At 33.8% G+C, this 144,179-nt stretch overlaps 4 protein-coding genes, 1 long non-coding RNA gene and 4 pseudogenes across 9 annotated transcripts; 5 read left to right on the top strand and 4 right to left on the bottom strand.

The window, feature by feature from the left end:
- Positions 1-33,306: 33,306 nt before the first annotated feature.
- On the bottom strand, positions 33,307-38,868 carry LOC120216934 (oxysterol-binding protein-related protein 1C-like). Of its 2 annotated transcripts, none has more exons than XM_039214210.1 (10): positions 38,114-38,868; positions 37,657-38,013; positions 37,281-37,377; positions 36,406-36,851; positions 35,983-36,138; positions 34,883-35,050; positions 34,600-34,740; positions 34,251-34,478; positions 34,007-34,120; positions 33,307-33,605 (listed from the first exon to the last, which is right to left on the bottom strand). In XM_039214210.1, the coding sequence occupies exons 1-10, from the start codon at positions 38,612-38,614 to the stop codon at positions 33,441-33,443; spliced, it is 2,373 nt and encodes a 790-aa protein (XP_039070141.1). In that variant the 5' UTR covers positions 38,615-38,868; the 3' UTR covers positions 33,307-33,440. The 2 variants fall into 2 exon arrangements, with proteins under 2 accessions (XP_039070141.1, XP_039070140.1); XM_039214209.1 differs by having other exon boundaries at positions 36,406-36,854.
- A 7,261-nt stretch (positions 38,869-46,129) lies between these two features.
- On the bottom strand, positions 46,130-54,368 carry LOC120217020 (annotated as a pseudogene).
- Positions 54,369-58,627: 4,259 nt separating this feature from the next.
- On the bottom strand, positions 58,628-59,858 carry LOC120216833 (annotated as a pseudogene).
- A 303-nt stretch (positions 59,859-60,161) lies between these two features.
- Positions 60,162-60,986, top strand: LOC120216965 (cold shock protein 2-like). The gene has a single exon (XM_039214227.1). The coding sequence runs from the start codon at positions 60,210-60,212 to the stop codon at positions 60,765-60,767; it is 558 nt and encodes a 185-aa protein (XP_039070158.1). The 5' UTR covers positions 60,162-60,209; the 3' UTR covers positions 60,768-60,986.
- A 2,431-nt stretch (positions 60,987-63,417) lies between these two features.
- Positions 63,418-76,769, bottom strand: LOC120217021 (annotated as a pseudogene).
- A 30,721-nt stretch (positions 76,770-107,490) lies between these two features.
- Positions 107,491-113,239, top strand: LOC120216935 (DIS3-like exonuclease 2). The gene is given in 9 exon segments (XM_039214211.1): positions 107,491-107,975; positions 108,336-108,488; positions 108,491-108,684; positions 109,306-109,359; positions 109,451-109,519; positions 109,660-111,680; positions 111,682-111,853; positions 112,300-112,371; positions 112,449-113,239. Coding segments are annotated over 9 exon segments (3,237 nt in total). The 5' UTR covers positions 107,491-107,860; the 3' UTR covers positions 112,836-113,239.
- A 1,779-nt stretch (positions 113,240-115,018) lies between these two features.
- Positions 115,019-118,089, top strand: LOC120216937. 4 transcript variants are annotated; one of them, XR_005525109.1, is made up of 8 exons: positions 115,019-115,499; positions 115,595-115,696; positions 115,846-115,973; positions 116,404-116,497; positions 116,592-116,669; positions 116,750-117,002; positions 117,455-117,715; positions 117,792-118,089. It is a non-coding gene; the product is annotated as an uncharacterized LOC120216937 (long non-coding RNA). The 4 variants fall into 4 exon arrangements; XR_005525106.1 differs by having other exon boundaries at positions 117,798-118,089; XR_005525108.1 differs by having other exon boundaries at positions 116,592-116,664; positions 117,798-118,089.
- Positions 118,090-121,556: 3,467 nt separating this feature from the next.
- LOC120217022 (chemocyanin-like) lies at positions 121,557-124,181 on the top strand. Its single transcript, XM_039214257.1, has 4 exons — positions 121,557-121,746; positions 121,838-122,046; positions 123,787-123,905; positions 124,046-124,181. The coding sequence occupies exons 1-4, from the start codon at positions 121,557-121,559 to the stop codon at positions 124,179-124,181; spliced, it is 654 nt and encodes a 217-aa protein (XP_039070188.1).
- A 422-nt stretch (positions 124,182-124,603) lies between these two features.
- LOC120216936 lies at positions 124,604-126,222 on the top strand (annotated as a pseudogene).
- The last annotated feature ends 17,957 nt before the right edge of the window (positions 126,223-144,179 follow it).

Genomic DNA, 144,179 nt, shown 5'->3' on the forward strand with positions numbered 1-144,179 from the left:
AATTTAAGTATATTCAAACACTCCCTTTTCTCGAGGAAATGCTTGAACAGTGATCTACTGACAATCGATGCTACTCGACGAGCTCTCTTTCTGCTGCACCAATCCCTAGCAGAAGGCTTAGGCTTCCATCAGGTGAAGGAAACGGTGGCAGAGGTACTTGTGGATTTCTCTCTCAAAATTTGGTGTCTATTCATTTTGTGCTCCGTAAATGAGCAAGCTAGTACTCTATTTATAGGTGAAGAAGAAATCTGATCATCCAATGGTTTGCTACCATGTTTCGGATAGGATCCAACCCTTTGAAAGCTGCCCGTTGTCCCATTCTAAAGAATTCCACAACTTTCAGTTGAGTTATCGGATGATCCACAACATTGGGATGCTCCGTAGGATTAGAATGCCACAACATCATCAACAACTTTAATCCGATGCTACACATCATTTCGTGCTGATAGGTGTGTAAAAGTACTAATTTATCTACCCTTTTTACTTATAATTATGTTTAGATTCAAGTTAAATTTATTTTCATTATTAATATTTCATGCATAATTACATATTTTCCTTCACTGCCTAGTTGATATTATTATTTTTATTTCTTTTTGCGGAAAAGATGCTGCTGGTGTGTATTATTTTGTGCAGGTTAATGATAGTTGGATAAATCCACCTCATTAAAGATAATCATGACACAAGGAGATAATTCCTAAATGTTTGGATTTCTACGAAGAGTTTAAAGAAGGAAAGAAGTCTTAATTGCATGAGATTTAAGGATAAAAATAAAATAGATATATTTTTTTATTAAAAGAGATTTATTTCTTTTATTAAAAGAGATTTATTATCTTTTTAATTAAAAGATATTTAATAGCTCTTTTATAGGGATAAAAATTCTTCTCCTCCAAAAAAAGAGGACACACACATCTCCTATAAAAGAGAAAAGAAAACACACAAGAAATGGGGTGACTAGAGAGAGAAAAATGAGCATGATATTCTTATTCTTTATTTCTTCTTTATTTTTCTTTTCATGGGATTGAGAAATCTTTATCTTGTAATCTTTTTGCACCCAACCATGAACTAAGCTAATTTGACTTGAATTATTGAGATTTTGTGGTTGTGAGACTTTTGGATTTGTTTGAGTTCTTGATTGTATTTTTAATTCAAAGTTTGTTCATTCTTGGTTCTTTAATTGATTTCGAATGAATTGGGAGAGGATCTTGGGAGTTTATCCATTTATCTAATATCGGGAGAGTTAGATTCATGAAACGAATTACATGATCTACATTTGAACGAACGTTGGTGAAGGTTAATCCATATTAGGGTTAAGATTTGGATTTCAACGGCTAAAAGGAGCGCAAGATCAGTTGTTGTTCACCCATGGTTTAACGCAGGGTTGTATCACTAAGGAATGCAACACTAAGGAATACACAATTGGATAGTCCTTTGAAGTTAGGAATAACAAGAAGGCATTGAAGAACGCTCTACCGATCATTGATGGAAGGTACCCAGTTGCCTTGATAATTAGTTTCCACGACAACTAATTGACTCGACAGCCTGTTGCCTAGTAAATCAATGACTCAGATTTTTCAAACAGTTGTCAAACCACTAATCACGATAACCCGACCTACTCTCTCACTTGATATTATACTACTTTTATTTACTTGATCATTTATTTTATTTATTCACACTCCTACTATTACCAATTTATTTCTTTTTACAGTGCAAGAAGTTAGAATACAAAGTTTCACCAATCACTATAGAGACAATATTGTTTCTATACTATAACTTGCGACGTGTACACTTGCACTATTTGTGAAGCACTCAGATCACACAACAAGTTTTTGGCGTTGTTACCAGGGATTGGAAATAGCGACTTTGATTTTTAATTTCTTGCACCTTAATTATTAGTATTATTTTTCTTATTATTTTCATTTTTGTTTTTCTTTTATTTCGGATTCCAGGAGCTTACAAATTTTGGTTTTGCATCTGTGTATGACCAGGTCGAGACTACATCACCAGAATACCCATTTGAACCCAAAATTGAGTGAGCTTTTCATAGAAGAAGACGCGAGCAACGAGCAACAATGAGAGACCAACTAATTGATCTAATTGGCGACCCTATTACAATTGGCAACCAGATGGCCGTAAGAAACAAACCCATTTGGGACTACTTAGAGGAAGATCTCATCGGTCTCAATCCAGGAGTTATCACACCTAAAATAGAAGTCTCCTACATCGAATTAAAACCAATAATGTTTAATGTGATCAACATAATTGGTCAATTTGGTGGATTCACAACAGAAGATTCCATATAACATATCAAATCATTCCTGGAAATCTGCAATTCATTCAAGCAACAAAGAGTCCATGAGGATGTCCTAAGGCTGAGATTATTCCCTTATTCACTGAGGGATAAGGCAAAATCGTGATGGAGTAGTATCCCATCTGGATCTCTAGAATCTTGGGTGGATTTATGTTGGTGGGTGTCGAATCCAACAAATAATAATACTTGCTTTTAGAAATATAAATTTGTAGTAGCGGTAAGCAAGGTCGAATCCACAGAGATTGGGTAGACTTATTTTAATGAAAATTAAAATAAATAAAAGGGGTTTTAAAATCGAGAAGAAATCAAAAAGAAAAAAGCATTTAAAATCAACCAAGAATTTAGAGAGATTAATAATAAGAAAATATCCAACTAAAGATATAATTTCAGAATTCATTCAGAGAATTGATCATAGATGCAATGATAAAATCTTCTACTCTTCACTAAATTGGTTATGGTTATTGAGAAGCTCTAACAACCTAATCCACAAAATACGAAATATAATCAAAATCCATGATTTAAGCAATTTTAGTTATTCAAATATGAGGAAAATATCATAGAATATATGTCTAATATGCATCTTATCAAATTCCCCCACACTTAAACAAATGCTTGTCCTCAAGCATACAATAGTTCAAATTCATAACTCTTCTCAACATCAATCCTTCTTCTTCCTTTGCTTATCCTTTCACAATCAAATTTTTCATACCTTAAAGACTCAAGTCTAAACACAAGTAAGGAACGAACAATTCGTAGAAGAAACTCTCATAAACCAACACACATGAATAATCACTTCATCAATCTTTTCGAAATCAAAATTCAGTGGGATTTAATACCCTCACATTAGATTCGCTCAATACGCTCGAAGTGTTTAGGGTGTCAATAAACTCTCAAGCCAAAACATAGAAATTGTTTACCATAAGCTTGCTAACCTATCACATCCCCCCCACTAGTTAATGAATTGAATGCATAAAAACCTCAGGGTCTTAAACAGGGTGTAATGGGGCTTAGGTGAGGTTTGGTAGTAAATGAATTTGAGATGTTTTTATCGAAGGAGTCATACAAACATATCCACGTGGAACTCAATCTCAAATGTTCTCTTCAAGGCACATAACATTTTTTCTTTTGCACAATCTCTTTTTCTTCCTTTCCTATGCACGATTTTTTTTTCTTTTTCCTTTTTTTTTCAATGAACGAGATTGCAACTCGAGTCACTATATTCCAAAATCTTCCAATCTTCTCAAGATAATTTGAATTCTCATGTGAAGAAGCTCATACAATCCTCCAATTCAAGGTTCAAAAGAGGGGAAATTAACAAAAAAGATTTGATATTTGCTTGTACCATGGTTAATTTCAAACAAAAAGGCTCAGGCTCAAAATTGGCTTTCTAAGGATGATAATCAGGGTAGGCTCTTTACGGAAGCTAAAAGTGGTTTCACCTAAATGCCCTTATCGTTCTTGATGCATCCAATTCTAAAATGTGGTCTTCGACATGTATAATAAAGCAAGTTCTAGAAAAATCAACTATGTATGACAATCACTCAATCAAGAAATGGAGCATGCTGAAAATGAGTGCTCATTGACCCAAAAACTCGCAAAACGGGTAAACATGTATCAAATCCCACACATTTTTCATTTAATCAGTCATCAAGAGTAATCAACCAGTGTGTAGCAAATAAGAATTCAACTACTCAAGCTAATCCCCTATTATACTTCAACTTAATTCAATAATTCACAACAATCCAAATCATGTAAGGATAAACATAGAAAGAATCTGGAATTTCGAAAAGAAAAATCACAAAAAGAACTAAAGCATACTTGTTTTTTTTCAAAAAAAAAATTGAAGCAAAACCATGTATGAAATACTCTCCCCTACACTTAATACATACATTGTCCTCAATGTATCAAAAGTAGATGCTCAAAAACCATAAAAGAATAAGAGTAGAAAACTCCTCTAAAAATATTGAACATCAACCACGATATCTGTCACGAGATGTGGGTGAAGGTATTGTGCGTCGACTGGGTTGATTCTCGGACTGAGCGGAGATGTGGGTCGGGTGGAGCGGAGAGGACGGCTGGTGGCATGCATTCTTCTGAATAAGCACAGATAATAAAGAAAAGATAAGGCACATTTATATTTAAAAAGTTTCTTTGAATCTTGTTTCCCGAACTAGAAGTGGTGTTGAGTTTAGACGTGGGCATGTCTTATACTAAAACATCTTCTGGATAGTGAGAGACTTTAGGAATAATTATGCTTTTGTAAGACGTGCTCACGGGTTACAAAAATTCATCTTTTGACCTAAAGAGGAAAATAAGATTAATTGTACTCTGAAAAATTAAGGAAAAAATAAAAATAAAATAAAAAGAGCGAAAATAGAAATTGAAAAAGAAAAAATTGGGTTGCCTCCCAAGAGCACCTTTCTTTAACATCTTTGGCTAGACGTTGTAGCTTCTCAATCATCCTACGTTGGGTACTCCAAAATGGTTTAACCAACAGTATGCACCTAAGAACCTTCATAAAAATGTTTCAAACGATGATCATTGACCTTAAATATTTGACCTGTATCCAAACTTTGTATTTCATCGATAGAGAAATTTTTCCTCCACCCAATAGCTTTCTTGTACTCTCTAAGCATTCGAATAAACTTTTCTTCTTGTAAGCGAGAGAGTTTGTTGGGAATGATCACTGGAATATTTTTCTCTTCTCCTAAATATACATGCTTCAGATGATTTGGTAAATGTGTCGTTTCCAATTTTGGTCCCTGCACAAGAGAAAGAAGAAGCTCGGTGTGAGAAAGAGGTAACTCAATATAAGATACATCATACCTCATGGTTTAAGTGATTCTAGTTCTTGGATTGTATCTTGCAAATCCAAATCCAACCCATATTTTTTCATGATTCCCTGTAATTCTCTATAAGTGAAATTCATGTTGAGTGTATCTTTTAACTTGTCATCTTTATTTTGATCAAAAGTTTCCTGTGCTAGAGGTTCAATAACATCTATGAAAAAAACAGAGGACATATCACTAGGACATCTCATGGCATCATAAATATTGAATTTAATAATTTCACCATCAAATTCCATGGTAAATGTACAATCATTTACATCAATTTTTGTCCTAGCTGTTTTAAAAAATGGCCCTCATAACAAAATTGATGTTGATTTAGAAGAATCATCTTTTTACATATCAAGCACATAAAAATCTACAGGAAAAACCAATTCATTAACTTGCACTAAAACATCCTTTACAACTCCCTTAGGATATACATTAGATCTATCAGCAAGTTGAAGAATCACTATTGTTTCTTTCAAATGACCAATATTTAGAGATGAATAAATAGAAAGAGGCATGATATTTATTGAGGCTCCTAGATTTAACATTGCTTTCTCAATCCTAACTTTACTGAGTTTACAAGGGATAGTAAACATACCTGGATCTTTGCACTTGGGGGGTAGTTTTTTTCTGGAGGACAACTGAAACATTCTCTCCCATACTTACCTTTTCATTACCCTTGAGCTTTCTCTTGTTGGTGCATAATTCTTTAAGAACTTTAGTATATTGAGGTACTTGTTTAATTGCATTAAGTAAAGGAATATTTACCTCGATCTTGCAAAATGTCTTAAGAATTTCTTTCTATTCTTCTTCTTTCTTGGACTTAGTGAATCTAGAGGGAAAAGGAAGATCTATGAAATATTCCTTCGGTTTTTTGCTTTTGAGTCCTTTAGGTTGATCTTTCTCTTCTGCTTCCTTCTTGGACTTAGCGAATCTAGCGGGAAAAGGAGGACTTATGACAAATTCCTTCGGTTTTTCGCTTTTGATTCCTTTAGGTTTGTCTTTATGAGTCTGAGGAGCAACAACTTCCATTTCTTCCTCTATGGCTCTCCCATGTGCCAATGGACTAGGTTCCTTCAACTCCTTTCCACTTCTCAATGTGATTGCACTAACATTTTGTCTTGGATTAACAACGGGTTGTGAAGGTAACTTACCTTGGGATTCTAACCGACTCATGGAGGATGCCAATTGACTCATGTGATTCTCCAAATTTTGTATGCTTGTTCTTGTCTCTTGCTAAAATTATTGTGTATTAGTTGAAACTAATTTGACAATTTCTTCCAGGGATATACCTGGCTTTGAAGAAGACTGCTCAGGTAGAAAACGATGGAATTGCGATGGTTTTGGTCCATAGTTAAGGTTAGGATGATCACTCCATCCTGGATTATAGGTATTTAAGTAAGGATCATATTTCCTTTGTAGAGGATCGGGAAACCTTCCAACTGCATTGGCGTACTCATGAGAATCATCTTGAAGTGTAGGGCACATGTCAGTTGGGTGACCGGACGCAACACATATCCCACAAGCTTTTGCTTGCTGCGTTTTTCCTACAATTAGTTGTTGAACAAGGGAGGTGAGATGCGATAATTGATGTTTAATGGAGGATGAACCTACCTCATTCACCCTTCTTGAAGATGTGTCTTACCTAAAGCCAAATTGTTGTGAATTGGCGGCCATGATGGAGATCAATTCCCTAGCATCGTGAAGAGTCTTATTCACTATGGCATCTCCACTGGATGCATTCATCATCTTTCGCTCTATGGGTAATAGTCCCTCATAGAAATATTGGATGAGAAGTTGCTCAGAAATCCCATGTTGAGGGCAGCTAGCACACAGTCATTTGAATCGTTCCCAATATTCGAGAAATGTCTCAGTATCTTTTTGTTTTATTCCGTATATCTCCCTTCGAATTCCAGCAACTCTTGAAGCAGGGAAAAATTTATCAAGGAACATCCTTACCATCTCGGCCCAAGTATTTACAGAACCAGGGGATAAATAGAAGAGCCAATATTTAGCTGTATCGGTTAGCGAGAACGGAAAAACACATAATTTGATATGCTCTTCAGTCACTATTTGTGGTCTCATACTTGAACACACCACATGGAATTCCTTCAAATGCTTATGAGGGACTTCATTCTCAAGTCCATGGAAAGTAGGCAACAAGTGAATCAAACCAGATTTTAGTTTAAAAGGTACCTCTAAAGCTGGGTAGTCAATGCAGTACGGTTGTTGATTCACATTTGGTGCAACCAATTCTCTCAGAGTTCTTTCTTCGTTGGTCATTGTTCCTTCTATTTCAGAATCGCTGGATGAATCAATGAAGTTGACTGCAGATTCTGATTCAGGGGATGAAGAAGAAGAAGCTTGTCTGTTGCGCAAGTTAGTTTATTTTCTTAACTTACGAGCGGTCTTCTCGATTTCAGGATCTTATTGGAGTTCACCTGCACGAGAAGAATGAAGCATTAAAATACGTCTAAATGACACCAATCCCCGACAACGACACCAAAAATTTGGTGGGTGTCGAATCCAACAAATAATAATACTTGCTTTTAGAAATATAAATTTGTAGTAGCGGTAAGCAAGGTCGAATCCATAGGGATTGGGTAGACTTATTTTAATGAAAATTAAAGCAAATAAAAGGGGTTTTAAAATCGAGAAGAAATCAAAAAGAAAAAAGCATTTAAAATCAACCAAGAATTTAGAGAGATTAATATTAAGAAAATATCCAACTAAAGGTATAATTTCAGAATTCGTTCAGAGAATTGATCATAGATGCAATGATAAAATCTTCTACTCTTCACTAAATTGGTTATGGTTATTGAGAAGCTCTAACAACCTGTCTCTCCTTAGTTTCTCGATAATCAAGAGAAGCTATTTGATTATTTCCCTTGTTAATCTAGACAAGCTCTTATGATTTAATCCACCAACAATATTAACCACTAGAGGGACCACCAATTCTAGTCAACGAATACACAAGCTCGATTCATTTAGACTAGGTTATATTCCTTCATAACATAATCATAATCAACTATGTTACTTTACCATTAATATTAGAACGTTTAAACAATTACAGATTTAAAGTTCTAAATGGCAATTTATCAACCTGATAATTGAACAACGAGCCATTTGCACAATCAATCAAGACTAATTCTTAATAAAAACAAAAGATATATAAATAGCAAAGAAGTAAAAGAACAATGAAAATTATTTAGATCTCACAATCCTTGAAGAACCAAAACTTCAATTATCCTACAGTTGGAACAAAAGTATTTAGCTGCTCATAATTGAAAGAACACCAAAAGAAAAACTTAAAGAAAACTTAATGAAAACTTGATGTCAAACTTGATGCCTCCTATGAAAGCCCTAGCTCCCCTTTTATAAGGATTTTCCTATTCTTGATAAGGAAGTTTATTAAAAGTAAATCCCACAAAAATAGGAGTTTTAAATACCCTCATCTTTTTCTAAAGATAAGAATAATTCAAAAGAGTCTTCCATCCGTCATTAAACTCTTTTTCCTTGTAAATTTGTAACCCTAATTTAGGGTTGTATGAACTGGTAAGGCACGCCCATGCCTTAACTGAAGACTTCTTCTGCAATAGCTCAGGATGAATAAGCAGTGCCCACGCCTTATGTGAAAACCTCTTCTAGTCTTGCCAACTTCTTGAATTTCGATTTTTCTTCCTTAATTTGGGGATTTTGTGAAGATCATGCTAATCATTAGATTTGGATAATTTTGAACTTGTTTTATCCAAATCTTCAACCTAATCCACAAAATACGAAATATAATAAAAATCCATAATTTAAACAATTTTAGTTATTCAAATATGAGGAAAATATCATAGAATATATGTCTAATATGCATCTTATCATATGTCGTGATTTTTTTGCTAGATTTAGTTATACAACTATGACTGATATATTGTGTAATGATATTTCTTCTTTTCGACAGGCAGATAATAAATCCATGTGTGAAGCTTGGGAATGCTATAGGGAGCTTTTGTGTAGATGTCTCATGCATGGATTCCTGGTACGGATGCAAGTGACGATGTTTTACAATTCGGTAAACAAACCAACTAGGATGATGCTAGATGTCTCGGCAAATGACATACTCCTTGGTAAACACACCAATAGGGGAATCATCACTATCACTAATAGCTTCAGTGAGATTCACCTGTGAAGACTTCTTTTTGTTGGACTTGAAGTCAGAAGGAAACCCATGAAGCATTAACAGTTTTTTCTTCTTGTGACTACACACTTTACAATGATCACAAGTGTCGTTGAAACATCGGTGAGAATTAGCAGCATTGGAATTTAGAACAGTCAAATTAGAAAATGAAGAAACACCAGAGAAATAGACCCGATGAGACTCTTCTTGAATAACCATGGAATACGCCTTATAGATAGGAGGTAGCAAATGCATCAACAAGATCTAGCTACGAATAGCGTCATATGTCTCATTGAGACCCATGAGAAACTGAAAAAGACGTTGATGAGCCTGATGAGTAGCACTAAGCTGAGCATTCTTACAAGAACACAAAGACAAAGGAACCAACACAGAGAACTCGTCTCATAATAACTTGAGCTTAGTAAACTACTTAAAAATAGAAAAGTACCTTGACTAAGCATCGCAATCTCCCGATGAAAAAAACCAGCAACTACAATTCTTCACTCAAACTAAAAAGAATGAACCAGTAATGATGGATTCATTTATTTCCATCAACGTAATTGATTAACCATGGATTTCTTGTTTGCATTAAGGATAACATAATAGAAGGCGTAAGTAGGTTCCATGAACAACCAAAGGATGAGAATATAAATGGTACTGCGGATACTCCTACAATTGAGATCTCCTAGTGAACAAAGAAGCTGTAAGCTAAAGATATTCAATAGCATTTTATTAGAAAGAATATATGAACTCAATCTTAACCAAAAGCATACAAAAAACCGATGATAGAGTAAATGAAAAAAGAAACTATTCTAAAATTGTCGTAACCGGCTTTCGCCCAGGCACAAATTTTTTACTCGGAGGGAAAAGTGATGTGAATAAATGGTTTTTAAAATGTTTTGGGAGTCGCCATCGACCTTTTGGGTCAGGTAGGTCGAATACCTAAAAAATTATCTTTTAAAAGAGTTTTTAAGAAAACATCAGTTAAAAGATAAACTGATCTGCTTTTTAACCAAAGATTCGTTCTTTTTAGAAATAAAAAGGGATTCGTGGTCGGTTACATTTAGGGAAGGATTAGCACCCCTACAACGCCCAAAATTTGTACTTATTAATTATAAATTGTCTCTATTATTAGAAATTTAAAATATTCAAAGATATATTTAATTTATAACCCTGTTATTTCAAATTTATTAGTATAATTTTAAGAAAATATATTAATATTTTATTAAACAAGATATTTATTTATTTAGAAACATCAGAAAAGGGCTTCTAGGTACTTTAAGACAGCTCCTTTCTTAATATAAAAATAAATAAATAAATTTTAATAGAAAACAATATAAAAATAGATTTATATATTAAAATTTTTATTTTTATATTTTTTATATAAAAATATCAGAAAATGGACATCCAGTTGCTTTAAGACTGTCATTTCTTAATATTAATATATATATGATTAAAATGATTTAAAAATAATATATTTAAATTTATAAATAGGATTTTCATAAAATAAATGAATATTATTTATATATATTTATAAGACTAAATAAATATTATATATTGACATAACTAATAAATAATAATAGTAATAGTAATGATAATTAAATATATATAAACATAAATATATAAAAGTAACATATAATTAAATAATGTTTAAAATAAATAAAATTAAATCATAGTATTAAAATGTAAAGTTTGTAAAATAAATGAAAATATTAATCTTAGGGACTAAATTATAATCTAATAAAATTAAATACCTAATTTATAATTAATCATTTAAAACTACAGGAATTAGATATGCTATTTTACTAATTTATTAATTTAGGGACTAAAATAAAATTATATAAAACATCAGTTATTAAATGTAAAATATTAAAATTTGCAGACCTAATTCAAATTATTAAAAATATATGTATTAATGGTGTATTTTGACCTAATTAATTATTGGGGATAAAAATAAAAATAATTAAAATTACCAGGGACTAAATAAAGTATTTATCCTAAATATATAATTATATTGGAAATGACTAAATTATAATAAAATAAAATTATGAGACCAAATTAAAAGCTTAGAATTCAATTTCAGTGACTAAAATAAAAAGTTACAAGGTTCAGATGGTTGTGGAAAGGGTTTGTCCATGCATATAAATTACGCATATACCCTCACCCAAAACGACACCATTTTGGATGGGGTATATAATCCCAAATGGCTGGCCCGTAGGGCCAGCACTCTCATTTATTCTCTTCTTCTTCTCTCTCAAAAATGAGAGAAGAAGAGCTCTCTCCCTTCTCTCTTAGTTTCCCTCACAGGAGGGAAACGATCTCCGGTCGGCCACCGCCAAATCCGTCGCCGGCCACCACATCCGGTGACCGGAAATTAAAAAACCCACCCCAAATTAAAGCTTGTTTTCCCCTAAAGCTAAATCCGGAGGTTTTTTAGCCTAAAATACTACTAAAATGCGTAGATCTAATTTTTTTACCTTCGACCTTTGGCTTTCCGATGGCGCAAGGAGGCTCTGATAACTGCTGTTCCCTCGGTAAGTTTCTCTTCTCTCTTTTTCTTGTTGTTTTGGTGATTTGTGGTTGCTGGATTTCTTTTTTTTCTTTTTCTCTGTGGTTGTTCTTCTTTCTTTCTTTTACTTTATGTTTTTATCTTGGGTTATTGTCGTGGTTGTTCTCTTTGTTTGCAGGTGAACTGAGGCTTTATAGCCTCGTCGAGACGTTTATCGAACCGGGTAATGGAATGGCCCTCGATGAGTCACCGAACTATGGTGGTGACTCACCATAGGGTAGCAACGTGGATGGCTCGGTGGCGCTTCTGGAGGCTTCTTTGAGGACGACAGCAGCTGGAACGTCGACGTGGGACGACTGGAGACAAAGCAGCGCCGCGTGGTCCCTAGGGTATTATAACCCTAGGGTTTCTTGTTGGAGAGCTTTGGATCGTTGGATCTTGCCAGATCCAACGGTGGAGATCGTTGGCGGCTGGTTGAGATGATGGAAACCCTAGAAGGGTTCTGCTTGGCCTGGTCGGGTTGGGCTCTGGTCTGTTTTTAAACTGGGTTGGGTTTATTTGTAATTGGGCTCCGGGTTTTGGGCCTGCAATGTATTAAAATTAATTATTTATTTAATAATAATATAATATAATAATAAAACAAAATAATAATAATAAATAAAACAAATGAAATAAAAACTAGTGTCTTCAGCTGCCCCTCTTTATTCATTCTTGTGCTAACGAGAATAGGGCAAAGACGAAAAGACAATAAGTTTTTTTTCATTTGACTTCATTTGATTATGATGGAAATGTTGAACAAATTCTTCTTCTTTAGGATTAGTTCTTCTTATTATGAACGTTTCCATTAGGGATGACAATTTATCTTCTTCTGTGATATAATCATGTAAAGGTTGAATAAGTTCTGCTCCTTATTCTTCAGATGAGTTCTTCTCATTATGAACACTTCTGAAAATGTTAATGTTGGTTTATCTCCTTTTGTGATAGAGTCATGCAAAAGGTTGAACAAGCACTTCTCATTATGAACTTCTTATTCCTCTTCAGATAAGTTCTTCTCATTATGAACTTCTCTGAAACAATTGATGTTGATCTATCTCATTCTGTGATAGAGTTATGCAAAAGGTTGAACAAGCTCTTCTCTCTTCAGATGAGTTCTTCTCATTATGAACTCGACCTAGCAATGATGATCCATCGAATGATGAATTCAAGCGAAAAGTTGAACAATTTCTTCTCATTATGAACTTCTTCTTCCTTCTTCAGATGAGTTCTTCTTAGTATGAACTCGACCTGGCAATGATGATCCATCGAATGATGAATTCAAGCGAAAAGTTGAACAAATTCTTCTCATTATGAACTTCTTCTTCCTTCTTCAGATGAGTTCTTCTCATTATGAACACTTCTGAAAATGTTGATGCTGATCTATCTCCTTTTGTGATAGAATCAAGCAAAAAGTTGAATAAGTTATTCTCATTATGAACTTCTTCTTCCTTCTTCAGATGAGTTCTTCTCATTATGAACTCTACCTGGCAATGTTGATCTATCGATCAAACTAAAGTCAAACAAGTTCTTCTCATTATGAACTTCCTCTGGAAATGCTGATCCATCAAGTGATGAATTTGAGCAAAAGGTTGAACAAGTTCTTCTCATTATGAACTATTCTTCCTTCTTCAGATGAGTTCTTCTCATTATGAACTTTCTCTGGAAATATTGATCCATCAAGTGATGGATTTGAGCAAAAGGTTGAACAAGCTCTTCTCATTATGAACTTCTTCTTCCTTCTTCAGATGAGTTCTTCTCATTATGAACTTTCTCTGGAAATGTTGATTCATTGTGATGGATTTGAATCTTTGCTAAAATCTTTGAAATTCCTGTCAAATTCAACATGGATAAAATGAATGAAAATGCAACTATTTTTGCAAATGCCTAAATATGATGCATGAATGCTAAGGTCATTTTTATTTGATTTCAAAGTGGTGAACTCGGTCTTCCTTCACTTTGGTCAAAATGTCATTTTAGGCTGGTATTTTTGATTTGGAAGAGCAATCTTTATGTCTTCTTTGTTTCATGAAAGTATCAGAAAAAATATTTCATTTATGGAACTCTTGCCGTAATCAAAATTATAACCTTGATGCCCCATTTTGTCTTGGATAAAACCAACTTTCTCTGCTTGGACTTGTGCAGAAATTCAATAAAGCTTTCATCTTTGAAAAGAGAATCTATCATCTTTGAAGAGTATAGATGTAGATATGTCAAACTCTGCAGAGATTAATTAGGAGAATAGAGTCTGTTCTGATTTGACTCTTGAAACACATCACAAAGAGGATTTATCCTAATTCCTTTCATGTCTTCACATCTAATCAGATATCAAATAAGTCAACTTGGACCATATCATGTCGAGATGTTTAACAACATCCTGTCGTTTAACATTAATTGGCTCCACTAGTTTCTTGTTGTTAAAATTTCTGCTTCCCTTCAATGGAAAGAAATATTCATCATGTCTCACTTCTGACCTTGGGGTTGAAGAAGACAAACTTCATCTTGGATCCATAAATGGAAATACCATATGATTGCAACATTGGTTCAGTACCAGAATAACTGGTTCGTAAAATATTTGACAACACATTCATCATCTCATGTGGTTTTTGCTCAGATGTTTGTAAAGTATTTGACAAACATTCATCATTTCTTGTGACTTCTGCACAGATTTCTGGTCAGTGAAGCTCTTTGCACAGTGTTCAAAGCTTTTGTATGATGTCACAAGACCTCTTGAAAACAAAACTTAGTGGGAATACAAATGGAATGCTGTCATGACAAAAAAATTGGTCCAATTCACAAGATATGCTAGTGTCGAATTGAATAAGAGATACCAACTGATCTTGATATCATCTTAGGCAAGGGAAAGTGTAATACCGATCATGTTTTCTTCCATAATGAGTGTTGTAAAAATGAAAACAAATCAGCTATAGGAGCCATGTATAGAACGATATCCATGAAATTCTTGCCGCTGGGGATGAAATGCCCATGATAAAACCAAAATAGATGAAAAATCCGTTCACCCTGGCTGGCAATGATAACCCCAGTAACATCGGGAAAGAGCAATATACATAAGCCGAGCCTCTTTATTCAATGTCATCAAGTAAACAAAAACTGATGTGAAAAACAGCTTCATAACCTCAATAGTATGGTTGAAACTAACTGCCAGGAATCTCAAAGAAATATTTTCAATCATCACTGATACAGAGAATGCAAAATTCAAAGCCGAGATTTTGAAGAACTGAACCTTGGATCGAATGGTCTACCTAGGGACCATCTTTATCCATGCAACCATGGTGTAGCTTAATAAAGAACACACTGTCATATGACACATGGTTAAGAAGATTAGGTATTTGAAACCATACTTGCTGAGTAGATATTTATTCAACAACAGAACCCTAATACAACTGCCTGATGAACGAGCAATTATGTATAGTCAGCTCGACTGTTACTGTTTCACCATTTTCATTCTTCATATCTTTATGTCTCATTGGAAATATTTGTTCAAGTCAATGATCTTGACACAGGATGATATAGGCCTTCAGCACACCCCAACAATTGCTGATACGAACGTTCAAAATACATCAACATTCTTGATTCTGATTGAAATAGGCTTTCAGCATGCCCCATCAATTGCTGATACGAACGTTCAAAATACATCAAAATTCTTCATTCTGATTAAAAGGGGCTTTCAGCATGCCCCATCATTTTGCTGATATGAACATTCAGGATATATCAACATTCCTCATTCTGATTGAAAGGGGTTTTCAGCATGCCCCAACATTTTGCTGATATAAACATTCAGGATACATCAACATTCCTGATTCTGATTGAAAAGGGTTTTTAGCATGCCCCAACATTTGCTTCTTGTTAATCTGAGCCTTCAAAATGCCCCACATGGATCTGTCTGAAGGAACCTTTAAAATGCCCCAACATTTGCTGATACAGATGTTAAAAGTGTGCTCAACATTACTTCTTGTTGAGATAAGCCTTCAAAAATGCCCAAATATTCATACTGATGTGAGCCTTCAAAATGCCCAATATTCTATTTCTGGTTGAAATGGGCTTTCAAGATGCCTCAATATTCTGTTTCTGATTCACTCTCAATGTTGGTTTGACTGGAATATCATGATTCGAACGAGGTCCAATTTTGACAATGCACTGTTGTAGGTACTTTTGGCTTTATTCGTGCCCCAAATCTGTTTATGTTGAATACTCTCATTCTGGTGTCACTAAACAACAGTGTTGTTAGGAAACTGAAGGAATTCTCTTCATGTTGTCACAAACTTAAGAAGTACTCAATTATTCTGACAGAAACGTTTGAGATATGTGTCTTTTCTTAAGGAGTCTAGTCGGACAAAGCGGTATAAATTGCTTGGTAATCCATTCCAGGCTGACACAGTGGCTTATCATTTTTCAGTGAAAGCTATCTTTGAAATATACTTTTCTATGGGAGAGAAACCAATTTATGTGAACAGTAATCTGATGCAATGGCAAGACTACATATACAGTGGTACATGCTCATCAAAAATTCGTACCTATGCAACATGTTGATTCTGACAACAACTCATTTGATTATGAAGCGATCTTTCAGGATGATTTCACATATATTGATATCTTTTCTGATACCAAGGGAATCCTGAATTCTGATTCTGATGAGGAGAATAAACTGTTATACTTGACGAAAATGAGGTACTCAGAGGCTGAGGCTTCAATAACCATGGAAAGATGTGGTCTGGATTCATCAATTGTAGAGTGGAAAGATTTTATATGTGTTACTCAAATGGCTAATGCTGTTGACACACTTCTTCCAGTAGAAGATTGGAAGCCATTATGCAATGATCCCAATTACGAGAAAAGACAAAACTCGAGTTATGATTTGTAGAAAATGAGGAATCAGAGGAAGCTTGAAAAGAAACTTCTTAATCAAGACGATCATGCAGATCATCTTTCAAATTTAATGATTGGTTTAAGGGTTCCTACCAAACCAAATCAGATAACTCAAAGACCACTTTCAGAAGATGCTATTGGGCCTCCTTATTTCTACTATGAGAACATGGAACTTGCTCCAGTTGGTGTTTGGACCGAAATATCACGGTACTGATGTAGAGCCAGAATTTGTAGATTCGAATTATTTTTATGCTGATGCACAGAAAAAGGCTATATTCACAATCTGCCAATTGAGAACAGATTTCCTCTTATTCCGCTTCTTCCACGCACCATACATGATGATTTTTCATTAACAAAAATGGTGGCCTTCCTGGGCTCCAAGAACAGAGTTGAACTGTTTACAAATATGTACAGGAAATGCCAAATTGACAGAAAGGATCCGTAAGGCTCTTAAAGCTTATGACGATGAGTTACCTTCGAGTGTCCAAAAGTATGTTCTTGATGAATACCGAAAATGGAATCTGGTATGGGTTGGAAGGAATAAAGTTGTTCCACTTGAACCTGATGAGGTGGAAATACTTCTAGGTTTCTATGTCATGTCTCTTTTCTCTGAGATCAGTGATGCAGAGATTGCCTTCTATTGTCTTGCAATACTTTTGAAACCAGATGAGCAATAACTGAATAGTGATCAGTTGGAGCAATTGATGAGTAGATTTGGTGGATTCAATCTTGTTGTCGATGACATCCAGTGTAACAACCTTACCGGAAGAAATAAACATCATCAAGATGAACTAGAAGATTTTTGTTAGTGCATTTTCATACAATGGTCACTATAGCGACTGTGTCTTCTGTTGCTCCAAGATATATCACACCCTCTTATGAAAGGTCTATAAGTGTAGAATATATTCCAATACCATAAGTTCTCAAATTCAAGTTCAGCAATCTTCTGAATGACATAATGGATATAATCTTGGCAACGAAAATGATCAGCATGGAAGAAGTAGCAATGATGTATCAAGACTTGAGCCAGCATCACGGTATAACCAGAGTGCAGGTAGTGACTTGTTCATGGCTCTATGATGTAATCTTCTAGAGAACATGGATTGATGGCTGGGGAAAATAATTTGTCTGGTGATGCTTATCGACCTTGGCATGAGATAAACGATAATCTTTCTTGATGAGCTACTAATAATGTCATAAGAGAGTGTCACAAGTTCAATTCTCCAGACTTTCTGGCTTCTTGGACCACTTGCCTTCAAAAATGTGAAGTGCTTCATTATTCTGGCCTCGTTCATTCTTTTTCTATAACAGAGGTAGAATAAGCAACAATTGCTTCAAGGACCTTCCTCATTTTGAGATTGTCCTGTTTGAAAATGTTTTTTTTCCTTTCTTTATCGAAGAATGAAAGAATTTTGCAAAGTAATGCACTTCTCAAGTTCACAATAGAATCAAATCATAAACAATGAGTTTAATGAATATCAAATAAATCAACTACACTTTTAAATCATTCAAAAATCATAGTCCTATAGCAAATGTCAAAAATATTGACTGATTTAAGGTGTAGGTTAGTTCTGGTAAAGTAAGGTCTCTCAGGTTAATTCAGCATATATGTTTCTTTGGGCTTCCATTAACTTGAAGAAATGGTTGTTATGCTAATCTCGTAGAGATACTTCTTGATTCCAGAATATCAGGAACGTCTTTGGGATGTGCGGTGCTTCATTAAGAGCTTAAGATCGTCTCTTATGTCGTTGTTGCACCATTCAATATTCGAGCCGCTTTTTCAGGTTTTTAACTCGAATCCTCCTTTGGTTCTAAGATGTTATTTAAAAATGTACATCTTGAACCCCCCTTTTATCATTTTTCATATCATGCATTAAAGATTTTAAAAACTAATTTTTGCAAATAAAAATCAATCTTGAGAGGCATAATGAATTCTAAAGATATTCTCTTTTACTTAGAAATCAATGTATGATTAAAATGGACTTTTCAGGTACGTAACGTAGCCCATGGCTTATGGTTATGAAAGAAAGGGATAAAAAGGCCCAAATAAGTGTTTAAGGGTAATCAAACCAAGGATCAATTCATTCTGATGCCATCAATCTTGCCTTGCTTAACTTGGATCTGCTTTGTTGGGGATTTTTCCATCATCTGGATCCCTCTAGACTGCCAAATTTTGGATTCATTTCCATTTTCTCATATCTTCAGCATTTCTTGCTCTTCTTGTTTGTACTTGATCAACCTTGTAACTTGAGGCTCAATAAGTCACCCATCTTGATTCAATTTTCCTTTTTCTTTTTTTTTCCCTTTTTTTACCTAATGAGTATAGGACTTGAATTGCTTCGAGCACCTCCTTTTCCTCTTGCATTTTGGAAATTTTCCATTATTCTTGATTGGATTGATATTCAAGCACTTTATATTTGACATACCTTGTAGTTCAAAACTTTCTTGACTTCATGGAAACTTGTCTTCGTAATAAAACTGTATTGACAATCTTTATTCTTGTGAGCCAATATCCTTTACCTTGCCCCCCCCCCCAATGTGGAGGGTGATCCTTGGTTAGGGTTGAATCATAAGAAAAATCATTCAGGCTCAAGTGGGGACAACAAAGGATATATATATATATATATATATATATATATATATATATATATTTAAAAGGATAAATGAAACAATGTCGTTCGTCATATCATACACAGAAACCTTTGTAAAAAGGGGTATCTCCAGGGGGGATGAATATTCAAGATTAACTTTATTTACATGAAAACAATGTAATTAATGCATGATATATTTATTTCAATCAATCACCTCTTCTTTGAGTATGTCCCAATCACTTGAAATCATCTTCGATAAGTTGGTCCATGATGCCTCATCTCATCTCTTCTTGCAGGAAAATTCACGGATAACTGAAAGTTTGGTTCTTTTGAGGTTTTTTTTATGATGGCATTGTATTTGGAAGGTCAAATGTATGACTTTTTGAGGTCATATATATGGTGGAAGGGGTAATATCATAAACCAACCAACTCTAATCGAGAAGGTAAACATCTAGAGTTGGTGTCTCAAAAACAGGTAGAGCTATTTCTTCAGAGTCTCAGATAAATGTACGGTCAAAATTTGGTTTTAGTAAGGATCAAGTAATTGGCATTGGATGGAAGGTATAATTTTATCACTTGCCAAAGATATATAATTCTTGAAAAATTAAAAGAATATTTAATCTACTTGATACTCAATAATCTCAAGATTAAAAATTGATTCCTTGCTCATAACCATAAAAGCAACACACATTTATTTATTGCACAAAAGCGGAGAAAAGAAACAAAAAAAACAAGTTCAAACAAGATGCTGAAAATAGAAAGTACTACAGTGGTATATAACACTTCCACTTGTTTATGCATCATTACTCCTCTAATGTTGGGTGTGTACTTGGCCCATGATTTTTATCCTTATTTGCCCCCCATTTCTTGATCATTTCTTGTGTCAAGACTCCCTTGTCGACGAGCGTCTCTATTTCCTTTAACAGTGACCAACAAATTCCCTGTTGAATGTCCAGATACCCCCAAGTGAAAATTACAGAAGCTATTTTGATCATAGCAATGGGCATAAGGCTTTGGTGACACCTTCACCAATCTTGGTATAATATATTGACCTTTAACCAAATGAGGGTACAGGTCTGAGATAGATTCTTGAAACACCTTCAGAATTTTTCTCGCTCGCGAGGCTATCACCTTCTTTGATCGTTCTGAACGACTGAATGCTCTCATGTTATCGAGGGGGTTTTGGGTGCTCATTTCAGCTATAATTGGGGTAGTGTTCACCAGACTCCTTAGATTGCCCCTTGGGACCAAATCTTGAATCTGTCTTGAATTACCATGCTCTCTAATAGGTTCTTGATCATCAGACACTATCACATCGAACTCATCATTATCATTCAGAACCTTATTCACAGCCTTCACAGCGGGATCCTTTAAGGGTTTCTCTCCATGGAGTACAACATTTATCAGGTCCATCAGTTTTGTCATTTTCTCTTTTGAATCATTATGGGATTTTTTTACTTGATCAATCATCTCTTGTTGAGTCTTGATAAGTTGCTCTTGTAGTTTCTCAATTCTATCAACCCTTGCTAAAATCTCATTCATGGTTCTTATCCTTGTTTAGGAAGACCAAGTTAGCTCCACTTTGATTTCAGAAATTCTGTCATGGAATCCTCCATGAATTACTCTCATGTTTTCATGTTTAAATGTATGTAAAATAGTTTAAAACCAAATGTAATTATGTAAAAATGAAAATGTAAATACAAATGTAAAAAATGCAAATGTAAATATGTGAATGTAACAATAAAAATGCAAATTGTATAGTACAAAAGCAAATATAAAAGTATAAATGCACAATGAAAAATGCAAAGATGCAAAATGCAAATGCATGTATGAAAAGGTGTTTACTCAAGAGTGATCATCTTAGAACAGATTTCATTGAACACAAAAGTTTCGGTACATCAAACAAAACTTTACATATAAGGATATCTTTCAATCCTAACTTCTCCAAAGCCCAGTTAGTTTCCATTCATGCTCAAAAACTTGAGTCTTCAGTCTGCTTCATCTCCTTGTAAAATCAGGTTGGTCTATCAGCTTATGGGTCATATTGCTTGTCTGGACTGCGGCTTCTTCCATGACGTTCTCTTTCATCTTCTGTATCAATTCTTGAAGTTGCTTATTTTCCCTTGTAAGAGAACCTTTCTGTCCAAGAAGTTCTTGAACAAGGTCTTCATATAATTTGCAGTTCTTTTTTAGCTTGGTGACCCCTGTTATCCACTCTTCTGGGGTACTTCCTAGGCCAGCATTTTGAAAGGTTTGACTGATCTTCTGGAAATCTTCATGCATGGCTTCCATTTTTGTGCTCAATTTCTTTTTTTGATTCTTTAAACAACATGCTTGAGCTTCATAAAAACCTCCTCTATTTTGCGTGTCCCGACTGATACTCTTACTGTAGACTGCTTTTGGTATCAATCTGGCAGGATCTTTATGGAGTACTTTTGGTATTAATATAACAGGATCTCTGTGTGAATTACGTGCTTCTATCCTCAGAGTTTCCTCAGGATGTCTTTCCTTGGCCACATCATATTTTGTTTGATCATAAATTTTTTTGTCCATTTACGATTTCTTTCCAATTTGATGAACAGTCTTTCAAGTAAACACCTTTTGGTTATGTCATGATCAAGTAATGCAGGCACAAAACAAAAGAAATCAATATAAACAAGTTAAAACAAAACAAAATGTATGAAAAATAAAAATGAGAAAGGAAATAAATAAATTGGTAAGTACCAATTAATGAAAAGAAAATATTCTACCTATCATGGTATATAATATATCCTAACCTCATGCTTTCTAGTTTCATGTTTTTTTTGGAAAAATTAACCTAACCACATGATTATCAATTCACATGCATTTAAAAAAATCAATAAAAAACAAAAGTTAGAACTTATTTCTTCTTTGTGTATATATACCTATGAACATAGGTTCAGTACTGTCTTACATCAAGTGAATTTTTAGGGTTTATTACATGCAGAGTTTCAGTTCTAGGAATAAAGGTACTCGAATTGTCCTTGTTGATGCCCCCTTGGGCTGCCAACCCTCAATCCTAGTCCACTACAGACTTAAGCAGACCGAGTTCAATTCGAGGGGACACATTTCTTTATGTCTGACACGGAGAATAAATTCTCACGAAGACATAGAGCATATGAACCCCAAAAGCTACTTGCTAGGTCTGACACGGAGAATAAATTCTCACGAAGACGTCGCTTTCACTCCCACTTAAAAGGGACAAATCTCAGTTATGGAGATTATGTTTATGCAATACATGTGCTGTGTGTGAGGATAAATGTTCAAACCTCTGACAGATAAATAATGAAATAAAATACTTGAAAAATAAAATGAAACATTAATAATATAAATATTATGAAAATAATAAGTATATATAAAAATTTTGAAAAGAAAGAATTATAAATTAAATATATTTTTGAATTTTTTTAATTTCTAATAATAGAGAATATTTATATTTGAATTTAAAAGCTTGACCATGGTCCCCAGCGGAGTCGCCAAGCTGTCGTAACCGGCTTTCGCCCGGGCACGAATTTTTTACTCGGAGGGAAAAGTGATGTGAATAAATGGTTTTTAAAATGTTTTGGGAGTCATCATCGACCTTTTTGGGTCAGGTAGGTCGAATACCTAAAAATTATCTTTTAAAAGAGTTTTTAAGAAAACATCAGTTAAAAGATAAACTGATCTACTTTTTAACCAAAGATTTGTTCTTTTTAGAAATAAAAAGGGATTCGTGGTCGGTTACATTTAGGGAATGATTAGCACCCCTACAACGCCCAAAATTGGTACTTATTAATTATAAATTGTCTCTATTATTAGAAATTTAAAATATTCAAAGATATATTTAATTTATAACCATGTTATTTCAAATTTATTAGTATAATTTTAAGAAAATATATTAATATTTTATTAAACAAGATATTTATTTACTTAGAAACATCAAAAAAGGCTTCTAGGTGCTTTAAGACATCTCCTTTCTTAATATAAAAATAAATAAATAAATTTTAATAGAAAACAATATAAAAATAGATTTATATATTAAAATTTTTATTTTTATATTTTTTATATAAAAATATCAGAAAATGGACATCCAGTTGCTTTAAGACTGTCATTTCTTAATATTAATATATATATGATTAAAATGATTTAAAAATAATATATTAAATTTATAAATAGGATTTTCATAAAATAAATGAATATTATTTATATATATTTATAAGACTAAATAAATATTATATATTGACATAACTAATAAATAATAATAGTAATAGTAATGATAATTAAATATATATAAACGTAAATATATAAAAGTAACATATAATAAAATAATGTTTAAAATAAATAAAATTAAATCATAGTATTAAAATGTAAACTTTGTAAAATAAATGAAAATATTAATCTTAGGGACTAAATTATAATCTAATAAAATTAAATACCTAATTTATAATTAATCATTTTAAAACTACAGGAATTAGATATGCTATTTTACCAATTTATTAATTTAGGGACTAAAATAAAATTATATAAAACATCAGTTATTAAATGTAAAATATTAAAATTTGTAGACCTAATTCAAATTATTAAAAATATATGTATTAATGGTGTATTTTGACCTAATTAATTATTGGGGATAAAAATAAAAATGATTAAAATTACCAGGGACTAAATAAAGTATTTATCCTAAATATATAATTATATTGGAAATGACTAAATTATAATAAAATAAAATTACGAGACCAAATTAAAAGCTTAGAATTCAATTTCAGTTACTAAAATAAAAAAGTTACAAGGTTCAGATGGCTGCGGAAAGGGTTTGTCCATGCGTGTAAATTACGCATATACCCTCACCCAAAACGACACCGTTTTGGATGGGGTATATCCAGCACTCTCATTTCTTCTCTCTCAAAAATGAGAGAAGAAGAGCTCTCTCCCTTCTCTCTTAGTTTCCCTCACCGGAGGGAAACGATCTCCGGTCGGCAACCGCCAAATCCACCGCCGACCATCACATCCGGTGGCCGAAAATTACAAAACTCACCCCAAATTAAAGCTTGTTTTCCCCTAAAGCTAAATCCGGAGGTTTTTTAGCCTAAAATACTACTAAAATGCGTAGATCTAATTTTTTTTACCTTCGACCTTTAGCTTTCCGACGGCGCAAGGAGGCACTGATGACCGCTGTTCCGTCGGTAAGTTTCTCTTCTCTCTTTTCCTTGATGTTTTGGTGATTTGTGGTTGCTGGATTTCTTTTTTTTTTCTTCTCTGTGGCTGTTCTTCTTTCTTTCTTTTACTTTATGTTTTTCTCTTGGATTGCTGTCGTGGTTGTTCTCTTTGTTTGCAGGTGAACCGAGGCTTTATAGCCTCGTCGAGACGTTCATCAGACCGGGTAATGGAATGGCCCTCGGTGAGTCACCGAACTATGGTGGTTACTCACCATAGGGTAGCAACGTGGATGGCTCGGTGGTGCTTCTGGAGGCTTCTTTGAGGGCGGCGGCGGCAGCTGGAACGTCGACGTGTGGCGGCTGGAGACAAAGGCGGCGCCGCGTGGTCCCTAGGGTATCATAACCCTAGGGTTTCTTGTTGGAGAGCTTTGGACCGTTGGATCTTGCCAGATCCAACGGTGGAGATCGTTGGCGACTGGCTGAGATGATGGAAACCCTAGAAGGGTTCTGCTGGGCCTGGTCGGGTTGAGCTCCGGTCTGTTTCTTAACTGGGTTAGGTTTATTTGTAATTGGGCTCCGGGTTTTGGGCCTGCAATGTATTAAAATTAATTAATTATTTAATAATAATATAATATAATAATAAAACAAAATAATAATAATAAATAAAACAAATGAAATAAAAACTAGTGTCTTCAAAAATATTATTGGACACTGCAAAAAGATTATCTAGTACAAACTAATCGTGAGCTTTTATAATTAATCAACAGGGTAGTTAAACTCTCACTATTTGTATCCGTTTAACTATTTTTATAACAGACTAACTAATGCACATCTAACACACTTCATGTTCTCATTCTTCATGATAAAGCACTATCTAACACACTCGCTGCTCTTTTCTTCTTCATGTTTTATTTCTTCAGGAGAGTAAACTCTCGACTTTTTTCTTAGCTGAGTAAAAGAAGTGTAAACAATGGTTTTGTAAGGATATCTGCTGTTTGATTTATAACATGTACATAATTAACCAACACAGTTTCATTCCTCACTTTTTCTCTAACAAAACACAGGTCGAGTTCAACATGTTTCATTTTAGTATGATGAATCGGATTGACAACATAGGCAATTGCACGGGTATTATCACACCATCTTATCGGAGTGACTGAAGATTTAACTCCTAACTCTGTTAATAGTGACTTTATCCACATTGTGTCACTTACTGCGTTAGCTAAACTTCTGAATTCTACTTCTGCAGAAGATCGTAAATTAACACTTCGTTTTTTTAGCTCCATGAAATAGGATTTTCCCCGAGAAACATACAATATCCTCATGTAGATCTTCGATCACCATAACTAAAACCCCAAGAATCTGAAAAACCAAAAATATTTGAAGTAGAAGAAAAAAAAACTAACAATCTATGCTCTATAATTCCCACAAGGTAGCGTAGTATTCGTTTTACTGCTTTTCAATGTTTATCCGAAAGCTTGTGCATAAACTAACTCACTTTGTTAACAACAAATTGAATATCTGGTCAAGTGTTGTAAATGTGTTTGTAATGCTCTCACTACTTGTCTATATAAAGTAACATCTGATAAAGGAACTCCATCATAGAATGAAAGTAGAGGTGTGGTAACCATTGGTGTTGGCACTGCTGTTGCTTTTATCATATCAATTTTTTTAAGGGGCTCTGGAACATGTTTCTTCTGACTGAGAATAAGTCCTCTATTAATTGTTCTAACTTCATGCCTAGAAAACAACTTAGGTTTCCTAAGTCTTTTATATGAAAAGTAGTATTGATTTGGTTGATGATTGCATTGACTTCTTCTTTATCGGAACCAATAACTATTACGTTGTCAACATATACCATAACATAAATTTTGTTATTGCTTGTTTCTCGAAAATAAAGAGATGTGTCTGCTTGAGATACTGTAAACTTCAGATTTTCTACTAGGCAAGCTTTAAACTTATCCAACCAAGCTTTGGGAGCTTGTTTAGGGCCATAAAGAAATTTTTTAAGCCGACAAACTAGTGGTTTTCCATCTGATCCAAACTGTTCAAACCCTGGTGGTTGAACCACTTAAACTTCTTCCATCAAACTTCCGTTGAAAAAAGCATTGTTTACATCTATCTGCCTTAGAGTCTAGTTGTTGGAAAGAACCATACTCAACAATGTTCTAACAGTGACATGTTTAATAAAAGGTTCATTGTAATCAAATTTCGTCTTCTAAGAAATATCCTTTGTAACAAGTCGTGCTTTATATCTAGGCAGACTTTCTAACAGTGACATGTTTAATAAAATGTTCTAACAGTGACATGTTTAATAAAAGGTTCATTGTACTCAACAATGTTCTAACAGTGACATGTTTAATAAATGTTTTTCGGTTCAGAAAAAACCTTTGGCTTAAAAATTTCATTTTTTGATCTTGTACCAAAGTGTGAACACATTTGGCTTCCTTATTAGTCGAAGAAGATACATGTGTTGAAACAATATCGTTTGACGATTTTGAGAATTGGGTGGTGATTGAGAGAAATTTTGAGAACCTCCTTCTCTTGATTGATTTGATCGAAGAGAATTTATTGGTGATTGATTTGCTCAGACTCGTTTGAGGGTAGAGCTACACTTTGACCTGATGGAGAAAAAAACCAAATTTGATGTAGATCTCTCAACATAAGGTACAAAATAAAAGCTATCATCATTGAGCTGGCCATCAGACTGAATATTGTCATCGGCTGGTTGAACACTACTGAGCTGATCATTTCTAAGTTCAAGTTGTTGAATATCTACCGATTGAGCGCTCACATCTTGAGGTTGAGCAATCATGGGCTGAACACAAATGGGTTGCTGAGCATGAGCTGGTTAAAGCATCGTATTCACATGTTGAGTACGTACATGTTGCCAGTCATAGAGTGAAACTTGATTGGAAATAAGCTAGATTGAACAGACTGTACTGAAGTAACTTTATTCTTTGCAAAAAGAAATACATGTTCATTGAATTGGACGTGTCTAGATATAAACACTCTGCATTCATCATTAAGACATTTGTGTCCTTGCCGACTATAACTGTATCCAATAAAAATATAAGAGTTTGATATGAAATTCATCCTGTGTTTATTGTATGACCTAAGCAAAGGAAAAACATTGACAACCAAATATTCATAAGATTACATAATCTGATTTTTTTATCGAACAAAACTTCATATGGTGACTTACCTTGAAGTACTCTAGTAGATAATCTGTTAGTAAGAAATGTGGCAGTGTAAAATGCATCAGACCAAAAGTTGTGTGGCATCGAAGCTTGAGCCACAAGAGTAAGACATAGTTCAATAACATGTCTAGATATTAACCAAATGACCTATTTTTCCACACAGTTGACACTACGGAAGAGACCAACCACCACGTCTTCCTCCTCGCCCTCGATTTGATTGAAAAATCTACTGTGAACAACCTTGCAAAGAAGGTTGTTGTTGATGAACTTGAAAGTTTTGCTGAGAATACCCTTACTGCACATTATTCGAGTTAGGATACATGCTCTGATTAGAGAAGACTGCCTAATTAATATCGGAGCCATTATAAATTGAACTAGAATTGAAAAAGGTTGTTCGAACCACCAACAATCAAGTTTGAATTGTTAACCAATCTTGGACAACGCAAAACTGAACTTTGAGACATTCATCAAACTTGGACTTCTATCACTATTCTGAACCATATTAATTGCAAGAATATTTTGAGCAAGAGAATCTTGCTACCTAACTTCTGTATCTGACAAAACATTGCAGATTACATCAAGACTATAAGGTTGTTGACTAGAAACAATAACAGCCACAACAGGTTCATATTCCGACGATAGACCTGACAAGATACGCATCGCCTGATCTCTCTTCCTTAAACTCTTTAACGAATAATGAAGATGCATAATCCTGGTAGTTGAAGAGACTAAAAAATATTTACTGAAGCTGTTGTCAAATATTGCAAGCAGTTTGACACCGAACTAGGGCTGGCAAAATTGAGGGGCTTATAAACGCAAGAGCACTATCTTGTTGTTTATACTAGGGATTCAAATAGCGGAAAGTAACTGCAATAGCGGCAGTTATTTTGCGGTAGCGCCACCATCCGATATTCAAAAAAATAACGGTGGGTAACGGAATCACGTCAATAGCGGCCAATTGCGCCCGCAATTTAACAGGTAACAATGTATAGTGCCGATAATGGGACGCTATTACCGTTATCTACTGCTATTTTAAAAAAGAAGAAGGCAAAACTGAAACCTTACGCCGTCGAGCTTCTCCGCCGGTGAAGATGTTGAGCAGTAACGACGGACTTCCACTTTGTAGAAGATGAAACTTGAAACTTCTTTTCTTTGTTTCAAAAAATGAAAGGTGGAGAGGGGGAGTTGAGAATGATAGCAGAATTTTTTTTTTGTTTAAGACAATAAAAGGTTAGGAAAGGAGAGAGGAGTTGGCATATTTTTTTTAAATATAATTTTAAAGGATATATTAATTTGACACCTCTCCCACCTTTTAGAATTTATAATTTAATAATTAGTTTAAAATATATACTTTAATTTTTATTTAATTTAGTTTTAATTTCAGTAATCTAAATTTCTGTAATTTAAATTTTACATTTTAATTATATTTAATTTAATCATTTTAGAGTAAGTGGTGCGACATTTAAAAAAAAATCACGACCGATACAACCGTAATGACCGCAATAACATCCGTTATGACTGTAAACGTGATAAACACGACGCGACCGAAAACGTGACGGCGAACGCTATTTAAATCTCTGGTTTATACAAAAGATAATCATCATTCAAAATCTTTTCACCCGTTGCATTATCATATATTGAGACGGTGGAACAATAGTCCCATCTATATGACCCATCAAAGATAGGCTCTCAATGGTTAAAAAAAAAAATCTGTTTCCTCCATAGAAGATAGTTGGTGTCATCCAGCCTTATAGTTATGATCCTGTTACTGAAAGGCTTTGACACCGTCGCCATTGAAAACTTTAACGACCGAGCTTGAATATGTATCAAGAATTTTATCAAAATATCATATTAGACAGAAGATATGAACTCAAGATCTTAACCAAGAACATACAAAGAGTAACTGAAAGAAGAAATTATTCTGAAATATTATTGGACACCGTAAAAATATCTAATACAAACTAATCGTGAGATTTATAGTTAACGAGCTGCTATTTGTAATCATTTAACTGTTTTTTATAACAAATTAATACACAATTAACACATTTGATTTCCAAATTTTTTTCTCCAATATGCAGGTACTACTCTAAGAAACACAATTTGATCGCTAAGCGACCATATATGCAAACTGAGAAAATTCTTAAAAAGCTGTAAGTGAATACATAAAACACATAATCAAGCCAAGAAAGACATTGTCTGAACTTCCATCGGAGATTTTAAGGCTTCAGAGCGTGCCTTGCCCCAGCATTGGATGCATGGAAACCTTAAACAAAAATGGCATACAAATATATTTAAAAAAAGGCTTAAATATACAAAAGGTGTGCAACGTATGTTCGTTTTTACAGTTTAGTGTCTAACGTTTTTTTCGTTTCAATTTGGTGTCTAACGTTTCATTCCATTACTCAAAATGGGTCACGCCGTGACGGACTGTTAGTTTTCTCCGTTAAGTGACACGTGTCACAATCTGGTAATTTTAAAAATAAATATTAAAAATATTATATTTATAAAAAAAACCTTATATCTTTTAAATTACAAAAAAGCCCAAAACTAATACCGAAGCTTACACACAGTGGCGGACGGTGAGAACGACGACTACGATGTGATCCACTGGTTGGATTTTGAGCGGACGGCGACGAGGAAGATAAATATGGTGGCGGTGAGACGAACGGAGGTCCGAGGCGACCGTAATCGTCCGAAATTCGAGGCGTTGGGTGGGTTTTCGATGAAACTTCAAAGGCTTGATTTCGACGAACAATGATGTATATATACAAATTGTTTTGGGGTTTTGAGATGACGACAACGAAGAAACTAACTATGGTTGTGATTAGACGAACGAATGTCTGAAGCGGCTGGAATCGTCCAAAATCCGATGAGTTGGGGTGGGTTTTATATCCCGGAATTGTAACATCATAAGCCAGAGCTTGCACTACCTCTCCTCCGATCCATTTTCGACTGCAATGTATTTATCTCCACCTTTTCCCTCTCCACCATCAAACCCTCCCTTTCCCTAAAATCCCTTTTCTCCCTTCTTTACTCTGTAATCCAATTTCTGCCCAGCCATGATATATACATTTAAGCCTTCTTTTTTCTCGTTTTTACTTATAAACACTCTATCAAACATTTATCTCCACCTTATCAATCGCTCCTTGAATATTAGTTTCGAGTAAAGGTGATTTTTTTTTCTTAAGATTCAATAGTTTGGTTTCATCATGTTTCTATATTATTACAAACAGAGCAGTTGATTGTAAAGTCCTTGCTAATTTTTTCTCTTTCTTTCTTGATGCCTATAATCATATTCCAACCCATGTGTACAATTGTCACCATGATTTGCTTAATTACTAAACATATGCCTGCAGGTTTATGGTTGATTCCAAGAACAATATTCAAGAAACAATGAAAGATGACTTTTGCTTACTTGAATATTCGGATGATTTGGAGAGGGATAGTGATGATGACGGTTTTTCAAGATCTTGAACAATCCCGGAGCACTAAACTCGGTTTTTCAAGTAAAATTTTAATGGGTCTAGGCTGAAACCCCTAACGGATTCACCATGGATTCCTCGGGTTTCGGTGCTCTCTTTCTTGGTTTTGGACAACAAAGAAGCAAAATTCTTGCTAGCTTTGAGTGAGTTGTGCAAACGAAGCGGAGGATTTGGGAGGTGAAAATTAGAAAGTGGAGGTTTTGGTTTACAAATATAGTCTCCATGTAATCTGAAGAATTTTAAAAATAGAAACTGAAACGACATTGATACTGATAAAAGAGAGGTATTTAGATCAGAAATGGCCTATCCATTTTCTTTGATTTCTTTAGGCATCTTAGTGTTCATGAAGCAAGCATCAAAATTATGTGAAACTTGAATCAATTTTAGTGCATCTCTTTCCTCTTTCAGAACATTCCACGGCAACTCTGAGCTTTTTTAGGCGTCTGAATATCCATGGAGACGGAAAAAGCAGCTGCAAAGAGATGAAGAAAATATAGGCGTTGGGGTTAGAGATGGTAATGTTGTTGTGGAGCTGGGGCGATGGGTAGGGTAGGGTAGGGGAAAGGGTAGTTTTTGTATATAATTAATTTTATTTAATAAATTTTATTTATTCAGATAAAAAAATTAAGGGGTGACGTGATATATTTTAATTGGTCATTAATTCTTTTTTTTTTTAAATTAGAATTGAGATAAACTAGCTAATAATTTAAATTTTAAGGGACAAAATGTTATAAAAGGTATTTTAAGATACAACTTGTTTTTTTTTATAAGAAAGATACGACTTGATATAAATAATATATTTTTAGAATGGTGCCTTTAAACTTTTAAAAATTTAAATAAAGAGGTCCTGTAAATTAGGGGTGTATAAATTCAGGTATCCGGATCTTTAGATAATTGATTTTTCGGCCCGTGTTTCGATCTAGATATTACAGTACTCGGATTTTGCGAGTACCTAAATACCTAGTTTTTTTAATTATTAATTAAAAAAACACACACAAATTTAAATATATATATAATATTATTAATAATTAAATATATAATAATATAATATCATATATATAATATATAATAATAATTAAATATATCATATTATTTTATATAAAAAAATCTCTAAACGGGTACTCGGGTAATCGGGTATCCGGAAAAATTCAATTTTGTGACCCGAGCCCGACCCGGTCGGGTAATTTTTTTAGAAATTTACTCGATTTTTTTAGGTTCGAGTCGGCGGGTCGACTAGTCGGGACAACTGGATCAGGTATTTTTGCACACCCCTACTGTAAGTTATGGAGATACACCGAGAGGAAGATGAAAATATAATTACTTTTTTATTTTATTCAAGAATTTTTGGGTATTTAATAATAGGTCTCTAATAATTATTAGTTTATCCATTAATAATATAATATAATATAATATGACTCATCAATAATGTATGAGATTTATGCATACATAATACATTAAATATAATCTCATATAAAATATCGTAAATACAAATAGAATGACATGAATTCAACGATTGTATATGGATGTTGCTTCCGCAAATATTGTTGGCTTTTAAAATTTAATTATTATTTTAAAGTAATAATCTTAATTAGATGATCGTTAGGAGAATAATGCTGGAAGAGATGAAGATTTCAATCATTAAGCGTTAAAATGATACTATAAAAATTATTATTCCAAAATACAATGATAGTGGACAATTATTTTACTCAATGATAAAATTTAGATATATTTTGAACCACATATGACATTACAGATTTTTATGGACAAAACGAAATACAAATGTTATAAAAAAAACAAAAGAAAAAGTTGATAACCTTAATATATTTTAGTTTTTTAATAATTTTATGTTGGGTTTTGATAATACCAAATTTCATGTGAAAGCCACATGGTATGCTTTTTAATTAGTTTTTTTTTTTAAATAATCCATTATAATCGATTAATAATGCATAAAAACGATACTAATTTGATTATAGCAATATTTGCTTTCGATTGAAAGCCAAAGCAAAATTATTGAAAAAAATGAAGGAATAATTCTAAATAATTATATTGATGATAAAACAAGAGAGATTAAATCAAGGTCATTGATAAGCCAGCCAATGGATGGTCAGAAAACCTTCTATATCTTCTTGTATTATGGATCAATTAATTGCTGTTGCTGTAGTCTGTTTCTGTGGGGACAAATTACATCATCCGTTGGTATGTTGGGTTAGTGAATGGGGAATACACTGTTATGAGTCGTAGTAGAGTATAAAAGCTTTTGTAATGGATGGGGTCATCAGTGAGGGTGATCACAAGGGATTTGGCCAAAAATATCAGGGCATGAATCCCATTTCCCCTGATCTCTAGCCTCCCAATATCCACCAATATAACGGTAAGGGTCACTGTTTTTATCCTTTGCAAACCACCTTGGCTTCCACCCCCTCTCTTGCATCTTTCGAGCCTGTTCACACCATCATTTACAACTATCAACCTACTTGCCCTTCAAGGCTACAGGGAAAATAACTCTACATTTCTCTAGGGGATTCTTTTTTTTACTGATTACACCATGTTTTTTCTGCAGTGTAACTCAACTGTCATATGCTTCCTAGTGAGGATGCTAAACAATACAAATTGGATGTGATGGTGCTTTGGGTATTAACTATTGACCACTGTTTTATCAAGGCAAACATAGGTCTAAAACTTGGAACCTAGAAGGAAAAAAAAGCAATTTTGGCAATCATAGTTTCCTAAATTCTCTAACAAAGAGAGCAGTTCATGGTGACACTTATATCCATGGCTTGCCAATGTGCACCACAGACACAGAGAATTGACAATAAAGATGAAACAAACTGTAAAACTTACCTGTCGTTGCCGCTGTTCCAACCGCAACTTCTCTGAATTTGCCATTTCATACTCCCCATTTTCCAGATACCTTTGATCGGGTCTCAGCCTTGAATCAGTAGGAGGTAGCTTTTCCTGCATACAGAAAGGGGATTAAACAGCATCCCAGTTATAGTGTATGCAGGCACAGCGCAATGGTTAAAAGTTGTTCCATTTCCTTATGACATAAACATAAACATCCGGTCAAAACTATTATATTAATCACCTTGAGACCAGGGGTGAGCTCATTCAATGTGATGGCAAAACGTGTTAAGTTATATCTGGTGGGATTTTTCGGAGGCTTCCTCCGTTTCCAAAGTAGATTGGCTTCCGATAGAGACCCTTGCCCTTTTCCCTTGGAACAATCTCCATTCACATAATGCATGCTTTCATTCCATTTTCCAAATATCGTAACCACTGTCTTTCCATTCCTATCTTGAACTGTACCATGTACCTGAAGTGCAATCAATTTTATATTTAAAAAAAAACTAGGATAATAGAAAATATCGTAATACTATATAAATACATACTTGGTATAATTGTATAAAATGTTTTTGAGGAAAATGAAATATAACCTGGTGAGGATTTCTGTCAACAATAGATTGCTCCTTGAATTTCAGCTTACACGAATATTCAAGATTACCTTTTACGTGCATAGTACCACTGTGATCACAGTACAATTTTCCAAGTATGAGATTGTATATTGATGTTGTAACCTGGGAAAAGAAAGTCCGTTTTCAATTGGAAATCAAATATATCTTCTACATGCATGCACCACAATTTTCAATTGTATGCAACAAATATATGTCTACGTACAAGCACATGCCGGAATATGTGTGTTAACTTTTGGGGTTATACCTTACTCCACTGGAACACTTCTCCATCTTCAAACTCCAAGGTCAAAACACCAACAGGATCAAGTGTAATTGAGCGACCCCAAAATTTGCTCTTCAAATTGCTATCACCCCAAAATTTCCATCCTGTGCCCTGACAATGACATGCTACAACAGTAGGATGATGACTGACCTGACACCAAATATGTAATAATTATCAGACAAATTAATAGATGATATTAAAACATAAACAAAGAAACAAGATAAGAGATGGCTATGGTTCATGGAGATATATACACAACATATATAATAAGCACTATGCGGTTCTTTTACCAGTACCCTAGACGGTGCAGGAGGTATTGATGCCTCAACAACCAAAGGAGAGCCACTAATATTGCCAAGACTTAAGATCTCATGCATATGTAGTTTAAGATTGTCTATTCAATGTTCGGCGTCATCTGCAACACTCCTGTAACCTATTTCCCTTCCCCAAGTAATTTGACAATGGCAAGGTTGATTTCACCTAATGATAGAAAGCTACTAGCTTCATTTATAGTTAGGCACCCTAGAAATATAATTTTAGTCGATGTCTGGTGACCGAAAAGCTTGTTCCACTTGTTTGCTTTGTTAAGGTTGAACCCGTTACAATGTTTTCAACTTAGCTGACTTTTCTATGAGAATTTAGACCAAAGTAAAAAGGAAGCAGTAGAAGAAGAAACTAAGAGAGGAAACCAGAGAGAGAGAGAGAGTGGAAATCCTCATTCTACCTTTCTACTCAACAAAGTATCAATAATGTACTAAATTTGCAAAGCTCTTGCAGTAAAGCATTTTGACATCAGGGATATAAAAATAGGTTTAATTTCAGATCTGTACATAAAAAGTCAAAACTAAGTGCAATGTTCCTATGTCTGAAAATTACACATGAAAAAAAGGTTTTGAGTTTTGTGCATATCGAAGTTTATTGTTAAAATGACTCTTTGTTGATGAGGTGAACAGACACATTGCCTGTCAAAAGGTTGATTTTAGAAGTGAGGTTAATGCACAATGAAGTTTGAAGGCAACTTTGTGTAAATGCAGGAAAACAAAGATAGACATGGATATACCACATCTTGAATATAGACAAACCTTCTCTGAGAAGAAGCGAACGCCTTTATCTGGATAGTCAGCCTCATATGTTTCCCCTAATAAGGGATTAAAAGGTTTGCACATTCTTCCTTCAGTTGAAGAATATCCAGACACAGCAAATGCAACCACATTAAGAATTCTCATGAGACCATTCCCCTGCACGTTTTAGAGGGGGAAAATTATGTGTGAGGAGAATCTTGCCAAAGATTCAGATTGTTGAAGTTCATGATGAGAGTGGACTGGTATAAGCATATAAAGGATAGATGCGTAACAGAGAGAAAAGAGGCTGGGAATCAGATAAACGAAAGATGCATAGATAATTCAAGGAAGTGCATGATAGTGAAATATTAGAGTAAGAAAACTTTGTATTGCAATCAATGCTCTTTTTTCTTAAACAAAATAGTACGGACCTCTATGACTCACCCTATTCCCCCATTCATTTGCACGGTCGAGTAGATATGAATATTCCAAATCCTCAAAACACTTTTGAAGAGAAGAGAGAGGCTCATTGAAGTAAACAGGAAGACAAACTTTTGCAAGGTCTTTCCCAATATTATCCTTAATTATTGACCATAGACTTACACCCTTCTCCTTTTCAACTGGGTCAGGCAACTTCTTTCGTCGTTGAATGAAAGGAAAGTTACTTCCAACCGATTTGATTGCAGGATCGATGTCATCTTCAGAACCAAGAGTATTAAGGCCTTCATCATCTGAAGAGAGAATTTGAGTCCGGAAATCAGAGCAGTTCTCTTTGAATGAACTTGATGATAAAAACTCGCAAGTATCAAAGAAATGATGGTCATCTTCATCAGTTTCTTCTTCTGCAGCATCAATTCTTTCATTATCATCATCTGAGTCAGTTGTATATCCTTCTGAGTAAGAATTTGGAAAAAGAAAAAATGATATCAATGGAGATGCTATGAACAGAGAAATTTATATAATCAAACAATCATCACTATAAATACCTATTAAACTTATTAAATGGAACACATAATAAGGAATAAAAGAGATGAGCATTAGCCATACGTGATCTAGTGGTCACATAATGTAAAAAAACAGGGGTCCTTTACTTCCTCCGCTTAACAAGCATTATAAGTTGTCTACAAATAAGTACAGGTAATCGTAGTACTCCGGCACACTGACTAGAGAACAGAAAATAAACTTCATATCTAATAACAAACTGTGAACACTGATTATAAGCATCAACCACATATCTAGGCAGATAATCATGGGTCCAGCATAAATTGGCTTATAGAACCAGCAGTTGTAAGATATAGTCTTACTGCCTAATATCTTACCACTAGACTTCTCCTGCGTTGTCATAGAGGAAGCCCCAAGATTCAACTTGCTTTGGCTCTCAATGATCACTGTATCTTCCAAATCAACCTTTTCCGTCTACAAAAAGAAAGTGCCAAAAGCAATTTCTTAGCCGAAGATTATGAAAAGAAGTAAAATTTCAGATATTAATCTCTAGTCATACCAGCAGTTACAGGCTGAAAATAAGTTATGATTCATTTCAACAGTTTAACAAAAGCCAAAATACACCCTTTTCAGAATTCCAAAAGAAAATGGGTAAGAAAGAACATGACGAACTGATGTAATTGTTTCTGAACAATAAATTCAGTTTTAAAATTGAATGCCGCCGAAAGCCGTAAATTTGTTAATTTACTTTACCTCTAACTGACGCAAGGTTTCGATTAGAAGACACTGTTTCTGCGAAAGCAACAGCAGCTGCTTCTGCAATGCTGAGAATTCTGTCCTCATAATCCCCTCGCTATCTTGGATAGCCAATTCGCTAACCCCTTCTTGCATCAACCGTTGCCTCAACTTCTCCGTGGAAACCACCGTATTGTTCACCTGAGCCATGAGCTCGCTATTAGGTATCCTAGGAAATAAATCCTTAACCGCCTGAAGTGCTTCCATCCACGCAACCCGATCGTCCCGCGTCTCGGCTCGTAAATGAAGCATTTTCGTTCCAGTGTAAATCGAGAACCTCTTATCATCTGATTTGGTTTCATGGATCGAGGAAACCTGAGACAACAAATTCAAGAAATCAAAAATCAATTCAAATCAGATTCTATTTTCATTAATTCATGTTCGGTTAGTTTTTTTTTTCCTTCTTTGAGTTGACCTTTAGGTGGACTTCACCGAAGGGTTTGCGACGGCCTGGGGAATGCCGAGAAGTGGGTTTGCGACGGCGGGTGATAATACGTAGAGACTTTTCGCCGATAACTTTGCACCGCTTTTCCGTTTCTTGGCTGACGATGATCTTATCAGGTCCGTGGAGTTTATAGTACGATAACACCCCGTCTTGCAAAACGAACCACCTCGGTTTCCAACCTTTCCCATAATTCACCCATTTGTAAAGCACTCCAGAAATCCCGTTACCTACAATGTTTTTTAGCTTCACATCCACTAGAGGCGAAGTAGCGAGAGGCGTCGTCGCCTCGTTCCCCAAATGCATCCAGTTTCTCTGGCTCATCCGATTATGATTCGCGCTATTGCTACGATGATAGTGAGGCCGGTCGCTATGATTGTACGGGCACTGCCTTTGGTCCAAGGATCGGGACGATTTGGACCGGAATGTAGACCCGGAAGAGAAGGAGAGAGGCTTTTTCAAAGGAATATTCATGTTGATAACGTCGTCGGAAAGTGGTTGACCGGTGAATGTTGCTTGCCCATGTACGGTTGTTCCAAACAGAAAAAAAAAGAAAAAAAAAGAACTCGCATGAATAATTGTCAATTATTAAGAAAATGAAGTGAATAATTGTCAAATATTAAGAAAATGAAGTGATTGAGAGACTACGGTGTCGGTAAAAGCTGACGAGGCGACGGAGCACGGTGGCGTTGCGGTTAAAGTAAACATCATGGTTGTGTTTGGTTTTGTTGGATTGGAAATTTGTTTTTTTTTTTTTTCCTTCTTCCTATATATGTTGATGTTAGTGCAGTTTGTGGATGGAGACGGTTACAATAATAATATGACTAAAAAGTAAACAAGGACGGACGTTGTTGAGGACAGGGCTAGCCGTTGGCTGGAACTTCGGGCTGTAACCCCACTGAGAAGAGGGAACCAAAATCAATGTTTCGGTCATAGGTTGAAATTGTTTACAAATTTGGAGTGATATTTATAATGATCATTATTAGGCTTCAACTAAAATAAAGTCCCTAAACTATACCCATTTTCTACTTTAAGCCCCTAAACTATTTTTAGTCAAAATAAGTCCTTAAACTATTATATGTAACCACTTTAAGTACATAAACTATTTTTGGTGCACGAACCAAATCACCTATGTGCTAAAGGAATTGTTGTTATTCCTTGAGTACTCGTGTTCGAGCATCATAGATGTTATGGTGTGAGCGTTTATTTTAAAAAGTTGATAGTTTATCTTTGAACATATTGTCTTGTACTTATCTCATACTAATAATAAAATTATTTTTGGTCAAAATAAGTCCTTAAACAATGTCTTTTTTTTTTGCTTCAAGCCTCTACATTTTTTTTGCCAAAACAAGTACCTAATTTTGTATAACGTATCAACATCTTATTAGTCGAAAAATATTTTTCTAAGTGAAAATGATAGGGCTTGAAATGATTAAATATAATAGTTTTAAGTACTTAGTTTGACCAAAATATAGTTTAAGGGCTTAAAACAAAAATATGGCATAGTTTAATTACTTATTTTTACTTTAAGCCTAATAATTAATATTATTTTATATATGAGGAAAGTAGACAAATGGTCCTTTGACTATATGATAATATTTTATTGAGTCTCTTTTGACTTTTAAAAGTTAAAAAATAGTCTCTCAACTATCAGGTGCTTCTTTGTTGAGTCTCTCAATTATTAAAAGTAACAAAATAGTCATCCGACTATTTATATGTTTTAAATGCATCCTTTTCTATTAAAAATTTACAGTCGTCTGAGTTAGATGTTAACATGCTCAGTAAGATATAATAAAATTTGATCTCATAATCTCAAACGACTATACAACTCAAACGATTTTGAGATCAAATTTTATCATATCTCAGTCAGAAAGTTAATATCATCTTAAATGACAGTTAGTTTTTTTAACATAAAAACATGAGTTTGGGGTATATGAATAGTTAGATGATCACTTTATAACTTTTAATAGTCGAATGACTTAACAAAGCAACATCTTATAGTCGAGTAATTATTATGTAACTTTTAATAATCGAGAGACTCATGAAAGTAACATCTTATAGTTGATGGACCAGTTATGTATTTTACCATTTCGATGCGGATGATGATTTTGATATTATTTTATAAAAAAATATTTTTAAAAATATAAGAGTAAAATAAATTTATGATACTCAAATAAAGCACGTGCGCTCATGTGCAGGAGACAACAATATAGGGTGGTTATGTGCATGTGAACGCTTTGACTTCAATTATTTAACGAGAGTCAATTCTATTATATGTATGCCGTTACTGTTTGATCTGCTTCATAATCGTATTTATATTTTTGATTAAGTTTAGTCATTGTTTAATTGAACAACTAAATACATCGACGACTTTAAATCTAAGGTCTACTTTGACTATATCTTAAATTCCTAAATAATATACGTCTATAACCATCGCTAGACTTATTTCTTTTTCATAATATTTCGCCCACATAATTAGTATAATAATACAATAATAAAAATTATAAATTGTTGATTTTTTTTAAAATCTGAGAATAACATGTTTAATGATAAAACGCGTTTCTCTTTGTGAGAAAAGGTTTTAATTTCCCCCGGGCATTAGGGAAAATGGATAATTAATGAGTGGATTTGTGATTAGGGAGGGAAAATGTAAAATGAAATTGACAATCGTGACCATCATCAACTACCCACATGAAATGCCTGTAAAAGCTATTTGTTCTGTTGTGCTTTGCAGTGTCAAAAAGCTTTTGAAGAGCAGGCGGGTATGACAAATGACCAATCGCTAAACGATGTTGACAAACTCACACCGCTGCATACCAAACAGCAGGAGACCATGGAACATAATTTCCCTTGTTATAAACAAGCTCAATAGCTCATATTTTGGGACTATAATCATATGAGATAAAAACAAATTAAACTAAGAGAATTACCCGTAAGAGATCCTTACAATTGGATACCCAAATTAATCAAAATAACTATAATTATATGATACATAAAGAGGCTGACAAGAAGTCTTAACTAAATAATATCAAGTAGCAAAGACATTTTCTTTTCGACCTAAGAAACTATGTCCAGACTGCTGGACATGAAACAGAAAAAAACCCAACAAATACATGGTACAGAACACAAACAAAAGAAGAACATTGTTGTGCCTTGGATTTTTAGTCGTGGATGAGTGACTGACTGTGACTGTGATTCTAATTTTAGATGAGGCTATTGTAGAAGGCGGCTACTGTGATGCTAAGAAATTGGCATCTATTTTTTCTTTAATTTTTACACTAACAAATATTTCACTCTGTTGATCATATTTTTTTAATAATAAAACAGCAAGTTTGATAAAAGCAGATACAATCATGAAATCTCTCAAGGATAATGCTTCATCTCGGATACCACAATTATTTTCCTTTTTTTACATATTATTACAAAGGGACAAAAATTGAGCTCAACTTTGGCATCGTACAATCGCAACTGATAATTTGAGAAAATAAAAATGAAGATAAAGAAAACACAAATTTTACGTGAAAATCCCTAAATAATATAGGGTGAAAACCACAAACAAAGATAGAAGGATTTCACTATGAGAAAATAAGAATTACAACTTCTCTCGATCTAACAGGGAGAAAAAAATAACAATTCTCTCTTGATAAAAAGGAGAAAACAACTCTCAAGAAAATTCTCTAATTTCTCTAGTATTGGGAGAAAACTAGAATGATTTGGGATGATTTTGAAGCTAAATGGGTTAGGGTATTTATAGTTGAAGCTTAAGGACTAATATTGTAAATACCCTAAAATGTAGGGACTAAATTTACAATTTTTCCATACAAAAAAAATATGCTCCTTTTTGGTGCCCCCTCTTTTTGACTAATTTTTCAGTGCATCATTTTTTGACTTTTAACAATCTTCCACTTGAAGATTTGATTGGAATAATCATATCTTCACACCATTCTTTCTACCTTGTACATCTTTGTTGTATTCCAATGCTCTTTGTCTGGATTCTCCATGTACAGACTAACCACTCCCACTGCTTGTGCAATGTCTGGTCTTGTGCATATCATAGCGAACATTACACTTCCCACTGCCGATGCATACGATACTCGAGACATCTCTATCCTCTCTTCTTCACTGCTAGGACTCATACCGGAGGATAATTTGAAGTTAATAGGAAGAGGGGTAGAAATTGGCTTACAATCTTGCATGTTGAATTGTGACAAGATCTTCTTCAAGTAATTCTTTTGTGAAAGCCAAATCTTCCTATTACTTATGTCTCGGTAAATTTGCAACCCTAGAATTCTTGTTTGCTGATCCCAATTCCTTCATTTCAAATTCCCTAGCCAATTGTACCTTCAATTCTTCAATATGATCTTTGTTGGGTCCTGCAACCAACATATCATCCATATACAACAACAATATAACAAAATCGTTATCACCAAACCTCTTGAAATAAGCACAAGGGTCTGCATTAAGTCTGTTGTATACAAGGCACATAATGATGGAATCAAAACTCTTATACCAATACCTCAGCTCCTGCTTTAGACCGTACAGAGATTTGTTCAACCTACAAACCAAGTTATTTTTTTTCTTTTTCTTCAAAACCTTCCGGCTGGAGCATATAAATCTATTCTTCAAGATTTCCATGAAGAAAAGTTATTTTAATATCTAGCTGCTCTAGATGTAAATTCAATGTAGACACATTGCCAAGACTACTCGAACAGTTGTTAGTCGAACCACAGGAGAAAAGATTTCATTGAAATCAATACATTCTTTTTTAGCATATCCTTTGACCACCAGTCTTGCACGATACCTCTCAACTTGATCGTTACCATTTCGCTTGATTTTGAAGACCCATTTGTTACCAATTGGCTTCCTTCCTTGTGGTAGTGGCACAAGGTCCCATGTATTATTTTTATGAAGGGCTTCAATTTCTTCTTGCATCGTCATCATCCACAGTGAAGTATCTGAGTTGTTTATTGCCTCATGGAATATTAATGGCTCACCGTCCTCTATTAAAAGGCAATATGCAATATTTTCTTCTATAACATAATCTGAGTTTCAATTGGGACATCTTCTCACACAATCTGATTGACGAGTTATTGGAGCTTCAGAACTCTATGGCTTTTGTTCTTCATGTGTTGGTTCTGCTTCAGAAGAATCTCTTTGTTCAACCTCCTTTTCCACATGTATCTGTGTAGTATCTGACTTTTCAATGCTACTATCTTCTTCTTTTCTTTATAGCTTATCTTCTACAAAGATAACATTCATGTTAATGATCACTTTGTAGGCAGTGGGATCCCACAAGTGATACCCTTTTATATCATTAGCATACCCCAAGAATTTGTATTTCCTGGATTTTGGATCCAACTTTGAAATTTCTTGGGAGTAATACATCACGTACACTATACTTCCAAATACATGGAGGTTTGAATAATCAGCTGGTTTACCAGTCCACATCTCCATCGGTGTCTTCAGCTCTATTGCAGTTGATGAAACTCGATTCTCCAAATAACAGGCGGTATTGACTGCTTCTACCCAAAATGATTTTTCTAGGCCTGCAGCCCTCAACATTGCTCTTGTTCTTTCTAACAAGGTTATGTTCATCCGCTCTGCCACTCCATTTGTTGAGGAGTGTTCGTCACTGTGAACTGTCTTTAGATGCCTTCTTTCCTGCAAAAGTCATCAAATTCTTCACTTGTGTATTCTCGTGCATTATTTGTTCGGAAACACTTGATCTTATTTCTATAATCAAGTTTCAACCGCGCTTTGAAGTTTTTGAAAGTTGAAAACACATCTGACTTCTTCTTAATAGGGTATACCTAATATCTCCTGGAGTAGTCATCAATAAATAAAACAGTATTTTGCTCCGCTTATGGATGTAACTGGCACTTGCCACATGTCAGAATGAACCAATTATAGAACACTTTTGCCTCTAGAATTTGACATGTTGAATTTTAACCGATGTTGCTTACTTGTTATACAATGCTCACACAAAGTAAGTGATACCTTTGTTAAGCCTGAAGTAGCTTTTGCTCTACAAGGACTTTTATTCCTTGTTCTGACATGTGTCCAAGTTTCTGATGCCATAGCATTGTAGAATCTGAACTACATGAGGAAACATAGGCTTCTGCTTCTAGCAAAGTCTCTCTCTTCAGCATGTACAAGTTTGATGTTATCTTTTCACCTTTCATCACCACAAGCGCTCCACAGAACACCTTCATGATTTCTTTTCGTGTTTCAATCTTGCTTGCATTATTATCCAACAATCTGTAGGATAATAAATTTTTCTTCAAGCCTTTCACGTGCTCATATCTCGAACAACTTTAATTGTTCCATCATACATCTTCAATTTGATGGTTCTCATGCCAACGATCTCTAAGGCATGATCATTTCAACTATACACAGATCCTCCTGAGATAGGTTCATAATGATAAAACTATTCTCTTCTCGAGGTCATGTGATATGTTTCTTCTGAATCAATGAGTCATATATCTGTAAATCTCTTTCTACCTCCACGGTGGTTGACGCTTCACAACATAGAGCATCTTCATCATCTGAAGTGTTTGTGGTATTGCCTTGTGGATTGAAGTTTTTACCTAAACTCCAACAATCCTTCTTCAAGTGACCATTCTTTCCACAGTTGTAGCACTTTAAATTCTTCTTGCTTCTCGACTTTGATCTACCATGTTTGTGACTGCTGCTTTGGCCACGTTCTATTGATCTCCTTCTCATCGTTGTCAACGTTTCTGCTTGTTATAGATTTATTTGTATGTCTTCCTTGTTTTTGCGCCAATTTTCTTCTTGTAGAACAGAAGCTGCAACGTCAACAAAGACTGGACTGGTGACATTATTGTTTGTCAAGTTGATGATTAGTTGATCATACGATTCAGGTAGACTTTAAAGTAGAAGTTCAGCACGTTCTTGTTCTCCTATTGTACATCTTAAGGATGTAAGCTGAGAAAATAAAGCGTTCAGTGTACTTAACTGCTCCGTCACTGAAGTAGATTCTGGCATACGGAGAATGTACAATTTCCTCTTAAGGAAAATTTTATTGTGCAACGATGTGACCACATATAGTTTGGTGAGATGATCTCATATCTCCTTAGTTGTCTTCTTCTCCTCAATGCTTGACAATACTTCATCTGCTAATGCTAGATGAAAGTTTGTCATAGCATTCCCGTCTATCTCGTTCCACTTACTGTAATCTGTGAAATCTACAAATCTACCAGCCTTTCACTGATAGCCGTTAGACACCCGTCTTTCCTTAGTATGACCTTCATCTTCAATTTCCACAATGAGAAATTTCTTCCATTGAGCTTTTCAATATCAAATTTTGTTATCATAGCTTCTATTACTGATGGCTCCCACTATTTCACTATCGTTGAATAATTCTCTGGAATCTTCAAAGAATGTGTAATACCTTCATACTTTCTTATGTTGGAGGATCCACCTTTTGGTGGCAACCACACATACAATAAGTAGATATTACACACTCTAATCTGGCTCTTGATACTAATTGTTGCAGAATACGGCTATCGGATAGAGCAAAATCGCAACTGATAATTTGAGAAAATAAAAATAAAGATAAATAAGACACAAATTTTACGTGGAAACCCCCTAAATAATATAGGGTAAAAACCACGGGCAAAGATAAAAGAATTTCACGATGAGAAAATAGGAATTACAACTTCTCTCGATCTAACAATGAGAAAACAATATCAATTCTCTCTTGATAAAAATGAGAAAATAACTCTCAAGAAAACTCTCTAATTTATCTAGTATTGGGAGAAAGCTAAAATGATTTGTGATGATTTTGAAGGTAAATGGGTTAGGGTATTTATAGTTGAAGCTTAAAGACTAATCTTGTAAAAATCCTAAAGTGTAGGGACTAAATTTGCAATTTTCCCATATAAAAAATAACAAAATCTGCTCCTTTTCGGTTCCCCCTCTTTTTGACTAATTTTTTCGGTTCATTATTTTTTGACTTTTAACAGGATAATGTTTCATCTCGGACACCACAATTTTTTTCTTTTTTACATATTATTACAAAGGGACAAAAATTGAGCTCAACTTTGGCATCGCACAATTACAATATCGGAAAAACTGTTAAGACGTGCATAATCCCTTTTTCACGTACTCTTACCCTAATTGGCTTAAATGTTTTTGGAGTTGAGAACATAGCTTTGACATTTGAGAAAGCAACTTGCACTATTGTTCTCGCGATGTTAGTGATTCAAAAGTTACATGTGACATCGGATCACTAAGTAGTCGAGAAAGCTGAGAGCATACATCAAAGCATCTTGATTGTTGGAACATGAAATGGCTATATAGTGAAGTAATTGAAAGATTTGGTCTTAAGCCAGAGATGATTCGGGAGGGATTGTGGGAACAAGAAAAGGGTGTTGAAGTAGCTCAGGGATCCGCCACCTCTTGCTATAGTCTCATGCAAGACATTGTTTCATGATGTCGAGAAGCTTCGGGTTAGAAACCGGTTCATATATGATCTCGTGGCTCGGAGCAGTTATAACTTTGAACTTGGACCATATATCAGAAGATCGACCACATTTTATCGTATACCCATTTTCATCACTCTCATTACACATGAATGCCTCAGCAGACATATAGCTCAGAGTACCTGCAATCATTGTTTTACAAAAATGATTAAGATGTTAAGTTAATTTCGGACCCAAATCATGAAGTCCTTTCTTTGATCAAATGATCAACCACTTTAATTGAGAAATTGATGCTCCATATCATATATGAATACCCTATCAATGTGATAACAAATTAAACGAAAGTGCATTAACTATCAGTCTCGCATGTAATAATCGATTAAATTATTGTTTGGCCCCTGTACGATATATAACTTCTGTGAGATTGCTATCTATAGAATAAAAATACATATTAGGTATCTAAACGTTCATGATTAGTGAAATACTTGGTCTTTTTATAATAAAAATTCATGCATTTAGAAATCTAGAAATTTTCTTAAGAATTTCAAGGTATTGAAAATTTTATCGACCCTTGGTCGGCCAATCAGCATTGGTAAGTTGACTCAAGATATTTGTTGAGATGACCACAATGCTTAATACAATAAAGTTCAAGAACATAATTATAATTTTTTTATCTCTAAGTACTGCGGAACGGCACAAGAGCCAGTTGAATATTTGTCAAAATTGGTTTATCTATCGATTGATGATATTACTTTATGTACAAAAATACACAATTTAAATATACACATTGCTTCCATATCTTAGGAAACTGCTACGCTAGGTAAGTAATTGATTCTAGGAGTAATTATAATTTCTTAAAGTTAGGGATCCTAACTACTAGAATATATTTACAAAGATCATACACAATCTTCCTAATGTAAGAAGCTAATCTCTAACACTCCCCCTCAAGCTAGGGCATGGATGCCTTCTATCCTCAGATTGTCTGTCAATTTCTGAAAATACTTACTAGGTAGACTCTTGATAAATGTATCTGCAACTTGATCTCTAATGGTCACATAAGGAATATAGATTAGGCCACTATCAAGTTTCTCCTTTATGAAATGTCTATCCACTTCAACATGTTTTGTTTTGTCATATTAAACTGGATTATAAGCAATATTAATTGCTGACTTATTATCACAATATATCTTCATTGGTTTATCCCATTTGACCTTCAAATCTTCTAAAATGATCTTCAACCATAGTATCTCACAAATTCCTAAAGCCATAGCTAGAAACTCAACTTCTGCACTTGATCTAACCACAACATTTTAATTTTTTGCTCCTCCAAGTAACTAAATTTCCTCCAAAGAAAGTACATCACCCATAGGTTGATCTTTGATCAACTATGGATCCAACATAGTCTGCATCAATGTATGCTTCTAAAGTCAAATTTCTCTTTCTTCTAAATAAAATTCCTTTGCCTAGTGTTTCTTTTAAGTACTGCAATATTTGAGTCACAACCCTTAGATGTGATTCCTTAGGATTGTGCATGAATTTACTCACAACTCCAACATCATATGCTATATCTAGTATAGTGTGTGACAAATAAATAAGCCTTCCTACAAGTATCTGAAATGAACTTCTATCAATTGTTGCATCATCATTTTTTGAATCTCCAAGCTTATGATTGACCTCTATTAGTGTTTCTACTGGCTTACACCCTAGTGTCCTTCAACAAGTCCAAAGTATACTTTCGTTGAGATATAAAAATCCCCTGCTGAGAATGTGCCACTTCAATTACAAGGAAATATTTTAATATTCCAAGTTTCTTAACTTCAAACTCCTTTATCATAAACTTCTTTAAACTATCAATTCATTCAAGATCATTTACTGTGACAATTATGGCATCTACATATACTAAGAAGGCAGTCACTCCCCTAAAGAAGAATGTTTCACAAATAAAGTATGGTCACCTTGGCTCTGTTTAAAACCTTCCAAACCAAGCTCTAGGAGGCTGTTTTAGTCCATATAGAGCATTTTTCAACTTGAAAATTGCCTATACTTGGTCAAAATCCAAGTGGTATATCCATGTACACTTCCTCTTCAAGATCTCTATGTAAGAAGGCATTCTTAATGTCAAACTGCTGCAAATTCCATCGTTGAGTAGATGTTAAGGACAATAGAACTCTTATTGCATTCGACTTTGCAACAAGGGTAAAAGTTTCAAGGTAATCTATTCCATAGGTTTGAGAATATCCCTTTGCCACCAACCTTGCTTTGTACCTTTCTAATGAGCCATTTGAATTATACTTAACTATAAACACCCATCTACATCCCACTGTCTTCTTCTCTTGTGGCAGTTTCACTAAGTCCCAAGTTTTATTCTTTTGCAATGCTTTCATTTCATCTTTCATAGCCTTTTTCCAGTTCTCATTCTCTAATGCCTCTAAAATAGTCTTAGTAATGGTAATGGTGTTTAGGCTGGTAAGGAAAAATTTATGACAAAGGGATAAATTTTTGTAAGTCATGAACACGTAGGAAGGATGTTTAGTGGTACAAGTTCTTTGTCATTTTTAATAGTAATAGGAAATTCAAAATCAAAATTAGACATATCATTTTTAGTAGTTTGATTAGGAAGAGTTTCAGAGTTTACCTCAGATTGTACAAAAGCAGGAGAAGTGGATGTTTGGATCTACATAGGTGTCTTCTTCCTTGAAGACCAGTAGAGGACGAGTAGTGTCTTGAATGGATAGATGTGGTGTATTGGGTCCTGGTATTGGAGATGTTAGTTGTCGAGAAGTTGGAGTAGTAGTAGGCTATGTTTGTTGTATTTGGTCAGACTGTATAGGTGTAGGGAAATTAATAAGGGGTTAAAGTAGTTAAAAATCAACATCATTATATTCTTTAAATGATATCTCCCTATGAAGACAAGGAATAGTAAAAAAACTCTTTTTTTTCAACAAAAGTAACATCAGCAGAGGTGTAGCATTTTCTTGTAGGTGGGTAATAGCATTTGTAGCATTTTTGAGTGAATGAGTAACCAATAAATATGTATTTTAGTGCCCTTGGATCAAATTTTCTCTTTCCCTGAGAATGTATATGAATAAAAGCAACACACCAAAATATTCTAGGTTTTAGGTTAAGAGATGAACTAAAATTTGGATAGAATTTTGTGAGGACTTGAAGAAGACTCTAGAATTCAATAACTTTAGTGGGTAGTCTATTTATCATGTAGGTGGCAGTCAACACAACCTCTCTCCAGTAATGTTTGGGGACTTTGTTTTGAAAAAGAATAGCTCTTATAGTGGCAAGGATGTGGCCATTATTCCTTGCATCTACACTATTCTGTTGTGGAGTGTTAACACAATATGATTCATGGATGATACATTTCTCTAGAAAGTAAGGAGATAGGAATTGGTTAAAGTAGTCCCTAGAATTGTCTGATCCAAATCTTTTTATTTCAATCTCAAATTGGGTTTTAATCATGGTGTAGAAGGTTTTAAAAGTAGGGGTAACATTTGACTTTTATTTTAGGAGAAAGATCCAAGTAACTATCTAACTCTAGTTATGTTAGGAATAGTAGAAAGCCCCCAAACATCGCTATAAATAAGAGTAAATGGGATAGAGTACAATCATCTATGAATAACACAAACCATCTAACTCCAGTTATATTAAGAATAGTAGAAGGCCCCCAAACATCGCTATGAATAAGAGTAAATGTGATATTGGCCTTTTTTATTGCTTGCAGAGAAAGGGGCACTTTTATGTTTTGCAAGTTCACACACTTCACAATGAAATTCTCCAGTACTTAAGGAATTAAACAAAGAGGAAACATAGTCTTTAAAACTTTAAAAGGTGGATGACCAAGGCAAAAAATGGTTTAGTCAGATTTGGTCTTTATTGGCTGTAGATTCTGATAAGAGGGACAGAAGTTGGGTATCCAAGACTCTAATTGGTCCACTGGGTTCTTCAAGGTAGTATAGATTGTTTACTTCCCTAGCAAGCCTAATCACCCTCTTCGTTTCTTACTCCTGAAAAATAAATTGTGTAGGATAAAACAAAACATTGCAGTTAGTAACTTTGATAAGTTTCTAGATAAATATGAGACTGATAAATATTTTTGGTACATGTAGGATATTTTTAAGGAAAAAAGGGTTCCACTTATGGCAATATCTCCTTAGCCAACAACTGTTATGATAGTACCATCTGCAATTGTGATTTTCTTACTACTAGGACAGGGTATGTAGGTAAGGAATTTAAGTGAGGAATTAGTCATATGGTCTATGTCTCATGAGTCAATTATCCATGAATTTTAGGCAGGTATGTGGGTGGATAGTTTTGAGACATTATAATCTTAAGAAAAGAAAGAGGTTATACATAAGAAGACCAAATTGTATGTACGTGTAGACGAAAGTTTCTCCAAGGATTCCAGTAGACTCTTTAATTTTTCAACTTCTTCCCTGCTGAACTCAGCATATTGTTCTTCAGCCTCCTTAACAACTTGTTTAGTTGTATACGCTTTTCTTTGTCCTCTTGATGAGCCCATCTCTCGGTAAATTTCTTATTTTTTGATATAGGATTTCCATGTAACCTCCAACATTTATCTTCAGTGTGGAGTGACTTATTGCATTAAGTACACCATAAGGAGTCTTTATTAACTATTCTTGTTGCTTGTGGTCTTCCTTAAAAAATCTGTTGTTTCAAGCGTGTTGTTTCCTAAATTACGACCCTCGTGACAAAGGTTGAACTCTCTATTTGGCTATTTTTAACTACCATCACCCCTTTCTTCCTTCTTCAGCCTGAATGAGAATAATGATCTCGTTTAGTGACGGTAAATATTATTTTCCTAAGATCTAGACTCTCACTGCATCAAACTTAATGTTCAGTTCAACAAGAAAATCATAAATGCTTTCTTTATCAACAAAACTTTTTTTGGATTGCAACATCTTCTTTACATTTCATAATAATACATTGATAATGATCTATTTCATGCCAAAGTTTTACAACAAGTTAAAATATTCTATAATTGACTTGCTTCCCCATTTAGTAGATGAAATCTTGCTCTTGATTTCATATATCTGGACAACATCTCAGACCTTTGAATAAGTTTGTTTCACAACCTACTATATCTTTTTGGTTGTCCTAAAAACATACAAGTGTCACTAATCTCAGATACCATTGAATTCCATAGACAAGACATAACTAATGAGTCTTGCTCATTCGAAACTTCAAACCTAGGGTCTTATTCTTTAGGGCCAGTTCCTAGGAGATGTCTGGGCTTACCTCTTCCTTTTAGGAACATTCGAACCAGCTAGGACCACTTAAGATAGTTCTTACCATTCATTCTATAAGTTGCTTGTATATTTTGTAAGTCACTAATAGGAATGGGGTGACTTCCTTGTGCCTCCTTGGATGTTTTCAACTCCACTATTATCAGCCTCATCACCTATAGTTTTGTTGGACAGATACTTGATTCATTGAAAGGAGTATAAAGGCTATGTAACATTGTTTAAATGAGAATAATTGGAGGAAAAGAAGAGTTGGAGAGACTCTGATACCATGTCAAAACTGATTTATCTCTCGATTGATGATATTACTTTATGTAGAAAAGTACACAATTTATATACACATTGTTGCTCTATCTTAGGAAATTGTTAAGTTAGGTAAGTAATTGATTTAGTAGTAATTACAATCCCTTAAAGTTAAGGATCCTAACTAGTATAATATATTTATAAAGATCCTACATAATCTTCATAATTTAAGAAGCTAATCTCTGACAATATTTAACATTAAAATAATCATAGCTCTAACTGATAAAAATAATAAATTTTAAATACAAATGCAAAATAAAATTTGAAATATAAGGACCATAAATCTGAAGTTGAAGAGAACAACGAGTAATGAATACATGTGAATCCCTTTGGATGTGGGTTGTATCGCTCATTATGGCTTTGGCAATACCAAAATCAATAAGTTTTAGAGAGTCTTTTACAAGAAAAAAATTAGCAGGCTTTAAGTCAGAATGTACAATACGTTCCTATGTATAGTGTTGACAGCTTGAAGTATTTGCTGCAAATTACTCACCAAACTAAAGTGAATATTCAACTTTTTTACATAAAATATGTAAGTTGAAGCTAAGACTCGTGAATGACACAATTTTTGGAAAAGGCAAACATATTAAGGAACATGACAATAAGAGCATAAATATCTAAACTCAAAAATACATATACTTGGCTTTCATTTTTCTGAATATTCAGGAATATCTATTGGGAAATAAGTCATATATTTTTCTAAGAGTGACCCTTGGTTCATTGATAGGTTTCCATTATCACATGCAGGTCACCACCAATTCAAGCTGCCTAAACAGCTACAACTGAAAACAAGAGAGGAGCCCAACTCTAAGATTCATCTGATCGTGTACTGTAGCGGGCTCACTCACCTTCTCTAAAGTCTACTATGCTAAGGCCTCAACAGAATTTTGCTCACTTTCCCAACATATAATTTTCACTTTCTTCTATTTCTGTCTTTTCGTATTAATAGTTTCTCTTTCTATTTTAAAAAATAAGTTTATTAACACGTTTCGTTTGCTACTTAGCATGGTAATATATCTTAGTTCAGTGGCACAGTATGTAACTTAATATGTCATATTTGATTATTGAAGGATGAATCGATTCAAATACAACGGGGCTTTGATGCTATTGAGGAGGATTATTGCTTCTCTTTTGTGGATATCTTCTTTACTAATGGTGTAATTCACTCCCCCTTTATGCGTAATACTATGGTCAATTTATGACATTTTAATGGGAATGTTACAATTGTTGAGGATGCATAAATATTTGAATTTGATTTTAAAATTTTAAATAGATATTACTTTATAATTATTTAAATTATTTATTAATTTAATTCACAAGATTATTTATTATTTTTTAAAAGAAAATACTATAATTTTAGGATAAAGCTATTAAATTTGAAGTGGGGGTATGTATGAAGTTTCTCTCTACCAACTAAAAGAATGGTAGTTGGGCCTACGTTCTCTTAAATGAGGCCAATACACTCACTTCTTTAATAGGGGTTTTTGGCCCGATACCCCATGCAGGTTAATTATTTAGGATATTGGGCCAACATGGAAATTATTTTGAAAATTATGACATTCTCTACAGTATACATCAAACTCGTCATCTTGAGGTGACGAGTTCCACTAAATATAATTTTTTAATGGGTGAGTCCATATGTGTTATTAAATTATTGATTTTATTGAAACTCGTCACATCGAGGTGACAAGTTCATTAAATTATTGGTTTTATTGGGACTCGCCACATCAAGGTGAGAGTCCATTTCAATTAAAAAAATAATTGTTTCAAGTCGTTCGTCAACGGTCATATAAAACTCTTCACCTCAAGGTGACGAGTTCTACCGGCTAAAAAAATTCTAGATGTTGGATTTTGGGTTGATTTCCCATCAAACCCTAAATATAAAAAAAATTGAGAAAAAATGATTTTTTATGCAAAATCCCAAAAAATGGCATCCCGAGAAGATATGTTGCTCATCGACAATGTTCATGTTTCATCGATTGAAGCCCCACTAGAAGGAGAAATGAGTATTCATCAGTACGGGATGACTTTGAAAGATATGCATAAACAGACGTTGAAATATCTTCAACAATCCGGTCTTTATCAAACCATATTTCTACGTGGCTTCAATGTGTACCCGGTGTTGATCGATGCTCTAATCGAATGTTAACGGCTCGAGACGCACACTTTCAATTTCTTGAGTGGTGAAGCGATGATTACCTTGGAAGACATTGCTTACCAACTTGATATTCCTATCAATTGGAGACCCAGTGGTGAAGCAGAATATGTACGACCCTGCGGCGTTGGTGTATCAAGTTTTGGGAAAGTGGCCACCATCAAATATCATGGAGGACTATCGGGTAAGAATGATGTGGTTGGAGTCTTAATTCGAAGTAACGAGGGACTCTACCGAGAACAACATTATTTTTGCATCCTCTAACTTATCAGAGGGATATTATAACCGGATAAATCATGTAATTTGGTGCACACACAATATTTACAAATATTATATGACTTCGGCAAGTGTCGCAGAACTAGTTGGGGCTATGCGATTTTAGTATTTCTACACCGGGAGCTTTGCAATGCATCTATTGTCGAGAATGATCGAAAATCTTACGTAGCAAGTTGTTTGAAACTACTACAGTCCTGGGCATGGTATCAGTTCCCGTTTTTAACGCCGATTACAACAGCCCCTCGAGTTTTCTCTTGTCATAATGTAAATTTATAACATTATATTTTAAATTTGATAAATTTAATTATTTTTTTAATCTAGTTTTTAATTTTTAAAATTTTAGATGGTGCCACAAAATAACCGATAATGAAGTTGTCGGGTGCCAAAACATAAGATGTATGGATGAGGATCGACATCGCCAGTCGATATGCGGTATACAATTTTTCTTTTATTATTTTTTTTGTATATTTTATATATATTAACTTTGATATTTAATATTTACAGTTTTCTTTCCTTCCTAATATTGATTACGAGATCCACAGGTTATTGTCGAGGGGATTTTTTAAAGGGTCTGAGTTATGGTGAGTCGTGACGCCGTTACTACATTTTGCGATTGTGGAGTGACATTCCGTTGATAGAGTGTTGCGACAGTTTGCATCGCATCAGTCGATTCCTATAGATATTGTTGAAATGGATGCACACCATAAAATCGATATGTGTGGGAAATATTCGGAAGATTGACCGATGAGGTACGCTGCCTACATCGAGCATTGAAATCAATGTCACCTATCGCTCCCTGCGTTACAAGATTACATCGTTGGACCTTGATTTCGACCATTCTTCCTATCTCATAAATTACGAAGCAAATGGAAAACCATATCTCACGACAATAGAACATAGGGAAGAATGAGAACAACATCAGGCCGAATTTCTCAATTCCAAGTCCAATACGAAATCATCGACATCTTCATCTTCTTCAGCATCTGCCGCTGAAGATTACTACCATTCGTCTCAGGCTAGTTTCGGTTTTCATACCTCATATCATACTCATATGCGACTCAGCCAACTTGGGTTGGACATTCATGGGATGTAATCCAACATACATGGAATGTAATCCAACATACATATATGGTACATGAAGATGCAGGTCAGGGTGAATGGAATAACTTCGTATATAGTTAACGAAGTCGCCAAGTCGAATCAGTAACGACTATGATAACGTCAAACACCATAAACCATCCCTTTATTTCGAAGGTGCGTCTGAGAGTGTGTTAAGTACACCTCAAATTTTTCAGCAACCAACCCAGATGCAGCCGATGAAGACGATGACGATGGCGATCAAGGCAAACGACCCCGACGTACTCGACGAGCCCCACGATATTATCATTCGAAAACTCATCAGCATCGACAAGAACTAAGGAAATATAAATACATTTTATTAGATTCTAAATAATTTTTTTACTTTGTAAACAATTTTATCTTAATAAAAAAATTAAATTTTTTCTTAATTATTTTTTTTAAATTTTTAGCCGGTATATGACCGTTGACAAACGACTATATTTTTATTAAAAAATTAATTTAGAAAATTATAAAAAAGGGCTCCTGACGAGTCCAATATAATCAATAATTTAATAACCCACGTGGGACTCATCTATTAAAAAAATCATATTTAATGTAACTCGTCCCCTTGTATTAGATCAATACAAAGTAACAAGTTCGGTGAGCACCGTAAAGAATTTCATAGTTTCTAAAATAATTTTCATATTGTCCCAATACCTTAAATAATTTACCTGTATGAGGTATTGGGTAAACAAAACCCGTTGCACCATACGAGTCTTATTTGCATTTTTCCTATTCCTCTCACTCACACAATCATGAAAGCACAGCTGTACTCTTGAACCCACCACTTGAAGATGATTCCAAAGGGGGTGAGTGAGGTTTTTTTAACCCATTAGGACAGGCGAGTTAGTTATTTAGCCCATTAAATTATATTAAAAATTATTTTGAGATCTACTATAAATATTATATATAGGAGAAACTCGTCACGATCATATAATAAATTTATTCAAATAATAATTTTTTATTTAACTCGTCATGTCAACGTGATGAATTTAATAAAATATAATTTTTTATTAAATTTTATCACTAAAATATTTAAATAAAAATACTTTTTCTAAAATTTATCACATCAATATAACGAATATCAAATCACTATGAATGTCATGTATCCTTAAATAATTTACTTTCTTGGAACTAAATAATTAAACCGCGGGCCCCTTAGTGTACATTGCTCCCTGGGGCTTTGCGTTTGCTTAACACATTCTAACCCATCACATGATCAATCTAGTCGTACTAAACGATTTTAAAATATAAAATTCAACAACAATTCTAATACGTATTGAAAATAATAATATTATTTTTAATTACTTAATAAATATATATTAAAAATATATCTAAACATTAAAAAGTAATATTTAAATAATATGACCTTTTAACTTATATGAACTGTGACTAAAGATAATACCTACACGCATTGTTTTGAAAATCGGATCGAATCGGTCGGTTCAATTTGTTCAATCGGTCGGTTTAACTTGTTCAACCGAGAATCGTTGTCTAGTCCGGTTCAATCTAGAACGGTTGAACCCCCAGAACCGTTGAACCATTCAAACTGGATCGGCTGAAAACCGGAAAAAACTGAGAAAAATCGGAAAAAATAGCCAAATTTATTTTTTTTTTAAAAATTAAACCAAACGACGTCGTTTGTTAAACGAGCCAAGTCGAACTCGAGTATTGCTGAGCTCGACTCGAACTTGAAAAATTTAAAAGTAAGCTCAACTCAATTCAAACTCACGAGCAAAAAATTATGAAGTTTAACTCGAACTCGAAATATAATATTGAAACTTGACCTCGAAAAGGCTTGAACTCAAAAAAATTTAGAAGCTCGATTGAAGCCTAAAATTAGAGCTTGATTGAAGTGAAAGAATAGTTTACTCAATGCTTACCAAAAGACTCCATAATTTTGAATGTCAAATTGCCTCTATTATTTATAGAAGTTAGTTGGGATGATCTTCTATTTTTCTTAATCATGTGGGATTGTTTTTTTAAAAAAATTAAACCAAACAATATCATTTTGTTATGATTTTTTTAGCCCCACATTTATTTTTTAATTATAGTTATATAATTATATTTATTATTTAATATGTTTTACCTTAAATATTATGTTGTAGTTAATTTGAATCATTTTGTTTCACTTGATTTTATTGTTTTTAACTTATATATGTTATGTCTTGCTTTGAATATAAATTATTATATAAAAAATTATTTTTTATTAAATATTTTTGATACTTTTATTTAATTTTTTAAATAATTATGATGTCGTCCGGTTCTTTTGATCAATCGGACCGATTCAACCGATTGAACCAGTTAACCAAAAACATGACCGGTTCGCTAACCGGTCTGATTCTGAAAACTATGCCTACACGCGTTATCGTTTAACTTGTGTTTGTGTTAACCTTTTGTATCGTATGTGTATTGCTTGTGGTTTTTTGATAAAGTTCAAATAATCTGTTTTTGAACTTTTATTTTTCAACGATATTTATATGTAGTGCAAGGATACTATTTTGATAAACATAGCTGAGTTTAATTTTGATGTTTAATTAAAAATGACATATATTTACCAACAACCAGATGAGGTACTAGGTCCTTAAGCAAGGTCAGGCGTTTGAATCCTGGCGTTTGCGAATAGACAAACTTGGTTGGGAGGGCGCCCTCGCCTCTGCAGTACTGATCTAAATTAGTCGATCAATCAATCAAATATCAGTGATTAATTCAAAAAAATGAATTATATTTTTAAGATTAATTAATCTTTAGTTTGACTACAATCGATTATATTGTAAAACTAATAATTATATATGCCAAAATTAACAATTGCGGTTAAGTGGAAGAGGATTAAAGAGTTATAGTTACAATTACAACCATTTTTCGAATATTAAAATGGCAAAATATCAGGATACAATCATACATCCTTTGCCTCGTTAGATAAGGAAAAAAAACACAATGTCCCATCTAAAACATAGATTGATCTTCGTTCCCCTTATAGAATGCTCCACAGATTAGGGATGAAGAGAAGTAGAAGTAAAGCTGCCCACCATCTTCCTACCAATGGGTTTAAACCATTTGCTTTGTTCTTGCAAACCAGCTTGTGATCATGGTAACTGCATACTGCTTGATTCCTGAAATCATCAACAACAAAGCCTTGAATTCACAATTGATCAATCAGAAGGAGATTACACACTACAATATTCAACCACGTAAGTTTATGTCAATATATATGAACACTGAACATATAAACATGAAAATAACTTTGAAAAAGGGTTGTTGAACGGAATAATGATTTCATTGACTTCATTCTCCAAATTATAGGTAAGTTTCGATATAAATTCCGGGAAAAAATACAAACCGAGTTGAGCAGAAGGTGATGACATAATCTGCTCAGAACAGGTGCAAATACTGGTGGGATCATCATATGCATAACTATAAGATGTAGGGCATGCAGACTTGAACGTCTTGGAATAATACGTAGGTTGACAAGTGGAAGGGTTTCCATGGGTTCCTCTGCAACAATACTCATCTGTGTTGAACACATCGCATGCGCTTCGGCAAGCGATAACCTTCCCGTTGGCCTTGACAGCGAGCTCGGAAGGGCAATTTTGCCTCAGGTCGGAGTTGCATCCAGCAATGGAGCAATTTCCCTTACCTTTTAACGGTGTGACAGATATGGGCACATTAAATCCATCAACGAGACTGACATCGTAAAAATCAAGAGCAGCGAGCGTAAACTCAGCGAGTGATGCCGGGGTTTTGCCGGCAGATCCGCACTTAAGGGTTTCGCCACAGTCCCCTGTCTGGCATGGACCCATTCCATTGCTGTCGAACTTGCAACCGGTTCGACCCCATATGCGACCACTCCAGCTAACCGGGGCGTTGAAGACAACAGATTGGTGTGGTTTCAATTCAATACCTCCGCCATTAAAGCTTTCACCGGGGATAATCCCAGGCCAGATAGTTTCCTTGCAGTTGTTTATCATGGTGAAGGTTCTTGCACATTCATAGAGTTGTATCCCTGCCGAAAAGCACTATTGAAATCCGAAAGAACACCTAAATGTAGCCATGTATCATGTAAATAAGAGGGAGAAATTATGAATTACCTGATGAAAGCAATAACAGTGTGAATAGAAGAGGTGAAAGCAGATCCATGGGTTAGGAGATTGAGATTACAGTGAGTCATGAAAAATTTGTTGCGGGGATGGAGATATAAAGCAAAATGGTTGGGGGGGGGGGGGTGAAGAATACGTGCAAAGGGAGAGTAGGGAGGAAAGGTAATTCCATGATTAGAGGCTACACGATTCTTTTCCTAATCCTTTCCCGCAAGTTTATACAGCTTCCAATCCTTATTGTCACGATATCCGCATATTTTAGGAAGCTTATATTCCAATCACACGTGGCAATCAATCAATATTATTGCCATTGGCGAACCACCCATAAGACGCAACAGCGAAAAATAAGGCTCCTGGGGAGGAACTTCTTTACTTCAACCATTTTCTGGAATATTCTCCTAGGCAATGGCTGAGACCACCACTGCCGAGAGATCTACCGGCACAGTCAAATGGTTCAGTGCACAAAAGTGTTTCGGTTTCATAGCTCCCGACAGCGGAGGCGACAACCTTTTCGTCCACCAGACCTCTATTCTTTCCCAAGGCTTTCGTACCCTCTCAGATAACCAACCCGTTGAGTTCTCCGTTGATATCGGCGAAGACGGACGAGCAAAGGCAGTTGATGTAGCTCCTTTGGCCCGATCTCGCCACCCTCTCCGTGGTGGTCGTGGAGGCGGAAGAGGAGGATATTTTGGCGGTAGAGGTAGGGGTAGTGGTGGTGGTTACAGGAGAGGGGGCTATGGTGGTGGTGGCAGAGGTAGTGGCGCGTGTTATAATTGTGGGAGGACGGGGCATTTAGCGAGGGATTGTTATCAAGGTGGTGGAAGTACGAGATACGGTGGCGGCCGTGGAGATGATGGTGGAACTGGAATATACGGCGGCGGCGGCGATGGTCGAGGAGGAGGGGGACGGTGTTTTAATTGTGGAGATGAAGGCCATTTTGCGAGGGATTGCCCTAACAAATGATTCACAAAACAAAATCGGTGTTTCTATATACTCGTGAGTATTTCTTTTATGGTGTGTTGCAAAGGGGTTTGTGACAAAAGGAAGTCCAGAAATTCTTGATTTTTCCAGTTCCTACTTTTTTTTTTCCAATTCCGAGTGATCTGGTAACATTGTATAATGTGTTATTATTGTGCTTATTCTCTTATTCTTATCGATTCTTGTTCTTTCGATCCTTAATTCTTAGTCTTCACATTTACACAGCATGAATCAGGAAAAAAATGTCTTCTTGAAGTAGATTTCTTTTGTTTATCATGTTTGGTGTTATTGATTACCCGATTGTTTTTACTGTTCAATGCCTGGAAAAGTTAATATGATGTCTCTCGATGATTTTGGAGTATGTTGATAAAATCTATTCATTTTTCTTGATTATTCATATTTCTAAAATTTATTCGGATTTCGCATAGGATAGTATGAACATTTAAGAACACCTTTGAACCTATTGGGTGAACTTCGAAAAAAGAATGTTATTTTCTTAAAAAAAAACCTGAATTCAGAAGATAATGCATTATCAATAGACTAAAAATATAATAAATATATACTACCTTATAATTATCACATACTAATAAAAAAATATCTTAAGCATACACATTTGGGAACATATAATCCGGTCTTGCACTTAGTTCCAATCAACTATATCTTGGAGTGTTCTATTTAAAAATAAAATATTGAAGCATTCACAATATTGTGGACATTGTTTATTTGGTTGTTATGGATAACTGTGTCTTTGAAAAGTAGATCAAGAAAGAGGAAAGACTTCGGGGGTCTCCACTTGCTCGTTAGCTGTATGAGACCTTAAAGTCCTTGTCTTGCTTTGAGAGGTGGGTGTTTGATTGGCTAAGATTAGATACACGGTCACTTCTTTACAAGATTCTGATCAGCATATCGTGTTAATCTCAAAGGTTCTGCTTATCTTTAATTTCCGGCCTGCTAATATCGTTTCTTATCTGTTGATTTCCATCCTTTCATCAGAAAAACCAACAATGGTTTACATCCAAACTGTAACTCTTCTGTATCATAAGATGGTTAATGGTTGGTTACCAATATTTTTGCCTTGAAACTTGGACGTGGAGTGTTTGAGGCATGCATTTTAGTGGAGTTGACTGTCTTATAAACCCGACGTTCATAGTAGCTAAAAGTTATTTATTGATTAATAATCGTAATGGATTAGTATGTTACCGGGTCTTGTTCTTGCAATTACAACCAAGCTCGGTTTCTCTGGTTGTTCACATTCTTGTTTCATGCTATGTATGGTATGGTATACATCTCATCTCACGGTTATTCGGTCTGAATCTCGTTAAGGTATTGTTTTTTTAGAATGTCTTCGTGTGGTTTTAGCTCGGAGAGATCCTTAATGTTACGGCTTTGAGGTTAGTTAACTAATTTAGATCAAATATTGTATGTTAAAGAATCTAGAAGATTGGAATCAAGGGTAAACTACAGAGTTGATCACTTTTTATTTTCGTTTTATAAATATATGGTCACTCGATTCAAAAATATAATTCGTGGTTACTTTCATTTTGTTTTAATTAAGATGCGATCATTAAAAAGTTGACTTCGGTTAGTTTGATGACGCCGTCAATCTTTGCTGGTAATTTCATGCATTACCGCCTCAATTTGCTTGTCGTATGCTACCATTAATTTGTAATTTAAGTTGCTGCCAATTGTTGCTATTCTTTTGATTTGCTTAATTGCATGAAACTTTAGTTGCTTTCCATGTATCTACCGCCTCCAATTACCAAATGTTGTAGTTCATTCTCTCTTAATAATTAAGCATTGTTTTATATGCTTCCAAATCACCAATTTAGTATTGTTGTAATGGATTTTGTTGTCTCTGTTATCCATCTCCATTCTACACATGTTTAATTTTCATTATTAACTCTTAAGGTTCTCTTGAACATTCTAAAAGATGTCATAGAAGTTTAAAAGATTGCCAACACATCACTTCATAAATTAAATCCATAATTATGGACACATATTTATAATGTATATTGTTTTCATAAATATGACATAAATTAAGTGATCAATTATATTATAAAATCATAAGGTATTAAAAGTGTATGAAAATAAAAATGTAGATATTATTAAAGTTATATTTATAATTCGATGAGGGACAGAGTTATGAAAACAGAAACAAGAAAATTATGAAGATAAATACAGTGCTCTGATCGGAGTATTTTAAAGTTTTATTGTCTTTTACCGTTCCGTAGAAAGACTTAATTTTGATTGGCTGGTGGTCGTTTTAATGTATACGTGTTCAGTTATGATTCGAATACCTATGGAAAATCATTCATGATCGCCACGTGCAAAACAGTTTTATTTACAAAAAGACTAATTTAGATGAAATGTCCTAAATTATGGGTCTAATTTTAATTTAATAAATAATCTTGAACATGTCTCAACAGAATTCATAAACTGACCGAAATTTTTATTTAAAATAATATTTAATTTGAAATATATTAAAATAATTTCCTAATAACTTCTCAAGCAAATATTTTTACAAAAAGCCGAATCAAATAGAACCAGCCCCCCTACACCTACCCCATGATTTTCTTTTCTTTTTCGAACATACACAGTATTGTTTATACAACAGTAATTAAAGTTTGAAAACCATTTACACATTATCTGGGGCCTGAGATTTCTGTGAAGACATTAAAGAAAAGTAAGTATCTGAAGCAGTTGTAACAATGCTATTTTGTTGTTGATATAACATCAACTGATCATCACTTTGCCTATTTTCGTCGTCCACCATGGAAGCCTCTGTAAATCTGCGGCCGTAAAACCTAAAAAATATCAACGATTCAACTCTCGGCTGAGCCTGAGTTAAAGGAAGTCCACCTTCCAACATCCCTACGACGGTGGCCATACTCGGCCGGAGTGCGGGCTCTTCATGAATGCAACACAAAGCAATCCGCACTAATTTCTCCACTTCTTTATTGCTCACTCTCCCCTCGAGCCTGGATCTGCGAGCTCCAACCTCCAAGTATCTACCTTGTTCATGCATCTCCAGTGCAAACAGCGGAAAATAAACCAATCCCATTACCGATGACGATAAGGAGTTGTTGGCTCCACTGCTGTTGATTTCATTGCTTGTATGCTGTTTGATCTCAAGGAGCAGTCTTTCCTACCGCTCACCACTCACCACTCACCAGTTCAAGCAGTACCATCCCGAAGTTATAAACGTCGGTTTTCTCGGAAATGGCAGAGTTTGTAAGCCATTCGGGTGCAAGATAGCCTCGAGTGCCTCTCATTGTTGTGAAGAGACTGGATTGTTCCGGTGTAAGAAGCTTTGAGAGCCCGATCTTCGCCTGAAAATGATCATGCAAAAGAATGTTTTCGGGTTTAACATCGCAATGAATGATCTTATGCTCGCAACCGCCGTGCAAGTAGGCGAGCCCACGAGCAGTCCCGAGTGCTATATCGAACCTTTCTTGCCATTCCAAGGCCGGACCATTTCCGAAGAGGGGTCGATCCAATGAGCCTCGGTCCATATACTCATACACCAAAAACCTTTGTCTCCCGTGGGCACAAAATCCTCAGTTTAACCAAATTGACATGGTGAATGTTTCCTATTACTGCAATTTCAGTGCAGAACTCCTTTTTCCCTTGATTGATTGGATTCGTTATCTTCTTCACCGCCACAACAGTTTTATCAGGGAGTGTCCCTTTGTATACAGCACCGAAGCCACCTGCTCCGATTTGGGTCTTGAAATTCTCGGTGGCTAATAAAAGTTCTTTGATATTGAACTTCTGGGGCAACTAAAGAGTATGGAATTACTTAAACAACTGAAATGCATGTAATAATTGTTTAAGATTTAAAGATAAATACAACATTGTTACCAAAGAAAAGTTAAATAAAATAATTTAACAATAAATAGTATTCAAATTTTGGTTGGGTTAAAAGATTTCGTGTGCATATATTTAATGTTTCTTTACATTTTTATAATCAAATATAAATAAAACCAATTTATTGCATAACTAATATTTTTAATCAGATTCATTTATATTTTACATTTAAATAAAACAGTTCTCATTCAAATTAAACAAATTGTTAATATTTTCAGTTTAATGTAATGGTAACGATAACAAGTTGGATTTGTTGAATGTGACCCAAGTAGCTACTGTCCCTAGATTAGGCTGACCAATTCGGCATCCGAAGCTTGGTCAAATTAACATGTTATATAAATATTTGTTCCTATACAAGTTTGCAAGGGGACACATTAACATTATATGCACCAAAGAGAATATATCTTTTTTTTACTGATCTATAATGTTAAGTTTTCTTAATTTAATTTTAAAATTTTAAGACATGAGTGGTTAAAGAAATGATTATTATTTTTAGAGGTCTCGAATTCGAACACCAATGATTACAGTAAAGGTGATTGAACGTTTATTATCAAATAATTGAAAATACTTAAAAAAATACTATTTTATAGTTATCTTAACTTAATCAAAGAACAAAATTTTTAAAACGTGATTAGTAATAAAATAAATAGGTATTCAACTTGCAATATCATTCATTTAAAAGTACATGTCATTCAAAGCATCATGTGAACCAACTAACATATTTTAATTTTATTATTCATAAGATTACTAGTTCTAGAATTATGTTGGAAGAGAAAAACACACAAACTCATTTAATAATTTTAGCGGTCAAGGGATGTGTTATTTTTCTTTGAGATCATGAGTTCGAATAGTTATGTTTTTAGTGTATGTACATTGTCAATAGTTAAAAAAATATTATTGTAATACACTAAAATTTGGTTAGTGACTAAAATATAAGTTTTGAAAGTTTGGTAGCTAAATTATAAAGTTTGTTAAAGTATATGGACCAAAAACATAATTTTGAAAAATTATATATTTTATCCCATAATTGAACATTTTGGCCTTAAACAAGAATTTTTGTGATAATTAGATTTTCGATATGGGATTTGTATTAAAAGTTATGAAGCGATAAAGTCCGATATAGAAATCGGATAATCGGATCGAACCAGAATTTCACAAAAATTTGAAGAATGCTAGATAAGTGTTGGAAATATTATTTCCATATTTTAGATTAGTGAAATTTAGTATGAATCAGTGGAATTGAAGTCAATTTTTCAGTTTTGGCCGAACAGTAGAAATTTAGTGACTAAAATGTAATTTTTGAAAATTACATTGTTAAAGTAGAAAGTCAAAGCCAAATTGGTTCATCTTTGACTATTGAATATTTTAATGGGGGATATTTCAATGGCAATTGGTGATTATCATGATTTATTAAAGGTGAAATTGGAATTTCTCATAAATTGAATTTTAAATTCAATTTTATTAGAAAGTACCAAGTGTTTTAAATTGATAATTACTTGATAAAAATCAAGAAAAAATCAGCATCTTCCCCAAGCAATTGTCGTGAGCTCCATAGTCAAATAGGTGAGAATTTCATTTTGATTTTCAAAGCTTTATGGTTGATTTTTGGACTAAGCTATTAGATAGAGAATAAATCCTCTTGAAGTTCTCTATCATTTGGTATAAATTTTTTATGGAAATCATGCTTAGATGTTGAGATTCATGAATTTAATATTAGGAGGTTGAATTCATGCTTGAAATTGAATGGAAAGTTTACCCTAGTTACTTTATGTTTTTCAGCCATAGGGGAAAATTAAGGGAAAATGTTGAAAATTTTCCTATGGTCTAGAATTGATATTAGATGTGTTATATGTGATTTGGATGTCAAATTGGATCAATTTAGAAGCTTGAAATAGGAAAATGACTATTTTCCTAGTTTTGAGAATTGTGAGACATTATTGCATAAATGTGTTAATTTGGGGTGTTCAATGTTGAAGTTTAATATTGAAATGATGGAATTTTTAAGTTAGAAAGTTGGATGGAACCAAATTACAAATTGGTAAATTTTGATGGTGGAATTCAAAAGGTCTTCATACTTTGGGGGCTCGATTGCAAGTTTATTAAATGTGAAAGTATCATTTGGGTAAAATATTTCAATGCTGGAAATTTATTATTTGGATGTTAAATTGTAAATTTAAATATTTGTTTGGGATCAATTTGCGAGAATTGCATAGTTATTTGGGTGGATTTGAATGTTAGTAGTATTTAAAATTGCAAGTTTTTAAGTGTTGAAGTATTAGTTTGAAGATATTATTAAGGTGCTGGAAATTTTAGTAAATTATGTGAAAATAATCAAAATAGTGAAGGGCCATTATGAATTAAATTGAAAAGTGGGTATGAATTCTAAAAAGAATTCATAAATGGTGATTCGATTGTGAATTGGTAAAAGTAGAGGGATAGACGATGAAAATAAATATTTATGGAATTTAATAAACATATTTTTGATAAGTTTGAAATTTTGATGGAAAATATGATTTAGTTTTATATCGATTTAAATATCGATTTTATTTATATCAAATTAATATTTAAGCTAGATTATGTTAATTCGATACTAACATATATTTTGAATATTTTTATGTTATTATATGACGTTGTCAGACCACGATAAATCTAGTGATCAGAGTAACTCGAAAGGGACGAAAAAGATACGGGAATGCGAAGATTATTGTGGAGAAGGTTCGATAGTGGGACAAAGGTGAGTGCATTTTTAATTTGTATTTATGTTATTGAACGAACAATTGGCTTGCGATGTGTCAATAACAGAGTTACTATGGTAATAAGTGACTCCTAAATAATATGTGATTAATGATTCATGCATACATGTTCATTTGGTAAGCTAATATAATTATGGATTAAGCTAAGAATGTTGATTAAGGAAAGATGCCTAGAAATTATGATTCGAATAGTAAGTTTAGAAAATCACTATAAATTATACAAAAGTGATTAGAAGATGATATATATATACTGTTGGATTCACATATCAGTATAGTTTCGTTTAAATCAAATGGCTACTGATTTCAAGGAGCATACAAAAAGATATGAATTTTTAATCGAGGATAGGTCAGAAAACAGGGTAGTAGATTCTGCTCAAAACAATTCATGTAAGTCAGTTTTGAAAATTCGCTATAAATTGTACCAGTTGAATTAGAATAAGTGCCTTATATGGTTAGATTTGTATTGGAATCTAGTTTTCAATTGTATAAACGGGATAATTTTTAAATTTTTATATTAATAAAAAAATAATATTTCTCTAAAAGTAGTGCAAACTGTCAAAATATGAAATTTTGATAAATTAGATAGTTAAAACATTTGAAAACAAACAATTAAATCTAAAGCATAGCGATACTTATATTTTGACTCATAAATAAAGTGTCAAAGTGAATGAAGTTTATTTATTTAATTATTTTGATTGATGACGACTTATGAAAAGTCAACCTCGTATTATTTAAAGTATGTTTTCTAATTTAAATATGGATTATTTACATAACGTTATATAAAGTTTTATGGATGCTTTATATTTTGGGTGTGAACTGCCCAAGTTTCTATTTTATGATGATGAATTAAAATGATTCTGATTTTTGACATATTGGTTATTAAATGAATATGATATGATTTAAGAGCTCATTGTATGTTGCATTAAGAGTCGTGTATACAATTGTCATGCCATAAGGTAAAATGATTCTGATTCTGATTTGGTACATTTGTGTACATTATGTATAGTACCGTTGATGCATATTATATGATTACAGTTGGAGTGCATAGTCTGATTTGATGATAGCACTGAAGTGTTTTTTGCACACACTCGTCTGACTCACGTACCTTGCATTCTTTTACATATACATTGGGCTATAAAAGTAAATATGAAAGTCATGACAAGTATGTGAAAGAAAAGAATATGAAAATGAAATGAAGATTCTGAAATATGTAAGAATAAAAAGAATATGAATTGTTTATTATATTTAATGTTAATTCACATGATTTTGATAAAATCATGAGATGATGATTTTTAGGTTTTCAAGGGGAAAACAACTTGAATAGCTCTATTTGAAAGTTTTAATGTTTTTGTTTAAATTAAAACTTTATGTTTATAATAATTTATGAAATTTATGTCTTATTTCACTTTAGTTATGTTACTACCTCACTAAGTTTTTACTTAACGCGTGATGATTTTCATGCGTAGGTTCAGTCAGAAAAAGGAACGTAAAGTGAGAAGCCTCTTGAACTTCTTTCAGAAAATCATATCTAATATCAAAATCAATACGACATCATATCTTGGATTTACTAGTGCATGTATATTATATATGTACATTGTTGTATCGTATTTGTCTTTAAATGGGTTCATAATTAAGCAATGTTTAGGCAATTATATATAATTTATGAAACAACACTAAACAACCTAATTGTTTCATAGAATTTGATTCATTTTGAACGTTCAAATATTATTTTATGATTTTACATGATTAACGATAAAGTTTTAAAGCTGATAAAGAAATGTTTTAAAAATAGACCAAAAATTTTAAGTGTATGTCATCAATGAATGTATGTAGTATTGATGTAACATCTATAATTCGTATTTCGAGACATATATGGGTTATGGGTGTTACATTTATGGGTATCAGAGATGTAGGTTTAGCTGATTCTCGGCCTAAACTGAACCTATGTTATGTTAGAAATATGTACATGCCACTAGGATGTCAAAATTACTGATATGGTATGGTTTGATGATTTTATTTGTGACTGCTCCTTGCTAACGTAATTTTTGAAATATATGTGTTAGATGTCGAAAACTAAGGGTAAGGGTAAGAAAGTTGATAATATTAAAAAGAAGACCGAGATTGAAATTGATCCAGATAGACCTGAGAGGACTTTAGTATCTCGCCCTAGACGGGTTAGAGCTATAAGGGATTTTCTCCATTTTTGGGAAGAAATGCCTCAACGTTTAATGAGGTAACTGAATTAGAGGAATCTATTAAAAGGTTAAAAAGTATTACAAGAGAAGTTGAGATTGATGAGGATTCAAAAATTATTGAATTTATAGATGATTCTAGGATTTCTACATGTAAATAAATCGTTTGCCAAAAGTTTAAAGAAAGTTAAGTTCTTAGTGAATCAGATGATCATTATGTTATTGTTCGAAATTATTTAAAATGAGTTTGAATAAGAATATTTGTTTATCTAAAGAACTTGAAGAGTTTCAAGATTATAGTAAATGGAGTGAGATTATAGAAATGAGAAAGTATATGAAGAATAACTTCAAATGATTGAGTAGTAATTTACCGTTAAGATTAAATATATGAATAAATTTTGATAATAAAATATTAACTTAAATAGGTATTTTCTTAGAATTTATTTACAGTAACGAATTCGTTGGGTCTTACCGAAAGAGTAAAGCGGATAAGTAGAAATTGCGTGATAAAGATTCAAGGGGTGATACTCCTGGTGAATTTTATAGAATTACCATTTGATAAGTTTAAGATCATCGTGGAAAATGATTGATTATTTCTATATCATGGTTAGGTAGATTGTCGCAAGAAGTGATTATTTCTGAAAAGTATGAAGCGTTCTTAAATAAAAGTAATTGGAGAAAAAGGCAAAAGTATTTCCTATTGTGATATCTGTAGTATTGGCAATGAAATTGACATTAAAAGGTTGTTCAACTTTTTAGGTAAAGGTATTTGCCTATTTCAATGGCCCCTTATCGAATGGCTCTAACTGAGCTTAGAGAGTTAAAGGCATAACTATAAGAACTACTTGACCGAGGTTTTATCAAATCGAGTGTGTCCCCATGGGGTGCACTGGTATTGTTTGTTAAAAAGAAAGGAGGATAGATGCGGTTATATATAGACTATCATCAGTTGAATAAAGTGACGATAAAGAACAAGTACCCTATTCCGAGGATCGATGATCTGTTTGGTTAACTCAAGGGTGCTTCAATATTTTTGAAGATTGATCTTCGGTCCAGATATCACCGGTTAAAGATTAAGGAAGAAGATGTTCCAATAATGGTTTTCAGAACTCGATATGGTCACTATGAGTTTGTAGTGATACTGTTTAGACTGACCAATGCTCCAGCAGCATTCATAAATCTAATGAATCGGTGTTTATCAATAATATTTTGGTTTACTCCAAGACTAAAGAAGAGCGCAAGGCATACCTCTACATTATACTTCAAATGCTATGGGTATGCTAAGTTGTTGAAATATAAATTTTGCTGTCAGGAGTTTCTTTTCAGGGTAACGTGATTTTAGCAGAAGGGATCAGAGTAGATCCCAAGAAAGTACAAGCTATAGCGGAGTAGAAAACTCGAATAATGTTTTCAAAGTTCGAAGTTTCTTGAGACTATCAGGTTATTAGCGAAGATTCGTGAAAAATTTCTCAATGATTGCTTCACCACTTACTAAGTTTCTCAAAAAAGATGTGTCATTTGTTTGGACTGAAAAGTGCCAAAAAAGCTTCGATACACTTAAGAAGATCTTGACAGGAGTACTAGTTTTAGTACAACCAAAATCAGACAAAGATTATGTGATTTACAGTGATGCGTCCCATAATGGTTTGGGATGTGTGTTGATGTAAGAAGGTAAAGTGGTAGCCTATGCTTCGAGACAGTTAAAGACGCACGAACAAAATTATTTGACCCATAATTTAGAGTTAGCAGTTGTAGTATTTGCTATAAAAAGTTGGTGCCACTATTTATGATGAACAATATTATATTTATACAAGCTATAAAAGTTTGAAATATCTGCTAACTCAGAAGGAATTGTGTAATACCCCAAATTTTTTAGTAGTAACCAAAATATAAGTTTTAAAATTTTATTGGCCAAAGTATAAAGTTTGAAAACTTCAAGGATGAAAATGTATTTTTAAAAGTTTAATATTTTGGCCTATAAATGAATAGTTTGTCTCGCAATAAAAATTTTCATGGGAATCATAATTTTGATTCATGATTTGTATTAAAAGTTATTAAGCAGTAAAGTCCAGTAAGAAATCGAATAATCGAATCGAACTGAAATTTCATGAAAATTTGAAAAATGTTAGATAAAGGTTGGAAATATTATTTTCATATTTTAGAACAATGAAATTTAGCATGGATTAGTGGAATTGAAGTTAATTTTCTATATTTAGTTGAAATTGGGAAAATTAGTGACTAAATTGTATTTTTCAAAATTTCAAAGGGCAAAGGTAAAATGTGAATTTTTATTTGTTCATATTTGACTTTGAATATTAAATTAGAAGATATTTTGGTGGCATGGTTGAAACTATCAAGGATTTTAAAGGATAAAGTTTGAATTTCCTATTGAATGAATTTTAAATTCATTTAAATTATAAAATGACATGTCTATTAAAGATAAGTGTAGAAAATTATCACCCCTTTCACCTTCAAGTTGTCGTGAGCCTCCATGGCTAAAGGGGTAAGCTTTTCAAATTGATTTTTAAGCTTATTTGATTGATTTTTAGGTTAAGCTATTCGATAGAGAATTAATCCTCTTAAAATTTTCTATCATTTGGTATAAAAATTTCATGAAAATCATTCTTGGATGATGAGTTTCATGATTTGGGTGGTTTAAGAACATGTTAGGTTTTGAAGAGTTAATGGATGATTTTTAAGTTACCTAGGTTGTAAATAAATTTTCAACCATGAGTGATGATTAAAATTATCTAAAAGCGCATGAATAAGTTTTAGCCATAGCTAGGGTTTATGGATATTGGTTGAATTTTGATTGAATTCGATGTTATGAAGATTAGAATAGCACGAATTAGATCATAGGAGCTTGAATTCATGCTTGAAATTGAATGGAAAGTTTGCCCTAGCTACTTTAGGATTTTCGGCTATGAAAAAAATAGGGGAAAATGTTGACATTTTTGTATGGTATGGAATTGATATTAAATGTGTTCAATGTGATTTGGAGATTGATTTGGATCATTTTGGAACCTTGAAATAGAGAAAGAGCTAGTTTGCAAGTTTTGAGAATTGAGAATTGAGGAACATTGATGCATAAATGTGTAAATTGGAGTATTCAATATTGAATTTTAATTATAAAATGTTGGAATTTTAAGTTAAATAAGTGATTTGGGATTAAAGTGCAAATTTGGATAAATTTGGTGATGGAATTCGAATAGTCTCAAAAGTTAGGAGTTAATTGTAAATTTTCAAATGTGATAGTATTATTTTAGTATGAAATTTCAATGCTGGAAATTTATATTAGTATGATGATTTTTAAGATTAAATATTAGATTTGGGATCGAATTTCAAGTTTAGTAAAGTGGGTGATTGAATTCGAAAAGTCTAAGGAAATAAAGGATGATGTTGCAAGTTTTTGAATGTTTAAGTATTGAATTGAGTATATTTTTAAGGTGCTGGAAATTTTAGTAATTTATGTGAAATGATCATAATGGGGAAGGATCATTATAAATTAAATGGAAACATTGATATGAATTCTAAGAAGAATTCATAATTAGTATATTGAATGCAAAGTTGGTAAAAGTTGAAGGATTGATGATGAAAGTAAATATTTATGGAATCGAATGAGTATTTTGGAAGGTTTAATATTATGATGTAAAACACTATTTAGTTTTATATCGATTATAGAATTTACTTTATTGAAACTAGATTATGTTAGTAGAATACTAACATACAATTTAAAATGGTATTATATATGTGATGTCGTACATATTACGACAAATCTTGTGATTCCTGTGACACGAAAGCAAAAAAAAGTTATTGAGTAAAAGAGTATCGTATTTAAGTTTTAATAGTGAGGCAAATGTGAGTGCAGTTTATTTAATTATATATACTGATTGAGAAATACTTGCGATAAGTCAACCTCATATTATTATTTCAAAGTATGACTTTTTAAGTACGATTTAATTATAAATATGGATTATTCTCATATTGCTTATTTTAAGATTTATGAATGATTTTTGGGTATGAGATTGCCCAGTATGTTTTTATATGATATTTTCTGAAAATATATTCGAATGAATTTTTGAATATAATTTTAAAGAATGATCTATAATTCTAATGATGGAATATTTCTTTAACGATTTTAGAAATGTTATTTGAATTTATTTTAGAGCATGATATACTCAGTATTTTACATGATATCTATATTCTAATTATGGATGATTTCGGGTATGAATTGCCCAAATTATGCTTTTTATGCTGATAAGTTAAAATTGATTTTGATATGGAAATGTTGATTATTATATGAATATAATATGATATGGAAGCTCATTGTATGTTGCATTGAGAGCCGTGGGTACACTTGGCATGCCAAGAAGTTGAGTAAAGTTCAAGTTAAGTTAAGTTATAGTACATTCGTGTACATTAGGTATGGCTCCGTTGGTGCATATGATATGATTTAAACTTGGAGTGAATATTATGATGATGATTGGCACCGTGTAGTGCTTAGTGCACACATTATGTATGACTCACGTACATTGCATTATCTTACATATACATTGGGTTATGAAAGTAAATGTTAAAGTTATGACAAGTATCTGAAATAAAAGAATATGGAAATGAAATGAAAGTTCTGAAATATGTATGAATGAAAAGAGTATGAAATGTTTATTATGTTTGATGTTGATTTACATGATTTTTTATAACATCATAAGATGATTATTTTCAGGTTTTCAAAGAGGAAATGGCTTGAACAGTTCGGTTTGAAAGTTTCAATGTTTTTATTTAAATTACAGATTTATATTTTATAATACTTTATGATATTTGTGTTTTATCTCACCTTAGCTATGTTACTTCCTCACTAAGTTTTACTTAGCGCGTGACATTTTTCATGCGTAGGATTCATATAAAGAAGTGTAGGATTCATATAAAGAATCATACGTGAAGTAAGGAGTGCTAAAATCATCTCTTCTTGGAAAGTCAAGCCAACCTACAGTATCAGTAAGACATCGTTTACTCATTAGTGGCATGTATGTTATAAATGTTTGAACGGCTCTAAGCGATTAACTTAAAATGGCCAATAGTAAATTAGGCAGTATTTTGGCAGTTTTATATATGTTGAGAAACATCATTGAACTGTCTAGTTGCTTCTTAAAATCATATTTTAATTTTACGATAAATTATTATTTTATAATTATATATGATTAATTAAATAGTTATAAATTATTAAACGAGAGGTTTTTAAATGGAATGAAAGTTTAAATATTTATGTACAAATAATGTTTGAAATGTCAATGTGACGTCTTTAACTCATATTTCGAGATGTATAAGGGTTATAGGTGTTAAATTAGTTAGTATCAGAGTTGTAGGTTTAGTTGATTCTCGACCTATCATGTCTATTTTATGTTGAAAATTTGTACATGTCACTAGGATGTCGAAATTTCTGATCTGGTATGGTTAAGTGATTTTATTAACGACGTTGCTCTTTACTAATGTAAAATTTTAAATGTGGTTGTATTAGATGTCGAAACAAGAATGATCGTTTTGAACGATCAATTTTGAGCTTTAAGATGAAGCTAAAAGTGAAAGTAAGAAACCTGATCAGGATAAGAAAAATTCGAAATTGTAATAGATTCAAACAGGCCGGAGAAAATTTTAGTAAGTCACTCTAGAAAGGTTGGAGCCGTAACAGATTATCCTTCATTTTGTCAAAGCAATGCCCCACTTTTTAATGAGGTTAATGAATTAAGGGAATATATCAGATTGTTTAGAAAGTGCACAAGAAAAATTGAGACTAAACAGTATTAGGAGATTATTGAATTTACTGATGATTTAGGTTTCTACATAAATGTTTTAAATTTTTGAAGAATGTTTGGAAAGTGTACAAGTTAAGTATTAAGCTGATTATATAGATGTTTAGTTTGGTTTAATTTTGGATAGTAGATTAAAGACTAAATCTTTAAGGCTAGAGAGCAAGAGTAAGTGGTAAGTAAGTAGGTTTTATACTGGAAGTTTAAGGAAAGATGATTTTAAGTGATCATACATATATTATCATCAGTTAAGTGAGATGACAGTGGACGATGGGTCTGTATTAATTATGATTAATTTGGGTTCTACATATTTCTATATTAGTACGAAATTAGCAAGAGGAAAAGGTATTCCAATTAAACCCTTTAATAGTGATTTGATAACAATGAATCCACTGGGTTATAGTGCCTGAGTAAAGTAAATAATTATAAATTGTCCAAAAAATATACAAGAGGGCATGTCTCGAAAAATCTTATGAAATTGTCATTTGATAAGTTTGAGAATAATCGACCATCATTTGGTTACTTTTATATCATGGTTAGGAAGATTGTCACACAAAGCGATTATTTTTGGGGGGAAATGCGAAAGGTTCTAAAATAATATCAATCGGAGAAAAAGTGAAATCATTGTGTAGATGCTCGATTTGTCCGGGGCGTTATTTAATTTTAATTGGGTTTTACTATTATCGTTATTAGGGTTATTAGCATAAGTTTGGTATTTGTTAGTTATTAACATGAAAAATATATGACATAAAATTGCAATAAAAAATAATAATAATTTATAACATGGACTAAGTATATTTATTTTTACTATTACAGGGCCTACACCAGAGTTACAACTAAAACGGGCCAGACCAAACATGCCCAAGTATAAGAGAACCCTAAAACCCGTTAGGGTTTCCAGCTTCTGGTTCCAGCCGCCGCTCACCCTGGACTGTTGGATCTGCTCCTAATCCAACGGTCCAGATTAAAGGATCATTAGGGTTTTTGCCCTATGCCCAGCGCCGCCTTCCACGTCCAGAATGAGCCTCTGTCGACCGTTCGTCTCCACCAGTCAGCTTCCACCGACTGCGCAGACTCACAGAGTCCTCCCTGAAGCCCATGACCAGCTCGCACCCGTGACCTGCAAGCACACCAAACAAGAGACAGAGCACAAAGACAAAAACAAAACAAAACGCAAGAAAAGAGGGTATTTTTATCAACAGTTATCATCAAAAGGGGGAGTCATCAGCAAAGGAAGAAGAAACGAACTAAAAAGTAAACTACCAGCCATCAACAACGGAAAAAAACCGGAATAGAGACCAAGCAACCATCCAAGAAGAAAACACAAAAATTAGAACGACCCGTACCTTTCTCGTCTATAAAGACCCTCATCGCCCTCATTAGGAGGCAGTGTCTCGTCGAATCGAAGGTAAACCCTTCACCCTTCGTTGGTTTCTGGTTGGTTTAAGTGTGCATGTGCGTTTTGGGTCTGGAGTTAGAAGCTGAAGGGGTAGATTGGGGTTAGGCCATCGTTCTTGGGTTAGGTTCTAGGTAGGTTTCTGGTCAAGGTTGCTCATCGGAGTCCTCCGGGGAGGTAAGAGGTCACGGTGGCCGTAGTGTTGTGAGGTTACTAGAGGGTGAAGCCGGTTGGGTTTTTAAGTTTAGTTTGGGTTTAGGTCGCCGGTTTAGGTTGGTATTTGAAGGGGTTGTCGTCGGAGGGAGTTTAGTGGATGTCTTGGCTCCTTATCAGAGCCATTAGACGGCGGTGGCCACGGCGTTGGTTATGCTTCGTCTGGGGTTTGAAGGTTGAAGAAGGAGAGATTGAGAGGAAATCAGAGAAGAACGGCGGGTATGTTTGGAGGATGAGGGGTTGAAGTGATTTAGGGTTTCAGATTTTACCCTAATAACCTATATAACATAACGCCAGAACGGCGTCGTTTCGTTTAAGTCCAAAACGGTAGCGTTTTGATAGCTGAGGGGAAAACTGTGCGTTTTAGGAAAAGGGGTTAATGTCTGGCGTGGCCATCCCAACCTTGTTTCATTTCGATTTGGTCCCTATACTGAACTTTATTATCTTTTGATTTTGTTGCATGATTTTCAGCGTTTTTCATGATAGTCCAAATTCATGTTGGGGCCATTTTTATGTTGTTTTTACATTGGATGCATAGTTTTAGAAACTTGCATTTTGATCCTATGTAGTATTTTGGTTGTATCATGTTTGGACTGCCCAGAAATGAAAATGTTATGAAAAGAGCCTGTCTTTTGTGTTCTTTACATTTTAGCCCCTTTGTTTAATATTTTATCCATGTTCGTAAGTTTAATTTATTTATTTTAAATGTATGCATGTATAGTATTCCGAGTATGTTGTTAGTACACTTTTGTTTAGTTGTTTTTTTTTTAAAAAAAAAGCATGTTAATCTCGTGTGCATAACTCGATCTAATCACATAATCAGAATTAAGGGTAATGCCCTTTTAATCTAAAATTATCAGAATGGCTTTTCTTAACTTACAGGAAAGTTGTTTTGACGATTTTAAATTAAAATGGTATCCCGTTAGTAACGCCAAATTAAATTTGGATATATCATTGTAAAATTTGGGAGCGAAAGAAAAGGAAATATTCGACTATTTAAACTTTTCAAGAAAAGGTTGTTAGAACTGAACTAAAGATCTGGTCTCGATATTTTTAAATAATCGAATATTCTTTATCTTTCTAATGACTTGGTAATTTTAAATTAAATCTATTTTGTTGCTTTGAATGTTGCAAATTTGCATGTTTGTTGTTTAAAGGGATCATTAATCAAATTAAATTTGAACTTGTGAAATTTGTTGCAAAGAAATTAATTAATCAACTAGGTATCGATTTAGGGCGTTGTGGGGGTGCTAATCCTTCCCCACGCGTAACCGACTCCCGAACTTGGATTTTGGTAACGTAGACTGTAAATTTGTCGTTTTAATTAAAATTAATTTTTATTTAAAATGACAATGTTTTTGGGTGCCCAATCACACCCTAATCAAAGATTGGTGGCGACTCCTCGAACCTTATATTTTTATCGTAAAGGAATTTCCAATTTTTCGAAACGAGAGGTTTTCTAAAATCGCACTGTTTTTAATTAAAAATCCAATTGAAAAGATAATAATTAAAAATGACGCGGTTTTCAAAAGTCCCGCCCCGGTTACAAAAATCGTTTCGACAGCTTGGCGACTCCGCTGAGGACTTTTTAGAGAGTCAGGCCTATAGTCGATTAATTAATTGTCTTTGCAAACGAAAGTTATAAGTTCGCTTTGATTTGGTTCTTGATCCCTTATTTGTTTGAATTGTTTTGTGTGCATCTTAAAATTGTAATTTGGGTTAATGAGTAAATAGTTGTACTAATGTCTGATCTACATGTTTTCAGTTTTCTGACTTTCACTTTAGTCTATTGTTTCTCTTGGATCGAGGCAAAGGATTATGAGTTTCCCCACTGTTGATGTAAACCTTTAATATTTAGAGCACTCTAACTGTGCTCTGTCCCGTTAGGTAGGGGTGAAAGCTACGCTTACGTGAGAAAAATTACTTTTCTCCGCATGGGCTTTAGCTAATAACCTCTGGGGTACATGCCTTATGTTTACGAGTGAAACATTGAGTTTCCTCGCATGGACATAGGGAAATGTATCCTCTCGAAATTGAACTTGATCCGTTTTAAGCCTATAATGGGCGAGGATCGAGGGTCTGGCAAGCCCAAGGGGGCACCAGCAAAGGACAATTCGAGGACCCTTTTAGAAATACTGAAACTCTGCCCATCTTATGTTGAATCTCTGTCCCCCAGACACAAAGGGGAAACTCATTCTAACTTTTCCCTCGAATTTATTTTTTGCAAAAAGTATGCGAACTAGAGATCATGTGGTTAGGTTTATTTTTTGAACAGGCATGTGAATTAGATACCATGCGGTTAGGATTTTTTATGAGTAACAAAGCATGTGGGTAAATATCATGTTGGGTAGGATCTACTAAAGCATGATTCGGTAGATGCCATGTCGGGTAGATACCATGTGAATAAGGTTTAGGATGTATATATTTTCTATCGTCATGTTGTTTGTTTATTCTTTGACTATTCATTGTATATACTAACACAGTTTTATTTTTGTTTGTGTTTATGTTTTATTTATTATTGCTGCATTGCATCATCATTCATGAAGAAATGTGTTGATTCACAAGGTGGTCATAAAAGTAGAAGGCGGTCATAAAATGGACAAGAGCTTTCATAATAAGGAAATGGATAACGCGGAAGTGAGGTCATGGTCCGAAGAAACTCAGAGGAAGAAAGGCGACAGTTTGACTGAAGATTACATATCAGTACTACCAGAGGTTGCTCCGATCAGTCTAAAGCAAAACGATTTGCAAGAGTTACGCGAAATTTGGGAAAGTTGGAATTCTGATGTGAAATACTCTTTCTGGCAAAAGTATGGTGACATCGCCCTTCTGTTGTACGTGAAAGTAAACGAACCCCTAATCAAATCTCTCATCCAGTTTTGGAATCCCGCATATAGCTGCTTCACTTTCAACAAGGAAGACATGACTCCCATGTTAGAAGAATACACCTCCTTGTTTCATTTCGAGACGATACACTTGGACCGAATCTACTCAAAACCCTCAAGGACACAATCCTTTAAGAGCAAGCTCGCAAGGATTACTGGGATGGGGGAGAAGTGGGTTGCTGATCGAATCCAAAAGAAGGGAGAGTCCGATTGCTTCCCTTGGTCATGCCTCAAGGAGATTATCGTCAAGCATAGCGATATCGAGAAGAGCATGGAGATGTTCGCCTTGGGAATTTATGGTTTGATGATTTTCCCGAAAGTTCTTTATCACGTGGAAGCCGCAGTGGTCGATTTATTCGAGCGTTTGGAAAGGAAGGTAAACCCTGTTCCTGCGGTTTTGGCCAAAACATTCAGAGCACTTAGCAGTTGCAGAAGAGCTGAGAGTAGCCGCTTCACCGGGTGTGTCCAGTTGCTTACTATTTGGATACGCAGTCACTTCTGGAAAATTGACCGAGAGTATAGTCGATGGTTTTCTACGGCCTATTCACCCTTAAAAGATTTCCTCACTAAAGAGTGGCCAGAGTATCTCACCAGGAAGGATTGGGTTTCACTCTTCAGAAATTTACAGGAGCATAATATAGTGTGGCGTGTCCCCTGGTTAGTTTTTGTGGATGTGTTGTACAAATGCGGGGATTCCGATTGGGTAACTCTATTAGGGTTATGGGGTGGAGTAGGCTATGCGCCACTGATGGTACTAAGGCAATTTGGGGCACGCCAATTCGTCCCAGCTACATCCGGTCTGAAGGCATCTGAATTTGTGTACTGTGGAGATCACTACAAGAAAACTGCTCGTGCAATGTCAGAGGCGTGGAAGTCAACCTTTAGAACTGATTTCATAGCAGCTGAGGTCATGCTGATGCCAGATTACGTGGCATGGAGGGCGGTGCAAAAGAATGATATCCTTCCGTTGGTGGATCGTGACCAAACAATTCCTTTGGAAGCATAGTTTAAATACGTACCGTCTAAGTTGGAGATACTGAAGAGTGAATTCGAAGCAGAAATCTCCAGGAAGGAAGCAGAGTGTGAGGCCCTTAGACAAAAGAATTTCATGTTGGACATCGATAGGGGGTTCTATAATACACAGTTTGAGCTTATGCGCAAGAGAAATGATGAAGTGGAGGCCAATCTCACTAGTTTACAGAGCGATTACCAAAAGATGAGTCGAGCACGGGTAATTGCTGGCCTCGGGAGAACTTCAGAGCAGTGGCGGTTAGAGCTCTGGGCTGAGAGGGATAGTCGAGTTAGAGACGTCAGAGCCGAGAGAGAGCACCGAGTCAGAGAAGTAGAGACAGAGAAGAAGAAAAGAAATCAAGAACTTGAGTCCGAGAGAAGGTCCTGGGTTAGGGCACTGAAGAGCGAAAGGACAGAGGCTAAAGAGTTAAGACAAAGGTACACCTTGAGCAAGAAGCGAGAAGAAGAATTGCATGCTAATATTGAAGAACTCATAATGAAGGCAAATAACATGCAACTTGAACTTGAGGTTAGAAAGCAAAGAATCGACGAGCTCGAAACTGAGAAGAGGCAAAGCAAAGAAGAGCTAAAATTAGAAAGGCAACATCAGGAGAGTGTGCTCCAAGGCAAACAGGATGAAGTATTCCTCTGGATACAGAGGTGCGGAGCAAAGAACGAACGGATAGAGGTACTCAATCAAGAGATGCATGAAATGGAATCAAGGCATGAGGAAGAGTTAGCTCAAGCCAAGGCAAAGAATGAAGAGTACAGTGCCTACGTTATGCAGCTTGAAAGTTCCTTATCTGCAGAAAACAGTCAGCGTTGCCCAGTGGATCAAAGGGTTAGCCTCGAGGAGAACGCTGCTTTGTAAAAGAAGATTCATGATTTAGAGGCTTCCTTACGAAGCTGCCAGATACAAATCGCTGGTCTCGAGCGCACCGTCCAAGGCACCAGACTGCAATGGCAAAACTCAACTAGAAGACAAACGTGAATCACGTGATCCGAGAGACCATGAATCAGTTAAGCGGCGTTGCGAGGCAGTTGGGAGAGATGGACCTCCAAGCAAAAGTCATCCAGAGCTACACCAATCTAGCATCAGATGTAGGAAAGAGGGTCGATTGGCTTGTCAATCAGATAGTAGAGCTGAACATGAGAGCTAGGCCTTTTCTGTAATGGACTTTTCTTGTAAAGATGATGCTTTTGTCCTAAATGAAAGTTGTTCTAAGACTGATCGCGTCTTATGAATCAATGCCTTTCTGCATGCATTTGCATTTTATTTGCAATTTAAGTTTTGTGTTGCATTTGTTATCACACTTTACATAATTTGCATTCATCCTCAAAGCATTAAAATTAACAATAAGGGATACATTACAGAATACTGGGAAATTTCAAGCATCACTATAACACAAGGAAGGCCATGGATGATAAGATTGCTCAAATTGAAAGAACTCAACTGTAATTGCAAGATGATCTAAAGAAAATGCAAGAAGATATGCTTAAGGATCAAGAGGATATGTTGTCTAAGTTGGCAAATATGCTGGGAGGGAGAAATCCAGAGCACGGAAAGGCCCATGAGCAAACAAGTGAAGAACCACTTTACCCTCCAGGGTTTACCCCGGTATAGTCTCCGAATATCCAAGGAACATCTATCCATACCAAAGTATACATAAATCCTGACGGCATTGCAGTTAATCCGCAACCTGGATCTTGTTCGCATCCCGAAGAAAGCCCATATCACCAGGTCCCGGACCTTGATGAAGAAGCAAAGAAGAGCGAAAACAAGTTGTTGCAGGAGCAATATAAGCAGCTAGCAAATGAAGTACAAGCTATGAAAGAAGATACCAGCTTGTATGGTCTCGACGCTAAGGAACTGAGTTTAGTTCCTGATCTGGTCCTACCTCCCAAGTTCAAAACTCCTGACTTCGAGAAATACGACGGTACCCAATGCCCTTCTGCCCATATCACAATGTTCTGCAGGAAAATGACTGGTTACGTAGGGGATGACCAGCTGTTGATCCACTGTTTCCAGGAAAGCTTAGTAGGCTCAGCATTGCGATGGTATAATCAACTAAGGAGAGTTGATGTCAGGACATGGAAAGACCTGGCCAAATCTTTTCTTGACCAGTATATGCATGTGAAGGACGTCAGGCCTAACAGAATGGTGCTGCAAGCAATGGAGAAAAAGCATAATGAAAGTTTCAGACAATATGCTCAGAGGTGGAGAGAGGTAGCAGTACAAGTCCACCCACCGTTGGTAGAGGAGGAAACGAACCTACTTTTTGTTAATACCTTGAAGGCTCCATTTTTCTCACATTTTGTTGGTAATCCTTCTCGAAGTTTTGCTGATATAGTTACGGCGGGAGAAATGATTGAAATGGCGATTAAAAGCGGGAAGCTTGAGGGAGGAGATTCCAGTAAGAAATAGCCGATGAGGAAGAAGGAAAACGAAGTCAACAACGTAAGGCAGTATGATTCCCATAATATCACAGTGTCCAGACCACAGGGAACGGTAGCATCACCCCAAATTGACAATAGACAAGGGGCAAGAGATCCAAGGAGAGAGAGGCCTCAATTTGATCCGATTCCTATGACTTATAAGGAGTTATTCCACGAATTATATGATCGACATGTAGTCTCACCTTATCATGTGGACCCTATACAACCCCCGTATCCCAAGTGGTATGATGCTAGTGCTAAGTGCGAATACCATGCAGGGGTTTCCGGACATTCTATTGAAAATTGTCCCGCTTTCAAAAAGGTCGTCCAAGCTCTGAGGAGAAGAAACGTCATCAATTTTGGTGACAGTGAACAGCCAAACATAGCCCAGAATCCATTGCCAAACCATGCAGGAGCCGGGATTAATGCAGTCGCTGAAGAGAAAGGAAGAATGACTGTAAAAAATATTAGTGAGGTGATGTCACCCATGTCTTGGGTGTGGTGCCAAATGGTCAAGGTAGGACTATTAAAGACTAATCTGCCATGTGAACAGTTCAACAATAAAGAGATGTGCCACTACCATAACTGCACAAGACACAGTATACAACAGTGTTCGGATTTCTTAGGGCTGGTACAAGAGATGATGGATAGTAAGGAAATCGAGTTCTTCAAAGAAGTGGCTGAGAAAGAAGAAGCGGAAGTTTACGCCTCTGAGGGATCATCCAAAGGGGTCTATAGTGCTAGTTGTCCCCTCGTCATTACTCCCAAGAATCGAGTGGCTGAGAAGGTAGCTCCAAAGGTGATTATTACACCCCCCTCTCCGTTCCCGTACAAAGACAATAAACAGGTACCCTGGAGATATACTTGTCAAATAGGAGAGGTGTCAAAGCAACAGGAAGAGGTAGATGAAGTGGGACACATGACCAGGAGTGGTAGATGTTATCACAAAGAACCTGAGAAAAAGATTGCTGTCGAGAAAGGAAAAAGTATCGATGTGCAGATAAGATAAGATGAACCCATCGTCAATGAGCCAGTAACGGAGAATGAAGCGATGGAATTTTTAAAATTTTTGAAACATAGTGAATACAGTATTGTTGAGCAACTGCACAAGCTGCCTGCCCGTATTTCTGTCCTATCACTTCTTCTAAGTTCAGAGGCTCATCGCAACGCCCTGTTAAAAGTTTTAAACCAAACCTTTGTCCCGTAGGAGATACCCACAGAAAAGCTGGACCGACTAGTTGCCAACATCCAGGCCGATAATTTTTTATCTTTTTCTGAGGACGAGATCCCTTCTGGGATGATTGGCAATCATAAGGCTCTACACATCATAGTTAGGTGCAAAGGGCATGTTCTATCCAGAGTACTGATAGATAACGGTTCAGCGTTAAATGTGATGCCCTTGGTGACCCTGAAAAAACTACCAGTGGACAGCACCCTGATGAGAAGCTGTCAAAGTGTGGTTCGAGCTTTTGATGGAACGAAGAGAGAAGTTCTAGGCAAGATTGATATCCCTTTGACTATTGGCCCGGCGATATAAGAAGTGGAGTTTCTTGTGATGGACATCATGCCTACATACAACTGTTTATTGGGAAGGCCCTGGATTCATCAGGCCGGTGCGGTTCCGTCAACGTTGCACCAAAGGATAAAATTTGCAATTGATGGGAGGCTTATATGCATTCATGCTGAAGAAGACATTATTGCTTCGGTTTCTACTACTGCTCCATACGTTGAAGTGGAAGAGCAAGCTGTTGAATGTTCTTTCAGATCGTTGGAATATGTCAATGCCATGTTTTTGGCAGAAGGAAAGAAGATCCCGAAGCCTAGATTGTCAAACTGCACCAAAATGGGGCTTAAGCTGACTCTTGGAAGAGGAGCAAAAACTGGCAAAGGGTTTGGACGTCGGTTGCAAGGACTGGTGGGGCCCAATCTACCCTGTAACTAAAAGAGACAAAGTTTGGTTTAGGGTATTAGCCGACTTTAAAAGAAAAACTGAGAAGCATCAAGAAGATTCAGGAATTGAGAAAGGCAAGATTGACTGGTGAGGACCCAAGCTGGGAGCCCATGACATTCCTGCCATTGAGCAGCATTTTCGTATCAGGAGGATATATGTTTCAAGGGACTTTGGAAAGCAGTAAAGTGATAGTTGAGAATGCCTTGGAGGACTTGGGCATTAATGTCATAACCGATGAGGAGTTCAAAGAAATGAGAGCTACGGGCATTTACCCTGCGCCACCGGGCTTTGTGTTGAACAACTGGACCGCGGAGGAATTGCATGTAGTTTACAAATGTTTTGCAGAGTAATACACTAGAACTCTTCCCTATTGTTCATACCCTGGGACAATAGGTGATTTGATGTAAAGGGTTAAGTTGTGTGTTTTTACTTGCTTTCAATAAAAGATGTGTTTTGTTAATTCCCAAATGACAAACATTTCCTCATGCATTTTTGTTTGAATATACGCATATATTATTTCTTTCTATTTGTTTATATGGGAAAAGATTCTCCCATATGTATATATGTATATATATCTTCTTTTTCGTTATCCTTTCAGGAACTCAGATATCAATAATACGAATGCTAATGACTCTGACCCGGAGATTGATTTCGAGATGCCCATATGTCAAGGGGAAATCGAAGGTTGTGATGATGATGAGGGATGTGAACCACCCTCAGAATTACTAAAGGTGGTGGAACAGGAAGATGAGCAGATTATGCCTCACGAAGAGCTTACAGAGATCTTGAACCTGGGTACAGATGAGGATAGAAGGGAAGTAAAGATTGGTACCACCCTGTCTGCTGAAGGAAGGCAAAGCTTGATAGAATTACTTCAAGAATTCAAGGATGTATTTGCTTGGTCGTACGAGGACATGCCAGGGCTGGATACAGAATTGGTTGTCCATAAATTACCGATAAAGCCTGATTGTAAGCCCGTACAACAGAAACTGAGAAGAATGAGACCCAAGATGCTGCTCAAGATTAAAGAAGAAGTGAAGAAACAATTTGATGCTGGGTTTCTCACAGTGGCCAAATATCTTGAGTGGGTAGCAAATATTGTCCCAGTACCAAAGAAGGATGGGAAGGTACGAATGTGTGTCGACTATAGAGATCTGAATAGAGCTAGTCCAAAGGATAATTTTCCTTTGCCACATATAGACACGTTAGTGGACAATACTGCTGGAAATTCCTTATTCTCATTTATGGATGGTTTCTCCGGCTATAATCAAATTAAAATGTACCCTGAAGATATGGAGAAAACAACGTTTGTCACTATGTGGGGGACGTTCTGTTATAAAGTCATGCCGTTTGGATTAAAGAATGCAGGGGCAACCTATCAGAGGAGGAACATATCAAGAATTTGAGGAAGCTCTTTCAAAGATTAAAGAAGTGCCAACTAAAACTTAACCCAAATAAGTGTACTTTTAGGGTGATATCGAGAAAACTGTTGGGATTCGTAGTGAGCCGAAAGGGAATTGAAATAGATCCCGATAAAGTAAAAGCCATTCAAGATTTGCCAGCCCCAAGAACACAGAAAGAGATTCGAGGATTTTTGGGGAGATTAAATTACATCGCTCGGTTTATCTCGCAGCTGACCGAAAAATGTGATCCCATATTCCGCCTTCTTCGTAAGAATGATTCAGGAGAATGGAGTGAGGATTGTCAAGAGGCTTTTGAGGCAGTAAAGAGATATCTTTCGAATACTCCGACCCTAGCACCACCTATCCCAGGAAAGCCTTTAATTCTTTACTTGTCCGTTTATGACAATTCAATGGGATGTGTGTTGGGGCAATATGATCAAACTGAGAAGAGGGAGAGGGCTATCTATTATCTCAGTAAGAAGTTCGCTGAGTGTGAGGCCAGATACTCACCAATTGAAAAATTGTGTTGTGCTTTAGTGTGGGCTACCAGAAGACTTAGACAGTATATGTTATATCATACTACCTGGCTCATATCTAAGCTGGACCCTTTAAAGTATCTAATGGGGGTACCTGCATTGTCTGGAAGGTTAGCCCGTTGGCAAATCCTGTTGTCCGAATTTGATATCCAGTATGTAAGCCAGAAGGCAGTTAAAGGGAGCGCCATAGCAGAATTCATTGCGAGTAGGGCTTCAGAAGAATATGAACAGTTGAACTTCGATTTTTCGGATGAGGATTTAATGGCTATCTCGGAGGAAGAAACAATTGCTCTCACCGGTAAATACTGGAAGATGAACTTTGATGGTGCTTCAAATGCCTTGGGGCATGGGATTGGGGCAATCTTGGTCTCACCAAGTGAAGAGCATTATCCTTTTACCAGTCGGCTCAATTTTGATTGTACAAACAATATGGCTGAATATAAGGCTTGTGTTATGGGTCTTAGAGCAGCTATTGAACTCAAAGCAAAAATGCTGAGGGTATATGGGGATTCAGCTTTGGTAATTTACCAGCTCAGAGGAGAATGGGAAACTAAAGATCCCAAACTTATGGAATATCGTAAATTAGTTCTGGGACTTATTGAAGAATTTGAAGAAGTGACTTTCAATTACCTCCCCAGAGAAGATAATCAAATGGCGGACGCCTTGGCTACTTTGGCAGCGGCCTTTAAGATGAACGAGCATTCAAATATGATGCTTATTGAGATTAAGGCTTATGAGTATCCAGCCCACTGCTTTAACATTGAAGAAGAAGATGATGAAGGACCTTGGTACTATGATATCTTCCAGTATATAAGATATCAAAGTTACCCCGAACAGGCAACTGAGAATGACAAAAGGACCATTAGAAGAATGGTAGCAGGGTATGTGCTTAATGGTGAGATCTTATATAAGAAAAGCATGGATCAGGTCTTATTAAGGTGTGTGGACACTAAAGAAGCGAAAATGATTCTTAAAGAAGTACATGAAGGAATATGTGGCACCCATGCTAATGGGTATGTAATGGCCAGACAGATTATGAGATTTGGGTATTATTGGTCAACTATGGAAACTGATTGCATCAATTATGCCCGAAAGTGTCACAAGTGTCAGATTTATGGGGATAGAATGCACACCCCTCCTCATTCGTTGCATGTGATGACAGCTCCGTGGTCGTTTTCTATGTGGGGCATGGATGTTATTGGGTAAATTTTTCCAAAAGCGTCAAATGGTCATCGCTTCATTCTGGTAGCAATAGATTACTTCACCAAGTGGGTAGAAGCAGCTTCCTATGCAAGTGTTACCCAGTCAACGATATGTAGGTTCTTGAAGAAGGAAATCATCTGCAGATATGGCTTACCAGAGAGAATTATCTCTGACAATGCATTGAACTTAAACAACAAGATGATGAAATCTGTATGTGAGCAATTCAAAATAAAGCATCATAATTCCACGGTTTATCGCCCAAAGATGAATGAGGCAGCGGAGGCGGCTAATAAGAACATTAAGAGGCTTATAGAGAAGATGAATGAAACTTATAAAGATTGGCATGAGAAGTTGCCATTTGCTTTGTTTGCCTATCGGACTTCTGTACGGACGTCAACTGGGGCAACTCCGTTTTCTCTAGTTTATGGGATGGAAGCTGTCATCCCTATTGAAGTGGAAATTCCCTCGCTCCAGGTTTTATCGGAGGTGAAGCAAAATGAGGCAGAATGGGTACAGGCCAGATATGACCAATTGAATCTGATTGAAGAAAAGAGATTGAAGGCTATTTGTCACAGTCAGATATACCAGAAGCGGATGATACGAGCACATGATAAGAAAGTTCGCCCTCGAGAAATCCACGAAGGAGATTTGGTGCTCAGGAGGATATTGCCCATTCAAAAAGATTTCCGAGGGAAATGGATGCCCAAGTGGGAAGGACCCTATGTTGTCAAGAAAGCCTTCTCTGGGGGAGCTCTAGTCTTAACTGAGATGGATGGGTCTGAATTACCTTATCCAGTAAATTCTGACGCAGTTAAGAAGTATTTTGCTTGAAGCAAAAAGAAGAAGAAAAATAAGTGAAAAAATAATAAAAATAATAAAAAAAATAAAAAAATGAATGAAAAAAATGAAAAAATGAGGGTTCAAGATGAAAACTCGAAAAGGGCGTCTTGAAACCAAAGGAGGTCGAGTCGAAAACCCGCAAAGGGCGACTTGAGTTTTAAATTCAGAGTTCGTGTATGGTGGAGGATCTGAATTGTTTTGGGGAGTAGGAAGAGCTCCTGACATGGGTAACGACAATGGCCATTGGGGTTGAGACCAAAGATTAATGAGTCTCGATGGGGACAACCAGAGGAGAAATTGAATGCACGTGAGATTCAATATTGGTTTATGGCATCCAATAATGGGAGATTTTGGGGTTCAGAAAGAGTTTCGCACTCTTAGGTGTCATCACCATTTTGGAGATCCTATTGACAGAAGCTACACTCGAGTCATTCTGACGGCGTGCCAGTTCAAAAGCATTTATGTTATTGATATTTGAAGACACCTATCATTTTGTTCTTTTCCGATTAAAAGTTTGTCATGTAGTTGCCTAAAAATTCTCTGCATTTATATAAGTAAAGAGACATTTTCCCTTCTCAATTTCCCTTTTACAAGCATCTAATTTTGAAAAAGTTAAAACGCATAGCTTAACTTGTGGTACATGAGATCATTTTGTATTATTATGCAAAAGGTTTTGGAAATGCAGGTATTCTGAAGCTAACAATGGTTTTACCCATAAGCTTGTATGGTTGCGAAAAGCTAAAACTTTGGAATTCATAGACAATCTCAGCCATTAATAGATGACCCAAAGAAATTTTCATTTATCAAGAAGTTGGTCATGTGTACTAGTGGGTTTCAAGAAAGAAAGGAGTCAAAGTCATGTCAAGCCGAAAGTTATGGTTTTGAGATTATCAGATGGGGTGAACTGGTCAAATGTTTTGTGCCCAAGACAAAACCAAGATCCGTCGAGAGATGGTGTTCCTTTGAAGAAAGTGCATTAAATTGCATAATTGCATATCGTAGGCATGAATAGGAGCATAGCATTGCATGATGATTTAAAATATCTACAGGTTCCCCACGATCGTTGAAGATTGTTCAAGTCTCATACTCTCTGAAGGAATAGGGGGCGGACACGATCGTTGAAGATTGTTCAAGTCTTATACTCTCTGAAGAAATAGGGGGAGACGCGATAGTTGAAGATTGTTCGAGTCTTATACTCTCTAAGGAAATAGGGGGCGGACACGATCGTTGAAGATTGTTCAAGTCTCATACTCTCTGAAGAAATAGGGGGCGGACGCGATCGTTGAAGATTGTTCAAGTCTTATACTCTCTGAAGAAATAGGGGGGAGACGCGATAGTTGAAGATTGTTCAAGTCTTATACTCTCTGAGGAAATAGGGGGTAGACACGATTGCTGAAGATTGTTCGGGTCTTATACTCTCTGAAGAAATAGAGGGCAGACGCGATCGTTGAAGATTGTTCGAGTCTTATACTCTCTGAAGAAATAGGGGGCGGACACGATTGTTGAAGATTGTTCGGGTCTTATACTCTCTGAAGAAATAGGGGGAAGACGCGATTGATGAAAATTGTGGGTCTTATACTCTCTGAAGAAATAGGGGGCATACACCATCGTTGAAGATTGTTCAAGTCTTATACTCTCTGACGAAATAGGGGGCATACGCAATTGATGAAGATTGTGAGTCTTATACTCTCTGAAGAAATGGGGGGCAGACGTGATCATTGAAGATTATTCGAGTCTTATACTCTCTGAAGAAATAGGGGGCAGACGCGATTGCTAAAGATTGTTCGAGTCTTATACTCTCTGAAGGACTATGGAGGTTTTTGAAAATGTTTGAGTTCTATTCTCCTGGAGAAAGAGGGAGCGAACCCTTTTTCAGAAGATTTTTTCAACTCTCACTCACCCTAGAGGAAGAGTGGAACGGATGAGTCTATCAAAGTTCTCATGGTCGGACAAATTTGAACATCTAGTGATCTTTGCTCTATTCTCGTTGCACGACAAAGAACAAAGAGGGGCAGCTGTAGATGCTCGATTTGTCCGGGGCGTTATTTAATTTTAATTGGGTTTTACTATTATCGTTATTAGGGTTATTAGCATAAGTTTGGTATTTGTTAGTTATTAACATGAATATATGACATAAAATTGCAATAAAAAATAATAATAATTTATAACATGGACTAAGTATATTTATTTTTACTATTACAGGGCCTACACCAGAGTTACAACTAAAACGGGCCAGACCAAACAGGCCCAAGTATAAGAGAACCCTAAAACCCGTTAGGGTTTCCAGCTTCTGGTTCCAGCCGCCGCTCACCCTGGACTGTTGGATCTTCTCTTAATCCAACGGTCCAGATTAAAGGACCATTAGGGTTTTTGCCCTATGCCCAGCGCCGCCTTCCACGTCCAGAATGAGCCTCTGTCGACCGTTCGTCTCCACCAGTCAGCTTCCACCGACTGCGCAGACTCACAGAGTCCTCCCTGAAGCCCATGACCAGCTCGCACCCGTGACCTGCAAGCACACCAAACAAGAGACAGAGCACAAAGACAAAAACAAAACAAAACGCAAGAAAAGAGGGTCTTTTTATCAACAGTTATCATCAAAAGGGGGAGTCATCAACAAAGGAAGAAGAAACGAACTAAAAAGCAAACTACCAGCCATCAACAACGGAAAAAAACCAGAATAGAGACCAAGCAACCATCCAAGAAGAAAACACAAAAATTAGAACGACCCGTACCTTTCTCGTCTGTAAAGACCCTCGTCGCCCTCATTAGGAGGCAGTGTCTCGTCGAATCGAAGGTAAACCCTTCACCCTTCGTTGGTTTCTGGTTGGTTTAAGTGTGCATGTGCGTTTTGGGTCTGGAGTTGGAAGCTGAAGGGGTAGATTGGGGTTAGTCCATCGTTCTTGGGTTAGGTTCTAGGTAGGTTTCTGGTCAAGGTTGCTCATCGGAGTCCTCCGGGGAGGTAAGAGGTCACGGTGGCCGTAGTGTTGTGAGGTTACTAGAGGATGAAGCCGGTTGGGTTTTCAAGTTTAGTTTGGGTTTAGGTCGCCGGTTTAGGTTGGTATTTGAAGGGGTTGTCATCGGAGGGAGTTTAGTGGACGTCTTGGCTCCTCATCAGAGCCATTAGACGGCGGTGGCCACGGCGTTGGCTATGCTTCGTCTGGGGTTTGAAGGTTGAAGAAGGAGAGATTGAGAGGAAATCAGAGAAGAGCGGCGGGTATGTTTGGAGGATGAGGGGTTGAAGTGATTTAGGGTTTCAGATTTTACCCTAATAACCTATATAACATAACGCCAGAACGGCTTCGTTTCGTTTAAGTCCAAAACGGTAGCGTTTTGATAGCTGAGGGGAAAACTGTGCGTTTTAGGAAAAGGGGTTAATGTCTGGCGTGGCCATCCCAACCTTGTTTCATTTCGATTTGGTCCCTATACTGAACTTTATTATCTTTTGATTTTGTTGCATGATTTTCAGCGTTTTTCATGATAGTCCAAATTCATGTTGGGGCCATTTTTATGTTGTTTTTACATTGGATGCATAGTTTTAGAAACTTGCATTTTGATCCTATGTAGTATTTTGGTTGTATCATGTTTGGACTGCCCAGAAATGAAAATGTTATGAAAAGAGCCTGTCTTTTGTGTTCTTTACATTTTAGCCCCTTTGTTTAATATTTTATCCATGTTCGTAAGTTTAATTTATATTTATTTTAAATGTATGCATGTATAGTATTCCGAGTATGTTGTTAGTACACTTTTGTTTAGTTGTTTTTTTTTTTAAAAAAAAAGCATGTTAATCTTGTGTACATAACTCGATCTAATCACATAATCGGAATTAAGGGTAATGCCCTTTTAATCTAAAATTATCAGAATGGCTTTTCTTAACTTACAGGAAAGTTGTTTTGACGATTTTAAATTAAAATGGTATCCCGTCAGTAACGCCTAATTAAATTTGGATATATCATTGTAAAATTTGGGAGCGAAAGAAAAGGAAATATTCGACTATTTAAAATTTTCGAGAAAAGGTTGTTAGAACTGAACTAAAGATCTGGTCTCGATATTTTTAAATAATCGAATATTCTTTATCTTTCTAATGACTTGGTAATTTTAAATTAAATCTATTTTGTTGCTTTGAATGTTGCAAATTTGCATGTTTGTTGTTTAAAGGGATCATTAATCAAATTAAATTTGAACTTGTGAAATTCGTTGCAAAGAAATTAATTAATCAACTAGGTACCGATTTAGGGCGTTGTGGGGGTGCTAATCCTTCCCCACGCGTAATCGACTCCCGAACTTGGATTTTGGTAACGTAGACCGTAAATTTGTCGTTTTAATTAAAATTAATTTTTATTTAAAATGACAATGTTTTTGGGTGCCCAATCACACCCTAATCAAAGATTGGTGGCGACTCCTCGAACCTTATATTTTTATCGTAAAGGAATTTCCAATTTTTCGAAACGAGAGGTTTTCTAAAATCACACTGTTTTTAATTAAAAATCCAATTGAAAAGATAATAATTAAAAATGACGCGGTTTTCAAAAGTCTCGCCCCGGTTACAAAAATCGTTTCGACACATTGCCCAATATGATATCAGTAATTATTGCTAAGAAAATAGATGTTAACAGACAGGTTAGCTTATTTGGCTAATGTGATAAACACCTGAGTATCTTAGGTTAAGCTGGAGGATATTTTAACAGTATGGGAATTTTTGGATGTGTTTTCTGATGAATGACACGGATTACCTCTTGATTATGAGGTGAAATTTAAATTTGATAATTTTTCAAGTACTGTACTTATCTCAATGGTTTTGTATCAAATGGCTTTGATTGAGCCTAAATATTAAAGGCATAGTTACAAAAGCTGCTTGATAAGAGTTTCGTTAGATCGAGTGTGTCTTCGTGAGATGCACCAGTACTCTGTGTTCAAAAGAAATTTTATCTATGTGGTTATGCATGAATTATCAACAGCTGAACACGATAAAGGCAAGGAATAAGTACCCTCTTATGAAGATTTATGATCTTATTGATTAGCTTAAGGATACTTCAGTAGTTTTGAAGATTGATCAACGATCTGGATACCATTAGATTGATTAATACTCATGTAGCATTCAAGGAATCGATAAATCAAGTGTTTAAATTTTACTTGAGTTAAATTATAGTCATATTTATTGATTTTATTTTGGTTTATTCCAAGATTAAAAAGGAACTTGGTACTTATCCCTCCTTAAACTTCAGATGTTGTGGGATAAAAGTTTTATGTCGAGTTGTTAAAGTATGAATTCTAGTTATTGGAAGTTGTTTTTTTTACTATGTGATTTCAGCAGAAGGAATCAAAGTTGATTCCAAGAAAGTAAAAGTGATAGTGAAATGGAAAACTCTGAAAAACATTCTAAATTTGAGGTTTCTTAGGATTAGTTGGACATTATCAGAGATTCATAAAGAATTTCTCGATGATGACATCTCCTAATTTGTTCCGAAAAGATGTACCATGTATGAATTAAAAAGTGTCAAGAAAGTTTTTATATGCTTAAGTAAATTTTTTTACAGAGGCACCAGTTCTAGTACAACCTGAATCAAGTAAGGATTATATGATTTTTAGTAATGCATTTTATAATTTCTTTATATATGCACCTGTGTAAAAAGGCCAGGCTGTGACCTATGTTTTGAAATAGTTAAAAAAATAACGAAAGGAATTATCAGACTTATGATTGTGAGTTAGTAATTGTGGTATTAGTTTTGAAAATTTAGTGTCATTATCTATATGGTGGATGATATTATAATTACATAGATTATAAAAGTCTGAAGTATATGTTAACTCAAAAGGAATTAGATCTAAGCCAAGGAAGATGGATCGAGTTCTGAATGTTTATGATATGATTAATAAACATTATTCTAGAAAAAAGTTAACATAGGGGTTGGTGCACTAAATCAAAAGATATTTCTTGCTATGAGAACTTTGAATGCCTAATTATCTATGAAAAATGATGGTTCATTTATTACGGAATTAAGTTGAGGCATGCACTATTATATTAGATAAAAGATTTCCAAGGAAATGATGAGAAACGCATAGCAGAAATTAAGCAAGTAAAGAAAGATGAACTAAAAACTTTGAATGAAATCTGATGGATATTTATATCATTAAAGATGTAATTATATTCTGAATGACGAAAAATTAAAGAAAGATTTTCTCTCTGAATCACATTATAATCTTTTAACCATGCATTTAGAAGGAAATAAATGTATCAAGACTTGAAGATTCGATTCTGGTGGACATGTATGAAAAGGGCTATAACTAAATTTGTATCCAAATGTTGACCTGATAGCAGGTAAAAGCATAGCACAAGTGTCATCTAGATTATTGTCACCTATTTCCATTCCTCATAGGAAATGGGAAAGATTTACTATGGATTTCATGATAGGTTTACCTTTGACACCTAGTGAGAAAGATTTGGTTTAGGCAATTATGTATAGATTGACTAAGATAGTACACTTTATTCCAGTTTAAGTGGATTACTCAAAAGATAAGAAGGTTGATATATATATATATCAAAGATTGAACGATTTCATGGAGAACTTGTTTCAATAGATTTTGACAAAGATTTGAAATTTATTTTGAGGTTTTAGGAAGTCTCTGCATAAAGCTTTGGGAATTCGACTGAGTTTCAGTACACTTTTTCATCCTCAAACGAATGGATAGTTTGAACAGGCCATTCAGATATTTAAAGACATACTAAAGGCGTATGTTGTTAATTTTAAAGGATCATGGGCAAAGTATTTGCTTTTAGCAGAGTTCTCTTATAACAACAGTTATCAGTCAAGTATTAAGATAGCTTCTTTTGAAGTATTATATGGAAGAAATTGTCGAACACCACTTAGTTGGTATGAGCTAAAGAATCGAGATATAATTAGTTTGAATCTGATCAAAGAATTAGAAGACAAAATAAAAGTTATACAAGACAATTTCAAGATAGCTACTAATTGATAAAAATCTTATTCAGATTTGAAGAGAAAGGAAATTGTATATCAAGTTAGTGATAAAGTATTTCTTAAAGTATCATTTTGGAAAAGGGTTCTAAGATTCAGATATAAAAGAAAGATAAGTTTGAGATTCATTGGTGTGTGTAAGATTATTAAAAGAGTTGAATAAGTAGTTTATTAACTAACATTACTTTTGGAAATGGATAAGATACGTAATGTGTTTTATGTATAAATGTTTAATTAGTATTAGTCGAATCCTTCGCATGTGATTATATTGGAGGAAATTGAGATTTAGCTGAACTTATCATATAAAAAAGAATCGATAAAGATTTTAGCTTATGGAATCAAAGGACTGAGGAACAAGACGATTCTACTTATGAATATTCTTAGGTAAAATCATAAAGTTAAAGAAGTGATATGAGAATGAGAGAGAAATATGAAAAATAGTTTCTTTATCTTTTTACATTAGGTATATAAATACGTATGGAAAATTTGAGGACAAATTTTCTTTAAGGAGAGGAGAATTGTAATACCCCAAATTTTTTAGTAGTGACCAAAAAGTAAGTTTTAAAATTTTAGTGACCAAAGTAAAAAAATTGAAAAGTTTAGGGACCAAAAATATAATTTTAAAAGTTAAATATTTTAGCATATAAATGAATAGTTTGTCTTGAAATAAGAATTTTTATGGGAATCAGAATTTTGATTCGTGATTTGTATTAAAACTTATTAAGCAGTAAAGTTTGGTAAGAAATCAGATAATCAAATCGAACCAGAATTTCATGAAAATTTGAAAGATGCTAAATAAAGCTTGAAAATATTATTTAGCCAAAATTAGAAAAATTATTGACTAAATTGTACTTTTTGAAATTTCAAAGGGAAATGGTAGAATTCAATATTAAATTAGAAGATATTTTAGTGGCATTGTTGAAATTATCAAGGATTTTAAAGGATAAAGTTTGAATTTCATATTAAATGAATTTTAAATTCATTTAAATTATTAAATGACGTGTATTAAAGAAAAGTGTAGAGAATCATGAAAATTATCATCCCTTTCTCCTTCAAGCTGTCGTGAGCCTCCCTGGCTAAAGGGGTAAGCTTTTCAAATTGATTTTTAAACTTATTTGATTGATTTTTAGGTTAAGCTATTAGATAGATAATTAATCCTCTTGAAATTCTCTATCATTTGGTGTAAACAAATTCATGGAAATCATGCTTGGATGATGAGTTTCATAATTTGGGTGGTTGAAGAACATGTTAGATTTTGAAGAGTTAATGGATGATTTTTATGTTATTAAGGTTGTAGATTAGTTTTCAAGCATGAGTGATGATTAAAATCATTTAAAAGTGCATGAATAAGTTTTAGCCATAGCTAGGGTTTATAGAGATTGGTTGAATTTTGATTGAATTTGATGTTATGAAGATTAGAATAGCATGAATTAGATCATAGGAGCTTGAATTCATGCTTGAAATTGAATGGAAAGTTACCCGGCTACTTTATGATTTTCGGCAATGAAAAATAGGGGAAAATGGTGAAAAATTTCCTATGGTCTAGAATTGATATTAAATGTGTTCTATGTGATTTGGAGATTGATTTGAATCAATTTGGAACCTTGAGATAGAAAAAGGGCTAGTTTGCAAGTTTTGAGAATTGAGGGACATTGATGCATAAATGTGTAAATTGGAGTATTCAATGTTGAATTTTAATTATAGAATGCTGAAATTTTAAGTTAAATAAGCGATTTGGGATTAAAATGCAAATTTGGATAAATTTGGTGATGGAATTCGAATAGTCTCAAAAGTTAGGACTTAATTGTGAATTTTCAAATGTGATAGTATTATTTTAGTATGAAATTTCAATGCTGGAAATTTATATTAGTATGCTGATTTTTAAGATTAAATATTAGATTTGGAATCGAAATTTAAGTTTAGTAAAGTGGGTAGTTGAATTTGAAAAGTCTAAGGAAATAGAGGATGAAATTGCAAGTTTTTGAATGTTAAGTATTTAAGTTAGTATATTATTAAGGTGCTGGAAATTTTAGTAATTTATGTGAAATGATCATAATGTTGAAGTATCATTATGAATTAAATGAAAAGGTTGATATGAATTCTAAGAAGAATTCATGATGAAAATAAATATTTATAGAATCGAATGAGTATTTTGGAAAATTTGAAATTATGATGGAAAATATGATTTAATTTTATATCGATTTAGTATCGATTATGTTTTATAGAGTTTACTTTATCGAAATTATGATGGAAAAACGATATTATATATGTGATGTCGTACAAATTACGACAAATCTTGTGATTCTTGTGAATCGAAAAACAAAAGGCAAAGTTCTTGAGTAAAAAACTATAATATTAAAGTTTCAGTAGTGAGACAAAGGTAAGTGCAGTTTATTTAATTATTTATTCTGATTGAGGAACACTTGCGATAAGTCAACCTCATATTATTTTTTCAAAGTATGAATTTTAAGCATGATTTAATTATAAATATGGATTATTCTCGTAATGCTAATTTTAAGATTTATGAATGATATTTGGGTATGAGATTGCCCAATATGTTTTTATATGATATTTTCTAAAAATATATTCGAATGAATTTTTGAATATAATTTTAAATAATGATCTATAATTCTAATGATGGAATATTTCTTTAATGATTTCATAAATGTTATTTGAATTTATTTTAGAGCATGATATACTCAAAGTATTTTACATAATATCTATATTCTAATTATGGATGATTTCGGATATGAACTACCCAAATTATGTTTTTTATGATGATAAGTTGAAATTGATTTTGATATGGAAATGTTGATTATTATATGAATATAATATGATGTGGAATCCCATTGTGTGTTGCATTGAGAGTCGTGGGCACACTGGCATGCCAAGAAGTTGAGTAAAGTTCAAGTTATAGTACATTCGTATACATCACATATAGCACTGTTGGTGCATATGATATGATTTGCATTTGGAGTGCATCTTATGATTACAATTGGCATCGTGTAGTGCCTAGTGCACACATTATTTATGACTCACGTACCTTGCATTCTCTTATATGTACATTGGACTATGAAAGTAATGTGAAAGTTATGGCAAATATCTGAAAGAAAAGAATATGGAAATGAAAGTTCTGAATTATGTATGAATGAAAAGAGTATTAAATGTTTATTATGTTTGATGTTGATTTACATGATTTTTGATAATATCATGATATGATGATTTTCAGGTTTTCAAAGAGGAAAATGGCTTGAACAGTTCATTTGAAAGTTTCAATGTTTTTATTTAAATTACAGATTTATGTTTTATAATACTTTATGATATTTATGTTTTATTTCACCTTAGCTATGTTACTTAGTACCTCACCAAGTTTTACTTAGCGCGTGACGTTTTTCATGCGTATGATTCGGATAAAGAAGTAGACGTGAAGTAAGGAGTACTGAAATCATCTTTTCTTGGAAAGTCAAGCCAACCTACAGTATCAATATGACATCTTTTGCTCATTAGTGGCATGTATGTTATCAATGTTTTAACGGCTCTAATCATTAACTTAAAATGGTCGTAGTAAATATAATTTAAAGGAAAATTGAATGGTTTTAAATTAGGCAGTATTTTGGCAGTTTTATATATGTTGAGAAACAACATTGAACTGCCTAGTTGTTGCCTAAAATCAGATTTTAATTGGACGATAAATTATTATTTGATATTTATATATGATTAATTAAATAGTTCTAAATTGTTAAATAAGAGGTTTTTAAATGGAACAAAAGTTTAAAACTTTATATACAAAGAATGTTTGAAATGTCAATGTGACATCTTTAACTCGTATTTTGAGACGTATACGGGTTATGGGTGTTACAAATTGAATCTAAGACAAAGGAGATGGAATGAGTTTTCAAAGATTTTGATGTGATTACTGATTATCACATTAGAAAGACTAATGTGGTAGTCAAAACACTTAGTCGAAAGATCTTCTCTGTTTTGAAAGCTTTAGATAATTAATTTTCAATGAAGAATGATGGTGCGCTTGTTGCAGAGTTAAGGTTGACACTTTCATTTTCATATTAGATTAAAAACCTTCAAAGAAAAAATAAAAAGTATTCAGAAAGGATCGAATATCAAGGGAGTGATAAAGTATTTCATACAGTTTTATCTTATAAAAGGTTATGAGATTTAATTATAAAGGAAAATTAAGTTCGAGGTTCATTGGCCATATGAGATTATAAAGAGATTTAGATCGGTAGCTTACCAATTAGCATTACATCCATAAATGGATAAGATTATAATGTGTTTCATGTATCGATGCTTTCGAAGTATCGATCAGATACTTCACATGTCATTACAGAATAGGAAATTAAGATCCAGTCAGATTTATCTTAAGAAGAGGAACCTGTAAAGATTCTAGCACATGGAGTTAAAGAACAAAGAAATAAGACAATTCCACTGGTAAAAGTTCTATGGTGAAACCATAAAGTTGAGGAAGCGATCTGGAAACGAGAATAGGATATGAAAAGGCAATTTCCTCATCTTTTTACATCAGGCATGTAAATAAGTGTGGAAAATTCAATGAAAAATTTTCTTTAAGAGGGAGGAATTGTAATACACCAAATTTTACTTAGTGACTAAACTATAAGTTTTAAAAGTTTGGTAGCTAAGGTATAAATTTGTTTAAGTTTAGGGACCATAAATGTAACTTTGAAAAGTTATATATTTTAGCCTGTAAATGAATAGTTTGGTTTAAAACAAAAAAAATCATGGTAATCAGATTTTTGGTACGAGATTTATTTTAAAAGTTATAAAATAATAAAGTATGGCATAAAAATCAGATAATCGGATCGAACCGAAATTTCATGAAAATTTGAAGGATGATAGATAAGGGTTGGAAATATTATTTCCATATTTTAGATTAGTGAAATTTAGTATGAATCAGTGTTATTAAAGTCAATTTTTCAGTTTTGGCTAAACTGTGGAAATTTAGTGGCTAAAATGCAATTTTTAAAAATTACATGGCCAAAGTAGAAAGCCAAACCAAATTGGTTCATCTTTGACTATTGAATATTTTAATGGGAGATATTTCAAAGGAAATCGGTAATTATCATGATTTATTAAAGATGAAATTAGAATTTATCATAAATTGAATTTTAAATTAAATTTTATTAGAAAGTGCCTAGTGTTTTAAATTGATAATATTTGATAAAATAAAGCAAAAATCAGCATCTTCCCCAAGCAATTGTCGTGAGCTCCATGGCCAAATAGGTGAGAATTTCATTTTGATTTTCAAAGCTTTATGGTTGATTTTTGGACTAAGCTATTAGTTTGAGAATTAATCCTCTTGAAATTCTCTATCATTTGGTATAAAAAATTTATGGAAATCATACTTAGATGTTGAGATTCATGATTGGGTGGTTGAAGAACATGATGGAAGATTTTTATGTTATTGAAGTTGTTGAATATTTCTAAAGCATGAGTGATGATTAAAATCAAGTGTAGAAGCTTAAATCATGTTAGGACATGGATAGGGTTTATAGAGTTGACTGAATTTTGATTTAATTTGATGTTGTGATAATTGGAATAACATGAATTTAATGTTAGAAGGTTGAATTCATGCTTAAAATTGAATGGAAAGTTTACCCTAGTTACTTTATGATTTTCATCCATAGGAGAAAATTATAGGGATAATGTTAAAAAAATTCTATGGTCTAGAATTGATATTAGATGTGTTATATGTGATTTGGAGGTCAATTTGGAAGCTTGAAATAGGAAAAGGACTATTTTCCAAGTTTTGAAAACTGTGAGACATTATTGCATAAATGTGTTAATTTGGGGTGTTCAATGTTGAAGTTTAATATTGAAATGATGGATTTTTTAAGTTAGAAAGTTGGATGGAAACAAATTACAAATTGGGTAAAATATTGAGGGTGGAATTCGAAAGGTCTTGATACTTTAGGGACTCGATTGCAAGTTTATTAAATGTGAAAGTATCATTTGGGTAAAATATTTCAATGCTGGAAATTTATTATTTGGATGTTAAATTGTAAATTTAAATATTTGTTTGGGTCAATTTGCGAGAATTGCAAAGTTATTTGGGTGGATTTGAATGTTAGTCGTATTTAAGGATGAAATTGCAAGTTCTTAAGTGTTGAAGTATTAGTTTGAAGATATTATTAAGGTGTTGGAAATTTTAGTAAATTATGTGAAAATGATCATAATGGTGAAGGGCCATTATGAATTAAATTGAAAAGTGGGTATGAATTCTAAAAAAAAATCATAAATGGTGATTCGATTGTGAATTGGTAAAAGTAGAGGGATGGATGATGAAAATAAATATTTATGGAATTAAATAAGCATTTTTTAGAAGTTTTAAATCTTGATGGAAAATATGATTTAGTTTTATATCGATTTAAGTATCTATTATTTCTATCGAATTAATATTTAAGCTTAGATTATGTTAATTCGATACTAACATATATTTTGAATATTTTATGTTATTATATGATGTAGTCAGACTACGATAAATTTAATGATCTAAGTAATTCGAAAGGGACAAAAAAGATGCGGAACTGAGAAGATTATCGTGGAGAAGGGTCGATAGTGGGACAAAGGTGAATGTATATTGAATTTGTATTTATGTTATTGAACGAACAATTGGCTTGCGATGTGCCAGTAACGTAGTTACTACGGTAAGAAGTGACTCCTAAATAATATGTGATTGGTGATTCGTGCATATATGCTCATTCGGTAAGCTAATAGATTATGGATTAAACTAAGAATGTTGATTAAGCAAAGCTGCCTAGAAATTATGATTCTAATAGTAAGTTTAGAAAATCACCATAAATTATACAAAATTATTATAATATGATATCTATACCATTGGATTCGCAGATCAGTATAGTTTCTTTTAAAACAAACACCTACTGATTTCAAGAAGCATAAAAAAATATATGAATTTTTTAATCGATGATAAGTTAGAAAATAGGGCAGCGGATTCTGCTCAAAACAATTTTTGTAAGTCAGTTTTGAAAATTCGCTATAAATCGTACCAATTGAATTAGAAGAAGAGTCTTATATGGTTATATTTGTATTCGAGTCTAGTTTTTATTGGTGTAAACATGATAATTTTTAAATATGTATATTAATACATAATTATACTTCTTTGAAGGTAGTGCAAATTGTCAGAATATGAAATTTTGATAAATTAGGTAGTTAAAGCTTTTAAAGCAAGTAATTAAATCTAAAACTTAGTGAGGCTTATATTTTGACTCATAAATAAAGTGTCAAAGTGAATGAAGTTTATTTATTTAATTATTCTGATTGAGGACGACTTGTGAAAAGTCAACCTAATATTATTTAAAGTATAGTTTCTAATTTAAATATTGATTATTTACATAACGTTATATAAAGTTTTATGGATGATTTATATTTAGGGTATGAACTGCCCAAGTTTCTATTTTACGACAATAAATTAAAATGATTCCGATTTTTGACATATTGGTTATTAAATGAATGTGATATGATTTAAAAGTCCATTGTTGTTGCTTTGAGAGTTGTAGGTACAATTGTCATGTCATAAGGTAGAGTGATTATGATTATGATTGTGTACATTATGTATAGCACCGTTGGTGTAGATTATATGATTGCACTTGGGGTGCATAGTCTGCTTTGATGATAGCACTGAAGTATTTTTTGCGCACACTCGTCTACTCACGTGTACCTTGCATTTCTTACATATATTGAGCTATAAAAGTAAATGTGAAATTATGATAAGTATGTGAAAGAAAAGAATATGAAAATGAAATGAATATTTTGAAATATGCACAAATGAAAAGAATATGAATTGTTTATTATAATTAATGTTGATTCACATGATTTTGATAAAATCATGAGATGATGATTTTCAGGTTTTCAAGGGGAATACAACTTGAATAGGCCAGTTTGAAAGTTTTAATGTTTTGTTTAAATTAAACTTTATGTTTATAATACTTTATGAAATTTATGTTTTATTTGACTTTAGTTATGTTACTGTCTCACTAAGTTTTTACTTAGCGCCTGATGATTTTCATGTGTAGGTTCAGTCAGAGAAAGGAACGTGAAGTGAGGGTCTTTTGAGCATCTTTCAGAAAATCATACCTAATATCAAAATCATTAAGACATCCTATCTTTGACTTACTAGTTGCATGCATATTATATATGTACATTGCTTTATCGGATTTGTCTTTAAATGGGTTCATAATTTAGCAGTGTTTAGGCAGTTATATATAATTTATAAAACAACACTAAAATGCCTAATTGCTGCATAAAATTTGATTCATTTTGAATGTTCAAATATTATTTAATGATTTTATACAATTAACGAAAAAGTTTTAAAGCTGATAAAGAAGTGTTTAAAGAATGGATCAAAAATTTAAGCGTATATCATCAATGAATGTATGTAGTGTTGATGTAACATTTATAATTCGTATTTCGAGACATATATGGGTGTTACAATTGTGAACAAATATTGTCTTATAATCACATCATAAACTAATAAAAAAACACTCTAAATTATTACTAAGGAGGGTTATAGGTAGAGTTAGGTTGAATTTTTTATCAATATGATCTGACTCAAAAATTATATTTTCTACTCAAAACTCGACATCACCTAGTGTTAGAGAGATTTGACATAAATTTAAAATAAATTCTTTATTAAAATAGAAATTCAATTTTAAAATATAAATAATATATCACATTAATTATTCTAACACATGTAAAAGATTTTATTATTATTATCTTAGATCGATTTAGATCAAATATATTTTAGAGAAAATAATCTCAGTGACCAAAAAATCAGATAATATACGATTTTGATCAATTTTTTTGGATTTGCGAAAATGACCAACAAAATCGCAATGCGATCTCTAATTCGTATTGCGATCTCCACTATCGCAAATTCGCGTTGCGATAATTGAAAATCACGTTGCGATTTTTCATTTCGCGTTGCGATTTTCCAGTTCGCGTTGCGATTTTCCAGTTCGCGTTGCGATTTTATTTTAAGCCTAATTTTTAAAAATCATTTGATTTTATAAATTTAGATTAATTAAAACTTTATTAAATTTATAAAAGGGCCATACCTAATCATTATTTTTTTTCCTAAAAAATGTTAATAATTTCAAAATTCTATCACTTCTACTTGTATATTTCGAACAAAAGCACATGTAAAGTAACCAACAAGGTCCACAGTGGAAAATAGGAACCGTCCATCATGACTTTTTGCCGGCTTTTGTTATATTGGTACAAGAGCATTGAAAATTTACTTTTGACCAAACATTACTCGTACTATAATTAAAGGTATAAATATAATTAATTTTACATAAATTAAATCAATTAAATGTTAATTGAATTAATATTTTTTAGTAGTTTATGTGATATATGGTGATATTTATCCATAATCATTTTTTAATTCTTGGCAATATATATAAACTCTACAGGCATAGTTGTTTAAACCCAAAACTTCTAAAAAACTTTTTTTTACCACTGAGATTAAGTTATAGGTTCAATTGACATCTTAAAATTATAAATTTAAATATGATTGAGTGTATTTATTATTCATTTTAAAAAAAATGTAAATATCATAAATTGTTTAAATATTTTTTTAATAAATAACGTTGTTAAAATTATTTTATTTCTTATTTTCAACTTTGATATGGGACATAGCTCCAAATTAAGTGATAAGCTTTATCGTAATAGATTAATGATAGATGATGACTCATAGTTAGGTTAGATTAAAAAGATAAATTATTTATTTAAATATAATTTAAAATATCAAAAATTATATTTTTACAATTTAATTTAATAAAATATTAAATTATTTTAATGATAACCCAAAATCAACGTCAACGTAAACTTTTAAATTTTATCTTAAATTTAATCCAAAACGAAGAAATAATTTGATACATTCGAAAATCTTTGAGTTTCTGTTCAATTGAATTTAATGGGCGATTATTTTAAGATTTCGATCAAATCCTTTGAATATAAACTTTTAATCAACTATAATGCATAGATAAAATCTCTGATAAACTCAAAGTTGAATAATCACATCTATTAAGCTTGTAATCCTATAATCAAATTTTCATCATTTTTATATCGTCTTCTCCATCCTCCATAGCCAACTATTATTTTTATCTAAACACCATTTAACCAAAACTAAAAACGGATTGATGACTCTTATAACGAGGTATATGGTGAAGGTATTCCTAAGCCTTTTGGTATAAGGGAGGTGGCTCTATACCATCTTTGTTTATTGATGTATTATTTGATATCATATTTTGTTGTTCTCACATTTTAATTTTATTTGGATTTCTTCGACTTAACAAAAGAGGGTGAAATTATGATAACATCTATGTATTTATTGTAAGAACGATAAAACTGTTGCACGTGGATCTTACATGTACATGAAGCGTGTCTTTATAAAAAAAATGTAATCAAATGATTAAATTGATATAATTTTTAAATATTTAAAAATTAAAATTAATTTATAATTATATAAATATTAAGGACTAGATTTTTAACTATACAACTGAGTTAAAAATAATAGAAACGAACTATTTGATAACTTTTAATTAGTTAAGTGACCATTTTATAAGTTTTATAATCAGATGACCGAAATAGAAATCATCATATAGTCGAAGAATTATATTTGTAGTTTAGCCATGTCTTAATTACTCTTAAAAGTTAGGATAAATTACTTGTTTGGTAACTTAACTTTACGCTCTCTCTATTTAACTCATGTACTTTGACTATTTGCAATTTACTCATTAAATTTTATAGATTAATTTTTTTTGTCACTCTGTCGTTAAATAATTAAATAAAGTTAAGACATGACAACTTACATCAAAACATATCGTTTTGAATTCTTAAAAAAAAATTTAGACTAAAACAACATCATTTTGATTCAAATGTGACATGTCATAATGCTATTAAGGACAGCGTGACCAAAATATTTAATCTATAAAGTTAATTAGTAAATTGAAAGAAATGAAAATACGATGAGTAAAATAGTAGAGAGATTAAAGTTCAGTTGCCAAATATGTAGTTTACCCTAGAAATTATATCGAACCGAAGCTCAGATGTAACCGAACACCAAACCAAAGCGTGGGAATTTACCCCTCAAAATATGACAGGTGGCGGTAGCTGTATTCCTGACCCAACTTCACGCGCTCTTTTCTTCCCTAACGGAAAGAAAACGAGGGAAAATATAAGAGAAATGAAACCCAGAGAGCGAGAAATTGAAAGTAAAGAAAAAACAAAGGAAAACAAAAGAAGAGGGAAAAGGAAAGAGGGACGACAAAGGAATCGTTGTCGGCGCCCAATGCTTCCACCGACCAATCTTCACCTCATTATCTCTTCCACTTCCACACACTCTTTCTCTATCTCTATTAAAATCAATTTTATTTTCCCCCTGTCTTGAAACTTTTTTAAAACCCTAACCCTTTTTCCATTCGTTTTTTAATTCCTTTTTCGTTTGTTCGGTACCTTCCTATATTTATTTTTTAAACCCATTGGAAGTTGTCCGAGTTTTTATTTGATCTAGGGTTTTAGTTTTGTGTGTGTGTTTTTTTTTACGTTTTAATCAAGAGAAATTATGAAGGGAGGTAGCGGTGTGGCAGAGCCATCTGTGGTTGTTGAGAGGGTTGAGGATGCTGATAAGGAGAAGAAGAAAAAACGACGATCCAATCGTCGATCCAAACATAACTCGGGTATTATTCTTATTCCTGAAACTAAAGTTTCCTGTTAAAAATCTTTAATTTGTCAATTGAAATGAATTTATTTTTGTGAGTTTACTGGTATTTCTTAGAACTGAGTAGGTTTTTCTGTTCTTCTACTAGGCTATTCTACAATTATTGTGAGTTCTATTTATGTTTTAACTTTTAATGGGTGTCTCTTTAAGTATAGACTTTTAGTTTTCTACTGGGTAGTCCTTGAACTGTGGTGGATTCCTTTTACGGTATTGGAGTTTTGCTATTCAATGGTTAGTATGTTTTTTTAGATTTATTGAAATGGGATCTGATTTTGGCTTCATAATTTTGATCTTTGTGGGGATATAGCGTGTAATTCAGCGAACGAAGCACGAGGAGAAACATCAGATGGCTTTAAAAGTGAAGACAAAACTAATGGGTTGACATCTGTGAATCGTTCTTCGTCCAAACAAGGGCTGGAGATGGCTTCCATTGAACAGACTCCCGTTAGAGCATATGTTGGTTTTACTTCTATGCTACAATGCATATAAATGAACGAGTTGGCTTTGGTTCTGATGATACTGCTATTGATGGTGGAACTTTTTCCAACACGTGTCCTGAATCAATTGCCTATCCGGTGTCATCTCCATTCTTCCAGTTTGAGGGTTTTATGAGAAAGAAGCTGTTTGCTACACACTGGCATATAGAGGCTGTAAAGGATGCTTTGGAGGTTTGTTCAAAATTTGCTCTTATAATTGATTTCTTTTTTGTACTATCAAATTATTATTGAATTTACAAGTATTTTTTATTCATCAAACATCTACATTCTAAGTGTTCTATAAGAATAAAATAGCCTATAAGAAAGTGATAAATACCAAAAGTTGGGAAACTTGAATTGACATTATTTGTTTAATAAAAGGGCTTTTAAAATACCTAAGGAGATACCTTAGGGGTTTGAAGTTTTGAACTCTATTTCCAAGTCGGAGATTTCAAGTTCAAATCTTATCATCGAAGAGTAAACCATCATTTCCTAGTGTAGGATCATATGAAAATGTGTGGGTTTATTAATGTATATAAATTGAACATTTAAATTTGGCGAAACAATTTACTATTCATTATCAGTTATGTCCCATTGTATTATAATTTGTAGATAGTTCATAGTTTTACATTAAAAAAATACAATTCACATGTAAATCGCTCATCTAATAAAAACTAGTAATAACTGTGTACCTAATTCTCCTAATTTTTATTATTTTTTGGATGAATATATATGGTTTAGGTTACAGGCTCATCAGTTTTATTTCTGTGTTTGTTTCTCGATTGGTTCTCTTGATGTTCAACTCTTTTGCAGAAAGGCGAAGCTTTCAAAGCATTGTTTCATGTGAATGCTCACAACCGACTCGAGGTTTGTGGTTGCTAAACTTTTGTTTGTTTTATGATGAAACTCACATGATAAATCTTGTATGCTGACATGGGAGACTGTAATATACCACTAGGCATATTGCAAAATCGATGGGGTACCTACGGATGTTCTTGTCAGTGGAATTTCTTCACAGAATAGAGCTGTAAGTATGATAATCTCAGATTCTCTGGGTTTATGTTCTTTATGTTATTGTAAATGCTAATGTTTCTTTATATAGGCTAGCCTACTAGTGTATATTGGGGTTAGTCTAATAATTGCCAATATATTTATCCTTTCTTATAGGTTGAGGGAGATACTGTGGTTATTAAGGTTGATCCCTTAGGATTGTGGACCAAGATGAAAGGGTCAAATGAGTCCTCAAACAAGTCTACAGTGGTAGAAGATTGTAACATAGTCCAAGAAGTCAATGAGGTAGCTGATAATAGCTACAAAGGTAAAGGTATAGTTGATGCAGAATGTGAGTATGGTAATGGTAGAAGTGGAGTGCCACTTGAGAAAGGGGTTTATAATGAAACTCCAGTGACCAAAGCAGAAGCATACAACCATGTTAACGGGCATCACCAATATGGTTCAGAGTCTTTGCATGTGGGTCTTTTACCTGTGCAGAATGAATGCATAAATTCAGTGGATACATTGGCTGCCATGACTAGTCGATACCCTCTGAAACGGCCTACTGCAAAGGTTGTTGCAATTGTTGAAAAGTCTGTTCGACGTGATGCTATTGTCGGCTTTCTTAATGTTAAGCAGTGGCTTTCCTATCGAGAACTTGATAGAAAAGACGCACAGAAAAATTCTGCTACTTTTGACAATGAGTATGTTACTTTGACCCCAACTGATCCAAGATTTCCCAAAATGATCGTTTTTGTGAGAGACTTACCAGACTCTATACAGAAAAGGTTGGCAGATGGTGATGTGACAGTTGAGATGGAGTTGCTTGCTTCCCGAATTGAAGATTGGAGTGCTGAAAGTCCTTTTCCACGAGCTCATGTCTCTCGTTCTTTTGGACGGGGCAGTGAATTGGAATCTCAAATCAATGCAATTCTATTTCAAAATGCAATTCATTGTGCTGATTTTCCTCCTCAAGTACTTTCTTGTCTTCCAAGTATTCCTTGGAAAATCCCGCCCAAGGAATTTCAAACTAGAAAAGACCTTAGAGATTTGTGTGTGTTTACTATTGACCCTACCACTGTATCTGAACTTGATGATGCTTTATCTATTGAAAAGTTATCCAAGGACACTTTTAGAGTAGGTGTACACATTGCGGATGTGTCGTACTTTGTGTTACCAAACACAGCCTTAGATGTGGAAGCTCGTATTCGATCAACCAGCGTGTACTTGTTGCAAAGGAAAATACAAATGTTGCCATCTTTGCTTTCAGAAGAGCTTGGCTCACTTAATCCTGGAGTTGATAGGTTTGCCTTTTCTATGTTTTGGGAATTAAACAACATGGGGGATGTTTTGGATCGTTGGATTGGCCGTACAGTGATAAGGTCTTGTTGTAAGCTGTCATATAAGCATGCACAAGACATCATTCAAGGGGTAACTGATCTGGAGAAATCTAACACTTTAGAAGGATTGCCGCAGTTGCATGGAAAATTTGAATGGGCTGATGTTATTAGATCTATTAAATGTCTTCGTGAAATTTCAAAAAATTTGAAGGAGAAAAGATTTAGTGGTGGTGCTCTACAGCTTGAAAGCACTAAAGTTGTTTATCTATTTGATGAAGATGGGGTTCCATATGATAGCAGTCTAAGTGAGCTTATGGATTCAAATTTTCTTGTTGAGGAGTTCATGCTTTTGGCAAATATGACAGCTGCAGAAGTAATATCTAGAGCTTTTCCCCATAGTGCATTATTGCGAAGACATCCTGAACCTAATATGAGGAAGCTTAAAGAGTTTGAAGCTTTTTGTCGCAAACAAGGTCTAGCATTGGATACTTCCTCTTCCAGTCAGCTTAACCAATCTTTGGAAAAATTAAAGGAAAAACTCAAGGATGATTCTGTTCTTTTTGATATTCTCATCTCGTATGCTTCAAAACCAATGCAATTGGCTAGTTACTTTTGCAGTGGACAGTTAAAAGAGAATCTAAATGAATGGGGTCATTATGGGTTGGCTGTTCCTCTCTATACACATTTCACTTCACCGCTACGTCGCTATCCAGACATTGTTGTACATCGGACATTGGCAGCAGTAATTGAAGCGGAGGCGCTATATATGAAGCATAGAAAGGCGCTTAAAGGTAACAATGGGGAGGAAGTGTGTAGAAAGTGTTTCTCTGGTATTTATTTTGATAAGGAAGCTGCAGAGTTCACAAGGGAAGGATGCATTGTCAAGTGCTGCATTGAAGCATGGAATTCCTTCCTCTGAACTACTTGGTGATGTTGCTGCATATTGTAATGAGAGAAAGCTGGCCAGTAGGCATGCCGAGGATGCCTGTGAGAAACTCTATATGTGGTATTTGCTGAAGAAATGGAAGGTATGCAATTACTTTTCTTGTTTATGCTTTTTCCTTTATATGTTACATAGCTTTATTGACATGTAAGATAAATGGCTACCACTTGAGATATGGTAAGCTTCCCTAGCTATGATAATTTTTATTCCCGTTCAATTCTTAAAGTCTATGTTAGCTTGTTTTCACGAGCGTTTTGACTACTCAAGAAAATGATCTTGCTTTAATCTTCCCGAGTGTAATGTTCCAAGAAATTAAGTTATTACTGATTGTTTGGCCTTTATTACCATTGCACATCACTTTTGCTGTATAGATCATTCTGTTCAATATTCTTTTTTCTTAATCTTGTAGTTGGTAAACATATGAAGATGTGGATGTTTAGTGATTGTTTCCTTTTATGCTTATTCCATTTTGTTGTGGTTGAGATTGCTTTTGCGACTGATTTCCCCCCCTCCTTTTGTTTGTTTTCTCAGATTTTGTTGTCTGATGCTAGAGTATTGGGATTGGGCCCAAGATTTATGTCTGTTTATATTCAGAAACTGGCTGTAAGTGATTTATTTTGTATTCATATAATTCCATCATACTGCGCATGGTTTGGGTGCTCATGTTTCTGCACTTTCAGATTGAGAGGAGAATACACTATGATGAAGTTGAAGGGTTAACTGTAGAATGGCTGGGGTCTACCTCAACGCTGGTGCTTAGTTTATCTGGCCACAAACGTTTGTTCAAGAGAGGTGGCCCTGGGAATTACATGTCTCTTGGAAACGCTGCATGGGTCGTAAATCCTTACGATCTAAGTATGGAAACAGATAGTATCGATGAATGTGATGCAACATGCACACCGAAGGGTGGGGCAGAGCCAACCTCGAAGTCTCGGGTTGATCCCGGAACTTTTCCTCTAACGGTGCGTATGCTTTCAACAATTCCTGTGGCGCTGTATGCAATTGGTGGTGATGATGGACCCCTTGAGATTGGGGTACGCTTGTACATGAGTTCATATTTGAAGTAACTCGTGTTTTAGATGAGGGCAGCTAAGTAGTATTGAAGGAGCTGTGAGTTAGACAAAGGTAACGGAACCTTGTATGGAATGAAGAGGTTCTGTTGTAGACAAGGAAGTAGTGTATAGCTTATGTGGTGTAGATACAACGGTGTGGGTTGGGATCAGGTGGTTTGATTTTGGGTGTTTGTGGGGGTTTATAACAAAATAGCTGCTCTTTAGGAATTGGCCCGTGTTTTGATCGGCAAGTTTCAACTAATGTTTACCTCGAGTAACTACTCAAAAGCATTCGAGACCGAGCTTAGGAATCGGTTCAATGCTTGATACGCTAGACTGCAGCCCGAATGTTTTTTTTTTTTTTGTTGAAGTTTGGGTGGCTTATTTACTTTGTTTACAGATTCTTTGTTTTTTTTTAATCAGACATTCGTATAACTTTCTTCAGTTAACTTTCCTTGAATGACGCTTATATAATCATGTTATAACAATCATATATATATATATATATATATATATATATATATATATATATATTCTTTCATAAAATCAGTGATATAAATAAGAAACAAAATACATATTCATTAAAATTTATTTAAGTAAATAATTTATCGGTGTGATAACTGACTTATATTTAAATTTATCAGTGTATATTTTATGTTTAATTTTCAGGTAATAATTTTTAATTTATTTAATTTAAAATTATATCAGAAAAGAAAAGTATAATTTTAGTTGAGTGCTAATGAATTTCGTATGAATTAGGAAATAGTTCACTGTAGATAAGAACATAGACAATAAATGAGATAGACAAATAGTAAATGATTGATTTGGTTAAAGTTTGGTCTATACTCGAATTGAATAGACTCGATTTGAGTTCAAGTTCGACTTGAATTTTTAATGAGTTAAAACGAATTACTTAATACTCGATTCAAAAAGTTTGATTGTTATTAAAAGGTAATATATTAAAATTTTAGATTTTTCAAATTAAATTATTAATAATATTAACAAAAATATATAATATAAGATTTTCATGTATTTAAGATTTAGGTTCAAGTTCAAGTTGAGTTTCAATTATTGATTCTAGGTGGAGTTTAAAAAATTTTGGATAACAAGTGTCTAATCGAACTTAATTTCAAAAATTTTAAATCGAATCTAACTCAACAATACTCAAACTCGACTTAGCTACTTTACCATCCTAGACACTGTAGTATAACAAAGGCTTAAATATAAAATAAATGCCCAAACTATATTATTTTTTACGAATAGGTGCATAAAATATTTTTTGAATAATCTCGGTGTCTAACGTTTGACTCATCCCAATATCTATCGTTACAAATGCTACCATTTTATGTGTCCAGGCCACAGTGGCGGATCTAGAAATTTAAGAATGGGGGTCCAAAAATTTAATTTTCTTTCTTTAAAAATAATGGGTATGCAAAAATTATAATTTTTTTTCTTTTTTCCTTAACACATTAAGCTATATTTTACCACTTTTTAAAATAATGGGATGCACTTGACCCCTATTGGAGCTTAGTGCATCCGCCACTGTCAGGCCATCAACGACGGTAATTTCTTACGTTAAATGATATGTGTCATAATTTTAGAATTTTAGAATTTTTATATTTCTTAAAATTAAAAATATTATTAAAAAAATTTCCCTTGCTCGAGTCCCACCCCTTTCCCTCCCCTACTTTCATGGCATTTCCATGACTAAACGGTCAAAGGCCAAACGATGAATTAAACGGTCGGCTATCACAGTTGGTTAAACGGTCAATTATCACAATCGACTAAAAGAATTTAAGATATTGAGTATTTGAGATCCTAAGGATTAGAGATTGAAATTTAGGGATTTGAGAATTTTGAGTTTTGAGATAATAATAAAAGTTGTGATCGATCATTTAATGGTAGACGATGTATGCGTGATTGATTGTAGTAGAATGGGTGGTTAGATAACCAATAGTTGGAGTAAATGAAATAAGAATAAGAGTTGTAAGAGTTTGAGTTATTTTGATATTTAAAAAAATGAGGTTTTTTTGAAAAATAATATTTTAATAATTTTCAAAATAAACTTTAAAAGTATCATATTATAACAGATGTAAAAAAATCAGTGTTGTTGACGATTTACACAATTAAAATAATAACATTTATAACCTTACGAATCGAAATAAATAACAAAAAAATACTTCAAGTGCCGTGGAAAACGGATAACAAAAGAACATATGAATCTGGAAAGCTCAGTGCCCTAACTGAATCTTTCGGCAAATCCAAACCTCGATTAAAGAAAATGAAGGTTTAAACTTAATCTCAAACATAAGGCTGACAATGGTGAGAAGCAATGACATCGTGTTACGGACCGTTGATCGATCTCGCAGAAGCTTCTCATCATACGGATCACTTCGTCCAGCTTCTGGTTTTCGTTCACCGTTCCACTCCTGTTCAGGTTTCTCTAATCTCTCCCTCTGTTCAAATGCGTGGGTCTTTGTTTTGTCTTTTTTTCTTCAATAATTGTGATTTCTAACAACTCCGTGTGGGTGAAACGAAAGTATAAATTATCTAAAGGAGGAGAAATAACCAGGACGGACATTCAGGTGGGCGATGACACTCAACCCTTTTTCTCCGTCTCCTTGTTGAAAAAATAACTGCGATCAATCGCTGCTGCTGGCGACATCGTCTTATTGCAAAGTACACTGACTAGTTTAACTTCTTAGTCTTTTAGATTATTTCACTATTAATTCCGTTTAAATTTGTGATACTCTATATTTGTGCTTTAATCTCAGATGTCAAGATTACAAAATTCCGAGATGTTTTCGAGGCCATAAGTGATGACTGGTCATCTGGACTCTGTCAAGTCCACCCTTACCAGTCCCTTGTTTCAAAGAGTATGACTGAAGTTTCTTGTTTCAATATAACGGTCTTTTATTCATTTATACATGTGTGTGTGTGTGATATTTTAATAAGAGTGTGAATTCAATTATTAAACAATAGAAGCTCGTTATAAGTGGAGCCTTGTTTTCATACTTTGTTGTAGGTGCAATTGAATTAGTAGCAGAGTGTAAAATGGGAATAGTGGTCAAAGAAAAGCTTTCCAAGGTTATGGAATGGGTGCAGAGGACCGGATATTATGCTATTGAGAATGTTGACCCGTATGATCATCAAGTATTTGTTCCTCTCTTCTATATTTTATACGAGAGTCTCGTGTTTTTGTAGCACTTGCTATTTGAGGAACTTGAAAATAACCCTTTCATCATGATTTTCAATTTTGGTAATCTTCCTTTCATTATCACATATTTTGAGATGTCTTGTTGTGAATTATGTAGTCTTGCTAAAATTGCTCGTACTTGAATAGAAGTGAATGTTTGTCCTATTTTATGCAACTTGATACTGAATTTGTTTGCTTTGTGACAAATTTATTGCTCGTTTTTAAAACTCGGCTGATAAAGTGTAGCAAATTAGATTACTATGCCTTTTCCCTTTGCTTATTTATCCTTTTGGTCTATAAGTATAGTGTATTGCTGTTATTTAATCCATGTTTGACTATATTTGTTCTAAATGTTTTCAATAATATATATGTTTGATTTCACTTCAGAAGAGGCGACTATCCAGAAACTGTAAAGTGCCAGAACCGAATAAATTGAGAGAATGTCCCTCACTTTCAGAGGTTTTGTGCCTGAACAGTCACTGTAAGGCAATATTTAGTGCTTCTGTTGGAGATACTTTTCTGCCGATTACTTGGAGGCACATAGGAGAATCTGAATCTGAAAATATGTTTATTAGCAGGAAGTTTAGCTGAAGATCTTATATGCACTGGTTGCCGGCTATGTGGTTCCCCTTTGCATCAAGAGCACGGGTGTGGTAAATACCCTCAAATTTTCTTACATGGATTTTAATGTTACGAACGGATAGGATTTCAATGTCTCTATACTTTCTAGCAGGTCTATAGTTGATAGAGTTCCACTCTATTGTGAGAAAAGCTTGGATCGCCTTCATACAGTCAGCTTGATTTACAGGCCTTTTATGCTATTGATGTCTTCTTGAGCTTATTTGGCTGATCATCTTATATCACTCAAAGAGTGGAAATATCTCATGTTTTCTGCTGAAATGGCCAAGGATAGTTTCTATTGAATGAAGATTTATATTATTGAATGCATATTATTTGGGAATATATCTTCATCTGCACATTAAAAGGTAATTGTTTAGAATGAGCATATGACTTGGATGATTATTTCAGCATTTGCAAACCAAAGTTGCAAATAATGTAATTTGAATTTTATTTCTGCAAGTATATGTGGTCTAGTCTGCAACTTCATTTGTTATTTCATTAATCCGAAGTCTGTTGTACATACAAATTCTGTTTCATATTTCTCTGTGCTTTACACTTCAAAGTTCTTTACAACCTTTAGTTACCTCTCCATCTATGATCATATATATATGTAATGAACCTCTTTTGCATTGGTGTCTTGGATTGGATGGGTGATTTCATGTATAGTTAAAACTAAACTCTAAACCCATATTTGAATTTCTTTTGTAAAGTATGCGCACGAAATCTTGGGTCTCTCGGCATATTTGTTTTTTTTGGACATATCTACTTGTATCCAACCCATTGACTAACTAATCCTAATCCGGATCGGGTTCTATAGAGGTCCATTATGGTGGTGACCCGTCCAACTCAATCTCTAAACCCTATGTTGCATGGGGACGGTAGAGGAAGGGCGTTTCAAGTACCCGAAACGTCCCTGGCACGGGGACGGCCGGGGTACGCACCGGAGACATGCCACAGTGACAGCCTGACAGGGTACGGCTGAACGATACGGGAGACGTTTCGGTGCTCGCTGGGGACGTTTCGGGGACGTCATTTGCAGCTTTGTTCGAAATTTCCAAATCCCCTTTCCAGTACTCAGGTACAATCATCTCTATTTCCCTTTTTGTTGTTTTCATCTGGTTTTCCATGTGCAATGCTGAGAAACTTAGTTGAAGATGCAGAATTGGACGAGTCTATATTTGTTTTGTCTAAGAGCTCTAATGATAAAGTGAAGGAAAAGGTGGAGAAAGAAGAGTGGAGGCCCCCTGAGTCAAAACTCGAGCTCACTGACTGGGATTAAGATTCAGTAATCGAAGATGAACCAAGAGAATTTTGACTGTTATTTTCCCCCCGTTTCCCATTTGGGTTATTAGCGAACCAAATACTATGGTTAACCGGCAAAATGTAAAATGAAAAAATATTTTTGGGTGCCCAATCACACCCTAATCAAAGATTTAGAGAGCGGGTTAATCTCGGAAGATGTTAACAATGTTTGATTTGTGTTGTTTAATATTTTTCTAGACTTAATATTATGGTTTCAGTCTTAAGATTTAACACTTTAATATTATAGTTTGATTATGGATTTTATTATTCTAGAGTTAATATTGTGGTTTGAATCTTGAGATTTGACATTTTAATATTGTGATTTATTTATGGATTTTATGTTATAAATTTAATATTGTGGTTTGAGTCTTGATATTTGACTTTATTTATAATTTTTTATATCTATTTATAATTTTAAAATTATTTTATATGATGTACCCTTGCCGTCTCCATACCTTGTAATTTTAGAAATTGCCGTTTCTTGTTTCCGTCCCTATCCTAGTATCCGTCCCCGTATCCGTATCAGTGCAACATATTCTAAACCAACTAGTTGTGTTTCCCTTTTTTATCGGTTTTGTTGTCTACTTCCACCAGTTCTAGGAAATGATTTAAAATTTATCAGTTTTTTTTTAAATTCATTCTTTATGCATCTCCGAGTTTCTTTTTTACAATGCGTTTGGATGGAGGATTTTAGGATTCACGGTAGGAATATTTTTTTCCTAACCAAGGATACCCATGTTTGGTTGAGTATTCTTTCCCAAGTGAAGATAATATTTATTTCCCAACAGTGAATATTCCTGGGAATGTTATTCCCCCACACCCGTTAGATATTCTTTCATTCCGTGTGTTAAGGGCTAAAATACCCTTGTTTTCCCGTTTCCATCGCGATATCTTTGTTTTTGCATCTGCAGTAATCGTCACAAGTGAAGCATCACGCCGCTGTCGCCTGTTTCCAGACACCAACATGTATGTCTCTCTTCTTCTTTGCACTCTGTCCTTTTCGTGATCCAAAACCATCCATTTGTGTGCCATTTTCGCAGCAACATGCATTTTTGAAATTCCATCGACTTATCTCCGTTTGGGTGCCATTTTCATCTCTGTTTGTAATTGTTGTTTGTTTCTGATTGAAAATCCATCGACTGTTGTTTTGAATCTTTTTTGTGTGTGTAGGCTTTCATGATTCATCGTCTTGGGTTACAGTTGTCTCATTCGTAAGGAATAAAAACCCTTTTTTCTTCTTAGGGTGCCTTGTTTTTTTGGATACACTTTTGTTGTCTGGGTCCGTGAAAATGTAGGATGAAGATTGCTTTCTAATCAAAGCAAGCTGATGTTTAAGCTTTACTCCAACTTTCTTTGGTTTGAGGCAAATCTAAAATCTTAGACTTGGCTATGGGAGGCTCGAGATAAAATTTTATGTTTTTCAAATCAGTTCCGACTGCAAAATCAGTAATTGTTGCATACCCTAGCTATAAAAAGTTAAAAAAGAATATTATATCAGTAAGAAAGTCTAGACTTAGAGAAGGCGGAGCAGATTCCAAAATTTTCCCCCTTAAATTGTAACCGCAGCTGGGATTAGGAACTTTTGGAACCCATCTTCTTTGGTTGATACAATTTGGTCTTTTTGAGGTTCTTCAATTTTTATTTATTTATTTATTTATTTATTTTGCTTTCTTGATGTGTAGCAATCCTTTGCATTTTTGTGACACCATTAGGACCATGATAAGTGGTAAGATTACATTGAACATTATACTAATCTTAAATCTTTAGGTAACTCCAAAACATTATCATTAGAACTGATTCCCTTTAGTTTTGGAAGGTTCTACTCCCCTCAAATGTAGTTTCTTGAAAGTGCTTGTAGGAAATCATTCAGGTCAGATATTAGCAGTAAACATTTATCATCTCTGAAATCTGCTTATCTTGAATGCTAATTTTGTTTGTAGATTTCTTTGCTAAATATAATTTTCAGATGGAATTCATGAAATTGGAAGTGTAGAGTTGTTGAACAAAACATTCTACTTATGCTCTCAAACTTGGCCAATAAACTATATCTTCCTCCTTCACTATAGTTTTGTCACATCAATAAAGTCCATAATGCGAGTCCAAGGATATTTTCATCTCGAGTCTTGATTAACAAGAGATGGAAGTACTTGGAAGAAAAAATGATAATCTACGAATAGGTAACTATTTTGTCACATTCCCTGATTCCCTGCTCACCAGAATGTAGGTCCAATACTGCTTCATCCCTTGAGTCTTGATAAAGAAGAGATCAGGTGCTTTGAAGACAAAAGAGAGTGTCTTTAAATAGATAACCATCATGTATGGAATAGAGTGGATATTCACCTTACTGTCCAGCCATTAATGCAACCTGTATTAGCTGAAATATTTGCATCTTGAATAATCTCTCTTCAATTGCTCAAGTCCAATTAATTTAGCCGACATATAAATTAAGATGTAGATCATTCTATTCAAGGCATCAACAGCCTTCTATTTACTTTCTACTTAAATTTTCATTATGGGTAGTGTGGTTAAGTATGTCTTTCCTGGTTCAGCAATCTTGTCATTTTTCCTTGCTAATTTCTTGAGTTCTTCCATATGCATAGAATTCGTCAAGAAGATTTCTAATTTTCTTGTTTGCTAAATAAGAGTACTTTCTTTTTGTAGAAAAAGAAAACAGTAAGTACCATCCTTGCTGTATTTGTATTTATCTCTGCCATATAACCATGGTCCACCAAGATGAATTTTTCTAACAGTCACAGGCACAATATTACGCCACTTATCATTCTTATCGGTAGTGAATATTGGAAGTCTTTGATAGATGGTGTTATATAGACAAGTAGAGCAGCGTACTGGATCAGCCACTGAAATTGTCTAACTGGTACATAAAAAACATTGTGAAGGATATTTCTGGTGCTGGAATTGTGTTTACACCTATGCTATTAATGACTATAGAAATGACTAATTGCTGCTATTAATGAACATGGTTACACCAGGACCAGGGACTTCCTTAATCTGGCTCTGTTTCCTGGTGTAATGGAATTAGGAATTCTATGAGAGAGTGTCACAAAAGATGCAACTTCTACCACTCTAGATTTGTAGCATTTTCTTTGCAAGAAATTACACTTTGATCTAATTTTAGTTGAGCTGTCCAATCCTTGTTGCTTCTGGTCTTGGTGAATTGTACAAATGAAAAGTGAAATTTTAGAAATGCTTGCTTAACAAGGTTAGATACCTGATAATGATTCATTCTTGACTAACACATTTACAGAATTAAAAAAAAAGTCTCCAACTATTTGTATGATTGTAACTCTCCATAAATATGATTGTAAGAAATTGATTATTATCCCCCCAACCTCCCCATTAAAAAAAATCACTTATGTAAGGAACTATTATCATTCATGCACGAATCAATCAATTTACTTTCTTTATATTTTTTCCCTTTACCTTATTAGGTAAAATCAATTTCCTTGATTATCAGGTCAATGCTTTACCAAATCTTTGAATACGAAGAACAAATAGTTTATTTTCCGTAAAAGAATATAGCACAAATCATCTTTAATTATCTTCATCCTCTATAAATTGCATTATTTTCTCAAGTATTGTGCAGGAAAATCAACAAAATGGCAACTATCGGTAGCTCAATCTTACTCCCAGCAATGGTGTTTTTCATGGTATTTTGGCTTGAATACGACGTCGTTCATTCGTATACGCCGCAGCATTACATCGTCGGAGGTGAAGAAGGATGGGATCCGGTTATCACCATGCAAGGCTGGGCTCAAGGAAAAGATTTCCATGCCGGTGACGTTCTAGGTACATTATTCGCGATTATGTCAAAATTAGAGATGTTCATGAATCGAATGAACGAAAGATGGTATAAGATGTCGATTGATTTTGTTTGCAGAGTTTATATATGATCAAAAATTTGATGTTGCAATAGTGGATAAAGAGGGGCATGATACATGTACTGTTAGCGATAAGTCCATACAATTCTTTGATGGGGACGATAATATCACGCTCGCATTCGGTCCAAATTATTTCATTTGCAGCTTCCCTGATATTTGCGCTATTGGGTTGCAGTTGGCCATCAACGCTACTGCACCACCACCTTCAGTTTAACTACATATACATATAAATTTGTATCTTTCCCTTTTTTTGTTTACATTTCCATGCAATAAATGAAAATCGATTATAGCACTTTGAGCCTCATCAACAATTATATATTGTCTTTAGTGCTAGTGTCAAATATACGACTATTATAAATGATGACTACTCGTAACCTGATAGTATGAATAAACTACAAGGACCGATAACATGAGATCATACTGGGATTTAAGCCACTTTCTATGATATTTCTTGTAGGAATCCAAGGCCTTTAAAGAAGGAAACTAAAAAAAGAAGAGAGATAGTAAGAGCCATTGACAGTGGAACACATGTTCACAGTAATGATGAAAGGTGGTTTAAAAACGTGAAAGTTTTCGTCTTTACAACACCATTTCATTCGATGAAAAAGGATAGGGAAAGCAAAAAGGTCGAATTTGCATGCTTTAATTAACTTTTCAGAACTGTTGGGGATGGTTGACTTACATATTAAAATCATGCTATTAATCTCTGAATTCTACATCTGATTATAAACAAGTACATGCTAAGCAAGTCAAAGAGAGATTACCTTATTATTAATAAATCAAGAAACTAAAGCTAAACACATGCAAAATAGATATAACTAACTTTGGCCAGAATAAACCTTCCTTGTTCAGTATATTGTATTGATCAAGAAGTTAACTAAAGCTAAAAACAAACAAAACAAATTTAGCTAACTTTGTCCAGAATGTACCTTCTTCGCTTAGTATATTGGGTTGATCAACCAAAAGTTGAAGTGCACCCAGATCACCGGAACTGCAAATCAAGGAAACATAACAATTACAAAGCCATGGCTTAAAGAATGTTGTAAAAGTAATTCCCTTCTTTTAGGAAGTTAACTAAATTTATTTTAACAAACCAAGAATCAAGTGAACAAAAACTCATATCTTCATGTGGGAAAGGATAAATAACATAATAAGCACAAAATAAGTGGAAATAAGCTCTTGATATTTTATTGCATGGAATTAGGATTATGAACTTTCATTACACTGTATTTGTCATCTTGTTCAACCGAATAAATTCATGTGAATACTTTTATGGATTACACAGTCATCCAAGAAGATTTTAATGAATTAGCTAGCTACATTTTGTAATGTGGTTCTCGTTATAATAAAATAAAAACTGATAATCATAATTCCTCAAAATAAAGATACAAAGTTTGAATTTTAATTTACATTTGTATTCTTACTCAAGTATTATCTCATTTGTTACATAACAAAAACTCATTTTAATATATTTTTACATAAATTATGTAAAATTTAATATTAATTAAAATTAAAATAATACATAATATATTTAAATACTCAAGTAATACATTATAAAAAAATAGAATTTTTATATAAATAATTTTTATTTAAATATTTAGAATTTTACTTGTTAAAAAAACAAATATAGAACAAGGACAATTTGGTAAAATATACATTCCAGTAATCTTTTATTCCTTCAACCAAACACTGTAATCTTACATTTCTGCCAAACTAACTAAACACATTAATGTAACATTCCCAGTAACCTTATTCCCTGGTAATCTTTTATTCCTATTGGTAATCTTTCATTCCGTGAACCAAACGCGCCCTAATGGGAAGACAGCACTGAATTTTTTCATTGCCTGCATCTCTGTCTTTGGTATTTTTTTCCCATCATCAAGTTATCATAAGGATTGCTTTCTTGAATTTGCTTTTGTTTAGATTATTTTCTTGTCTTTGGCTGCAGTTATATTTATGGGATGAACATGAACACATGCGGCTACTGGTGAAAAGCAATGCTGCAGAGAAATTGTTCGGAAACAATCCGGGTTGTGTTGCAGAGTGCAGTCAGCGCGACAAGAACCCGTGATTCTCCAAAAGCTGCGGGGACAAGTCATGAGGAGTATTGCTCATCAGATGCAAATGAGAGGCAGGAAAATTGGCAGAACTTAAAAAGCATAAATGTTTTTCAAAATTGGTTAGTTGTTCTTAAAATGTTGTTGCAGCAAGGAAAAGAACAGTCCAATGAAGTTTGAAGTTGCTGTAAATGCCAGCCTTGATACAGAAAATGGGAGATTCGAAATACTATCTGTTTCAACCCCTTGTTTAAAAAGTAATCCTTGGAACGAATTGAATGTTTGAATACGGGGATTAAATGTTATTATTCCTGATTGCATGGATGATGAATGCAAAGCTAAACATTAAATGGTGTTGGAGGCAATCTTCAAGTGGTTAAATACAGCAGCACAGAGAAGGGAAACATAGAATCAAAGACCAGGAGCCAAAGATTTATTTGTTTAAAAAACGCACCATGGCTCCCTCGGAAAAGCCTAAAGCAAAGAATTTAGTCCCATTGAAGTACACAAGATTTGAAGCAAACTCGAGAAATGTTAACGACGTGTTTTCCTCTTGTTGCTTTTCAGGCCCTTTACAGATGTAAATTTTAATGGGGCCGTTAGTAGGTCCAATTTCTATTTATTTAAGCCCATAAAGAATATATCAAGACTGTAGCCAGACTTGTAGCAGAGCAGAGGAGCACCGACTCAAAAAGAAAAACGAAAGCGATGGGAGGAATCGGAGGGCCTTTGCTTACCATAGTGGATCTGCTGCGACGTTGGGGAAGAATCCGGTGAAGCGCCAGAGCACCATTGCCACCGTGATGCCAATCTTCCATCGCCCTCAATTCTTGATTCCATTGGCGCCTCTTCTCAATCCCTGGACCTCATCAAACTCTTCCAGGTTCCTTTCTTGTTCCTCCATATTTACAGCACCATAGAATTAATCGCAAATTGGAAAAGCTTTTAATTCTTTTTTTATATATTTTTATGTTTTGTTCTAGAAAAAATATATTGCTCGACTCAAGTTGAGTTGTTGAAAAAGTCTAAAAACTTTAGCAATTGATCCAAGGCTTCGGAATCTAATGTAAACCTCTCAATGTCTGATTTCCAGAGGAAAAAATTCTAAAATTTATTATGGCTTTTTTCCCCCTTCAATATGTTATAACCGGTACGGTATCTTTTCTTATTGCTGATGCTCCCCTTAACATTTTCTCCTCATATAATCACTCATGTATTAAACCATCGGCCATTTCAGTTCAAACACGATTATACAACCAAGTTTTGTTCATTACTGTCTTTTTCATATTAGCCATACATCTTCATGATTTGTGCCTGTAAATGCTGAATTGAAACATTCCATATGGGTTTTTTTTTCTCTGGAAAGCTTGTTTCTTTTCCATGTCAATTGCTTCGTTGTTTCATTCAGGAAAACTTATAGAAATTGAATGAGGCACTCACGGGTTCAGATCTTTCATGGACGGCTCTAACTTTAGAGGTAATTATATAATCTCTTTTAAAGCATGTATAAAACAGTTCTCAATTTGATTGATTGCAGTTTTTCTTGTTGCAAAGCATTTGTAGAACAACTTTGCATTGATTATTTTCAATTTTTTCTGTTGCAACTTATGTCATATACGCGAGCGGGAATCTGTTAGGGGGCTGCAATTTTACTTGTTTCTTTAGCTAGAAACATCTCTTCAATTTGGGCATCAATTCTTTGATTTTAGCTCACATCCCTCCTTCTCTGTTTTGTTTTAACAATATCTGTTCAAGAAGTTATTTTGACCACTCGAACTCAGACGTGACTGTTGAAAATGAAAACATTTCTGACATGAGTATTTTCAATTCTGTTACATTTCATCGTGTCTCTGGATATGGATATGTTTCTGATGTGGATGTGGAAAGTTCAAAAAAGCTGAGGAGTCAGACCATTATAGATTTCAGTCATTCTGTTAACAAACTTCCCTTTGGTTATTCCAGCTCTGCACTGCTCTGGAAACTGCAAACAGGTTGGTTCAGTCCACCGACACAAATATTCGATTGCTGTCAACCAAGGTGGGGAACTTGAGAGGATTATCAAGAGGGGAGATTCTGCGGTCACATCAGCCAAGGCATGTCCATATCTCTAAAGCAAGGAGGATCATCCGTTGCTACTCAAAACTGAGAAATATCCGGGTCTCATATAGTCATCGAACCCTTGGGACTTGGAAGTAGGGATGGGCACGGGAACTGGACCCAACTTGATTGTGTTGGGTTTTTTATTAAAAATTTTGGGTTTGGGTCGGGTTTTTTAAAGGATAAGTTAGGGTTGGATTCTAGTTTAGGATAAAAAATATCCAACTCGATCTAACCCGAAAAATAATATAATTATACCTTATATATTTGGGGATAATTACAATAATACCCGTCTTTATGTTATTCTTTAATTAAGTCCCTATTTTATTGAATAAGATTAATAATTATATATTATTTTGGGTCGGAGTTGAGTTTTATCTCAAAAGTAAAGTCAAGTTTTGGATCGGGTGATATTACTCTAAACTCGGGTCGAATTTTAGATGGGGTATAAATTTTTTTAGTTGGGTCAGGTTAACCAAAAAACCGATCCAACCCATGTCCATCCTAATTGGATGGCAGTTTATTTATTGGAAAAGGTCCCAAAAAAGATCCTGTAAGAATAAATTCCGACCCATTTTCAAATGTACTTTTGAGGGGCCGTACGCATTGTGCATTTGTTTGTTGATGAGAGTTAGCAATTTGTGGTAAAGCTTGCTAGCCTTATTGATACAACGTGACTTCTAATGAATATATGAGCCAATTAATTGAACTTTGTTCTGAGTGCACAACGACTAACATATTGAAATAATATTTCAGTGTTATTTATTTGTTTTACAATTTAACTATTATTAAATATAAATTCAACCCAGATCGATTCTAACTATAAAAATCATTCTGAAAACCGATCTTAGGGTGGAGCACAGCACAAGTAATTAACCCAGCTAGTCTATTTAGATAGGACTATCTAGAGGTGAATTTTTTTTGTGTGTGAAAATCTTGACACTATACATTCGAAACAAAGCCCATCAACAACCCTCCATTTGGTTCCTTCCCCTTCCAATTTGCCCATTTCTTTAACACTAAAATCATTGTCTCCGTTAACATAATTTAATCCCTAAATGCTGCTTATAAAACCACATGAAAGACCTCTCTTTTTTTCTAATTAGTTAAAGATCAAATATTTATATAAAAAAACGTAATGCAAAAATAAGTGTTCAAACTATACTTTGAAAAATGTTTTACTGTTTAAAAAAGTTTTCTTTAAAAATAGGTGCTTAAAGTTTTATCCGTTATCATTTTAGGTGTTCAGTCGTTAACTGTCGTTAAAACTCCCGTTAAGTGACCTGTGTCACGTTCCGCTAATTTTAAAATTTTTATTTAAAATTATATATATATATATATATATATGTATATTTAACAAAAAACCTAAAAAAATAAATTTTTTAAATCTTTAATTTTAATCCTTTTGCCAACGCCGGCCACCACCAACGTTGTCAATCGGCCAAACACCCGACGACGTGTGACCGACCAACCACCCATGACTAAAAACCCCATACTTTTGCAATCAATCGAACAACCAAAAATAGTGTAAATAAAAGATTTTGTTTTAGGGTTTATAGTTTTTTTATTGACGGTTTTGATAAATTGAATGCTTATCGTGGAAATTGTTGGAGGTAGATTAAGGGATTTTGGTTATAAATCCAAAATTTTGGCATTGACAGTCCGCCTTTGGACATGGCAGTTGGTTGCAGGGGAGGGGGAGAAGGGAGAAGACGGGGAGGGAGAGAGGAGAGGGGGAAGGGGGAGGGGAAACACATGGGTTTTTTTTAAATAAATTTTTAAAATTATCAAAACGTGACATGTGTCGTTTACGGATTTTTTTAATAGTGATTAACGTTGAACATCTAAAATAATAACAGAAAATCTTTAGGCATAATTTTTAATAAAAAATTCTTTAGACGCTTAAACGTTTTTTAAAACATAATTTCATCATTTATTTTTGTATTAAGCTTAAAAAAATGGTTTGATTCTCTTTAAGCAAAGACAAATCATATTTCCATCAGAGCCCCCATTTTACAGCTCTGGCTTCCCATTAATTTATGTCCCCGCTTAATCATCAGTGACTCAGATCTAATCACCCACACTCCATAAGCACATTTAATACTGTATTTAACATTGAATATAAAATAATCATGTGCTTAACCATCTTTAATAGCCTCCCAGCGTCTTATCGTCAGAGGGATATTACTTTCACCTTGTAAAACTCAGTAGCTTCTAGAACCTATCCAACATATATACTATTTGAACTAATGTCTCCAACTGGATATCATATGCTTAACTTTAATAACCTTAATTTCGGTTAAAGTTTTACTCACTGATCACTGGTAACGAGAGATGCTTTCTTTTTCCAATTCTCAAATTAAAAATTTTAAATGCGTAGGGGAACTGCAATTGGTTTCATTTAAAGAGTGCTTAATCGTATTATAGAATTAAAGAGACAATATTAGTCTGAAATTATCGCTCCACGTGGAAGACAAAGGGACAGTCTGCTGACATGAAGGAAAAAGAAAGCTTTAGCTTATACTATCACTCTAACTACATAGTTTAATTAACTAAATAATTAAGTTAATCAGAGGTTTCGCTATCATCTTTGTTGCAATTTGCATTTAATTACGAAAGCTTGATTTTGCTAATTAACATTAATAATCTTACAAAAATTTAATCCACACGCATTCACTTGCTGGGTATTGGGAAAAATCTCGAAATTCCACTCCAAAATTAAGGCAAAGACGGCAAAATCAGCCTTTATTTATTTATTTGCATGTCCTTCGATAAATAACCAAGACTACAATTGAAGAAATACAAAGGAAAATACACATGTAGGAAGAAAGTACAAACTTTCTACTTTGAATTAAACGAGATAATGAACCGTTGTGGCAAACTCTAATTTGATATATACATATAGAGAGAGAGAGAGGATGAACAAGTTTAGATCCATATAAATTAATCAAGTTTTTACATATTACGTATGTTTCATATATTCATAAATTGATAATTATATTTTAATAATATAATTTATATGTATGATGTATACCAAAATTTAAAATCATAACATATTTTTATCATGTCAATCAATAATATTATACTTATTGATTACAAGTAAATCAATTAATAATCTACATATCATAGTAATTTTAATTGAAACTCTCATGTTATATATATTTTAAAAATTGGATGTGATGCGTTATATTTTTAAAAAGAAAGCTCAAATTTAAATTTTTGAGACATAAATAATTGGAATGGGTAGTAAATGGGCATTGATGACACTTGGTCCTAAAAGAAAATTTTAACATGTATGAAAATAGCTTGGGTATTAAATTAGCGTCACAACTTAAGATTTGAAGACGGCACTAATAAGTATATAATAAATTATTTACTATTTTATCTATAATTACTTATTAGATAACTTTTAAAGTTATATAATTTTTCATTGTAACAAAATAAAATGTATATAAATGGTTGATTCTTCTTGAAATCGAATATGATTGGTTCTTCTTGCGTGTATGTTTCTTTTGTTAATTCAACAATGGAAAGGAAATATTTTATTTTTCCAAGATTTTTAGGCTTTTAGGATAGAAATTAACTAATGCCGGATTATTTTTTTCTTACGTTAGTTTGCTACAAAATTCAACAATGAGTTTTTTTTACTTTCCTCTGCCTTATAAGTGTTTAATATTGACTATACATGTTGTTTTAGAAGATATATTTGATAAAATAAAATAATAAAATTATCTCTAAAAGTGATTGATACATTTTTTTGTAGGCGAGTAAGACATATAAAGATATAAAAAATATAAGTATTGTTGCTTGTTAATTTTTTTTTGACAGATACAACTTTAAAAAACTAGAAGAGGCAACTCTAATGAGACAAAAAAATTATTATTTTAAACATATATTTTTATCGTTATATATACATTTTAGATATACTCCTGTTTTATTAAAATTTTAAATTAAATCATTTAGAATCTTTAAAAAAAATTAATATAAATATTTAGAAAATTAAAATCTTTAAATAAACCCTATAATTATACTGTTAAAATTAACCGATGAAAGAAGATTTGAATTCTTGTTGTTAATGTTTATTTATAACTGTTGCGGAAGACGACTATCGGATAGAGCAAAATCGCAACTGATAATTTGAGAAAATAAAAATAAAGATAAAAAAGACACAAAATTTATGTGGAAAACCCCTAAATAATATAGGGTAAAAACCACAGACAACAATAGAAGAATTTCACTATGAGAAAATAGGAATTACAATATCTCTCGATCTACCAAGGAGAAAACAATGATAATTATCTCTTGATAAAAAGGAGAAAACAACTCTCAAGAAACTCTCTAAATTCTCTAGTATTGGAAGAAAACTAGAATGCTTTTGGGATGGTTTTAAAGCTAGAATGCTTTTGGGATGGTTTTGAAGCTAAATGAGCTAGGGTATTTATAGTTGAAGCTTAAGGGCTAATCTTGTAAATACCCTAAAAGTAAAGTGACTAAATTGGGTATTTTTACCCTTTCAAATTTTCAACAAAAATCTGCATCCCAACCATCCAAATTTGACTAATTAATTCGGTGCATTTAATATGCACACTTTCCATCGAAAGTTTTGAAAGCAATTGTAAAATTACTGACTTTTCAACAATCTCCCACTTGAAGATTAGATTGGAATAATCATATATTCACATCATTCTTTCTACCTTTTACCTTTATGTTGCTTACGTCTCTGACAGGCCACAGGAGGATTGACACCAAGTAAATTTATCAGCATTGATCGCCTTCGTCATGAAATCTGCTATGTTGTCTTTGGTATGGATCTTCTGCATATCTACCGTCCATTCTTCCACCTTTTCACGAATGAAATGGTATTGAACTCGTATGTGTTTTTTCCTTGAATGAAATGTTGGATTCCTTGCTAGATGCAAGGCACTTTTGACTGTCACAAAACAGAGAGACATACTCTTGATTGTGCGTAAGCTCCTCCAATAGCATCTTCAACCAAATTGCTTCTTTATTAGCTTGTATAGCTGCTACATATTCTGGCTATGTTGTGGATGTAGCCACAACTGACTGTAACTTACAGCTCCACCAGCAACTTTAAACACATATCATGTCGTAGATTTTCTTTTATCCAAATCCCCTGCATAGTCAGAATCTACATACCCATTGATTAGTAAGTTTGATCCTCCATAAAATAATGTAACATTTGAGGTCCCTTTGATGTATCTCAGGATCCTCTTTACTGTATTCCAATACTCTTTGCCTGGATTCGCCATGTACCGATTAACCACTCCCACTGCTTGTGCAATGTTTGGTCTCGTGCTTATCATAGCGAACATTAAACTTCCCACTGGCGATGCATACGACACTCGAGACATGTTCATCCTCTCTTCTTCACTGCTAGGACTCATACTGGAGGATAATTTCAAGTTAATAGGAAGAGGGGTAGAAATTGGCTTACAATCTTGCATGTTGAATCGTGACAAAATCTTTTTCAAGTAATTCTTTTGTGAAAGCCAAATCTTCCTATTACTTCTGTCTCGGTGAATTTGCATCCCTAGAATCTTGTTTGTTGATCCCAAGTACATCATTTCAAATTCTCTAGCCAGTTGTGCCTTCAATTCTTCAATATGATCTTTGTTGGGTCCTACAACCAATATGTCATCCACATACAACAACAATATAACAAAATCGTTATCACCAGACCTCTTGAAATAAGCACAAGGGTCTGCATTAAGTCTGTTGTATCCAAGACACATAATGAAGGAATCAAATCTCTTATACCAACACCTCGGCGTCTGCTTTAGATCGTACAGAGATTTGTTCAACATGCAAACCAAGTTATTCTTTTCTTTTTCTTTAAAACCTTCAGGTTGGAGCATGTAAATCTCTTCTTCAAGATTTCCATGAAGAAAAGATGTTTTAACATCTAGCTGCTCTAGATGTAAGTTCAATGTAGCATATATTTCCAAGACTACTCAAACTGTTGTTAGTCAAACCACTGGAGAAAAGATTTCATTAAAATCAATACATTCTTTTTTAGCATATCCTTTGACCACCAGTCTTGCACGATACCTCTCCACTTGATCGTCACCATTTTGCTTGATTTTGAAAACCCATTTGTTACCAATTGGCTTTCTTCCTTGTGGTAGTGGTACAAGGTCCGATGTATTATTTTTATGAAGTGCTTCAATTTCTTCTTGCATCGCCATCATCCACAGTGAAGCATATGAGCTGTTTATTGCCTCCTGGTATGTTGATGGCTCACCGTCCTCTGTTAAAAGACATTATGCGATATTTCCTTCTATAACATAATCTGAGTGCCAATTGGGACGTCTTCTCACACGATCTGATTGACGAGTTGTTGGAGCTTCAGAACTCTCTGGTTCTTGTTCATCATGTGCTGGTTTTGCTTCAGAAGAATCTCCTTGTTCAAACTCATTTTCCACATGTATCTTTGTGGTATCTAACTTTTTAGTGCTACCATATTCTCCTTTTCCTTGTAGTTTATCTTCTACAAAGATAACATGTAACACCCCCAACCCGTATCCAACCCGGATACGAGTCCGAAGTGTCACATTGACTTTTCAAACATTTATTCGTATAAAATAGTGAGTAATTTAAAAACTTTGATAACACTTAACTTATTCAAAACGTTTACAAAATATATCAAAGTTCATACAATTTATATCTTTAGAGTACATGCCAACTACACTCTATATACAGTACATATATTTTCTGATCTGACATTTGGTAAGGAGAACTGACCTGTCTTGCTCCGCATTACTCTTTACTCTTCTCGAAACCTACGTGTGAAACAATCACACGCTAAGTCGAAGACTTAGTGAGCATAAAAACTTATAATGCACTTTATAACATATATCAATATATACATGTTCTGTTCTATCATGCTATACCAAATTACATGATTTCCTCATATCATGTAAAATTATATCAGATTAATTAACAATAAATACATACATACACATAAATCATCATTAGCAGTTTATCATGTAATCACATACTTTTATGCTTAACCTTTTCAATCAAACACTATACACACACAACATCATATCATTTGTAATACATTATCATATCACTAACATATATTTGTTTATATCTCTTGATTAGCCATGTACACCTGTGAGAACTGTAGATATGTGAGTCTATTGAGGTTGTGCACCACTATGCTGTCATCACAGCTCATATAAATGTCCCGAAGGACCTATCCAGAGGTCATAAAGATCCTCGGTAACTATCCAGAGGTCATAAAGATCCTCGGTAACTGTCCATAGGTCCCGAAGAACCTAGGTAAACTGTCCATATGTTCCTTATAACATAGGTATACTGTCCATATGTCTCGAAAGACATAGGTAAAACTGTCCATATGTTCCGTAGAACATAGGTAAACCCTCGACTCTTGGCATGCCAACTATACCCTTAGCTCTCAAGACATATAACATGAGCATTTTCTTTTATACTTATCATTTCACATAACACATAGTTCAATTACTCATAGAAACATTTTCATATGAGTCACATTTACATGTCACATAACATATCATATAGCTTAGATCATTTCTCAGATATTCATATAAACATACATATCATATCTTGTTCACATATGATCATATATGCTTTATATAACACATAGAAACACCTATAACACTTTCTCATAGCTTATATCAATTTTCAGAGTCCTTTCATATTACCTGATGGCATATATCATATAGATATATAACTGATATCATATTATCTACCTGATGCTCTATTTCTTTGTATTCCCTTTTTCATATCATCATACATTTAAATATTCTTATATGTCCTATCAATATCCTATAAACTTACTCATATTCTCATATATCATATTTAATATAATTTGTATAGTAATACTCTATAATTGTATCATATAATGATTTTACCCAAGTACTCCTTTATAAAGTTTATATTACATGTTCAATTAGTCTCATGCTATCTTATAAATAATTTCCATTTATTTTATATCATTTTCCTTTTCCACTCACATAAACCATCTATTTATTTAGTTCAATTTCTCATGACTTCCACAATACTCTTTAATAAAACTTTGTAGCTCTTCACTATAATACATAAACCATAGTTTCCTTTTATTTATCAATCTTCCCTATATAACTTATGTATCCTTATTTATGCCCTCGAATTCATACTATTCTCTTAGAGTCTCCTAACATTTCTCGTATAATCACTTATACCATATCATATAACTTATTCCATGTTCTTCCATTATAATAAAGTCTTACATAATCATATAGCATATACAAAGCATGTCATTATCTTTAGTCATGCATACATACAATCAATGTAATACAGATAATCACATATAATTATAACCACACATAATCATGTCCATGACTTCATACATATTACTCTAGGAAATAGACTCATCGCAAGTCTTATTTCCATTAAACACTACATGTCACTAGTATGCACTCACCTTGGCCTCACTAGTAAATTCCAATCTCTTATCTTTCCCTTGATCGATCTTACTTGCCAAATGTTCCGGAATTGCTTTATGCGCAGAATCTACATAAATGTACATTTTGAGGCAATCATTAGATACCTACATCTTGTAGTTGGATACTAGCAACTTAAACGAACTTATTAAACCAATATTTACAATTTTCCTTTAGGGGGAATCGGTTCCCTACTAAGGGGGTATCGATTCCTCATGACATTCTGGAAATTTTTGTTCGTTTGAAGGGGTATCGGTTCCCCTTGAATGGGTACCGATTCCCTTGCCCATAAATTATATTTTAACTCGAAAATTACTTCATTTCCTCTCAAACACTTCATATATCATCCCCTTTTCATTCTTAACTCTAGTACACATACTTAAACCAATCTATATTCATTTATTTCATCTTAAACCTCAAAATCCTATCTTCCATATGAGATTCAAGAATCATACCAAATTTTCAATGTGTTCTAATTCCAATTCTAACACTTCATACTTCTTAATTAGATTGATGAAAAGTCAAATTCATCCATAAAACTTCAACAACCATACCATATCAAAATTTCATCTTAAAACTCATATTGCAAATTCCTTCATAATTCCTTTATCTTATTGTTTAAATCCCATATAAGCTTTCCTTAAGCTTATTTAATACCCAAAGAATCAAAACTAAGCTTAAAACTCAAGAATTAACCAACTGAAATTAAACTTACCTATTGTAGCTAAGCCCCACGTGAAGAAGAGAAAGCAAGAAGAAGAAAGCTTTCAGATAGCTCTCTTCCCACGTTTTTCACTCTTATAAAAGGGGGGAAATATCTTTTAAAGGAAAAGATCATAATACCCTTAATTTCCTTTAATAATTATTAAATAACCTTCATTATATATATATTCCAATAATCATTGAATTATTTCATTCTTCTACTTTAGTCATCAAATTCTGAAACATTTCAATTTAGTCACTAACCCGTTATTGTGGATGTTACATAACATCCCTGCTGATGATCACTTTGCGGGCAATGAGATCCCACACACAATACCCTTTTACTCCATCAGCATACCCCAAGAATTTGTATTTCCTGGATTTTGGATCCAGCTTTGAGATTTCTTGGGAGTTGTACATCACGTACACAATACTTCCAAATACATGGAGGTTTGAATAATCAGCTAGTTTACCAATCCACATCTCCATTGGTGTCTTCAGCTCTATTGCAGTTGAGGGAGCTCGATTCACCAAATAACGGGAGGTATTGACTTCTTCTCCCCAAAATGATTTTTCTAGGCATGCAGCTCTCAGTATTGCTCTTGTTCTTTTTAACAAGGTTCTGTTCATCCGCTCTGTCACTCCATTTTTTTGAGGAGTGTTCGCCACTGTGAAATGTCTTTTGATGCCTTGTTTCCTACAAAAGTCATCAAATTCTTCACTTGTGTATTCTCCTCCATTATCTATTCTGGAACACTTGATCTTATTTCTAGAATCAAGTTCCACCCGCGCTTTGAAGTTTTTTGAAAATGGAAAACACATCTGACTACTTCTTAATAGGGTACACCCAACATCTCTTGGAGTAGTCATCAATAAATGAGACAAAATATTTTTCTCCGCCTAGGGATGTAACTGGTACTTGCCATACGTCAAAGTGAACCAATTCTAGAACATTTTTGCCTCTAGAATTTGATGTGTTGAATTTCAACCGGTGTTGCTTACTTGTTATGCAATGCTCACACAAAGGAAGTGATACTTTTGTTAAGCCTGGAAGTAGCTTTTTCTCCACAACGACTTTCATTCCTTGTTCTGACATGTGTCCAAGTTTCTGATGCCAATACATTGTAGAATTTGAACTACATGAGGCAACAGAGGCTTCTACTTCTAGCAAAGTCTCTCCCTTCAGCATGTACAAGTTTGTTGCTATCTTTTCGCCTTTCATTACCACAAGCGCTCCATGGAACACCTTCATGATTTCTTTCCGTGTTTCAATCTTGTTTACATTATTATCCAACAATCCGTAAGATAATAAATTTTTATTCAAGTATTTCACGTGTCGTACATCTTGAAAAACTTAATTGTTCCATCATACATCTTCAATTTGATGGTTCTCACGCCAATGATCTCTAAGGCATGATCATTGCAACTATACACAAATCCTCCTGAGACATGTTCATAATGATGGAACCATTCTCTTCTTGAGGTCATGTGATATGTTGCTCCTGAATCAATGAGTCATATATCTACAAATCTTTTTATGCCTTCCACGGATAGAGCATCTCCATCATCTGAAGTGTTTGCGGTATTGCCTTGTAGATTGGAGTTTTTTATTTAGACTACAACAATCCTTCTTCAAGTGACCCTTCTTTACACAGTTGTAGCACTTTAAATTCTTTTTGCTTATTGACTTCGATCTACCATGTTTGTGACTGCTACTTTGGCCACGTTCTGTTAATCTCCTTCTCATCGTTGTCAACGCTTCTGCTTGTTACAGATTTACTTGTCTGTCTTCCTTGTTATTGTGCCAATTTTCTTCTTATAGAACAGCAGCTGCAACGTCATCGAAGACTAGACTGGTGATATTATTGTTTGTCAAGTTGATTATGAGTTGATCATACGAATCAGGTAGACTTTGAAGTAGAAGTTCAACACGTTCTTGTTCTCCTATTGTACATCTTAAGGATGTAAGCTGAGAAAATAAAGTGTTCAACGTGTTTAAGTGCTCCGTCACTGAAGTAGATTTTGGCATCCGGAGAGTGTAAAATTTTCTCTTAAGGAAAATTTTATTGTGCAGCGATGTGGCCTCGTACAATTTGGTGAGATGATCCCATATCTCCTTAGCTGTCTTCTTCTCCTCGATGCTTGACAATACTTCATCTGCTAATGCTAGATGAAAGTTTGTCATAGCATTCTCGTCCATTTCGATCCATTGTTGTCATCTGTGAAATCCACGGCCTTTCACTGATAGCTGCTAGACAACCGTCTTTCCTCAATATAGCCTTCATCTTCAATTTTCACAATGAGAAATTTATCCCATTGAATTTTTAAATATCAAATTTCGTTGACATAACTTCTATTACAGATAGCTCCCACTATTTCACTATCATGAATAGTTCTCTAGAACCTTCAAAGAATGAGTAATTTCTTCTTACTTTCTTATATTGGAGGATCCACCTTTTGGTGGCAATCACAAAGACAATAAGCATATATTACACACTCAAATCTGGCTCGGATACCAATTGTTGCGGAAGACGACTATCGGATAGAGCAAAATCGCAACTGATAATTGAGAAAATAAAAATAAAGATAAAGAAATACAAAATTTACGTGGAAACCCCTAAATAATATAGGGTAAAAACCACGAGCAAAAGTAAAGAATTCACTATGAGAAAGTAGGAATTACAATCTCTCTCGATCTACCAAGGAGAAAACAATGATAATTCTATCTTAATAAAAGGAGAAAACAACTCTTAAGAAACTCTCTAAATTCTCTAGTATTGGAATAAAGCTAGAATGCTTTTGGGATGATTTTGGAGCTAAATGATCTAGGATATTTATAGTTGAAGCTTAATGACTAATATTGTAAATACCCTAAAAGTAAAGTGACTAAATTAGGTCTTTTACCCTTTCACATTTTCAACAAAAATCTGCATCCCAACCATCCAAATTTGACTAATTAATTCGTTGCATTTAATATGCACACTTTCCACTGAAAGTTTGAAAGCAATTATAAAATTGCTGACTTTTCAACAACAACACCCATTTTACAGGTATCAAATGATTTCAATGATCAAAAAGATGATTATCATTTCTAGAGAATTAGAATTTAAACACGACGTTGCAGGGATGGTTTATATGCTATACTAAAATCAAACAAGAAACGTAACTATAATTGTTTACCACTTCAATCATGCTCATAGTAGTTAAAGATAACAAAGCCATTTTAAAACTAGTTAATGCCCCAATGATTGTGGAGCCAAGGACAGAAATAAAAACAACACAAGTCCCATAAAATGTCGTCTTTACATTTTTCCAAAGACAACAGCTCCGTGCCGGTTGTTCAGAGCACAGTGCTTTCGTAATCACTCATTCCAAATCCTAACCAATTATATTTCGTTAATCTACGAAACTTTATAAATAAATCACTCTTAGTTAACAATTATTAGATGCATGTGATAAAAAAAGTTCCATAAATAAAATTAAAATAATAAGTATAAAATGAGTTAACAAAAATAAATTATACAATATGTAATTTTCTTCCAAATTTATTAGCTAATTCATTATAAATTAAAATAAAAATTTCAAGCTGATAATCAATCAACTGTCAAATACATTTTTAATGTACCTATAATATCTTTCATTGAATATATATATTTTTTCAATAGAATTTTCTTTTTTTTTTCTTTTTTTAATAAATATAACATATTATGGTCACTTCAAGTTTTTCATAATTATGTTTATATAAATTAATATTAGATATGGATAGGTTGTTTAAACTATAAACATTATATGCACAGTTGTATCTAAATATTAAACAAAAATGATATTTATTTTTAAAAAAGTAGAGCATAGGTGGACTTGAGATGTATCACTTACTAATATAAGTAGGCATGGGATTTGATTTTAGTGCTCAAGATGTATAAAAACTAATGCTTAATTACAAAATTATTGAAAGCTATGATGAAGTATGATTAAAGCTAGTGATAATTAAATTATAAAGTGTAGTATTAAAGAAATAAAGAGAATATGGTGGTAATTACAACAGACAAAGGAATCTCATCTGTATTGGGCATATGCTACAGAATATTTCTATTGGTCCAAATTTTCTAATGTCTTAAGTTGACACCGTTGGAGTTTTTTAAGCAATGTCAGGGGTTCAAATCCTGAATTTACGAATGGAGCAAACTGGGTAGAGAGTCACCCTCGCCTTTGCAGTACTCGATTTGGATTAGTCGGTCAATAGATCGATACCAGTAATAATTCAAAAAAAAATAATTGTGAAATTAGAAAAATTATATACATGTATCTTATTCTTAGTTGAGGTATATACAAAGTGAATATTCTAATGGACATACGTAATGGTCTAATTGGGCAGTGTTTGACTACATTTTTTATATTTGTGATTCCATCATCAACTATTTTTGTTTCCTTCCGGATGATAACGGAATTTGGTATAATAATAACGTAAAGAAATTTATATTTTACATTAAGAATTCAAATTTAAATATATTAGCAATATGAATAATTGCAAATTTATCATTCGCTTTAACGTCAAATTTAAGCAAAAATGAGTAACTCTAGATTTTTCTGAGTCACTAAATGATATACTCTTTTATAATGTTTAATTTACTCAAATTCTTGTAACTCAAAAAGGATGCGATTAAATGTGTTAAAACACACATTCTCCTAAATATTGTAATTGTAACCATATCAATCAAGTTAAGATTTAACCGGACACTGTAAAAAATATTTTAGTTCATGTGTATTAGATAAAGTTAATAATTTTATCTAAAATATTAAAGATACTATTAATCGAGTTAAATATTTAGGTTATACACTCTTTTGACTCATCTCAATTTTGATATCGAGCAAATCAATCTCTAACAAAATATATATTTTTTGTGTGAAATTTTACATAAATTTGTAAATATAAATCTATATTGCAAAATTAATTTTTATTTTTAAAAAGAAATAGATCTCGTTAAAAACTCCATCATAGTCGAAAGCGAAATGGTTGATGCCTATGGACATAGGTCATAGGTATTAACCTGTTGTATATTTTTTTATAGTAGCAGCTAATTTTATTAAAAGATAAAAATTAGTCACTTAAGATAACATAAGATCATATAAGGAAAATATTAAAGAACCTAACCAAATAAACTCGAACAAAAGGTAGATACAAACAGATTTGTTTGCATCGGCAAAATGAACTACAAAAGGGAATGAAGCTTTTGAAAGACCATTGACAAACCGCTAATCAGAATCGAACGACGTAAGCATAATATCCACAAATGAAAATCGCATATCCAAATCTAATTCAAGGTTCTAAAGCAGGGAAGATCAACATGATAACAAATAAAACGTCATCTTGATCAGTTGTGGCGATGTCAAATACAACCCTAGAAAAAGTATAAACGAAAATAATAACCAAACAACTGAAAACGTACTATAAAGACAGAGAAAAATGTTATAGTCTATAGAGGCAAAAGAAGACATGTTATAAAGACATAATTATTGAAAAATAAAAAACAAGAAAAAACAAAGATGCACTATAATAAAAAAGGAAAAACAACGATAACGACAGTCATCAATCAAAACCAAGGCTAATGTCGTCGTTGACACAAAGATGAAGAAGAAAAAAAGACTAACTACAACTAAGAAAAAAGAGAGAAATAAGGCAAACCCCACATAATTATTTTTTTATTAATATGGGATAAGTAAAATGTAATATCTGTTCAAAAATAACTTTTAATCATTTGACATTGAACTTTCACGCCCTTGATATTTCTAGTGCTCGAATTCGGGATCTAAAAAATAACAATATTTTTTTACCATGAGGTCACACTTTTAATCTCATTAGTAAAATAAGATGAATAATTTCCCCACTCAATAATATACTTATCTTAATTACGAAAATAAGAAAGAAAAAAAGTGGAAGTATAGTTATGACGAGGTCACGACTGCATAGAAAAAATGGCTTGCTAATTATAAAGTCAATATGTATAAAATAAAACTAGGGGAACTATAGCACAATTTTTTTATATCAGATTATTGTACAATTTGAGAGAATTAAAATTAATTATAATTTTGCTCTTTATTTTATTTTATTTTGATTGATAAATATTTTATTGAATTAAATAAATAATCTTATTTTGAACCTCATTCAAAACCTCCCTAACCTTGTTAATTTTTTTAAAAATATAGTGACTAATATTTTTTTTAGCTGACCCTATTCCCATATATAATGAGAGTAAGGAGGAGGTAGGGTAGTAGGCTGCCCCCAACGTCAGGTTGAGAACAACTTCTGTAAAAGACCTCTGTTATATCTATTATATATATATATATATTTCAGAATTACCTTTTTTTTAAAGAATAGACATGTGACTACAATATTTTTTAAAATCTAACTCTTAATATAATTGCAAATATTTTTGCACTATATATGGTTAAGATTAACAATAAAACACTATTATGTGTAGACACCCATTTTTGTCCGGATTAAAAAAATATTATTAAATTATTATTATTATTATTAAGTGTGTTTATATTTTTGTGCAGGCCAAATGTGGCCCAATTATAAGATACAACCCAATTCAAGCCCAAGAACCGGATCCACTCAGTAATCCATCAGCAGCAGACCAACTCCCAGACATGAGCTGAGCCATCGATGAGCCATGACCGAGCCATTGAGCCAACACCGACGTATTGATTTGCACAAATCATCTACAGTGATATATTACCTACTTCAATCAGCTAAAGTCAAGCAAATTAATGATTTCACCTAAATTAGTCAGTATCTTACCAATACGAAGAAAATCAAGATGCAGCCATGAAGATTTGGTGAGAATATCAAGCATAAATTAAAGGGTGTTTGAACAGAGAAGGGGGGAGAGCAGGCAGAAAACACGAAGGAGGGTTCACCAACAGTAGAAAAATATAAACAAAAGGAAACTAATTGTAACAGGGATTGGCTTCTACTCTCCATCTATTTTTTTTATTCGAAAGCAATACCAAGCAGGATATACATTTTAAGGTTTTCAATTTACTTTTCAATTTTATTTTATTTCCTGTTCTTGCTTTTGATTTGAAATGATTCCAGGGTGAATACTATATTGATCCATTCCAGTATTTCTGTTTTTAAAAGATAACGGTGATAGATAAGCATAAACATCGAATCAAAATACTAACCATATCATATTTGCTAATCACGATTTTAGAGAATAAAGTCCAACCATAAACTATTCGAAGCAACCAAACAGGTATTAACAACGATATAGTTTTTTAAAGAAATTTCATATTTTTTATTTTCAATTTTATTTTGTAAAAAAAACAGATAATAAAAAAAAGGGATGTGAGGTTGATTTACCTGAGTTGTGCGAGTTACAGTGGAGTCTCGGTGACTCCACGTTATCGTCGTTCGGATCTTATCGCCAGAGAAAAAAAAAATCTGATGTTAGTCTTAATAAATGAAATTCTTTGAATTAAAATTAGTAAGAGAGAGAGCTTACCTTGGCCGAGCGTCGGGGCTGTTGTCAGGGTAGTTCTCTGCATTTAGGTGTCATAGGTCGCAAAGGGTAAATATTCTTCTCCTCTGGAGTTTCGAACCCGGATTTTTGGGTATTTTTTAGGGGAATCAGTCGAAGAAGCTTAGGTTCATACATGGTGGTCGTTTGGTTTTCCTCGACTGAAAGTTCGGATAGTGTGTGGCCATTTGAAAGAAGGAAGTTGTGGTGGCCATTTGAGAAATAGAGGGGAGATGCGAAGAAGAAGTAGGAAGAAGGAGATTGGAGCTAAACGCTGAAAAGGAAAAAATGAGGGTAGGGTTTAATTTCACTCAATATATTACATATTAGTTTACTAAAACAGTGCCATTTTAGGAGGTGAGTAGCACGTGTATGGTGAGTAAGAAATAGTGTGCGATGCCATTCTTATTTGTTTGTAATTCGTTTTAGTCCTAAATTCTAGTCGTTTATGTCATAATTTGGTTTCTATATTTACGTGTATTTAATTTCAGTCCCTATAATTTAGTTATTGTTTATTCATATTTATATTTTGGACTTTTAATTGCATATTTACTAATGTGCAAAATCATGTATTTTATATTTTAAGTCACATGTTTGGCATCAAATTCATTCTAGTCATCATCTTTAATCTATAGGGTTGGGTTAATTTCATTCGGGTCCCTTTGTATTTTACACATCCTATTTTAGTCCTTGGTCAAGTTTCTTTATCTTTTAATTTGGTCTTTATATGTTTTTGCGCATTTAATTTCAGTCCTAAGAATTATTGTATTTAATCTTTACTGTTTTATACATTTAACTGTTAAAGTTGTGAGTGTTGTATTTTGGTCCTGATTCTTTTTACTCATATTTTCTAATTACTTTGAATGAGGTACTAATTCTTGATTATTTTCATTTTGGTCATGTATATTCTGTATGATTTATTTTCTTATCAGTACCTATATTATGTTATTTTTTTATTTCTGCCATGATGTTTCCATGTTTGTTATTATGTCTTTTAATTTACAGTCACTATTATGTTATTAAACATGCTTATTTTTTTATTTTAGATTGTCATGTTTGTAAGGTGCATGTTAGTTCAATTATAATTTTATTTATTTATCGTGATCATTTTATGTATATATAAATATTATGCACGTAATTACATCTGTTATAGCATATTTCATATTTTATATACATTGGTTTGATATGTTTTGGTTCTAAGTATTATTTATACATATCATTATTTTTAAATATAAAATTTCATATTCTTTATTCATTAATATATATATATATATATTATTATTAATTAAATATTTTTATATGAATGATTTAATGCAGTTCTATTAATTTATTTTTATTTTTATGCAAAGTGTCAATTTTCAATTTATATTTGATTCATGTTTTATCATTTAGGAGAAATATTTTTTTTACCAATGAAAAATAGTTGAAATAGCTTTCTCAATAAAAGATAGCAAATTTCAAGATTTTTTTATCAAG

This window comes from Hibiscus syriacus, unplaced genomic scaffold, assembly GCF_006381635.1.
Source record: "Hibiscus syriacus cultivar Baekdansim isolate YM2019G1 unplaced genomic scaffold, ASM638163v2 tig00110174_pilon, whole genome shotgun sequence".
Taxonomy (NCBI): Eukaryota; Viridiplantae; Streptophyta; class Magnoliopsida; order Malvales; family Malvaceae; genus Hibiscus; species Hibiscus syriacus.

Coding starts and splice junctions, on each gene's coding strand:
- LOC120216965 (XM_039214227.1), top strand. CDS start 60,210: ATGGCTGAGACCACCACTGCCGAGAGATCTACCGGCACAGTCAAATGG.
- LOC120216934 (XM_039214209.1), bottom strand. CDS start 38,614: ATGAATATTCCTTTGAAAAAGCCTCTCTCCTTCTCTTCCGGGTCTACA. Junction 36,855..37,280: donor AACGCAGGAGAAGTCTAGTG/GTAAGATATTAG, acceptor ATTCTTACTCAG/AAGGATATACAACTGACTCA. Junction 34,121..34,250: donor AGCTCACCCCTGGTCTCAAG/GTGATTAATATA, acceptor TTCTGTATGCAG/GAAAAGCTACCTCCTACTGA.
- LOC120217022 (XM_039214257.1), top strand. CDS start 121,557: ATGGCAACTATCGGTAGCTCAATCTTACTCCCAGCAATGGTGTTTTTC. Junction 122,047..123,786: donor CTACTGCACCACCACCTTCA/GTTTAACTACAT, acceptor CTTTGGCTGCAG/TTATATTTATGGGATGAACA. Junction 123,906..124,045: donor AGTCAGCGCGACAAGAACCC/GTGATTCTCCAA, acceptor ATGTTGTTGCAG/CAAGGAAAAGAACAGTCCAA.